The 118,350-nt window shown below is 43.2% G+C and overlaps 2 protein-coding genes across 6 annotated transcripts; one reads left to right on the top strand and one right to left on the bottom strand.

Annotated features, from left to right (window-relative positions):
• Positions 1-42,646: 42,646 nt before the first annotated feature.
• Positions 42,647-88,329, bottom strand: rprd1b (regulation of nuclear pre-mRNA domain containing 1B). Of its 2 annotated transcripts, XM_068048132.1 has the most exons (8): positions 88,102-88,329; positions 81,674-81,803; positions 79,432-79,565; positions 75,145-75,309; positions 62,274-62,380; positions 61,356-61,482; positions 60,426-60,601; positions 42,647-47,561 (listed from the first exon to the last, which is right to left on the bottom strand). In XM_068048132.1, exons 1-8 carry the CDS (start codon positions 88,253-88,255, stop codon positions 47,412-47,414), a joined length of 1,143 nt encoding a protein of 380 aa, XP_067904233.1. In that variant the 5' UTR covers positions 88,256-88,329; the 3' UTR covers positions 42,647-47,411. The 2 variants fall into 2 exon arrangements, with proteins under 2 accessions (XP_067904233.1, XP_067904234.1); XM_068048133.1 differs by lacking the exon at positions 75,145-75,309.
• tti1 (TELO2 interacting protein 1) lies at positions 88,080-113,972 on the top strand. 4 transcript variants are annotated; one of them, XM_068048131.1, is made up of 8 exons: positions 88,080-88,194; positions 94,118-96,475; positions 99,524-99,691; positions 102,795-102,946; positions 105,473-105,610; positions 105,821-106,025; positions 112,504-112,591; positions 113,289-113,972. In XM_068048131.1, the coding sequence occupies exons 2-8, from the start codon at positions 94,165-94,167 to the stop codon at positions 113,470-113,472; spliced, it is 3,246 nt and encodes a 1,081-aa protein (XP_067904232.1). In that variant the 5' UTR covers positions 88,080-88,194; positions 94,118-94,164; the 3' UTR covers positions 113,473-113,972. The 4 variants fall into 4 exon arrangements, with proteins under 4 accessions (XP_067904232.1, XP_067904231.1, XP_067904229.1 ...); XM_068048130.1 differs by lacking the exon at positions 88,080-88,194 and adding an exon at positions 88,375-88,520; XM_068048128.1 differs by lacking the exon at positions 88,080-88,194 and adding an exon at positions 88,531-88,610.
• The last annotated feature ends 4,378 nt before the right edge of the window (positions 113,973-118,350 follow it).

Below are 118,350 nucleotides of genomic sequence, written 5' to 3'. Positions count from 1 at the left end.
TTCAGGGGTCTCACTCTGCATACAGGAAGTAAGGACGGAGGGAAGGATTTTCAGGGGTCTCACTCTGCATTCTTAAAAGAAGGAGGGGTCTGGGATTACTGGAGGGAAATCTCTGCAGGCATGAAGGGAGGTACTGTGTACCCTCCCTCCATTAACAGTGTATCCTCTGCATTTGTTTGTGTGTGTGAAGGAGCAATGGCACTCTAGTCACCCTGTGTGTGGGGAAGGTGCCAGAAAGGGTAAGAGCGTTAAGGTTATATGGATGGTGGGGGCAATTGATTCAAGCTGGTAGGATCTTGATGTGGTCATGCTGTGCCACTTTGAGTGTTGACCAAGATGGGCAATGCCATGGCACGCTACATAGTTGATCCATGAAAGCACCTGAAGTACCTGTCAACACCGATCCCTGCCCTGTTAGGAACTTACGAATAAATGAAGAGTTCAACTTTATTTATCTCATGGAAATGGGTATGGTTCATCCTGCATTGTGTGATTCGCTTCTCCCAAGGATCCATATGCGCGGAGCCAAAGTCAACAGGCAGGTGCGGTCCACGTAGAGGCCCCCGGTCATGAGCAGCAGCCCCCAAGGAGAACTCTCCATCACGGTCGCTGTGCAGCTACAGGCTCCACATGACATGCCATCGGATGATGAACCTGAATCAGAGGCAATTGCGCATGTAGAGAGGGTGATGACACATCTCTGTGCCCTCCTCAAAGATGACCTGCAGCCCATGGGCTTTGGTGGACATCCTATGCCTGCGCTCCTCATAGTGGCAGCACTTCTCAAGCTTGACGCCTATGCAGCTTTTCAGGGACCATTGCGGGGTCACACAGACAGCAGTGCACTGCTACATCAGGGAGGTCAACAATGCACTGCATTGGAAGGCCAATGAATATGTCCGCTTCAGGACAGATTCTCACAGCCAGGGCCATTAGTTTCAGCAACATCGCCAGAAAACCATAGGTTTTAATGTTGATAGATTGCACCCATGTGGCCATCAGACCTCCAGCCAGGCTACCACCTTGCAGACGTCACCATTAAACTAATCCTCTCAGTCTAGGTGAAGCTGGTATGTGATCACTGGAGAGGCTTCATGCAAATTTGTGCCCGCTTCTCAGGCAACTGCCATGACACCTGGGCCCTGCGCCAGTCCTAGCTGCCACTGCTGTTCACTGAATTGGTCCAGATGGAGGGGTGGCTTCTTGGAGACAACGGCCATCCCTTGCAGAGATGGCTCCCGACACCAGTGAGAGACCTTACCACTGCTGCAGAGGAAATATACAATGCCAGCAACTGAGCTACAAGAGCCACCATTGAGCAGGCAATCAGCCTGCTGAAAAAATTCTTCCAATGCCTACATAGATAGGGTGATGCCCTGTACTATGGGCCGAAAAGGCCAGCTCCTTTTTTTGCTGCTCACTGTGCTCTGCACAACTACACACCCAATAGGAGCCAGGCCTGATGAGGAGAAATGTCAACAGGATTCCTCCTCGGACTATGAAGACGCTGAGGACCTACAACATGAAAAATGCATGGGAGGGCAGGTTCTGCATGCAGGGCTAGTAGTGAGCTAGGGATGAACGGCAGTGGCCTATTAGACAAAGGCTGACATAGGAACCGACATGAGCTCTGCAAGCCACACATCACTCTCGCTCACCTGCTGTGCACTACTCCACATCTGCTGCATCCCTGTGTAAACCATTAGAGGCAGCAGCTGACTGAGCCATTGTCCATGTCACCACATCCGTGGAGACGCTCATGAGTAATGGTGGCATGGCAATGATGTTATTGCATATGTTGGCTCTTTTGAAGGGCCAACGGTGCAAAGGGATGTGACATTGGCACTACATGCTGGCACACATCATTCACACAGAGAAAAGGACACACATATTATTGAAAAACATTCAATGAAAGAGGTATTTACATTGCTGTGACACCTGTGCATTCCTATTTGTGTCAGTGTGTTCTCTGTAAACGCTTGTGAATGCCCATTCTTGGTGCAACCTCTGCGCTAGCTGCCTGACTGAAGGAAGGCTGCGGATCTGATTGCCCTTTGGCTGTGGATGACTTTGGTGCTCGTGCCTGTGCCACCAGGCCTAGAGGTCCCTGGCTGGCCAGGGGAGTGCTTATTCATCCCCTTCCAGCATTTGACCTTTTGACACCAGATGGCCCCACGCCTACTCACCTCCTCTGCCATCTCCAGCCAAACTGCCTTGTTCAGGCGGGAGGGCCTCTTCTTACCATCGCTGGTGAAAAAGACCTCCTGCTTTGCCTGCACAGCCTGGAGGAGAGTGACCAGTGAGGCTTCGCTGCAGTATGGGACCACCCTAGAGCACTCCTCTGCCATCCTCGGCTTTTTGTGTGGTCCTTTAAATCCAAAGGTGCTTCCACCGTGCTCTAACATCTGGCTGCAAGGTTTGTATTGAACAAGTTTGAAAACCAATGCAGGACTAGTGAAGAAATCTGTGCTGTTGTCATTGTTTTTCAACTATTACACATCGACACATGTTCATGAACACTTCTGCAGCAGCTGATCATAGCTATTAGTGTAATATTTCTAGTTAGCAATGCAGCTAGAATATGAACATATTTTCCTGTTTTTAACAAAGATCGTTTAATTGCAGTTACATGTATTTTCATAGAACAGTTAGCAGAGAAATGAATAGAGATTCCAAATGCATATTAGTCTGCGGCTTTTTGCAGTCAGATGATTGGAAGCCCATAGTATGTAAATGTTTTGTTTCTGTTGTACAATTGTCTTTTATGGTACATTTTAGTCTCACGTCCTGAAATGTGCAAAATTAAGACTATTCACGCAGGTGTGGCACACCAACAAGAAGCAATGTAACACTTGAGTGGAAGAAGAGGATCGCAACTTCACAGGACACAAGGACACAGCAGGGTAAGTATGTGGCAGCAAGGCAGAAAGTGCTGGGGCAACTCAGCAGGTCAGGCAGCATCTTTGGAGAGAGAAGCAGAGTTGACCTTCAGGTCTGTGAACGTGGTCAAGTTAACTCTGCTTCTCTCTCCACAGATGCTGCCAGACGTTCTGAGTTTCCACAGCACTTTCTGCTTTGCTGCCAGATTGACAGCAGCCCCACTCTTCCACAGTGAGGTAAGTATTTTTTGACAGCTATCAGGAAGCAGGTGCTGAGGGGCTTTAAATAGGGCCCCTGCACCTGCTGCACAGCTGTCAAAAGGTTCTTCACTGCGCCGAACGTCCCACCTCTCCCCTTGTAATATGGGGGGGGGGGGGGGGGGGTGGCTCATCGCAGTGATGCTAATGAGCCCCTGCGCAAAATATTGTGGGGGCTCAGCGGCCGCCTCTGAATGCAGGCACCCCGCCAAGTTCAAAGGGCGCCACCGCACAGTGTGGCGCCCGAATAAAATTCAGCCCAAGGTGTTGTGATTGGTACCTGTTTACTGGGAGCTGGCTCTTGGCAAATACGAGTTGCTACAGCTGTTTTCGGTACCTTAAAGATTTACTAGTGGAATCACGGCATCAAGACTGTCATTGAGGTGACAAGATTAAAACATTAAAGGGAAGACTGCAACGCTCACCACTGCGAAGAGAAGCCATCACATCTGTGTCTGCATCTAGGCAGATAGGATCTGGAGATCTACCTCAGAATTTTAGAGATCTGAAGGACTGTGTTGCCATAACTGTTGATATCCTTGCTGAGACGACTGCCCCGAAGATCTGTGAGAACTATCTTTGTTGCATCTGATAATTAATGTGTGACCTCTAAACAATATATATTCACTACAATTTATCTGTTATTTTATGTTTAATTTATGTCGATTTTGATTTGATTGTTGGAGTAGAAGTTATAAAAATGAAATCTTGTCCACTTGGTTTTATTATTGGGTCTGTTTGGTAAATTCAGTTCTTTTTGTTTGTTGATCTCCAGGAGGATCATAACAACTGATTTAGGGCAGCCTTTCTATTTGATATATTCTTCTTTTGCTACTAGCTTCTAGACATTACTCTTACATTGCCTGGTTTTCCACCTCCGGCCATTTATAGTGCCATATGGACCAATTCAATGACCTGGCTGAAATGGCACTAGGATCGTTGAAACAATAGGGCTTTGTACAACAAGTGTGTCCAGCTACCTAACCTGGTTCAACAAGGTTGTCTCATGAATGTAATTAGAATAGGCTGTCTCTGCTTTTTTGATGAAGTGGTAGTGCTATGACAGACACATCTGGGATATCTGGAGAGGGGTAGCTCATAAAAGACTACTACTCAGCCTTGACCTTAATCAATTCGTTATTTTTTTCATGCAGCACATCTTAAATGACAGAAATGAAAGATGGCCAAGGGAACCTGGGCAGAACTGCCCCCTTTGATAAAGACCACCTTCATGCTTTCCTGGAAGAGGTCCAATTAAGGAGGACCATCATATTTAGTGCTGAGCAAAACTGTTCTTTGCGCTCCAGCCTGCAGCATTCATAGTAGGAGGTGGCAGCTTGAGTCAGCACTGTGTCCCATGCCCATAGCTTGCAAGAACAAATGGAAAAAAAGTTTTCTGGTCTGTGAAGAGAGGCAGGATAAGGCTTGTTGAACTTTCATTGCATGCCAGCTCCAATTGTGCATTGGATTCCTAATTTGCATCAGTATCAGTGGAAGCACATGAGAAACACTGAATCAAGCTTTCATATGTACACTTCCACACCCACCTCGCTGCAGGGTAAATGTTAGGGCTGACATTCAAAAACACAATCTAACCTTTTACAAGTTATGAAACTAGGTCAAATATTGCTCCATTATTTATGAAGTGTGAAAAAGAGAAATCACGTAACTACATATGACAGTTGTGGCGAATTTGTTAGAATCGGTATTGCAATAAGGTGAGGAGGGGTCAAAGGGTTCCGCTCTTGTCCCTCGCCTTGTTTGACCACAACAGGTTTATTTCTTATTTAAAGTGAATATACTTGTCGAATCAGTGAGTGTTTGAGTATTTATGTGCTATGATCATAAAAATAACCAATTGGACATGTTTTCTTGAGTTTAAAAAAGAAAAAGATTAGCTTTATTGTAATTAAACTAATCTAAGTGAAATAATAAACTACGCTCCAACTTTCACACACACAGCGTTGAATTTTACCGGCCTCTCAGCACCGCAGGTTGCGGCACGGGGGCTGGTAAAATTTTGCAGTGAGAGGCCCGCCTCGATCCCCGACGTTGAGAAGGGCCCACTGCATATTACCAGCGGCGGGTGAACCTCAGTGTGGCCCGCCCACCGTTTGGCAGCGGCACCCCAATTAACATATTCAAAACAGTACTTACATCTGCAAATGAAGCAGTCCGCCGACTCTCGAAGCACACTTCCGGATTTTACGTTGAATGGGCAGAGGTCACGTACCATCCCATTGGTGAACTGAAAAGTTGGCGGGTCATCAGAGGCAGAAAATTTTGCTACAAATATTCAGGGGTCTCACTCTGCATTCTTAAAGGGAAGAGGGAGGAGGGGTCTGGGATTACTGGAGGGAAAGCTTTGCAGGCATGAAGGGAGGTGCTGTGTACCCTCCCTCCGTAAACAGTGTACGCTCTGCGTTTGTTTGTGTGTGTAAAGGAGTAATGGCACTCTAGTAACCTTGTGTGTGGGGAGGGTGGCAAAAAGGGTAAGAGCGTTAAGTTTATATGGATGGTGGGGGCAATCGCTACTGCTGGTAAGATCTTGATGAGGTCATGCTGTGCCACTGAGTATTGGCCAAGATAGGCAATGCCATGCCATGCCATATAGTTGATCCATGAAAGCACCTGATGTACCCATCAACACCAATCCCTGCCCTATTAGGAACTTTCGAATAAATGAAGAGATCAACTTTATTTATCACATGGAAATAGGTAAGGCACATTATGTGAGCCACAGCTCCTGAGGATCCGTATGCGCCAAAGCCAATATTAACAGGCAGCTGTGATGCATGTAGAGGCCCCCAGTCATGGGCAGCAGCCCCCAAGGGGAGCTCGCCATCACGGTCGCTATGCATCTACAGGCCCCACATGACATGCCATCGGATGTCACAGCACCAGTGTCAGAGGCGATTGTGCATGTAGAGAGGGTGATGACACATCTCTGTGTCCTGTTCAAAGATGACCTGCAGCCCATGGGCTTCAGTGGACTTCCTATGCCTGCGCTCCTCATAGTGGCAGCAGTTCTCAAGCTTGATACCTATGCAGCTTTTCAGGGGCCCATCGGATACCGTTGTAGGGTCACACAGTCAGCAGTGTACCGTTGTATCAGGGAGGTCACCAATGCCCTGCACTGGAGGGTCAATGAGTACGTCAGCTTCAGGACGGATTCTCACAGCCAGGCCCAGAGGGCCATCGGTTTCGGCAACATCGCCAGAAAACCATAGATTTTAATGTTGATAGACTGCACCCATGTGGCTATCAGGCCTCCCGCCAGGCTACCACCTGCAGACGTCACCATGAAAGGAATCCTCTCAATCTAGGTGAAGCTAGTATGTGATCACTGGAGATGCTTCATGCAAATTTGTGCCCGCTTCTCAGGCAACTGCCATGACATCTGGGCCCTGCGCCAGTCCCAGCTGCCACTGCTGTTCACTGAACTGGTGCAGATGGAGGGGTGGCTTCTTGGAGACAACAGCCATCCCTTGCAGACATAGCTCCCGACACCAGTGAGAGACCCTACCACTGCTGCAGAGGAGATATACAATGCCAGCCACTGAGCTACAAGAGCCACAATTGAGCAGGCGATCGGCATGCTGAAAAAGTGCTTCCAATGCCTACATCGAGAGAGTGATGCCCTGTACTATGGACCAAAAATGTCAGCTCCTTTTTTTGCTGCTCACTGTGCTCTGCACAACTACACACCCAATAAGAGCCAGGACTGGCATGATGAGGAGAAATGTCAACAGGATTTCTCCTTGGATTATGAGGACGCTGAGGAGCTACAACATGAATGACGCATGGGAGGGCAGATGGCACCCAGGTTCTGCATTGAGGCCTGCGCTGAGCTAGGGATGTACTGCAGTGACTTATCAGCCAAAGGCTTTCTACTCCATAGGTTCTGACATGAGCTCTGCAAGCGACACATCACCCTCACTCACCTGCTGTGCACCAGTCCATATCTGTGTCATCTTTCTGTCAACCATTAGAGGCAGCAGCTGACTGAGCCAATGTCCATGTCACTGCATGTGTGGAGACACTCATGAATAATGGTGGTATGGCAATGATGTTATTGAATATGATGGCTCTTTTGAAGGGCCAACAGTGCAAAGGGATGTGACATTGACGCTACATGCTGGTACACATCATTCACACAAGAAAAGGACACACATGTTGGTGAAGAACATTCAATGAAAGACATATTTACATTGCTGTGACACCCATGCATTCCCATTTGTGTCAGTGTGTTCTCTGTAAATGCTTGAGAGTGCCCATTCTTGGTGCAACCTCTGCGCTAGCAGCCTGGCTGGAGGAAGGCTGCTGATCTGATTGCCCTTTGGCTGTGGATGACTTTGGTGCTCATGCCCTGTGCGCGCCAGGCCTAGAGGGTCCCGGCTGGTTGGGGGTGTGCTCGTTCATCCCCTTCCGGCATTGGACCCTTTGACACCAGATGGCCCCACGGCTACTCACCTCCTCTGCCATTGTGGAACCTAGGTGAGCCACCCTCGGACAAGGGGTTTGCCTGGTCAGTATATTTCTCACACTAACTGTTCCTTAGGAATGTGTCATGACTGGGTGATGAGATAAGAAGAGTGTTGTTGAAATATAATGTCTCTTTCTGTTATTGCGCTGTACCAGCTGCAAAGCCAATGGTGAGATAGATATGTAAACGAAGGATTGAAAATTACTGTATCTTATTCGTTTAAAGCAAAAACTGAATTGTAATATTATTGGTGCTTTAGAATGCAAATTAAGGATTGAACTATTGTTGTAAGATTATTGGTTGCAGAATAGTATAATTGCCATTGTTTTACTGAAATTCTTCAGAACATCGCACTGAGTCTCAATGTGAGCTCTACTGTGTTTGTTCTCCTTGTGCACAAGTTAATAAAGTAGGTTGCGAATACTCGCCGTGCCAAGTCTGTTTATTTTACTACAGTTTCTTTGACACCATCTCCAGCCAAATTGCCTTATTCAGGCGGGAGGGCCTTTTTCTTACAGTCGCTGGTGGCCCACACAGCCTGGAGGAGAGTGACCAGTGAGGCTTTGCTGCACTATAGGGCCACCCTGGAGCACCCCTCTGCCATCCTTGATTTTTGGTCTGGTCCTTTAAATGCAAAGGTGACTCCACCCTGTAATTGCTCTAACTTCTGGCTCTAAGGTTTGTCTTGAACATGTTTGAAAACCAATGCAGGACTAACAAAGAAATCTGTGCTGTTGTAATTGTTTTTCAACTATTGCACATCGACACATGTTCATGAACACTTTGCTTCTGCAGCAGCTGATCATAGTTATTAGTGTAATATTTCTAGTTAGCAATAAGCTAGAATATGAACATTTTTCTGTTTTTTAACAAAGATTGTTTAATTGCAGTTACATGCATTTTCACAGAACAGTTAGCAGAGAAATGAATACAGATTCCAAATGCATATTATTCTGTGACTTTTCACAGTCAGATGATTGGAAGCCCATAGTATGTAAATATTCTTCAATTATGGTTTTATTTCTGTTGTGTATTTGCCTTTTATGGTACATTGAAGTCTCACGTCCTAGAATGTGCAAAATAAAGACTCTTCACCCAGGTGCAGCATGCCTACAAGAAGCAATGTAACACTTGAGTGGAAGAAGCAGATTGCAACTTTACAGGAAACTGGGACACAACAGGGTAAGTATGTGGCAGCAAAGTTAACCTCCTTCTCTCTCCACAGATGCTGCCTGACCTGCTGAGTTTCTCCAGCACTTTCTGTTTTGCTGTCAGGTTGACAGCCACCCCACTTTTCAACAATGAGGTATTTCTTTGGCAGCTGTCAGGAAGCAGGTGCTGGAGCATTTTAAATAGGGCACCTCACTGCACCAGATGTCCCGCCTCTCCCCAGGTAATGTGGGGGGTGGGGTGCATCGCAGTGATGCAAATGAGCCCCTGTGTGTAATATCTTGGGGGCTCGACAGCAGCTGCTGCATGTGGGTATGCCATTGGTTTCAAAGGGCACTGCCATGAAACGCAGCGTCAGAATAAAATACGGGGCACACACTCAAAGTTCATACACATACTCAAATAGGTTACAGAATGGGGAAGATAAATTGCTCACATTACAATCTAGAGAAATAAAAAGGTATATACAGTCTGTGGAGGTTGGTGACTTGGCTGGCATTTGGCTGAATTCAGTGATCATGACACTAACAGTTTGAAGATGTGGATGGCTGATTCAATATTTCTCTTGGAAACAGCATTGCAGATGATTTTCTGTAAGGGGTCTCTGTCTGCAGGAGTGATAGACCTATGTGGTTATGGCCAACAGGCAGGGTTTGAATCTTGAAAGATAGATTGGAGAGAGAGAGAAGGAAGGACCACTTGGATCTTCTCTAGTCAGTGTCTAGCTGCTTGTCTCATTGTTGCAGAGAAAACTCCAGCTTATGCACACATATGGTGGGCCTATCATATGACTGTTACCCAGTGATTCAACATGGTGGTTAACAGTGTGTATTTCCTCTTGCAATGTTATCAGTCCAATGTCTAGGAATTCTCTTCTCACAATCAAGGTCCCATTTTTCAAGTGATTAGGTTTGAATGGTTCGTCTCCAGCAGTTTAATGTCCCAAGTGATGGCCTAATATCTTGCTAATGGGAACAGGATAGGCAGTTCACGCAGATTCCCCAGATCATTGTTCTTGCTGGAACTGTGCAGACATTTGTCTCCACCTCAAAACATTGGAATGTGAAGTATAGTGATACAAATTGGGGTGGCTATTTTAGCTGTTAGTAGAGTCACCTTTTATCTGTTTCTTTTAAATTTAATTCCAGTCTCCAGCTGTTGGATTAAAAAATTATCATTTGACATAGAACATATTCGTGACAGCTCTACACCGCATGAAATGAAATGTGATGACAGAAGCATTTCATTAAAAGGTTATAAATAAAACAAAGAAACTGTACACATACATTCATCCTCAAACAGTCACATCAATCACACACTGTCATTGTTGTGCTGTGGTTTAGTTTTCAACCGGGATGATTCTGTGCTGAGTTAAACTCTAGATAAAGCATTAGCTATCACATTGTTTTTTTCCTGCAATGTGAGTAATCTTTAGGCGGTAAGGTTGCAAAAACAGGCTCCATCGAAATAGCCTTGTGGGTTTTGAATTTCTCCTCAAAGTGTTGTGGTCCCTCTATGTCTATTTTGGATATATACTTCAAAGCGCTTGAGAGCCAGCAGTAGTCCCAGAGATTCATTCTCCACAGTAGAGTATCTCCTTTGATGTCTGCTGAGAAATACCCAATGTCTGACTCATCATCTTGGAGCAGGACGGCAGCTACCCCTAGGTCAGTAGCATTAGCTGTCACATTAAATGGTTTGTTAAAGTTTGAGCTGCCTGCACCGGTTCATTGGTTATGATGTTTTTCAGCCTCTCGAAAGCTGTTTGGCACCTCCCTGACCACATTACCTTTGCTCCTTTCTCTAATAACTCTGTCAGTGGAGCAGCTATAGGGTTGGATTCTATAGAGTCCGCGATGTTGGGATCCATGGTGGGGGTGGTGCCTGATGATGGCCCCAGATAAGGTTCGCCACAGACCTTGACGCTGGCAAGGCCCGGTCCGATATTGTCGGTGGCGACAAGGCCTTGTGGCAGTCACCTGCCGCTCTGCAATGGGACTGCAATTTAAATGTTTAAATAAATTAAATTACCTGCATTAATGACACTCCCGTCGCCTTCTGAAGTCCCACCACGATCTTTACCTTGTCCGGGGAAATGAGGCGCAACACTGGTGAGGAGGGGGGAGTAGGTACATTTCTCAGTGCAGTGGAGGGGTGGGAAATGGGGACAAATTAACGTCATGGGTGTAGAGGGTGGTGGGAAGTGTTATAGTTTAAAGTTGTGCAGTTGGAATGGGCAGGGGGCAAGTCAGATAGTAAAGGTAAGTGTTTTGAGGGGGAAAGAGTAAATAATTAATTTAATTGTTATTGGGGGGGGTGGGAGAGGGCAAAAGAGAGGTATTTGTTTTTTTTAATGCCATTTAACTTTAAATATTTAGATTTGCTGGTAGAGCTAACAGCCCTTTAAAAACAGCATTGGCTCCTGCGCACAGGCAATTGACGCCATTGCCAGGGCTGGACAGCCTGTCCCTCCACATAATCGGGGTGGGGGGCAGCCTGCCCTGACTATTTAAATGAGCCGCCATGCTTGGAATCACGGCAGCACTTTGGCGTGCTGCCCGCACAGGCAGGCTGCCATTTTTTCGCCTGCCGCTGGTTTCAGTGGTAGGCTTATAGTATTCAGCCCATACTCCTGAAGTTTGGGACAAATATGCATTAAAACCCACATCTCTCCAGAAATCACATTATTTCCTGTTTGGTCGTGGGGACAGGAAATCCATCAACGTCAGTACCTTCGCTGCTCTGGGCAACACTCGTCCCTGTCTCACAACATGATCTAGGGTAAATTACCTGAGCTTTAGAAAACTTGCTCTTTGCAAGATTTACACGAGGTCAGCTGATTGCAACCTTCGAAAGAGGACTTCTAGCTGGTCTAGGTGCCCCCCCCCCCCCCACCAGGTGTCTAACAGATCATCCAGGTACACTAAACAGTTGGGTAGGCCAGCCACTACCTGGTTCATCAGCCTTTGAAAGGTGGCTTGGGGCATTTTTTAATCCAAATGGCATCACCAGCACTGGAATAAGCCATCTGGGGTGACAAAAGCCAAGTTCTCTTTCGCTTGGGTGGTTAAGGGAACCTGCTAATACCATTTTAACAAGATTATTTTGGTTATGTAGGTGGTGCTTCCTACTCTATCGATGAAGTCTTCCAGGTGCGGAATTGGGTTGGAACCAGCACTGGTCACTGCAATAACCTTCCTGTAATCAAGGCAGAGCCTTGTTGAGCCATTTCCACATCCACATCATGCAGGGTTAGGGCTGTGCACCCTGATTTGTCCCTGCAGTTTTCTTTAAATGCTGTGAACATCCTTGTTAGGTCTCCTCTCTGTTCTACATTTAAATAGGAGAGTATGGTGTCTAAGTCCCTTAACATTTCAGTGTTACCTAACCGGATGGTAGGGGATTGAGAATCATCCAGGCCTCCCTCTAACTCATCCACACTGTTCCTTTTGCCCTCCTCTTTCCCGACTGCCTGACAGACCTCTGCTTGTTTGTCCCTTTCTCGGCTGCGATACTGCTTTAATATATTAATGTGACACAGCCTTTGCTTTATCCTACGGTCTGAAGCAACAATTAAATAATTCACCTCGCAGATCCTCTTAAACCGGGCTTTCAGTGGTTCACTCTGTATCGGTAGTAGCACGAACACGTGGACTCCAGGCTGAAATGTTCTGGCCTTGGCATGTTTATCTGCCTACCTTTACATAGCTGTCTGGGAGGTTTTTAGGTGTTCCTGAGCCACTGCACAGGTTCTCATCACCCATTCATGGAATATGGAGACGTAGTCCAACATGGAAGGATCATCCCTATGTCACAAAAACCTCTCCTTTATTAGTTTAAGAGCACCACTCATCTTGTTTCCATAAACTAATTTAAAGGGACTAAAGCCAGTGGACGCATAGCAAACAGAAGAAATCCCAGTCCTTTGTTCCAGTCATAGGGGTACTTATAGCAGTCTGCCCTGATCATTGTCTTTAGGTTCTGGTGGTACTGCTCCAAAGACCCTTGTGAGTGTATGTGGTAGGCTGAGGACTTTAGCTGGGTTATCCCAGATTACACATGACCTTTCGAAAAATACTGGGCATAAAATTTGCACCCAGATCTGAATGGATCTCGGCAGGCAGCCCATATCGGGTGATGAAGTGGGTTAGTCCCTCCACCACTGCCTTAGCAGAGATAGTTGTTAGGAGGATGGCCTCTGGAAATTGGGTAGTCATATCCATAATGGTGAGAAGATACTGGTAGCCCCCTTTTGTTTTCAGCAGGGGCCCCACACAATCCACCAGCATTCTGCTGAATGGTTCTCCAAAAGCCAATGTGGGAATTAGGGGTGCAGATCTAATTGCAGGTTGGGGCTTCCCCACAACTTGGCATGTGCAGCAATATTTACAGAACTCCACCACATCCTTGTGGAGTTGTGGTCAGTAAAAATGCTGACTTATGCCGACTATTGAGTTTTTCAGATACCAACATGTCCAGCCATTGGAATTTCGTGGGCTATCCTTAATATTTCCCTACAGTACCTCAGCAGCCTCACCACGGTCCACTCTTCGTCTGCAAGTCTATGGGGAGGTCTTCACTTCCTCATCAGCGCCTCATTCTTTAAATAGTATCACTCTGGAGCTCCCTTTGCTTCAGCCTCAGTTTGGACTGTCTGTGCTAACTTTTTTAACATTGTGCCAGCTTGCTGAGCCTCGACCAAGGAAGATCTGTTTAACACTTCCTTTGGTTCCTCTAAATTCCCAAAGCAGGGTCATCCGTCTGCTGTGCCAGTTCAGCCTCCTCTGATGGAGTTTGTTTGGCCATGGACAATCAGGGAAAATGCCAGGGGCCTACTCCTGTAACTGCTCTGTGTCCCTGATGTCATTTGGCCTCTCTACGACCACTGGAGAAGCAACCACTTTCATCCTCGCCAGGTCATTACCAAGGAGCAGGTCGACCCCATCTACATTTAAACTAAGGACAATCCCCATGGTTACTGGTCCTAAACGAAGGTTATATTCCACGTGCAGCTGGATATAAAGGTACGGGCATATACCTTCCCCTAATAACGTTTACTAATACTTCGGCATTCAATGCACTCTCTGGGCGAAAGGTCATGCCTTTTCCTAACAGAAAGGATTGGGTTCCCCTGTATCCCTAAGTATGACTATGGGCTTACTCGCCTCACTCGAGAGGTATGGGGTCACTTTTCCTTTGGACACAAAATCCTGGTAACTCTCAGGGATTTTGTAAATTTCTCCCACGTGCACAGCGGTATGTTTACTGGGTCTTACTGCTGCAGTTAATGCCAAACCCTATTCTACTGTGCTTTCCATCAGGGCCCCTTTTTCTGCACTGGTCTGGAGTACCCTGTCTAATCCTATGGGTAATGCCTGTAACTTCCAGCAGTCAGCTCGAAGGTGACCAGCCTTGTTACAATGGAAACATACAGGCTTCCGGGTATTACTCCTGTTCTCAGCAACTTCTTATTTGGCCTGAGGAACACCCACTGTCTTTCCAGCTTTCTTTTCTCACCCATGGCTGTCCATTCTTCTATCACCCTCCCATCTTCTATCATTGTCAGGTTTTTGGGGGTGACTAGGGACGGGTTTCCATTGGGGACTTGTGGACAAGCACATAATCATTAGCCAGGGATACGAACTGCCTGGGTCATGGAACATTATGTTTCTCCTCTTGGGTTTTTGTAGAAAGGGTAAGTGAGTTTTTGAACTCCTCTAGGAGGATCACCACTCTGAGGTTTTTATAGGTGGACCCTATCTTAAGTGCCCGTATCCATTCATCGAAAGCAAGTTGCTTAAACCTATCGAGCTCAATGTAAGTTTGTTCAGGCTGTTTTCGGAAAGTTCCGAATTTTTGTTGGTACACCTCTGGTATCAGGTCATGTGCGCTCAGCATAGCATTTCTGGTCATCTCAGTTTGATGAACTCTCATCAGACAATAGGGAATAAACCTCATGGGCTTTTCCTGTTTATCTGCTTTGCAGTAGCAGAATCCAGCCCTCTGCTGGCCATTTCAACTGTTTGGCAAGCTTTTGAAATGAGATGAAAATGCCTCCACATCCCCCTCATCAAACTTTGTAGGAGGTCGTAGGTGAGGTTTTAAATGATTAGTTTTCATCTGTGTTCACTATGAAGAAGGTTGATGTCGGTGTAGAGATCAGGGAGGGGAATTGTGATATACTTGAACAAATTAGCACTGAAAGGGAGGAAGTATTAACGGTTTTAGCAGGCTTGAAAGTGAATAAATCCCCACGCCCAGATGAGATGTATCCCAGGCTGCTATTTGAGGCAAGGGAGGAGATTGCAGGGGCTCTGACACAAATTTTCAAATCCTCTATAACCACAGGAGAGGTGCCAGAGGACTGGAGGACAGCGAATGTGGTACTATTATTCAAGAAGGGTAGCAGGGATAAACCCAGGTAATTACAGGCCGGTGAATCTAACATCAGTGGTAGGGAAACTATTGGAACAAATTCTGAGGGACATGATTAATCTCCACTTGGAGAGGCAGGGATTAATCAAGAATAGTCAGCATGGCTTTGTCAGGGGGAGATCGTGCCTAACTAACTTGATTGAATTTTTCGAGGCAGTGACTAGATGTGTCGCTGAGGGTAAAGTAGTTGATGTAGTCTACATGGACTTTAATAAGGCTTTGATAAGGTCCCGCATGGGAGATTAGTGAAGAAGGTAAGAGCCCATGGGATCCAGGGCATTTTGGCAAATTGGATCCAAAATTGGCTTAGTGGCAGGAGGCAGAGGGTGATGCTCGCGGGTTGTTTTTGCAATTGGAAGCCTGTGACCAGTGGTGTACCACAGGGACCGGAGCTTTGCTGTTTGTAGTGCACATTAATGATTTAGACGTGGTTATAGGAGGTGTGATCAGTAAGTTCACAGACGACACAAAATTGGTGGTGTCGTAAATAGTAAAGAGGAAAGCCTTAGATCACAGGATGATATAAATGGGCTGATAAGATGGGCAGAGCAGTGGCAAATGGAATTTAATCCTGAGAAGTGTGAGGTGATGCATTGTGGGAGGACTAACAAAGCAAGGGAATATACATTGGATGGTAGGACCCTAGGAAGTACAGAGTGTCAGAGGGACCTTGGTGTACTTGTCCATAGATCACTGAAGGCAGCAGCACAGATAGATAAGGTGGTTAGGAAGGCATATGGGATACTTGCCTTTATTAGCTGAGACATTAAATATAAGAGCAGGGAGGTTATGATGGAACTGTATAAAATGCTAGTTAGGACAACTAGTACAGTGTACAGTTCTGGTTGTCACACTATAGGAAGGATGTGATTGCACTGGAGAGGGTGCAGAGGAGATTCACCAGGATGTTGCCTGGGCTGGAGCATTTCAGCTATGAAAAGGGACTGGATAGGCTAGGTTAAGAGCAAAATACTGCGGATGCCGGAAATCTGAAATAAAAACAAGAAATGCTGGAACCACTCAGCAGGTCTGGCAGCATCTGTGAAAAGAGAAGCAGAGTTAACGTTTCAGGTCAGTGACCCTTCTTCAGAACTGACAGATATTAGAAAAGGCACAGGTTATAAGCAAGTGAGGTGGGGGTGCGGCAAGAGATAACAAAGGAGGTGTAGATTGGACCAGGCCACATAGCTGATCAAAAGGTCACGGAGCAAAGGCAAACAATATGTTAATGGTATGTTGAAAGACAAATCATTAGTACAGATTAGGTGTTAATGCACTGAATATTGAACAGCAGCAAGTGCAAACCTGAAAATAAAAAAACAGTGGGTAAGCAAACTGAACAAACTAAGATGAAATGAAATAAATGCAAAAAAAAGATTGTAAAAAATGTAAAAAAGAATGTAAAAAAAAAAGAAGAAAAAATAACTAAAAATGAAAGTAAAATGAGGGGCTGTCATGCTCTGAAATTATTGAACTCAATGTTCAGTCCGGCAGGCTGTAGTGTGCCTAATCGGTAGATGAGATGCTGTTCCTCGAGCTTGCGTTGATGTTCACTGGAACACTGCAGCAATCCCAGGACAGAGATGTGAGCATGAGAGCAGGGGGGAGTGTTGAAATGGCAAGCAACCGGAAGCTCAGGGTCCTGCTTGCGGACTGAGCGGAGATGTTCCGCAAAGCGGTCACCCAGTCTGCGCTTGGTCTCCCCAATGTAGAGGAGACCACACTGTGAGCAGCGAATACAGTATACTACATTGAAAGAAGTACGTAAATCGCTGCTTCCCCTGAAAGGAGTGTTTGGGGCCTGGGATAGTGAGGAGAGAGGAGGTAAATGGGCAGGTATTACACCTCCTGTGATTGCAGGGGAAGGTGCCATCGGACGGGGACGAGGTGGTGGGGGTAATGGAGGAGTGGACCAGGGTGTTGAGGAGGGAACGATCCCTTCAGAATGCTGACAGGGGAAGGGAGGGGAAGATGCGACTGGTAGTGGCATCACGCTGGAGGTGGCGGAAATGGCGGAGGATGATCCTTTGGATATGGAGGCTGATGGTGTGGAAAGTGAGGACAAGGGGAACCCTGTCACTGTTCTGGGAGGGAGGGGAAGGAGTGAGGGTAGAGGTGCTAGGGTTGTTTTCCTTAGAGCAGAGAAGGCTGAGGGGGGACCTGATTGAAGCATACAAAATTATGAGGGGCATAGATAGGGTAGAAAGGAAGAAACTTTTTCCCTTAGCAGAGGTGTCAATAACCAGGGGCCATAGATTTAAGGTAAGGGGTAGGGGGTTTAGTGGGGATTTAAGGAAAAATAAATTCACCCAGAGGGTGGTTGGAATCCGGAACGCACAGCCTGAAGAGGTGGTAGAGGCAGGAACCCTCACAACATTTACGAAGTATTTAGATGAGCACTTGAAATGCCATAGCATACAAGGCTACGGGCCAGGTGCTGGAAAATGGTATTAGAATAGATAGCTGCTTGATGACCAGTACAGACATGATGGGCTGAAAGGCCTGTTTCTGTGCTGTATAACTCTATGACTCTGTTACCTGTTATGACCAGGTGAGATAGGTGTCTTGGGGTTCCTCTCAGCCATCACCTGGTCTCACTGTAACAGGGTTTAATTTTAAACACACTGTTTTTAGCTCCCCCTTGCTGAATCCTTGTTCACCGCCTTCCAATTATGAGGCAGAGAAACCAGCAGAAACAGGTTTTCTTAGGTTTAAAGAAGAAAAGTTGAAATTTATTAAACTTGAACTTAAACTCTAATTCAGTTGATGGCTACGGATACACGACATGCCCAGCTAGCAAGCATACGCGATAACAAACATGCAAATAGAGACAGAGAAGAACAGAAGAAAAATAAAGTGGAAAGTTTGAGGCAAATTCTGAAGAGTTTTTGTTACGGTTCTTTAAGATCACTGTAGAGTCCTTGACTTTAGGTAGATCTTGCTTTTCATTGGGGCCCAGTATTCTTCTGAAACCTTGTTCGCTGTAGGAGACGTTTCTCTCTTGGGGTTCATCTATCTTCAATGGATTCAAAGGCTTGTGAGAAAGAGATGGGAGCCGACAGGAGAGATCTTGTCAGTCCAGGAACAAACAGAAACTCTCAGTTCAAACTGTTTGTACAGTTCAGAAAAACCCAGGTTACCAAGCAGGTTAGTCATGTGACTAACTGTCTGATACGTCTTGGATTGTATCACCTTTTCAGTCTCTGGAATACTTCTCTTACACACAATACCTGGTGATCAAGGTCCATCGTGGGTTGTATGTGTCAGGGAATGGTGCTTTGCCCTTCCAAGCACCGTCTGTTAATATGCAAATGTCTTTTCCAGCCATGGCTGATCTGTTTAACAGGTCCTTTCTTCTCTTCAGTAACAGTTTAAAATCAATGCTCATGACAAAATTAATGTGTCTCATTCTTGGCAGGTGGGGACCGAGCATAACACTTCCACACCCAGTGGAATGAAATGCGATTTGAGAAAAGGCGCATTTTATTAAAAGGGTCAAGAAAAAATATAAGATACAGAAAAAAGACATGTATTTTTCTCATTCATTCACAAATCCTAAAACCTATTAAAATTGCCCCTTTTTGTGGCTCTTTGGAGAAGTTTCTCTTCCATTTGCCCATTTCCATGGCTGTCTTAGGTTTTTGGTCCTGCTGAGGTTATTTTTTTTTTCAGGAGAGTCAGTGGTGGGCAAGTCTATCCTGAACTCTCCTTCCGTGCTTCGTTGAGTCATGCAAAGGTTTTTGACTTAAGGGGGATAAGTGGTTTTCTTTTCTCTGACTGCAGGGAGGATTCTTTGCTAGTCTCCCCTTCGTCCTCTGGGACATGCCTGCCTGCAGGTATTTATGCAAAATAGTATTTATGCAAACTCTACTGCACTCACTTGGACTAGGTGAGGCATCACCCTCATGGTTTCTCTGCTCCCCTAGAGGTCTTTCTTTGTCTCTGCAGGTTCCTATAAATTCTATTAGCAACTCTGGTGGGGAGCTTCTAGACTCTGCATTTATATAGGAGGATGTGGGGTCTAACTTTTAACATCTTTCACAGTTGGCCAACTGACAGTAGGGGTTTTCATCCAGGATTCCTACCGGACTTCCTTTAACTTGCCCTTTTGGTCATTTCTTCCCCTTCCCTGTCTAACCTTTTGCCAGCCATGTGCCTGCCTGTCCCTTTTTGTTCAGGCGGCGCTCCCTTACAGTTCACCAGCCTTCTGCTGGAGGGTCCTCCTAACACTGGTGCAGGACTTAGGAGTGCAGATTTCACTGCAGGTTGGGGTTTCCCCTAAACTTGGCACATGTGGAAACTTCTGTAGTACACCACCACATCTTTGTGGAGTATAGGCCAGTCAAATTGTTGTCGTATGTGGGCTTTTTGGTCTTTTTTAAAAATTCATTCATGGGATGTGGGTGTCGCTGGCCAGGCCAGCATTTATTGCCCATCCCTAATTGCCCTTGAGAAGGTGGTGATGAGCTGCCTTCTTGAACCGCTGCAGTCCATTTGGGGTAGATACACCCACAGTGCTGTTAGGAAGGGAGTTCCAGGATTTTGACCCAGTGACAGTAAAGGAACGGCGATATAGTTCCAAATCAGGATGTTATGTGACTTAGAAGGGAACTTGCAGGTGGTGGTGTTCCCATGTATTTTCTTCCCTTGTCCTTCTAGTTGGTAGAGGTCGCGGGTTTGGAAGGTTTTGTATACCGGCATGTACAACAACTGTAGTTTTGTGGGCCCTTCTTAATATTTCTCTCCAGTAACTCTGCGGCACAACTAACTGGTGAACTACTGTCCACTCCTTGCTCTCAGGTCTTTGAGGAGAACTCCATTTCCTCACTGGTACCTCATTCTTTAAATAGTAGCCTTACCGTAACAGGGTTTAATTTTAAACACGCTGTGTTTTTAGCTCCATCTTGCTGAATCCTTGTTTACCACTTTCTAATTATACAGCAGAGAAACCAGCACAAACAGGTTTTCTTAGGTTTAAAGAAGAAAAGGTGAAATTGATTAAACTTGAACTTAAACTCTAATTCAGTTGTTGCCTACGTATATACGACGCACCCACGCTAGCATGCATACATGATACATACATGCAAATAGAGGCAGAAAAGAGAAGAAAAATAAAGTGGAAAGGTTTGAGGCAACATCTGAAGAGTTTTTGTTACAGTTCTTCAAGCTCACTGTAGAGTCCTTGATTGTAGGTAGATCTTGCTTTTCGTTGGGGCCCAGTATTCTTCTGAAACCTTGTTCGCTGTAGGAGACGTTTCTCTCTTGGGGTTCATGTATCTTCAATGGATTCAAAGGCTTGTGAGAAAGAGATGGGAGCCGACAGGAGAGATCTTGTCAGTCCAAGAACAAACAGAAACTCTCAGTTCAAACTGTTTGTACAATTCAGAAAAACCCAGGTTGCCAAGCAGATTAGTCATGTGACTAACTGGTCTGACCATGTCTTGGATTGTATCACCTTCACAGTCTCTGAAATGCTCTTCTTACACACAATACCTGGTGATCAAGGTCCATTGTGGGTTGCATGTGTCAGGGAATGGTCATTTGTCTTTCGAAGCACCGTCTGTTAATATGCAAATATCTTTTCCAGCCACAGCTGATCTGTTAACAGGTCCTTTCGTCAATCCAGTAACAGTTTAAATTAATGTTCATGACAAAATTAATGTGTCTCATTCTTGGCAGGTGGGGGCCTAGCATGACAGGACAAATTTGGTTTCCTGCTTCCAATTTCTTGCTTGTCTTTGGGTTTGATCCCAGACGTAGAGCTCCCAGATTTCTGTTAAAATTAGGTGAGGAGAGTTCAAAGGGTTTCCTTCTTCTCCATCTCCTTGTTTGACCACAACAGATTTATTTCTTATTAAAAGTGGATTTACTTGCCAAATCAGTGAGTGTTTGGCTATTTACCTGATATGATCACTAAAAGGACCAATAGGACAGATTTTCTTGAGTTTAGCAAAGCAAGAGTTTAGCTTTATTGTACTTAAAACAATCTAGTGCTTTAATAAATGAAATAATAATCCATGCTCAACTTTCACACACACACAAACAGGTTACAGAATGGGGAGGATACATTGCTCAAATTAGAGTCCAGAGAAATAAAAAGGGGTATACAGTCTGTGGAGGTTGGTGACTTGGCTGGTTTCAGATTGTATTTGGTGGTCCTGCGGCATCTGGTGTGAAGATTTGGTGGTTTTCCTAGAGATAGCGATGTGGATGATTTCCTGCAAGCGGTCTCTGTCTGCAGCAGTGATAGGCCTAGGTGGTTACAGCCAGCAGGCAGGGTTTGAAGTTTGCAAGGTGGATTGGAAAAAGAGAGAGAGAGGAGGGACCCTGAAAAAGGAAAATTATAAGAATAAGCTGAAAAGATAAATGACACAAAGAATTAGCTAAAGAATACATGAAACAAAGAACAGACTTTAAAAATGACCTGTGATGTAAGAAATTGCTGAGGCAGGCAGGAACAGACAAGCAGGAAGAGGTGTGGTTTTCTGTTAATAAACTGGTGCTCAGGAGATGTGCCTAGCTCAATTGCTAATTGGAGCTTTGTTATCAGCATATACGTGCAGCCCCTCAGATAGGCCAACAGGATGGCCATCGAGGGGCCCCACTATCTACAAACTACTTAATTACTTTTTTCTGACCATGTTAAATGTGACGTGGGGATATATGATTCGTGATTGGCTCTTCTAAATCACTCTGTATAATCTGATCAGTGTATGTAAACGATATTTGATAAACAATCCGATAAGCATGTATGTCCTTTGCGAGCTTGCACATTTTGACTTGATTCGTGTGAGCTCCCCTGCATGCTTGAATAAACTGGCATTCAAACAAAGAAACTTGAGTCTTGAATCCCGCCTGGTAAATACTTGTATGTGAAGGGGGAGAGCGAACTCTCACAGGTAGCGAAAACTGTAATGGTGATTGAACTCCTAGAAAGGGCTACAGGAAGGGTGATTGAACTCCCGCAGATACTAGGGAACTAGGAACTTGGGAGGGTGTTTGAACTCCCTTGTGGGTAGAAATACAAGGGAGGGTGATTGAACTCCCTGTAACAATTGGCGTAGTCAGCAGGATCCATCGGTACTCTCCACGCGGAACGACTATGTTCTGGTGAGTATCTCCTTTGTAAAGTGCTCACGGCACTTGATGAACACAAGGGGAGGGGGGAGCCCAAGAGGTGGATCCGAACCATTAAAGGAGAGTAAGAGAAAGAGACTCAAGTTTGTAATTTTGTGGGGACCGAGAGGGTCCAGGCGCACCAATATAGGAATGGCTGAAGTCGGAAAGGGAGAACTCGAGTTCATTGAGCAATTGGGAGGAGAAGGTACTATGTCCCTTTTCTATGCTTGGAAACACTGAAAATTGATCAGTAAAATGAAAAAACAAGGATGAGTATCGAGTGACGCCCCCACTACCACCCCTCCCAGCCGATCTAAAGCAAGGTGGGAAATTCAGGCTAATGACAAAGTCGATAAGGCAGCAATTATAATATTGAGTATATATTTACGGCAGGTTAAAGTTCTACAGGAAACCGCAAAACAGCCGGTCGTCACAGTCGCTGCAGTGCAGCCTCTGTTAAGTTGATTTAAAATAAGTAACAACATCGATGCGTGGAACTTAGGTGGGGAAATGGAAAAGGAGGAAGAAAGGTGGGAGGATTGGTATAAGGAGACCAACTGCCACGCTACAACAGGCCAACAGCCCCTCTGCAATAAACAGGCGGCTACAGAAATGATAGTTATACCTTTCACGACTACTGAGCGACAAATGTTGATAAAAGAATTAACAACACCAAAAAAGAACACCCGGTAACGCCGACCTTTGGTCAAAACTCAAAGAATTGAAAGAGCCACACGCGCTCACCCCGGGGGACTATCGTGCCCTAGTAAAAACTAAAACTGATAGAGGAACCTGGGAAAAGTTGTCTGACACGGTTAGGACAAGGAGATACTTAGTCAACGTACGACAAGGTGACGAAGAAAAACTAAGGGCTTTGTATGAAGCAGTGAAGGAATCCTTGGGATAGGTAAGACCAAATTGGAGAATAGTTATGAGTGTAAGACAAAAGAAAGGGGAAACCCCCTCCAAATATGGAGAACGAAAGCAGACAGCATACAAGGATCACACGGGAATTGACAACCCAACTAAAGACGACCACGTTTTCCTTACCATGGTCAGAGAAGGGTTGAGTGAAGAACATCAAAAAATTTTAGCAACAGGGTTGGAAGGACATCGAGCTGATAGTGACCTCATGCTGTGGACGGAGGAATTGGAAAGCCAGAAGGCAGTCAATAAGGGAAAGATTGCAGAAGTAACGATAGCAGTAGCAGCGGAAGCAGTGTGTTATAGGTGCAAGCAGATGGGACATTTTGAGAAAGAATGCCCAAAAGGGGGTAATGTGAGCCGCCCCCATTGTGATAATTGCAAGAAACCCGGTCAGTTGAAAAGGGACTGTTGGTCTAAAGGAGGAAACAAAGCCGTGAAGGGACCCCAGCAAGGGGAAATAAATAGATCAGATAAGGAAGAACCGATCACCAAACAAGATTTGGCAGACCTATTAAAAGCCCTTCAGGGCAAATCGGTAGCCTCGACCCCCGGGGTGGGAGAAAAGGGAAACCCCAGAATGTTCATCAATGCGGTGTTAGAGGGCCGGCACTGCAGAATGTTGATAGACACAGGGGCTTCCATATTTCTTACAAATGAAACCCTTCCGACAACAGTCCAAAGACTAACGATAAGAGGAGCGAGTGAAGGACAAATAGAAGCTAGACAGAGTGAATGGGTGTATTTGGAGCTAGAGGGAGTGGAATTACCAGTGAGATTCAGTGAGACACCTAAGAACTGCTCGCTGCCCAGCTGCAGGAGCCCCAGGAGGAGAAAAGAGAGCAATAGCACAGCACTAAAGAAGGGGCCCTGTCACTTGATCTGATATTCACAGCCACCAACTCAGACACTGGCACTGCACTTGCATCGGAGGCTAACATAGAGTTGGGATCAGCACGTGGTGAGTCACCAGTTCCAAAGAAGGGTCACTGACCCGAAACGTTAACTCTGCTTCTCTTTCCACAGATGCTGCCAGACCTGCTGAGTGATTCCAGCATTTCTTGTTTTTATTTGGTGAGTCACCAGGCCAGGATAAAAGAATGGTCCCACTGCCACCTCATTGGAGGATGATGTGGCAGACAAGACTGCTACAGAGGACTGTGTTGAGGAACAAGATGGAGAGGCACAAAGGAAACACAGACAGAGATGTTTGGTGCATTGGCTAGCTTAGCAGACAGCCTCTGGCCAACATTAAGAAGCATGGAGGAGTCCGGCTGCAACTTGACAGAGAGCATGGTGTGGACTTTGCCCTTTCTGCAGCCTTTGCTCCATCTGCCTGTCATGCTGCAGACCCAGAGGTAATGAACACTGCTGCACCCATACATATTGCAGCCAGTGTGTGACAGGTCACCTCTCCACTGCCATCTCTCTGAGGATGAAGAAACACTCCGACAAATGCAGTAACTCATTAAAAAAAACCTTCAAAAACACACACAAGTACTTTCAGACACTTTCCAATAGCAAAGATTCCAAAAATTTAGCCTATCTGCAATCAGAGTGCCTCACCCTTTAAATAATGCTATTGCAGGGCCCATCTTGCTCTTTCATGCTTTATTTTTCAAATGAAGACAAAGAAGGCTTTGTCAGAACCTGTGCTGTCCAAATTTGGGAGCCTGGCATCACAGCAGCTGGTTGGGAATGTGCGACATCAGGATAGTGGCAATTCAACTTGTTCATCCCGGCATGCACCCATATCCTTGGAGAATGCAACAGATTGCCTAGGTATTGGGAGTGGTGTAGCCTGAGAAAGCCAGTTAAGCCTTTGTAGCGCAGCTAGAAAGAAGCACAACATGATTGAGTTTCATGCCCATTGTATAGATACAAGTTGTTTCCATGTTAAAAATATTTTCTTTTTTAGAAAAACAATTTTTCAAAGATCGTAAAAGCAATTGTACAAAAAAAACTGAGTGGACTTTAAAATAGATTCGAGTTGGTACCATTGGCACTGGGCATACTTTGTGTCTGTGATTGTCACTGTTTCTTATTTAGCTTGCTTCAAAATAGGAAAGTGTCCTTCAAGTGGCTGTTACTTTATGCTGCAATTACTATCTGTGAAAATCTGATGCCAATTTTCAGTCTTGATTTTGAGCAGGAACAGGGTGGTAAGTTTTTTGAAAATCAAAGTGCAGTGTTTACCACACAGTTCCCCCTACAGCCATTTTTGTGGGGTCCTTCAGATGGGTGGCTGCCTGGTGAAAGCCTCAATACAGCATGCAAATTGGAATTCTATGACAAAAATAGGACCCTGCTACTATTTTTGGGTGAATTAACAAGGGGAAATCAGTGTTGAACCTGTCCATTTGTACAGGCTTTCAATAACCATTTTTAAAAGGGCACACACCTGCAAGTTCTCAGAACATTAAAATCTGTTTAGAAAAATCTTTGCTTGATTTAGACAGGTAGTTTTGCCTTAGATAATACTCCATTAATGTTTGCATTGGCTTTAAAACTTTCAGGAAGCTCAGGAGTGTACTGGCAATTGCACAACATGAGAGTTGTCCCTTCAAGCCTTCAGGTGCCGGTCCGGACTTGCCAACAAGTCAGAAGGTTGTGTGTTCAAGTCCCACTCCAGAGACTTCAGCGTGAAATCAGGCTTACCCCTCAGTGCAGTAATGAGGGAATGCTACACTGTCAGAGATGCCATCTTCAGGATGAGATGTTAAATCAGGGATAGGCATTACTTAAGGGATGTGGGCTGTGGGCTGGCCCGCTCGCCAGGGTCGTGACCCCTGCCTGACGCCTCCCCTCTTCCCCCCCAGCACCTCCTTCCCCACCCCCTCCCCCTGCACTCCCCTCCCCCTCACACCCCCTTCCCCCACCCCTTTCCCCCTCGCACCCCCACACCCCCTTCCCCCCGCAACACCTTTCCCCCACCCCCTCCCCCCTCACATCCCCTTCCCAGCTCATCCCCCACACCCCCTTCCCCCGATCCCCTTCCCCCACCCCCTTCCCCCTCACACCCCCTTCCCCCATTCCCTCCCCCCCGCATCCCCCGCACCCCCCTCCCAGCTCACCCCCTTGCACCCCAATCCCCCCAACCCCTCACACCCCCTTCCCAGCTCCCCCCTCAGACCCCCATCCCCCTCGCACCATCTTCCCCACGCACCCTGCCACAGTCCACCTGCTTCAACGGGTGCTTGGAGCTCAGGGTCATTGCCCGACAAGTGGACTGTAACACCACACCAAACAGCACGACAAAAAAAGGAATGAAGGTACCAGCCCTCCGTTTTGCAAGCTGGAATGTCAGAACTATGTGTCCTGGCCTGTCGGAAGACCATACACAGAGCAATGATTCTCGGAAGACTGCTATCATTAACAACGAGCTCAGTAGACTCAATGTGGATATTGCAGCACTTCAGGAGACACGCCTCCCTGCAAGTGGATCTCTAAGAGAGCAAGACTACACCTTCTTCTGGCAGGGTAGGAATCCTGAAGAACCAAGACAGCATGGGCTTCGTCATCAGAAACTCTTTGCTCAGCATGATAGAGCCACCTTCAAATGACTCGGAACGCATACTGTCCATCCGACTGCTCACCGTCTCTGGTCCAGTACACCTACTTAGCATCTATGCTCCAACACTCTGCTCCCCACCTGAAGTTAAAGACCAGTTCTACGAGGAACTCCATAATATCATGAATAGCATTCCCAATATCGAACATTTGTTCCTGCTGGGGGACTTTAATGCTAGGGTTGGGGCCGACCATGACTCATGGCCCTCCTGCCTTGGGCGCTATGGCATTGGAAGGATGAATGAGAATGGACAGAGACTGCAGGAGTTCTATACCTATCACAACCTCTGCATCACCAACTCGTTCTTTTACACTAAACCCTGTCACCAGGTTTCAGGGAGGCACCCAAGATCACGTCATTGGCACCAGCTGGACCTCATCGTCACAAGGCGAACCTCTTTAAACAGCGTTCAAATCACACGCAGCTTCCACAGTGCAGGCTGCAACACAGACCACTCCCTGGTGTGCAGCAAGGTTAGACTCAAACCAAAAAAGCTGCATCACTCCAAGCAGAAGGGACCCCCGCCCATCAACACTAACAGAATTTCTTATCCACAGCTGCTACATAAGTTTCTAAATTCACTTGAAAAAACCCTTCAAAACACTCCTACAGGGGATGCAGAGCCCAAGTGGGCCCACATCAGAGACGCCATCTATGACTCAGCAATGACCACCGATGGTAAACGTGTGAAGCAGAATGCAGACTGGTTTCAATCTCACTTTGAAGAGCTGGAACCTGTCATAGCCGCTAAGTGCATTGCACTGTTGAACTACAAGAAAGCCCCCAGCGAGTTAACATCCGTAGCACTTAAAGTAGCCAGAAGCGCTGCACAAAGAACAGCCAGGCGCTGCGCAAATGACTACTGGCAACACCTAAGCAGTCGTATTCAGCTGGCCTCTGACACCGGAAACATCAGAGGAATGTATGATGGCATTAAGAGAGCTTTTGGGCCAACCATCAGGAAGATCGCCCCCCTCAAATCTAAATCAGGGGACACGATCACTGACCAACACAAGCAAATGGACTGCTGGGTGGAGCACTTCCTAGAACTGTACTCCAGGGAAAATGTTGTCACTGAGACCGCCCTCAATGCAGCCCAGTCTCTGCAGTCATGGATGAGCTGGACAAACAGCCAACAAAATCGGAACTCAGTGATGCCATTGATTCTCTAGCCAGCGGAAAAGCCCCTGGGAAGGACGGCATTACCCCTGAAATAATCAAGTGTGCCAAGCCTGCTATACTTTCAGCACTGTATGAACTGCTTTGCCTGTGCTGGGAACCTGTGCTGGGATGAGGGAGCAGTACCACAGGACATGCGCGATGCCAATATCATCACCCTCTATAAGAACAAGGGTGAATGCGCTGACTGCAACAACTACCGTGGAATCTCCCTGCTCAGCATAGTGGGGAAAATCTTCGCTCAAATCGTTTTAAACAGGCTCCAGAAGCTGGCTGAGTGCGTCTACCCTGAGGCACAGTGTGGCTTTCGAGCAGAGAGATCCACCATTGATATGCTGTTCTCCCTTCGTCAGCTACAGGAGAAATGCCGCGAACAACAGATGCCCCTCTACGTTGATCAAACCAAAGCCTTTGATCTTGTCAGCAGACGTGGTCTTTTCAGACTACTAGAAAAGATGGGATGTTCACCAAAGCTACTAAGCATCATCACCTCATTCCATGACAATATGAAAGGCACAATTCAGCATAGCGGCACCTCATCAGACCCCTTTCCTATCCTGAGTGGTGTGAAACAGGGCTGTGTTCTTGCACCTACACTGTTTGGGATCTTCTTCTCCCTGCTACTCTCACATGCATTCAAGTCTTCAGAAGAAGGAATTTTCCTCCACACAAGATCAAGTGGCAGGTTGTTCAACCTTGCCCGTCTAAGAGCAAAGACAAAAGTACGGAAAGTCCTCATCAGAGAACTCCTCTTTGCTGACGATGCTGCATTAACATCCCACACAGAAGAGTGTCTGCAGAGACTCATCGACAGGACTGCAGCTGCCTGCAATGAATTTGGCCTAACCATCAGCCTCAAGAAAACGAACATCATGAGACAGGATGTCAGAAATGCCCCATCCATCAATATCGGTGACCATGCTCTGGAAGTGGTTCAGGAGTTCTCCTACCTAGGCTCAACTATCATCAGTAACCTGTCTCTCGATGCAGAAATCAACAAGTGCACGGGAAAGGCGTCCGCTGCTATGTCTGGACTAGTCAAGAGAGTGTGGGAAAATGGCGCACTGACACGGAACACAAAAGTCCGAGTGTATCAAGCCTCTGTCCTCAGTACCTTGCTCTACGGCAGCGAGGCCTGGACAATGTATATCAGAAAGAGTGACATCTCAATTCATTCCATTTCCGCTGCCTCTGGAGAATCCTTGGCATCAGGTGGCAGGACCATATCTCCAACACAGAAGTCCTCGAGGCAGCCAACATCCCCAGCATATACACCCTACTGAGCCAACTGTGTAACAACCCTGACAACCAATTTTTTCTGCAGCGCCTGTGGAAGAGTCTGTCACTCTAGAATTGGCCTTTATAGCCACTCCTGGCGCTGCTTCACAAACCACTGACCACCTCCAGGTACTTACCCATTGTCTCTCGAGACAAGGAGGCCAAAGAAGAAGCAAGAAGAGGCACCAACATGTTGTGCCACAGACATTTCACAAAATTCTTGATTCAGCCACAGACGTAGGGGCATTAATCTGTATATAAAGTGTATAGCCAACCTCATCCCATCAAAACACAGTCCAATTTAAAACATATTTCTCCCTATTTAGTGAGATACCTGGCACTGTTTCTGCTTGCACAAGTAGTCAATGTCTGCCCACGTGCCTGATGTAGCAATGCTGAGAATTCAGATAGCTGTCCATCCATCAGCTGTTATCATGATCTCGCTCATCCTCCCCTCTGTGTCCAACCCTTCTCCTCTGTGTGCCCATCACCCTCCCCCTCTGTGCCCATCACTCCTCCCCCTTCCCCCTCTGTCCGTGTCCATCCCCTCTCTGTGTTCATGCCTCCAGTGTTCAACCTCCTCTATGTTCTTCTCCCTCTCCCCCACCCACTCCTGCTTCCTGGGCTGGAGCTGGTTTGAAGGGCTGCCTGACTCTCAGTGTGCTCCCTCTGCACCGCGCCTCTGGCTGTGTGCTGGCCCACTTCCTGCTCTCCCCTTGGCCTCTCTCTCCCTCACCCCCGCAGCAGCCATTGCCTCTCCTGCTATTATTGTGTGGTTCAGGGAGTGAGCATCCCAGGATGCCTGTGCTGTGAACTAACAATCAGCGCTCATCCCACCAAGGCAGGTCGCTATCAGTCACAGACACCCACAGACACTGAGCAATCACAGACAGCGGCTGCTGTCTGTCAAATGCAGGCCTCCGCCTGACATACTCTTTAACAGGAGAGACGTCAAACAAAGTCAAGCCACAGGCAGGCTGCTGTCAGTCACAGAGGATTGAAGAGCTGGATGGAGACCGCAGCCCTCAAAATTCTTTACCACGGGACTATGGTGTCCTTGTAAGGACACGTTGCTGATCTCTGTGTTGAACTGAGGCTTCAGTTTCTCCCCGAATCCTAAACCTTCATGAAATATGTAAATTCCAAAGCAACAAAAATAAACTTATGATCATTTGTGTTTTTCAGTGACTGGCACCAAAACTTCCTCAGCTGCACTCCACTGACAGCAGTGTGGTGGTGGAATGGGGATGGAGGGTGGGCAGGGCTGCTGGGAGGACAGTTAATTTCCCTGCAAAGATTATTTCTATTCACATGGGCTTCTGGAAAATTACTAGTCCAATGAATATATAAATGAGTTGACCCAGAAAATTCTGCTGTAAGTACCTCTCCAGACTAGCACCATGACCGAATCATTTTCCATTGGCATAAAAACAGTGCAACACATCGCACGGAATTTCTAGGCGTATCCTTCATGTGTTGGCTGAAATATGTTTCTGGCTGGTCATCAAGAGTTGCCAGTTTAGTTTCCTGCTACATTTTAGCTGTTTGATTGCAGTCATCATTGCCAAGCCCAGAAAGCCAACACCTTGGCGCCTTTCCATGTGAAGCAACTTGATTGTCCTCCTTCCTTATGGGGAATTTTGTCACTTAGTAACAAGGCTCAGGTGAAGAACTAACCCACAGGCAAACCACAGTGTAAGCTCATGCTTCACTAATCTAGGGCACATAGCTCAGTATATCAATGGACAACATAATTATTTATGTTTTCTCCGAGCTTTCCGGGGTTTCCACACAGCTCCGTCTGCAGTCATGCTTTCAAATGTTTCTCAATTGTAATCCATGACCAGTTGCTACTAATATTGTGTATGCTCTTTGCTCCACCTTTCATCCACATGTTGACGTTCATCCAATGTTTCACTATGATGGCACAACTGAGCTGCACAACACTGGCTCAACAGTGTGTAGTATCAGCAATGGTGACCACAAAGCTATCTGATTGTTATAAAAACTCAGCTGGTTCACGAATGTCCTTTAGGGAAGGAAACCTGCCATCCTTATTAGGTCTGGCCTAAGTAAGTTCAGACTCACAGCAATGTGGTTGTCTCTTATTTGCCCTCTGAAAATGCCTGGCAAGCCACTCAGTCATGTTAAACCGTGACGAAAAAATTAGAATAAAGCCAAATGCCCACTCAGCTTCAACCTAGGCAATGGATAAAGTTAGGACAAAGGCACACCCAGCCCAGTCATCCTGCAAAGTCTTCCTCGCTAACATCTGGAGACTTGTGTCAAAGTTGGAAGAGCTGTCCCACAGACGAGTCAAACAACCTGACATAGTAACAATTCCGTTAGTATGACCATCATCCAATGTCTTAACCACCTCCATCACCATCCCTGCAAGTGTCTAGTCCCACCAAAGGTGGTGGCACAGTGGTACACAGGCAGAAGGGAGTGACCCTGGGAGTCCTCAACATTGGCTCGAGACGTGATGAAATCTTATGGGATCGGGTCAAACATGGACAAGGAAACCTTCTGCTGATTAACACTTACAGCCCTTCCTCGGCTGATGCATCAGTACTCCCCCAGGTTTAACATTACTTGGAAGAAGCACTGGTGATAGCAAGAATGTACTCTGGGTGGGGACTTTAATATCCATCACTGACTGAATTGGCCGAGTCCTGAAGGGCATGACTGCCAGGCTGGGTTTATGACAGGTGGTGAGAGAACCAACAAGGCAAAACTCACAAATCTACCTGTTGTAGCTGTATCTGTCCACTGCACAGTCCTTGTGGAGGCAAAGTCCTGTTTTAACACTGAGGAAACCCTCCATCATGACGCATGGCACTAACACTTTTTAAAAAATTCATTCATGAGATGTGGGCGTCGCTGGCCAGGCCAGCATTTATTGCCCATCCCTAATTGCCCTTGAGAAGGTGGTGGTGGTGAGCTGCCTTCTTGAACCGCTGCAGTCCATTTGGGGTAGGTATACCCACAGTGCTGTTAGGAAGGGAGTTCCAGGATTTTGACCCAGCGATAGTGAAGGAATGGCAAAATAGTTCCAAGGCAGGATGGTGTGTGACTTGGAGGGGAACTTGCAGGTGGTGGTGTTCCCATGCATTGGCTGCCCTTGTCCTTCTACATGGTAGAGGTCACGGGTTTGGAAGGTGCTGTCTAAGGAGCCTTGGTGCACTGCTGCAGTGCATCTTGTAGATGGTATACACTGCTGTCAATGTGCATTGGTGGTGGAGGGAGTGAATTTTGTGGAGGTGTGCCAATCAAGCAGGCTGCTTTGTCCTGGTTGGTATCGAGCTTCTTGAGTATTGTTCGAGCCGCATCCATCCAGGCAAGTGGAGAGTATTCCATCACACTCCTGACTTGTGCCTTGTAGATTGTGGACAGGCTTTGGGGAGTCAGGAGGTGAGTTACTCGCCTCAGGATTCCTAGCCTCTGACCTGCTCTTGTAGCCACGGTATTTATATGGCTACTCCAGATCAGTTTCTGGTCAATGGTAGCCCCTAGGATGTTGATAGTGGGGGATTCAGTGATGGTATTGCCATTGAATGTCAAGGGGAGATGGTTAGATTCTCTCTTGTTGGAGATGGTCATTGCCTGGCACTTGTGTGGCGCGAATGTTACTTGCCACTTATCAGCCCAAGCCTGGATATTGTCCAGGTCTTGCTGCATTTCTACACGGACTGCTTCAGTATCTGAGGAGTCACGAATGGTACTGAACATTGTGCAATCATCAGCGAACATCCCCACTTCTGACCTTATGATTGAAGGAAGGTCATTGATGGAGCAGCTGAAGATGGTTGGGCCTCGGACACTACCCTGAGGAACTCCTGCAGTGATGTCCTGGAGCTCAGATGATTGACCTCCAACAACCACAGCCATCTTCCTTTGCGCTAGGTATGACTCCAGCCAGCAGAGGGTTTTCCCCCTGATTCCCATTGACCTCAGTTATGCTAGGGCTCCTTGATGCCATACTTGTCAAATTGGTCTGCCAACCAATTTTCTATCCATCGCAACACATTACCCCCAATCCCATGCGTTTTAATTTTACACGTAAATCTCTTATGTGGGACTTTGTTGAAAGCCTTCTGAAAGTCCAAGTAAACCACATCCACTGGCTCCCCCTCATCAACTCTACTAGTTACATCCTCGAAGAATTCTAGTAGATTTGTCAAGCACGATTTCCCTTTTGTAAATCCATGCTGACTCTGCCCGATTCTACCACTGTTCTCTAAGTGCTCTGCTATAAAATCTTTGATAATGGACTCTAGAATTTTCTTCACTACCGACATCAGGCTGACTGGTCTATAATTCCCTGCTTTCTCTCTACCTCCCTTTTTAAATAGTGGGGTTACATTAGCTACCCTCCAATCTGTAGGAACTGTTCCAGAGTCTCTAGAATCTTGGAAGATGACCACTATTTCTAGGGCCACTTCCTTAAGTACTCTGGGATGCAGACCATCAGGCCCTGGGGATTTATTTGCCTTCAGTCCCATCTATTTCAACAGCACCATTTCTCTACTAATACTGATTTCCTTCAGTTCTTCTCTCTTACTAAATCCTGTGTTCCCCAACATTTCTGGTATGATATTTGTGTCCTCTGTGTGAATGATGTGTGCCAGCATGTAGCCAGAACCAAAGTATGCATTTAGTTGGTCAGCCATTTCTTTGTTCCCCATAATAAATTCCCCTGTTTCTGACTGTAAGGGGCCTACATTTGTCTTCACTAATCTTTTTCTCTTTACATACCTATAGAAACTTTTACAGTCAGTTTTTATGTTCCCCGCAAGCTTGCTCTCGTACTCTATTTTCCCCTTCTTAATCAATCCCTTGGTCCTCCTTTGCTGACAGACAAATTGAGCAGGTTCTTTCTAGTGTTACAACCAGGTGAGAAAGGGGTCTAGGGGTTCCCTCTCAGCCTTTGCCTGGTTTGACCATAATTTTTAGAAACGCCGTGTTTTTAGCTCCCCCTCAGTGAATTCTTGTTCACTGCTCTCCCATTGTAATGCAAAGAAGTCAACTAGACAGGTTTTCTTAGATTTAAAGAAGAAAGGTGTAAGTTTATTAACCTTAAAACTCTAATTCAGTTAAAACAACTACGAATATGCTATATGGCCACGCCAGCATGCATATCTGATAAACGCACGCAGATAGAGACAGAAAAGGAGTAAGAATAAAGGGCAAAGGTTTGAAGAAATAGCTGGGGTTCATTTACTGTCCTTTGAGTTCGATGTAGAGTCTTTGATTGCAGTTAAATCTTGTCGTTTCATTGGGGTCCAGTGCACACTTTCAAACTTGTTTCGATGTAGGAAACTTTTCTCTTGATGTTTAAGTGGTTTCAGTCGGTTTATAAATTCATGAGAGAGAGCGAGCCAGGGAGAGAGACCTTCCTTCTCTGTTATCTTCAAAGCAGTCTCTGTCTTCAAACTGTCCTGTGAACTGGACAATTCAGAAACCCTGGGCCAGCAGGTTAGTCATGTGACTCGTTTGTTTTATAACAACTCTTCTCCCTTTTGTGGATTCCTTTCATCTTAGCAGAGTTCCGCAGTGGTGGGCTTGGGGGCGGGGGGTGGTGCGGAATGGGATGCTAGCTTCTTCCACATTCAGGGCTGAATTTTACCAGCCCCTCGACACCGCGAGTCACAGCACAGGGGCTGGTAAAATGCTACGGGGAGAGGCCCACCTCGACCTGTGACATCGAGAAGGTGGCCGCGGGACCTCAGTGCAGCCTCCCCCTGCTGCACAGCGGCGGCACCACAATCAACATATGGTAATGATTATTTACTTCTGCTGATTATGCAGCCTGCTGCCTCTCCACTGACACTGCCGGATTTTTCGTTGAACAGGCAGCCATCAAGTGCCTTCCCGTTCATGATCTGAAAAGCCGGCGTGTCCTCAGAGGCAGAAGTTGTCACCAGCGAAGGTAATTTGTGTTATTCAGGGGTCTCACTCTGCATTCTTAAAGTGGGGGGCAGGGGGCGGGGGGATGCATAGGGGTCTAACTCTGCATTCTGGAAGGGAGGAGGGAGGAGGGGATATGCAGGGGTCACACTCTGCATTCTGAAAGGGAGGGGATCTGGGATTACTGGAGGGAAAACTGTGTTAGCATGAAGGGAGGTACCGTGTACCATCCCTCCATTAACAGTGTACGCTCTGTGTTTGTGAGGGGGCAATGGCACACTAGACAACCTGTGTGTGGGAGGCTGCCAGAAAGGGCAGGGGCATTAAGGTTTTATGGATGGTGGGGGCAATCGATTCAGCTGGTAGGATCTTGATGTGGTCATGCTGTGCCACTTTGAGTGTTGGCCAAGATGGGAAATGCCATGGCATGCCGCATAGCTGATCCAGGAAAGCAGCTGATGTACCCGTCAACACTAATCCCTGCCCTGTTTGAATACATGTAGGGTTCAACTTTATTTATCACATGGAAATAGGTTTGGTTCATCCTACATTGTGTGATACTGTGCACGCGAGGATCCGTATGCAACAGAGGCAATACCAACGGGCAGGTGCGATCCACGTGGAGGCCCCCGGTCGTAAGCAGCAGCCCACTAGGAGAGCCCCCCATTACGGTTGCTGTGCATCTACAGGCCCCACATGACATGCCATCGGATGTCAGAGCACCAGTGTCAGTGAAGATTGCACATATACAGAGGGTGGTGACACGTATCTGTGCCCTGCTCAAGAATCACCTGCAGCCCATGGACTCTGGTGGACATCCCATGCCTTTGTTCCTCATAGTGCCAGCAGTTCTCAAGCCTGACACCTCTGCAGCCTCTTAGGGGCCCACCAGAGACCTTGGTGGGGTCACACAGTCAGCAATGTGCTGCTGTATCAGGGAGGTCACCAATGCCTTGCACCGGAGGGCCAGTGATTATGTCCGCTTCAGGATGGACTCTCACAGCCAGGCCCAGAAGGCCATTGGTTTTGGCACCATTGCCGGAGAACCATAGGTTGTAATGTTCATAGACTGCCCTCATGTGGCCATCAGGGCTACTGCCAGGCTACCACCTGCAGACATCATCATTAAAGGAGCCCTTTCAATCTAGGTGAAGCTGATATGCGAACACCGCAGATGCTTTCAGCGAATGTGTGACCGCTTCTCAGGCAACTGCCATGACACCTGGGTCTTGTGCCAGTCCCGGCTGCCACTGCTTTTCACTGAACTGGCTAAGATGAAGGGGTAGTTTCTTAGAGATAAGGGCTATCCTTTGCAGACATGGCTCCCGCCACCAGTGAGAGACTCCACCACTGCTGCAGAGGAGAGATACATCAGCCACTGAGCTACATGAGCCACCATTGAGCAGGAGATCGGCCTGCTGAAAGAGTGCCTCCAATGTCTGTATGGATAGGGTGATGCCCTGTACTCCAGGCCGAAAAGGCCAGCTCCCTTCTTTGCTGCTCTGCACAACTGTGCACCCAATAGGGGCCAGGCCTGGCATGATGATTTGAGACGTCAACAGGGTTCCTCCTTGGACTATGAGGATGCTGACGACCTACAGCATGAAAGGCACATGCGAGGGCAGATGGCACCCCAGGCTCTGCACGCAGGGCTAGCAGTGAGCTAGGGATGAACGGCAGTGGCTTATCAGACAAAGGCTGTCACCAACATGAGCTCTGCAAGCCACACATCACCCTTGCTCACCTGCTTTTTTTTTTCTTCTTTTTTTTTTCTATTCCTCAGGCCCCCTTTATATACACACTTATATTTTTAAAATAACTTTATTAAAACCAGATAAATAAACAAAAAACTCAAATTAAAATGCCATTCTCGGCGTCGACAATGCACTCCAGTCCCTGCGGTGCCCACCGGTCGCGGAAGCCTTGCTCACCTGCTGTGCACCAGCCCACATCTGCAGCATCCCTGTGTAAACCATTAGAGGCAGCAGTTGGCTGAACCATTGTCCATGTCACCGAGTCCATGGAGACACCCATGAGTAATGGTGGCACGGCAATGCTGTTATTGCATACGTTGGCTCTCCTGAAAGGCCAACGGTGCAAAGGGATGTGACATTGGCACTACATGCTGGCACACATCATTCACACAGAGAAAAGGACACATGTTGGTGAGAAACATTGAGTGAAAGTCATATTTAACATTGCTGTGACACCCGTGCATGCCCATTTGTGTCAGTGTGTTAACTTTCAGGTCTGTGAACTTGGACAAGGTAACTCTGCTTCTCTCTCCACAGATGTTGCCTGACCTAGTGCATTTCTGCAGCACTTTCTGCTTTGCTGCCAGATTGACAGCAGCCCCTCTCTTCAGTAGTCAGGTAATAATTCTTTGACAGCTGTCAGGAAGCAGGTGCTGGGGCACAGAAAATAGGGCCCCAGCACCTACTGCACAGCTGTCAAAAACTCTCTTGTGGGGGCTCAGCAGCAGCTGGCAAATGCAGGCGCGCTGCTGCGTTCAAAGGGCGCCACCGCAGATGGTGGCGGCCCAATAAAATTCAGCTCTCAGTGTCTGGTGATCAAAATCTGTTTGGGTTCACTGGATCAGGAAGCAGTTCCATTGTCTTTTCCTAGGCAACTGTCTCTTAGAATGCAAATTTTTCCAGCCACTGCACTTTCTCATCAGTACCTCATTCTTTAAATAGTAGCAATCAGGGACTCCCTCTGCTTCAATTTCAGACTGGGCAGCCTGTGCTAGTTCTCTCAGTACTGGATTAGCTCACTGAGCATCAGCTGGGGAAGATTCATTTAATTCATTCCCTGGGTCCTCTAACTTTCCAAAGAAAGTCTCAGACAGACAGATCTCATGGTCATCTGCCTGCAGTGCAAATTCCGTGTCCTCTGGGGGAGCTGGTTTGATCATGGTCTGATTCACTACACATTCAGGGAAACTGCAAGGGACCGTCTCCTGCCACTGCCCTGTTTCTCTGACCTCTCTTTCACTTCTGGGGAAGCTACCACCTTCGCCCCAGCCAGATCATTACCTAGGAGCAGGTCAATCCCATCCACAGGCAAACTAGGGACAATCCCTATGGTCACCGGTCCCGAAACTAGGTCGCACTCTAAGTGCACCCGACGTAAAGGGACAGGCATACGCTGCCCTCCAATACCATTCACCACCATTCAAGTTTTTAGCACACTCTCTGAGGGAAAGGTCAGGCCTTTTCCCAGGAAAAGGGATCTCGTAGCCCCTGCATCTCTGAAGATAACTATGGGCTTGCTTGCCCCATTCAAGGGGTATAGGGTAACCTTCAGGAATCCTATTAAATTTTCCTGCACTCGCAGCAGTATGCTTTATGGATCTTACTACTGCTGCAGTTAAAGCCACAGCTTGTTCTGCTGTGCTTTCCATCAGGGTCCTTTCTCCTTCACTGAGCAGGTGTACCCTGATTAATCCTACAGGTTTTCCCCTTAGTTTCCAACAGTCAGCTCTTACATGACCTGCTTTATTAGAATGGAAGCACATAGGTCTCTGGGTCTCACTCCTACTTACAGCACCTTCCTTTTTGGCTGGAGGATGGCCCCCTGCTTTTCTTTCCCTCCCAGGACTGCTTAGGCTCCTATCACCTTCTCACCATTTGTCCTTTTTGGATTTGTGGGGGTGACGAGGAAAGGTTTTCCCCTGGGGAACCAACTTATAAATGAGAGCGAACTGCTGATCTCTTTAAACAAGTCATCTCTTCAGTCCAGCAACAGTTTAAAATTATTTTAACTTTAAAATTGGCAGGTGTGGTCTTCATGACATTAGCTACAAGCCACATTTTTCCAGCTATTGTAGTTTAGCAACCATCTTAGCAGCTAACGATTTGTAAATTTAACATGGTCCTTTCTAACAAAAATCTGTCTGTAAAAAGGCTCACAATTTATTTGTGTAAGTACCATCAAAGAGGTGTCTTTACATTCAACAATTGTGCTTCTCACAGTTGCCTTTATAAGGTATAAAAACAAGAAATGCTGGAACCACTCAGCAGGTCTGGCAGCATCTGTGGAAAGAGAAGCAGAGTTAACGTTTCGGGTCAGTGACCCTTCTTCGGAATTCATCTGCAGTATTTTGCTTTTAATTTATTGCCTTTATAAGGTGTTCTTCTCCTACTGCCTGATCAATTACTATATCTACATGCTCCCTAAATGGAGAAAAAGTAATATGGTAACATGCCATTGTTGTTAAGGGATGGGGATGGCCTTATACCTCTGGGTGTAGGGTCACCAGATGATTCTGCAACAGCTAGAACTGCATCCAATAAAGTTATAACTGGCTCTTCAATATTTTGACAGATGGCTGGTTTGGATGGACATGCAGTTATCCTAATAAATTACCTCATCAACCCTCACTCCTTCTATAATCCAGGTTTTAGGTACCCCTACAGGATAACCAGGGCTGCCATGATTGAATGTCCTCCAAGTGAAAACAAAATGTCAATATATTTAGAGGCAGCCACTGTCGTACAGTATAGAATAAAGGTCTGCTACCCAACCCAAATCCAATGGGACCCGATGACAACGTGACGGGTTTAGGTCAGGCCTCTCTTCCGGGTCCGGCTTTCAGTCTGGAGTCGGGCCGGACACACATGGTAAGTGCTCTACTGCTAAGTAATTAAAAAACTTACCCGAGCTGGAAGTCCGGGACGAAACTGAGTCTGCGCAGTGAGCGAGTGATGTCACAAAGTCGTCATCACACATGCGCTGCAGCTTCGGAAGGTGTAAGTAAAGGGATGGTCGGGTCGGCCTCGGGGCAAAATTGGAGGAACTTGGGCCGGGCTGGGTCAGGTCCGCTGTGGATCGGTCGGGTTCTTTTTCCCGACCTAAGCAGACCTTTACTATAGGCCTCTACTATTGAATAGAGAAATGAGGGTGACAACAGAACTAATTAAAAGCAGGCCAGTCCTACCATGCACTGGGTAAGAACAGGCCCCTTATAAAATTGGGGTTTAAATTTCACTGAATTGAGCTGCATTGCAGATGGGAGCAATTGAAGGTCAAATATACAAAAGCATTTACAAAGTTGGAGGTCAAGATTGATTAGTTATTCCAGAAAGATGGGCTTTGTTACTAACATCAGTCACCCAAACTATTTGAAAAAAAACCTTGTATTTGCAAGGTTAGGAAATGAAGTGCAAGTTGGATTCAAAGGCCATAATTGGATCCTAGAGATAGTAACTTTAAATATTTACTCCCCATCACAACTTGTTGTTCAACAGTTTGCACCATGTCTGATTCATTACCATAACTGCTTTTGTCAATGTCAAAAATCACCTATGTCTAGTATTACAAGAGTTTTGTTTTTGTATTGAAAATTTCAATTGTACGTTTTTAAAAACTGAGGAAAGGATATTTCTCTGTGGACATTGATTGCTTGAAACTTGGTAGGTTTGAACTGAGTGAAATACACAGATTGCAAGGTACATGCTTCCAAACAACTTAGCTGGGGCCTGTCAGGTCAAGATTGATGATTGCCATGTGACTTGATTCCTGAAGTTAATTTCACTTTAGGATTGTGAAAAGACCAGTGAATTGGGCAAGGTGCAGGCAGCTGAAAGCTAGCTGTGACCTGCCTGGAGACCAAGGAAAATACCTCTCTCTGTAAAGGAAGCCTGCATCTCTTGAAAAGAAATCCTGCATTTGAAAGGAGGCAGATTCCTAGTGCCTTCAGTCTCTGTAGCCAGTGTGTTTCCTGTGTTTTGGGAAACCCTGGAACCTGCAGAAAGCTGCTACTGCTGTGTTGTTGCTCTGAGTCCCAAACAGACTGGTTGCTGCATCGGTGCTGGAAGACCACTGTGAAGCCTGCTGGAGACAAAGTGCCTTGAATACCTACCCGTCACAAACTGTTCATCAATTGCACCTGGAGAGACATTGAGTGGCATCCAACTACTTGACTCTGGGACAACTCACCATACCAAAAACATCCTACTAGAACTCATTTTACTTTTTCCTTTTTATTCCTAAGAAACAGCTATAAACCAAAAATCCTTTTTCCCCAGTTAACAGGTTTTTTTTTGGAATATGCGTGTGCGTGCATGAGGGCTAGAAGGAATAAGGAGCTTTTAAAAAATCTTTTCACATATAGATTTATCTAATTATTGAAGACATTTCTTTTCTAATAAATAGTTAATGTTGTTGTTTAAAGAAATCTGGTTTGGGGTGCTTTATTTTGGGGGACAAATAGTGTGTCTAATTTGGCTATTCTTTGGTAGGTGGAAAAGTTTCTTCATATGCTGTGACTTGTGAAGCAGTGGGACTGAATTAACAGTGCATTACTCCCACCTTGGTCGTAACACTAACCCGACTTCTCTCCCGCTGCTGCTCAAACTTCAATCCATACACCTTTGTCACCTCAAGGTTCAATTTCTTCAATGCTCTCCAAGCCGATTTCTACAAATTACATTTCATAATCACCACAGCCTCACTTGCATTTAGACACATCAACCTCATTCACTGGCTCATCATGCCACAGCTTGCAGACTTTTAAGATCCTCCCTCATCCCCTCTTTCAAATCCTTCCTTAGACTTGCTTCTCCTGTTTCAATGATCATCTTTAACGAGTCCTCACACATGTAACTACACACTGCTCAAAGGACATATGGTTCATCCAATTACTGTACGTTTAATTTACTAGAGATCACGTCTCCAGCTTTAAAAATTTGGGTTCTCAGCGAAATTGCTGAATCACTTCAACTTGAAGCTCTCTATGCTCTTTAATGGGGCATTGAAAATGTTTATCAACTCTTCAGACAGTTTTTCTTCATGTCTCCGAACCTAACCAACTTTTGGCATCTTTAATGGTGCCACATCAGAGGTCATATCAAAATTCTCAGGGGTAGAAATTAGTTTCGGGTGGTAGTAGATTGGCCGCCCATTATACGCAGTTCCCGATAGTCGGTTCTATTAAAATCACATGGAATGAAATATCAGGCATTGCGTATACTGGGCAGCTGATCCGAAACCACTGGTTTAGTGCCATCGCCCGGGGTATATTTCCCCCTTGGTCTTTTTTATTAATTATCTGCTGACTGTAAAATGGAACTTCATATCTCCTTCATTGCTAACGTCACCTCCAGTTTAATTTCCTCGAGTCCAAATTGGCCAAAACTTGAAAAGAATATCTGTGGAGCTTCTCCTTGCACAAACTCCTGGCCAAGATACAAGGAAAAAGCCCTTCAAATGACAATCTCGCTTATCTCCACCTTTCATTCTACCAACACAACTTGTATTGTCTAATACAATAATACAATTTTGGTCAGTAGTTCTCTGAACTTTCTGATCTTACTCTTTTAAAGCACCAAATAAATTGTGTGCTCCCTTCATACTCACTATTTTGAAATCAAGTCTCTTACTACAATAGTGGGATTTGGTGACTTTTTAACTGATCAAAGAAGTAAAAAAACAGCATTTAAGCAAAATACTTTATTTTTACAATTACAAACAACTGCTGTAAGGATGTTACTTTTGCTAGAACCCAACTGACCAGCAAGGTTTTATTTACCATGCCTGCTGGTGATAAGTATGAATTAATTGCAAACTTATTTTAGCACTTGACAATCATAGGCATTGTTTTAATATTTGTTAAATTGGGTAGCTATTACTCGTCATGTTCAATTTCTCAATGACCAGAAAACTACTTCAAAAAAAAGGGGAGAAGTAAACATCCCATATACGTTTCATAAAAGTGTGGTGTGTTAAAAAAAGGTATCAATTTTTAAATCACGGTACTTGATTTACAATTCAGCTGCTATCCGTAGTCAGTTGTACTAAACCAAGAAAAATACAGTGTGTGTGCACAAGAAGCTGATACAAAATATAAAAATATAAAATTACTGATTTGATTGTAGGATTTGGTACATCTATTTCTTTTCAATAACATCTCCATAACAATTATGGTTCCTTCATGTCATTTTCTTTTCTTCTAAATGGTGACTACAAAATATATTAGCTGACTTGATTTAATATAAACATTGCTACAAATGCAGCCAGAATCTGATGCTTGTAAGATTATCAGGAATAATTTTCTCAATTTAAAAACAAAATCCTATTGCCACATGGCTTTGTGTTTTAAAACAATTACGAAGATACTTTAAAATATTGGGAAACAGTCTAATAACCTAGTGAGACCTCGGAACTCAGCTGCAGGGTATACAACATTTAAAACTGAAACAGGTCATTCCATTTTTAACATTTCAGACAATGTTAATCATAGGTTGGTAGACTTAGCTTTCTATCTTTAGCAGATTAAAATTTCATGGTCCACAAAAATTTACTAATGACTATAAGTGAGTACTCTATATCCTTCTCTTTGAATATAATACCATAAAGATCTCAAGACGTAACTGAAAATGAAAACCTGGTTTTGAGCAAAAGCCAAAGTTATCACACTATTTATCAAGAAACAAGTATTGATCAATGGCTGCAGTGCATTTTATTTAGGTGCTGCAGAACAACTAGTTTGTCGAACTGTAATTATTTGTAACAGAAAATCTGAGCAATGAGTGATGTGCACTTCTCTCCCACAATTCAAATTCCCAGTTAAAGGTTTAAAAACTCTGATTTTACTCAGAGCAAGTCTCCACTCCCTTGCCAGTGATGCCCACGTCCCGTGAAGGAATAAAAAAAAATACACTCCAAATAATTCCAATCAGTTGGGAGAGTATGCATATCTTCAGGTCTGTTGATTCAAGTCTTGCAATAAAGCTAGCCCTTATTTTCTGGAGCTTGATCATCTGAATTGGTTCTGTACTCATTCTCTTCAAGCAGCCAAAGTGCACTGCTTTTGGTAAATTGAGTTATCCCCACCCCACTACCCTTGAATTGGACATTTCGGATGTATTTTTCTCAAGAATACATCATATGCATAACTTAATTACTGAAAATAAGGAAGCATTAAAATAAGGGTGTACCAGAATATGGTTGATATATCTAATTCATTTTTTATTTTACACTTCAACACTAACCCATTACAATTTCACCTAGCAATTTGATTTCTATTCAATATCACTATATTTATTAAGGCCTCTTACAAATACATTCAAAGGTTTTGGCACATTTGCAAGGTAGAGAAATTTCACACAAAAAATAGAATTAATCTTTCCTAACATCCTCCTGTTTGGAAGACATTTGAAAACTATGCATGGAACTGACTTAAGGCATATTCTGGAGGGTGCTACATTACAAGCCAAAGCTACATTGCACTTATTAAATGGCCTGGGTATTCTTATAATCCAATCATAAAAGGGCATTCCTCATTAAGTACCATGACATAGAATAGCCTCGATCAGAGACTGTTTTTGGGTGATTATGAAAGCTGTTGACGTCAGCAAACTGCACAAAGTGCATTTGCTTTGGGAGGCAAAGAGGTGCCTCACCTTGCAATTCCCGAGAATACCATGCAGATGGAAATCAAACAAATCCCTGTTGATTTGACAATAGATTCCCAGCCCCTCGCAAAATTGCTATTTTTGGCAATATTAAAAATACAGTAGAAACATAGCTTGGCCAGAAAACATTATGTACATACTACCCTCGTCAGACCTTCCCATTTGTACGCAGGTTATTTTTCCCCACTGTGAGCAAAACTATTTTATTTCTATCAACTTCCAAGTATTTATTTGGACTGAATGTCTGCCAAATTAAGAGTATGCATGTTTGCAATACTGACATTAGAAGAAACACAAGTTCCTGCAACAAATTCCAAATGTTTGCTTGCTTATAGGAATTAATGATCTTTGAAGAATAGCTTTAAAATAATAACCTTATTTAGACTGTGGTGGGAACTTCATTCCAGAAAGCTATTCTTAATTTTCAATCAAGTGGAAAAATAACTATAAATTTAGAGATACCTAAGCTTATGTTATACTGTCAAACCCAAGAGGTTCTAACATTTTTTCTAAAAAGCATGAAGCACGATGTCGTTATTGTGCTAAGATACACTGCATTTCCCAATTGTATGCCACAGACACAATTGACTCGGAATTTTAGAAAGCATTCTATGCGTTTCTCAAATCACTACAGATCAAATCGGGGCTAGCAGCTCTCACCATTGCATGTATTTAGAAATCCCCTGTATTAGACATTTCCAGTCAAATAATGTGTCGATCTGCCATTAGTAATGTTCAAGTAGTGCAGAAGGAAGTTCCTTTCAGTTAATTTAATCCTCCCACACGATGTAAACGTAAAAAGTGTCAGTCAAAACTGGAATTTGGGGCTCAGCTATCTCAAGTCAAGAGATCAGCACACTTGTGTTGTACCTATCAAGATTCAACTACTTTTCAAAATCTCCATCAGAAGATGGGTGGACATGCCTTGCTTCGCAGTTGTACCTGTATTGAAAATGTGGTTACTTTTCTTCTCAAAATGTATAAGTGCCATTAAATACCTTCTACAATTTAATTTGTTCATACAAATAAAAAAGTCAAACAAAAAAAAGAGGAAGAGAAATTTATGTTGATAAGACCAAGGTAATTTAATAGTGTTTGGTCATAGTGGCTGAATTTTTTTTTTTAATTTAAAAATTCCTGTCCCAGCCACTTTTTGGAACTAAATCCAATGAAAACAAATAAAACCACTAAATATGCAAATCTTTTAACTAGTTGAATGCACACGATAGTTTACACATTTGCAAGGAGCCAAAAGGGCTTTTCCATTCCAGTTGCTTTTTAAACTGAAAAACTCCATACTTGTAGAGAAATTGTTTTTAACCAAATTGTTCTTGAAAAAACAGGGGAAAACAAACTGCCAGTGATCTCATGATGTTTTTATGTTAAAGGGCTAGAGTTCAGAAATGGTCACACAGCTGTTAAACAACACAAATTCAAAACTTTAAACTAACATATTTATGTCTTTTTGAAGAAAAACATACCCTCTGCACAAGATAAAACCAAGTTTTGGTATGCAGTGTTTACGTGACTGAAAATTGAATTAGCATGGAAGTCTTTTAAAAGAATGCTTTTTTAAGTTAAAAAAAACAACTTAATGGTGTCACTGATTTTGCTCCGTGTTATCAAACACCTGAAACACAACTTAACACAAGTGATGTAACATAAATCTTTATAAATGTAGCAGGCTGTTCATTAGTTAATGTAGTCTTCAGTGAGAGGAAAGAGCTGGAATAATGAGCCCACAGTACAAAACCAAATTCAGCAGTCACAGACCTAAACAAGTTACTTGAAGCTCAAAATATTTAAAAATAGTGCACCACATTTTTCTACAGAAGGCAAAGCAGTATTGTTAGACCTGTTACAGGCACCAATGGGAAAGCCATGGCATATAGCTTCAGGATATACGATCAGCCAGACTTCAAGATGAACATAGCTTTATTGTTTGGCAATGTCCAATTTTTAAATCAATTGTGAAAAGGGTACTGTGCTCTCAATGCAAATTTGCAGCACCAGCTTTTTGTAAGAATACGAGTAGTTGCAGACCACTATAAACTTCTACACTAGGAAAGCCTCTCCTCATCACAGTCCCAGTAGGAACCATCACTGAGTACACAATTAAATGATAGTTCTGTAACCTGGAATAATCAGTCATGCTTAAAGTTAGAGTTCCCTTATTTTTGGAGGAACATTTAAAAATAAAAGTTAAAATAGTCGTACTTAAAAGAGCAAAACGAGATGTCAGCTTGGGGAACTAGATATTTAACTTGCCATATTCAGAACTCTTAACCCAGAAACAGTATACAAGCTACCAGCAATGCTACATTCCCTTTACACAGCCAACAATTTGTCCCAGTTCCCACTTCAGATGAAGTTTGTTTACCAGCACTGTGCTTCAATTCACTCAACTACATTCAATTCAGGGATTCTGTACTGCGGACTCATGCACCACTGTTCAGATTGCTCATGTGGTTCGCATTGTCACATCAGATGTCACTTGACATCCTGATTAGAGAAGTTTCCATTGCTCCTGGTCTAGGATTGATGCGTATTTGGAGCTTACAGGTAAACAACAGTGGCTTGGAATAGTGTTTATTTTCCTCCATGTTCCAAACTGCTGTAAGCCATCATGTTAGGATTACTATAGCTCTAATGCAATTTGCACATAGATGTCTGAAAGGTTTGGCCCTGCTAATTTAGGCCCCATCATATCCCAGATTCATGCCTTGAAGACATTGTCAGACACAGTGGAGGTATTGCGGTTTGACTCCTGAGAAAAGGGTATATGTTCAGTCACTGGAGAAAAGGTCACCAGCGGAGGGCAGTGGCGCTAAACCACCAGTAACGTTTGGAAGCAATGAAAGGTCTGGCAAATTCTGGATATGCGATTTCAGCTCTTTCCGAACTTGTGTTACTTGTGCCAGCTTCTGTTTGTATTCCTGCAGAAAAGAATTAAGAGTTACCATTCGACAATAATACCCTACCTGTAATAATTCTCCTGTAATTCAGCTGCTGCAACAACTTATTGTACTTGCATAGTACCTTTAACAGAGAAGTCCCACAGTATACCACAGAATGCCTAGGAAAACAAGTGCCAAGCCAAAGGAGGAAAGATCAGGAGAGGTGACAAAATGCTTGGTTAAAAAGGTAGGTTTTAAGGAGGGTCTTTAAGGAGTGTGGGAAATAAAGAAATGGGCAATATAGGGGGAATTTTAGAGCATGGGGTCTAGTTGCCTGAAGGCATAGCAGTCAGTGGTGGAGCAAAAGGGGCAGGGGATGCATGAGGCCAGAATCAGAGGAATGGAGAGTGCAGGTGGGCTGGAATAGGTAATGCCAGAGGTGAAAGGCAGTGGTCGTGGTGAAGAGTATACGCGGTTGGAAACTCAACTCGGGGTTGAAACAATGTCAAGGCTATAAATTATCCAGTTTAGCCAGAGAACGTGGCCAGGGAGAAGATGGAGTCAGTGGCTAGGGTACAGAGTTGTATGGGGGATGATCACTATGGCTTTGGCCTTCCCACTAGCTGATGGAACTTACTGCTCACTGAACATTGGATGGTGAGCATGTAATCCCCAAATAATAATGCTGCAATGGTAAGAGAAGCCATTGCTAGGGATGCTCTGGTGATGATAGACTAAGAGTCAAACCAAGCTGAGGCAACTCCACCAACTGGACATTGAGGGCAGGCGCTGGAGTGACCGTGGCCAAGGATTCAGAGTGGTCAAGAAGGGACAACGTACCAGGTCAGTCAGAGAATGTGGCTTGCGGCTAGTTAGGGGTTGTTTTTGTACTGTGTAAGGAGCAGAAACCTGACTGTTTCAAACAGGGAGAGACTGATAGGGCAAGCAACATATGAAGGACTTGGAAAGGAAGGCGAGGTTGGAGGCGGGGTGCTAATTAACAAGGACAGAGAAGACAAGGGGGGCAAGTACTGAAGTTGTATTAGCACGCTCAACAGTTTCTGCACATTTTTGGCAATAATCACACCTTGCTATGGAAACAAACCAAAATAGTTTTGCCACATCATCTACGTTCAATCAACAGCACCTCTAAACAAAACTTTCAATCTTTGTCACTAAGCTTCTGACAAAGCTATAGCATACCAAAACTTAGATTCTAGTTACAGCCCAACCAGATGACCATGAGCCTTTGTCAACCTTTTGGCAATGTCTACTACTCCACAGCAACTGTCAACACTTCACAAATGTCAACATCTGTTAATGGACTAATCACAGAATGATACAGCATAGAAACAGGCCATTTGGCCCATGGCGCTTGTGCTGGCTCATTGGTACAGATAGCCAATTAAGCCCAGTCCTCTGCTCTTTCCCCATAGCCCTGTAATTATTTTCCCATCAAGTATTTATCCAATTTTCTTTTCAATATTGCTATTGTTTCTACTTCCATCAGAGACAATCTGCTCCAGACCTCATTACAGCCTTGGCCCAAACATGAGCAAAAGAGCTGAATTCCAGAGATGAGGTGAGTTACTGCCCTTGACATCAAGGCAGCATGTAACCAAGCGTGGCATCAAGCAGCCCTAGCAATACTGAAGTCAATGGGAATTAGGGGAAAACTTTGGTTGGAGTGTGATGGAAATCACACCTGCCAAATGGAAACATATTAATTTTGTCATATGGAACATTATTTGAACATTTACTGGACACTGAAATGACTTGGTTAAAAAGACCACACAGCAGTGGCTGAAAACATGGCTAAACATTTGCATTTTGGGAGACAGGTGCCCAGAGAGACAAAGGAAGCATCCCGGATTCAATTAGCCAGATGGGTTTTGTCAATAGTGATGATCAAGAGACATTGAGAGTTATTGAATGAGTAAGAGCCAGCATTGCACCCCCAACTGAGTGTGTCTGGTAATTTTGGATGCTGTTTCAAATAAAGAGCTAGTCACATGACTAATCTGCTGGCCAACCTGGGAATTGATTAAACTGTACTCGCAGTAAAGCTTTCAGGCACTCTACTTTTTGAAGACCAAAGAGAAGCAAAGTTCCAGGGACCCATACAAGTAACTTACGGCTCAAGAAAGACCACCCCTGCAACCTTCTGGTACGAACGAAACAAGTCTGAAAGTGTGTACTGGGCCCCAACGAGAACTGCAAGACTTAACTTCAATCAAAGACTTTACATCCAACCCAAAACCAATAACTGAATTCCATCTACTACTTCAAACCTTCCCCTCCACTTTAATTCATTCTCCCCCTCTGTATCTATTTGTGTTTATCGCGTATGCATGTTAGCGTGGTCGCATCACGTATACTTAGTAGTTTTAACTGAATTAGAGTTTTAAGGTCAACAAACTTACAACTTTCTTGTTTAAATCTGATAAAACCTGATTGTAATGATAAAGAAATCAACCAATTAGAGAGCAGTGAGCAAGGACTCACTGAGGAGAAGTTAAAAACACGGTGTTTTAAAAGTTGAACTCTGTTACAGCTAAACAAGGAAAAGGCCGAGGGGAGTCCTAGACCCCTTCCTCACCTGGTCGTAACAGAAATTTGGGGGTTTGTCTGGGATTGGACCCACAGACAAATGAGAAATTGGAAGTGGGAAATCAAAGTGATCCCGATCAAAGAGAAAAGATTTCAATACAGGTTTTCTTGTGGTTATGTGTGTTAGAATACCAACATGTCCGCGACGCAAGGCAGTATCTACCCAAGGTAGGGTGAAGTAACTTGGGATAAGTTAACAGCACTGTCTGTGGAAGGGTTAAGGAATATGGCTGAGCAGTGTGGAATCACCTTGTGTGCCAAAGCTAGGAATTCTGAATTCCTAAGACTAGTGGCCAACTATTTCTCCCTTGAACCGGAGGAATCTCAGACAGAGTTAGACATAGGCTCCGACAGGGTACTGCTAGCGAGAGAGAGTTAACGAGGGGGCGACAGTGAAAGCACAGAAAATACAAGTGGTGCAGGGCTGTGTATCAAATTTTAAAAAATTTTTCAATTAATTCCAGAATTCAATGAGGGAGGCGTGGAAGCATTTTTTGTATCTTTTGAAAAACTTGCAAGGCACTTAAAATGGCCGGCTGAGAGCTGGACTCTTCTGCTGCAAAGTAAGCTAACCGGAAAAGTCAATGAAGTTTATTCCCTGTTGCCAGACGAAAGTTCATTAAATTATGAACTGACAAAAAATGCTATCCTCAGGGCATATGAGCTAGTACCAGAAGCCTATCGCCAGAAGTTCTGAACCCTCAAGAAACAGATTGATCAAACTTACTTGCAGTTTGAGAGATGCAAGAGCTGGTTTTTGCCTAGTAGTAGAGGGCTCTTAAAGTGCAGCCCAGCTATGAAAACCTCAGAGAGGTGATTTTACAAAAGGAATTTAAAAACAGTCTCCCCCTTTCCATGAAGACCCATGTGGAGGGAAAAAAAAAACAGAGCGAGGCAAGCTGCAGTTCTAGCTGATGCGTTTGCTCGAATATACAAGTCAGTTCCCCAGGGGAAAATTCTTCCTAGTCACCCCCACAAATCCGAAAAGGACAAAGGGTGGGAAGGCGATAGGAGCCTAAGCAGTCCTGGCAGAGAAAGAAAAGCAGGAAACACAGGGGTCCCTCCTCCAGCCAAAAAGGATGGTGCTGTAAGTAGGAGTGAAAGCTGGAGACCTGTGTGCTTCCACTGTTATAAGGCAGGTCATCTGAGAGCTGACTGCTGAAAACTACGGGGAAAGCCGGTAAGGTTATTAAGGGCAGACCCGCTCAGTGAAAGAGAACGGACCCTGATGGAAAGAACAGCAGAACAAGCTGTGGCTTTAACTGCAGCAGTAGTAAGGTCCAGAAACATACTGTTGTGGATGCAGGAAAATCTAATACAATCCCTGAAGGTCATCAGGATTTTATATCCAAAGGGAGAGTAATCCCATACCCCTCGAGTAGGGCAAGCAAACTCATAGTAACCCTCAGGGACACAGGGGCCACAAGATCCCTTTTCCTGGGAGAGTGCAATAAAAACCAGAATGGCAGTAAATGGTATTTCAGGGCAGTGTATGCCTGTACTTTTACAGAGAGTGCACCTGGAATGTGGGACCGGTGACCATATGGATTGTCCCTAGTTTGCCTGTGGATGGGGTTGACCTGCTCCTGGGTAATGATCTGGCGGGGACAAAGGTGTTTATCACTACTGGGAAGCTGAGACACCGAAGGTGGTCAGAGAGACAGGGCAGTGGCAGAAGACGGTCCCCTGCAGTTTCCCTGAATGTGCAGTGAATTGTGCAATGACCAAACCAGCTCCCCCAGACGAGACTTAATTGGCACTGCAGATAACCATGAGGTCTGTCTGTAACTTTCTTTGGAGAGTTATAGAACTCAGGGAATGGATTAAAGGGATCTTCCCTAGCTGAGGCTCAGCAAGCCAACCCAGTGCTGAGAGAGTTAGCACTGGCTACCCAGTCTAAAACTGAAGCAGAGGGAGTCCCTGATTAAATAATAGCAAAGAATGAAGTACTGATGAGGAAGTGGAGTTCTCCTCACTGACCTGAGGACAAAGAGTGGACAGTGGTTCACTAGGTAGTGGTGCCGCAGAGGTACCAGAGAAAAATATTAGCAATGGCCCATGAGATTATAATGGCTGTACCAACGGTATAGGTAAAACCAAAGCCTGCATGAGACAGCAGTTTGACTGGCTAAAACTCCACAAAAGATGTGGTGCAGTACTATCGGAGTTGCCACATGTGCCAGGTTGAGGGGAAACCCCAACCCACAGCGAAATCTGCACCCCTAATTCCTGTATCGGCTTTTGCGAAATCCTTTAGCAGAGCGCTGGTGAATTGAAAGAGACCACTGCCAAGAACAAAGGGGGACGGACAGGCAAAGGGCTGGAAAGAGGTTAGAGAGGGAAGGAGAAACAGGGACAAAGAGGACAGGTTACAGGAGGATTCCCAAATTAAAAACCTTAGTGTCCGGTCAGTCAACCCCAAAAATGTTTGGAAAATTAGACTCCACTTCCTATGTAAATGCAGACACCAGAAGCACTCCACCAGAGTTGCTAACAGCATTTACAGAAACCTGCAAGGATCAAGAGAGTCCTCAAGAGGACAGAGAAACTGTGAGGGTGATGCCTCACCTATTCGAAGTGCCACAGGGAGTGCAGTAGAATCTGGACAAATACCAGCAAGCAGAAGTGTCCCAGGGGACAAAGGGAAGATTAGCAAAGAATCCTCCCCCATTGTCAGAAGAAAAGGGAACCAACCATCCCCTAAAGTGAAAAGCATTTGCATGACTCATCAGAGCACTAGGAGAGACAGAGTGAATCCACCGACTGCTGACTCCAAACCACGACCATGACCTCCCCCTGCAGACCTCTAAGGAACAAAGACACCCTAGACAAAGTGCAAGCTGCAAACCACCCCAAAAATCACGTTTATTGCAATGCCCATTCCCAGCATATTGCAGGCTGATAATGAAGAAACTTTAAACCCCTTGGATAACGACCCACCTCAAGAAAAGGGGCAGTTTAAAGCAGCACTGCTACAAAAGGAAAGACAGACTAACAATTTTTAAGATTTCTGAATGAATGAGAATGAATGGGAGAAATGCATGAGTGTTTTCCTGTACTTTCTCTTCTTTCTATTTTATAATGAAATGCTCCACTAATGTCGCATTTAATTTGGCCAGATGTGGGGGTGTGACGGAAAGCACACCTGCCAAATGGAAACATATTAATTTTGTCATATGGAACATTATTTGAACATTTCCTGGACATTAAAATAACTTGTTTAAAAGACCACAGAGCAGAGGCTGAAAACATGGCTGCACACTTGCATTCTGAGAGACAGTTGCCCAGTGACACAATGGAAGCACTCCCAGATTCAATTAGCCAGATTGGTTTTGTCAATAGTGATGATCAAGAGACATTGAGAGTCATCGAATGTAAAAACAAGCATTCCACACCCTCAGAGTGTGTCTGCTAAGCTTGGAAGAATCACCAAACTTTACAGGCGATACTGTTTAAACAAAGAGCTAGTCACATGAATAACCTGCTGGCCAGCCATGGAATTGATTAAATTGTGCTCATAGTAAAGTTTTGAGGCAGACTGCTTTTTGAAAACCAAAGAGAAGCAAGGTCTCTCTCTCTCTCTCTCTCACAAAGTTCCAGGGACCCACAGAAGTAACTTAAGCCTCAAGACAGAAGACCCCTGAAACCTTCTGGTACCAGCGAAATAAGTTTGAAAGTGTGCACTGGGCCCCAACGAGAACTGGAAGACTTAACTTCAATCAAAGACTTTACATTCAACGCAAAACCAATAACTGAATTTCGTCTACTACTTCAAACCTTCCCCCCTTTAACTGATTCTCCTCCTCAGTATCTATTTGTGTGTGCTTATCGCATATGCATACTCGCGTGGTTGTGTAGTGTATTCTTAGTAGTTTTAAATTAGTTAGAGTTTTAAGATTAATAAACTTAAACGTTTCTTGTTTAAGTCAAAGAAAACCTGTCTAGTTGATTTCTTTATAATTACTGTTAGAGTGCAGTGAGCAAGGACTCACTGAGGGGAAGCTAAAAACAAAAGCGTTTTAAAAGTTAAACCCTGTTATGGCCAAAACAGAAAAAGGCTGTGATGGGAGCCCTAGACCCCTTCCTGACCTGGTCAGAACAGGAGTCATACCTAGCACAAAAGGAAGATGGTTGTGGCTGTCGGAGGCCAATCATCTCAGCCCCAGGACATCAGTGCAGGAGTTCTTCAGGATAGTGCTCTTCACTGAACCATCTTCAGCTGCTTCATCAATGATCTTCCCTCCAACATATAAAGACAGCAGCAGCGGCAGGTAAATCAGAGTGGGGAACAAGTAACCTGATTGGAGGCAGCAGCAGGGACCGGTGTTAAATCGGAGCAGGGGAAAAGCGGACCTTCCAAGGGGTTTTCCAAAAAAAATTAGCGATTTCAGAAGATACCTGGGAGGTGACTGGTTGGGGAGTTTTAAGTTTTTTTTCCTCTGGAAACTAGGGAAATGGATTAAACTAGGGCTGGTTAACTATAAAGTACTGTATTAAACTTACAGCTTAACTTCATAAAATTTGAAATCCGTTAAGTAAGGGAATCAATAAAACGCATTAGCACAGAGCAGCTCTAGAGGAATTAATTAAAATTAATAGTTTATACAAGATTCAAACTAGCATTAAAAAAAAAGAGGGAAGAGAGATTTTTTTTTCTTAGATCACAAATGGGCAGCTGAGACCTGTTGCTTGCAACTCCTATGCCATCTGGGAACTTCAGGACACTTCAGTGACTTGGGGGACCGTGCGTGTAGGAAGCATCGCCAGCTGCATGAGATCGAGCTCGGGATTTCCAAACTTGGGAAGCAGCTGGAGTCACTGCGTATCATCAGATGACAGTCCTGTATTGTACATTCCAGGAGGTGGTCACCCCAGAGGCATCGAGATAGCAACATAGTAGAAGGGTAGCCAACCTGAAGAGTAGGAAAAAGGGAGAAGGCGCAGGTATGTTCAAGGTGTGTGCCACTCTCAAACCAGTATTCAGCTGTGGAGATGGCTGGGAATGAAAACACCTTGAAGGAGTGCAGTCCAGACCAGACCATGGCACCAATGGGCATGGGACTGCACAGAAGGAACAACAAAGAATAGAAATGCAGTCGTTACGGGAGATTTCATAGCGATGGGACAGACGAGCACTTCTGTATCTGTCATAGTGAGTCCACATGGTGTGTTGCCTCCCTGGTGCCAGGGTAAAGGACATCATGAAGAGGGTGCAGAATATTCTGCAAGGGGAAGGGAAGTGAGCCTGAAACTGTGGCACATGTCGCTACCAACATAGAGAGAGCAGGTATTAAGGTCTTATGGTCAGATTTTCAGGAGCTAGGCAGGAAGTTAAAAAGTAGGACCTCAGAGGTAGTAATCTCTGGAATACTCCCAGTACCAAACAACAGCCTGAGTATAAATAGAAAGATAGGGAGGATCAATGTGAGGCTTGAGACATGAAGCAGGAGCACATTTCAGAAATTTCTCCCCCTTCTTACCCTTTACCCAAATATCGAATGGGATAATGTTAAAGTAATTGAAGACTCCAGTATCACCACTCTATAGATCTTGCACATCTGATTTCCCTGCATATTTGCTCCTCTTTGTGTCTCTCTCTTTATTTGGAGGCCTATAGAATATCCCTAGTAACATGATCATACCTTCTTTGCTTCTCGACTCTAATCAAACGGATTCTGGCTTTGCTTCTTCAAGGACATCCACTCTTTCCAATGCTACAATGCCTTCCCGAATCAGTACTACCACCCCACCTCCCTATCTTTTCTGAACACTTTATATCCTTGAATATTAAGCACCCAATCCTCACCATTTTTAAGCCACATTTGTTATTGCCATTACATTATATTTCCACACAGCTATGTGTGCTTGTAGCTCATTAACCTTATTCACCACATTTTGTGTGTTTCTATGCATTGTAAACCTATCTTTGTATTCCTTGTAGTTCTTCTTAGTCTGCTGCTATATATCGTGCTATTTTTTCTTGTACTATCCAACACGCACTCCTTTATGCACCTTCTTCCTCTTTTCTACTTCGATATGGTGGTGCCTAGTCCCCTGCCAATTTAGATTAAACCCTCCCCAACCACACTAGTGAACCTCATCACGAGCACATTGGTGCCAGTCTTGTTGAGATGCAACCTGTACCTTTTAAATAGTGCCTCCTGCCCCAGAACTAGTCCCAATATCCTAAGAATCTAAAGCCAGGTTAAAATGGAGTGGTAAGAAAAAGTGTAACGGAACAATAGCTGATCTTTAAGGATGAGATGTCTTGGGTACAGGCTAGGTACATTCCAAGGGCAACAAGTAGGGGACCCAAAGCCAGGGCCCCTAGGATGAGGAGGGAGATAAAAAATATGAAAGAAAAAAGTGTGCACGACGTCAGGTAAATTCTTCAAGCGAGAACCAGGTCAAATACAATAAGTTGAGAGGATAACTGAAAAGCAAAGTAAACCTGTCTAAGAGAGAATATGAGAATAGAATAGCGCTTAATAGAAAAGGGAACCCAAAGATCTTCTACCAGCGTGTAAATAGTAAATGGGTAGCAAGAGGTGGGGTAGGGCCTATTAGGGACAAAGAGGGCGATATATGCTGTTTACTAAGGAAGAGGATGCTGACAAAATATAATCAGTAGAGGCGGACATGCTGGAGGTAATTAATGGATGCGGTGAAAATTGATGGGAAGGATGTACTGGAAAGGCAAGCTATGCTTAGAGTGGATAAGTCACCTGGTCCAGATGGTTTGCATCCCAAGCTGCTAAAGGAAGTGGGAGTGGTGATAGCAGAAGGGCTTCCATAATCTTCCAATCTTTTCTAGATATGGGGGAGGTGCCAGAGGATTGGACAGTGGCAAATATGACACTCATATTCAAGAAAAGGTGTAAGGACATTCCTAGTAACTACAGGCCAGTCAGTTTAACATCAATGGTGGGTATGGTTTTAAAAACAATAATCCGGAGGGAGGGAGCAATCAAAAGACTTGGAGAGATTGGCGTTATTAAGGAGACAGCACGATTTGTAAAAGACAGATTGTGCTTGACTAATCTAATTGAATTTTTTGATGAAGTAACAGTGAAGGTTGATGAAGGGAAAGCAATGGATGTTGGCTATAAGGATTTTAAGAATGCATTTGACAAAGTGCCACATAAAAGGCTCGCTAATAAAACTGAAGCTCATGGAATAGGAAGGTCCGTGTCAGCTTGAATAAAAAATTAGCTTAAGGTCAGAAAACAGTGAGTCGTGGTAAATGGTTGTTGTTTTTCAGACTGGAGAATGCCAGACAAGGTTCAGTGCTAGAACCATATATAAATTGGAATACAGAATAAAATTTCAAAATTTGCCACTGACACCAAACATGGAGATGTGACAGCGAGGATGATATCAATCAACTGCAACAGGACATAGATCGGCTAGCAGGATGGGCAGACAAGTGGCAGATGGAATTTAATACAGAGAAGTGCGAGATGATGCATTTTAGTAGAAGGGGTAGGGAGAGGCAATATAGACTAAATTTCTGAAGAGTGTACAAGGACAGAGGAATCTGTGGGTGCACATGCATAGATCTTTGAAAGCTGATGTACATATTGAGAGTAATTTGCAAAGCATTTGGGATTTTAGGCTTCATAAATAGAGGTATTGATTACAAAAGCAGAGAGGTGTTCGGGTTTGGCCACAAGTAGAGTATTGCGTCCAGTTCTGGTCATCACACTTTAGGAAGGTTGTGAGGGTCCTTGACAGGGTGCAGATGATATGTACCAGAATAGTTCTAGGGATGAGGAATTTTAGCTACAAGGTTAGATTGGAGAGGCTGCATTTGTTCTCCTTGCAGCAAAGGAGATTGAGGGCGATTTGACAGTGGCATACAAGATGACAGATTTGAATAGGGTAGGCAAAGAAAAGCTATTCCCATTAGGTGATGGTACAAGGACTATGGGACACAGATTTAAGGTTTTGGGCAAGAGATGCAGAGGGATGTGAGGAAGAATATTTTTACATGAGTGGTAATGAGCTGGAACTCGCTGCCCACGAGGGTGGTTGAAGTGGAGATGATGAATGATTTCAGAAAGGAAACTGGATGGATACTTGAGGGAAAGGGACTGATTGGATTGCTCTACAGAGAGCTGGCATGGATTCGATAGGCCAAATGACCTCCTTCTGTGCCTTAAATGACACTAAGGTCAGAAGTGGGAATGTTCGCTCATGATTGCAGTGTGCTTCGTTCCATCCGCAACTCCTCAGATAATAAAGCAGTCCTTGCTTGCAAGCAACAAATCCTGGACAACACCCAGGCTTGGGAGGTTAAGTGGCAAGTAACATTCGTGCCACACAAGTTCCAGACAATAACCAACTCCAACAAGATAGAATCTAACCATCTCCCCATGACATTCAATGGCATTACCATTGCTGAAACCCCAGCATCAACATCCTTTAGGGGGTGGGGGTTATCACTGATGAGAAACCTAACTAGATCATCCATATAAATACTGTGGCTACAACAGCAGGTTACAGGCTGGGAACTCTGCATCAAGTAACTCACTTCCTGATTCCTGTTAAGGATGCTGGACTTCCAGTACAGTTTATGTTTTAAAAACGGTGATCTTTAATGCAGTGCAACATGGACATTCGGAGGACGCACATGTCCTCACACCAATTCTACCCAGAGACAAGCCAGGGTGTTAGTTACCATGAAAACAAGGAACCCAGATTAAAGACCCTTTTGAAAGCAGGGTGCAAGGTTATAACCCCTAAAGGACAACGGGTTCACTCGTCACAGATTGTAAACAGGGAGCCAGGGCTCGAACACGTAAATTCGAGTTGCAATTGTTAAGACCTGGAAACAAAGGAAGGCCCAGGTGGTTTTTTGATGGTTAGACTAATAAGCCTTGACAATTGTAAAAGGCAAACGAGTATTGACTTTTTATCTGGATAAATTCAACAGGCTTTCCTAGGCCTGGAGGCTGAAAGGAAGAACAGCAGAGTGGCAGCCCAAGGGGAGAGTGAGAGCGAGAGGAAAACAGCTGCTCTCAGATCACCAATACAGCAAAAGGCTAAGATTTGAACCTGGTTCGAAGGCTTAAGGTTTCTGCAAGAGAAAAGACCAATGGGATCGCCAGAGATTGCCTTGTTAACAGAAGTCCAGTTGAATGTGCTCAGAAGAACTGAGCAAAGGGTACATTGGCTTTAAGGACACTGGGAGATCCACCCATTGCAACTGGGAGGAGTTTGGCACTTTTAACTGCATGGATACCTTCTCAATAGGAATACTGTGTAACACATAAATGTAGTGTGGGATTTTTGAGTTGGGTTAATAAGTTAATTTAGTGCATTATCTACTTACTAAGTACAGCATAGTTAGTTAATGTTGATTTTTAGTTTAGTTGTTATAGTAAAAGTCTTAAAACTTGAGATCTTGCCATGTAATTCTTTAATTGGTCTGGACAGTACATCTCATGTTTTTAAGTTAACGACCTCTACTGAGGTCGTAACACTCACCAAAGCCGGTCCACCATCTACATGGCACAAGTGTTGGAATACTCTCCACTTACCTGAACGAGTGCGGCTCCAACAACACTCAAGAAGCTAGACATCATCCAAGACAAAGCAAACTGCTTGATCAGCACCCCAGGCACCACTAGCGCACAGTGGCAACAGCGTGTACCATCTACAAGATGCACAGCAGCAACTTGCCAACGCTCCTACAACAGCTCCTTCCAAACCCAGGACCTTTACCATCTAGAAGGACAATGACAGAAAACACATGGCGACACCACCACCTCACACACCATCCCAACTTGGAGCTTCATTGTCGCTACCTCAAAATCCTGGAACTCCCCTCCCTAACAGCATTGTGGGAGTACCTATACCATATGGGCTGCAGCTGTTCAAGAAGACAGCTCAACACCACCTTCTCAAGGGCAATTAGGGATGGGCAATAAATGCTGGCCTTGCCAGCAACGCCCACGTCAAGAAAAATTTTTTAAAAGTGTTTTAAAAGTCCGTATACACAACATCAACTGTATTGCCCTAACTTTGAATATTCAGATGCGTCAGGTCACTGACCGACAACTACACTCAGGATTAATAACAACCCTTAGAACTTTTATCAACTGACATGAAACTGCAATTCATTGTTGAGATGCTGTAGCAAGTGTAGATGAATTTGATACATGAAATTCTTAGGCAAGCAGCATTATCTTATCTGTTTACTAGACAGCACTCCTCAAAAGTCCACAGATAACTACGCCGATGCTTTGAAAGTTTAAAAATTAGGGACACAGGAGAGAACAATGTACGCACTGCTAGTTTTTTCTCTTTCTCCCCCAGAATCTCCTTCTGACTATTGATGTATTCAGTCAGCATTCGTGCCAGCTGCCTCCGGTCATCCAGCTCTGCTGCCAGCCGGCCATTGTATTCCGCTAACAACAAACAAGCCTCGTCAACGATTTTCGATAGCCTTTCAGCAGCTGCTTTATCTAAGATGACAGAAACAGAAGAAATTGGTTACATTGCAGCTAAGTTTAAAGTAAGTGGAGAGGAGAATTTCCCAACACAATTTCCTTCTGATACAAGTTTTCAGATATTTAAAGGTACAGCAAAAGAATGTGTGAAACCACATTACCAATCGAAACTATCTGTAGAAAAAACCTTAGCTAATGTGCAAAGAGATACTAAAGTGCTAATGATTAACTGGATGCTTATTATTTATTATAATTATGACGACAAATCTACACCCACCTAATTACAGTAGGTCAAAAACAGATGTTTCATGCTGTGTTGTGCACATCTACATCTGATGTAATTTAATTAATACTGGAATCAGGCACTACAAAAAGTAGCAAAGTACCACCAGACCCCTCTCTCAAAACGTACTGATGTTCATATCTCAGTGCTAAAAATTCATTAGACATCATTTAAAGAACAGAAAAAAAACAACCAAAAAGAGGAAAGACAGTTCAACATTTTGGGTGCAAACTGTTATCGGAGCCATTTTAGTGAAAATATCAGTTTTTTTCTTTTTAGAGACTATGATGTACCTGCTGTGCATCTCCAACAGTTTGATTTTGTTTCATATTTCCATTATCATGAATCTTTCCCCCAGCTTCATGACGTTATTCACTACTTGATGAGCGAGACATATTCTCCCTATACCATTCTTTTTAACAACAGTAGAGGGACATAGTGCACCATTCAGGCCAAGTGGTCAATAACTGTACACAAACTGTCTACCTGCAATGTTCTCCAACAGTGAAACATCTTGCACTTCTTGAGGCAATGATGCAATCTTCTGTCGAACAGTTGCGTCTCCTGATGCTGCATTTTCTAGGTCTTGCAGAGCTTTAATCAGATTTTCAGTCTTTAAAAAAGAAAATATATTACATCAGGAGGATGCATGCTTGTCAACGTAAATGAAAAGAGTTAGCAGCAGGTTGTACAAGCTACTTAATTGGGAGGATCTAATTGAAGACTAACCATTTAATTTGTCAGTGTGTATGAAGCAATTATGCAATAATAATTTGGCATTACGAAAACATTGAATAGGGTGCCTACAATGAGCTGCCCAAACCAGATGCAGAGTTCAAACTTTTACACAAGCAATAGGTTAATGCAAGGCAATCACAGATGAACACCTGCACATTTATAAGAGGATGGGTAATTCTGAGGATTGTGTCCACATAAAGGAAAATTTGAGTATAGTGATCAATAGAATGGCATTGAATTTTCACCAACAATCCTTACAGCTTCATAGAAATGAGACTTTCATCCCATCAGTTTGAGCTACATTTTAAACCTGATCTGAGTTAATAGGAGCCAGTACACTATTTATATCATCACACCACCAGTTTAGTACAAGAATTACATTAATTTAGTGCAAATCTGCATCATATCCATAGTAAAGTCTGATATCAAATCTGTGGCAAACATTTAGGGTGCATCAATTCTTCCAAATTATCCTGATTCACTTCCCATCAAAATCTCCAGAAATAGGGGCCTGAGTGCATCTTTTTATCATAATGGTTCAAGTAAAACTGATAAATAGGAACAAACTGCAATCATGATAAAATGACACTCGTATGACTTGAAGTGCAGCAGACACACTGAATCCCATATTCAGAATAGTCTGATGGTTTCCAGTAAAGTACATACCAACAATGGACCTGTGCCAGTGTCTATAGGGGAATAGTTGACTCTGTAATCGTCATCTTCTTCATCTTCAACAGGATAGCTACGTTTGGGTGCTCGCTTCTCTTCACCTATGAAAACAAAGGTTTATGGTTCACATGGTGCCATACATAACACTGCAGACATAATTAAACCAATGCATCTCTAGCAAATTGAGATGGATTAAAAAAATCTTAGTGTACCAAATGATACAAAGAACTGGAGAATCAAAACTATTTTTTTGGAAGAAAAGTTTTTAATCCCATTGATAGAAGGCATATAAAACACTCTTACAGTTCTAACTCCAGTTGCTGAGGTGTTTGCAGATTATTTTTTCATAACCATATATAAACACAAGGATCAAAAATTATTGGTGAAAATATGCAGACTATTTACAACTATGGGCAATAACAATAGCACCAGTGGCAGAAAGCAATGCTAGAGTGCACTCAAGGTTCAACAATTCTCCCCACAGCCCTAAGCATACAAGCTCAAATTGTGCAACTTGTAATAAGAAAATATAGAGAAATCAGTCAAAACGGAAAATATTGTAGATACTAAGAGATTGTTTCCACTGGTCAGGGAATCTAAAAGACAGGGGCACAGTCTCAGGATAAGGGGTCAAACATTTAGCACTGAGATGAGGAGAGATTATTTCACACAAAGGGTTGTGAATCTTTGGAATTCTCTACCCAGAGGGTTGTGGATGCTCCATCGTTGAATACATTTAAGGCTGGGGTTGACAGATTTTTGGTCTCTCAGAGAATCAAGGGATATGGCAAGCAGGTGGGAAAGTGGAGTTAAGCCCAAGATCAGCCATGATCATACTAAAAGGCGAAGCAGGCTCAACGGGTCATATGGTCTACTCCTGCTCCTATTTCTTGCATTTTGTTGGTTTCATTCATTACTCATTCTTAAGGCATTGGAAGGTGTGGAAATATGGCCTATTCTTTTCACTTCTTCAGCTTTTCAAGTCACAAAATTAAAACCCAATCAGTGGTAATGCAGGAAAATTATATACAGAGAATACACACCAACGTGCCATTTAACAACTAGGTCCCAAATTTGTTTTTTTAATGCCTTTAAAGCAAGTGTTGAATATATAAGAGAAAATCCACCACCACTTTCTAATTTATATTATGCATTCCAAACAGAATTAACATTTGGAAAACACATGACACTTTTATTTTTAAAGAAGAAAGATTTTCCGCCACAGTGATTTTCAACATAGGCATGATGGGCTGAATGGCCTCCTTCTGTGATTCTATGCAAATACACTTACAAAAAAAGGGAAATAAACAATGGTGGAGGCAAACAATACAACCATTTCTTCATTTTGAAGCACGTCTCATGTTTGGGGAAAACAATTTGATTCTTTCTGGTTTCTTAAAATCTATGCAAATGCATTCCAACCTCAAATACACCAAGCTCATAGGAACAGAAGTAAGCCATTCAGCCCTTCAAGCCTGTATCACCATTTAGTTATATCATGGCTGAGCTATACAACTCCATTTACCTGCCTTTGATCAATATCTCTTCACACACTAACAAAAATCTACAGATCTCACTCTTAAACATTTCAATTGACCCACCCTCCATAACCTTTCAGAGCGTGCTCCAAATTTCCAATGCCACTTGAGAAAAAGTGCTGCCTGATTTCACTTCTAAATAGCCAAACACTAAAATGTTTCTTTGTTTCTACCCTATTGAATTCCTTTAGCAATTTAAATTACTTGTAAAGATTTCTCCTCAACCTTCTAAACTCAAAGGAATACAAAGTTTAAACAAAAACTGTACTCATAATTGAACCCTTTAAGCCCTCTATTCTGGTGTATCCCCTCCACTGTCAATATATCTTTCCTGAGGTTTGGTGTCCAAAGTGAATGCATTACTTCAAATGGGGTCTGAAAAGGACCTTGCACAACTGAAACCTCTCACAGCCTCACTTTTATATTCCAAACCCTATAGAATACTAAGGAAATGTTTTATTTAAGGAATCACTGCTGTATTTCTGCAACAAAAGTCTCTTTTCACTGTCAGTTGGTATCGAGCCTTCAAAAGATACGTGGAAAAGTAATGATTTTTTTTTAAAAATCCAAGGAATAATTTCTCACTTTGGTAAACTGTTTTCCTCCAACACAAGAGGTTCGGTAAGTCAAGCATAAGCAATTGTTCCTGGTGATCATGCACCTTCCAGAGCTTGCCAATGATGCTATCACAACATATTTTCTGAAAATAACCACTTTATCAACAGAAATTCCTGTTACCTGCAGATGAGATTTTAAAGGGCAAATAAGTACAAACAAGGTTTGATGGTTTCCAGATAAAAATAAGTATTGTATTAGGATTATAGAAAACAATCATGCCTTTAACTCGAGTAATGGTCACCATTCTTTGAATGAAAACATACTCCGCTGGTCATAAGGTTTCAGCTTGGTTCATCTGGTAGCACATTCCACTGAGTCAGAAGGTTATGAATTCAAGCTCCACTGCAGGACTCGAGTACATAATCTTGGTCAACACACCCACGTCGTAAAGAGGGAAATGTACATCAGAAGTGCTGCTTTCAAGACGTAAAAAAAAAAGGCATAATTTAAGGAGCCAGAAGCTCTCAGTACACTGGCCTACATTCATTTCTCAATCACCAGTAGCAAAAATAGATTATCTGGCCAGTCAATTATTTTAATCTGCAAACTTGTACGCAAACCTGTACACCCCGGCTCCGACATTTACGGGGAGGTCGCAGGAGAGATTGAAAACAACCAAAGAACCTGGCAAGGCGAGGTAAACAAGATCAGACCTCCATCATTATTTTATTCCATTTGCTGTCTGTCAGCCAGATAAACTGACATATGCTTCCCTACATAAAAGTGACTGTAATTCAAAAGTAGTTAACTAGTTGTAGAGCCTTTTGGTATTCCCAGGGGATGTCAAAGACACCACAAAAATGCATAATATTTCTTCTGATTGCAAAGAAAATCAGAGACACACCAGTCCCTTTTCAAGATGTGTTACTTGAAATTCACATCACCTTTCTTTAATCTGGCCCATTAAGAGCATCTGAACACAAGATACAATGAAGAGAACACTTTTTCCATCAAAACGCAGGAAGAAACAACCCTTGGCTTAATGTTAAAAGCAAATCTACCTGATTCGGAATTCCCTGAAAACAAGGATGCTAAGTGATACACTTTCACTAACTTGAAAAATACTTGCAACATGACACAAAGGCCGTACCATACTGATGAACTTGGATTTTGGGGATTATAACTGCACCAAAAGAAAACAGCACAATACAGAACATGAAAGGAACTTTTTGTCTAGGATCCAGAGGGAGTCATGCATACATCCTTAAGTAGTTTGACCCAACAATAATTCTCACTGAATGCATGAATTTTTGACTTGTCTAATGTCTCAGGGAGCAAATGTTCCTGAGTCACAGACCAGGAAGATCCCAGGTTCTAGTACTCATCTGCACTGTCAGCTGATATTCAGTATGGTGGTGGTATAGGTAGCCATAAATGCCCTCTGTGTTCCCAAGGGGACGGGTACTGTGGAAAGGGAGAGAAAAAAAACCTTTTGGATAGGATTCACACCCTATTACTATAGGGTGACTTCTGCTAGCATGTGCGTGTATATGCACATCAGATGGGGGAGAAAAAGTGTGCTCAACTGTGATGCCGAATAAGCTTGCGGCTCACGCAAAAAGGGAACCCACTTGGGTAAAGTACTCAAGGACTGCCAGTATTCAGAGCTGCATCTCGAGAATGAACAGCCTTAAGAGGTGAAAATCCCAAGGGTCATATGACTGATGTTAGCCCAGACAGTAGCCACTGTTTCTGAAATAGCATTGATTTGAGTTTAGAGATCCAAGTATAGCAAATAAAGCAGATAAGCTGAGGGCACAGATCGAGACATGGCGGCACAGTGGCGCAGTGGTTAGCACCGCAGCCTCACAGCTCCAGCGACCCGGGTTCAATTCTGGGTACTGCCTGTGTGGAGTTTGCAAGTTCTCCCTGTGACCGCATGGGTTTTCGCCGGGTGCTCCGGTTTCCTCCCACAGCCAAAGACTTGCAGATTGATAGGTAAATTGGCCATTTTAAATTGCCCCCTTGTATAGGTAGGTGGTAGGGGAATATAGGGAAGGTGGGGATGTGGTAGGAATATGGGATTAGTGTAGGATTAGTATAAATGGGTGTTTGATGGTCGGCAAAGACTCGGTGGGCCGAAGGGCCTGTTTCAGTGCTGTATCTCTAAATAAATAAAATAAGTATCATATCTATCACAGAAACATGGCTTGATGGACAGGAATGGCAGCTCGACGTTCCTGGTTACAGGGTTTTCAGATGCGATAGGGAGGGGGATAAGAAAGGAGGGCAAGTGGCAACTTTGCTCAAGGAAACCACTACAACTGTGAGGAGGGATGATCTGTTGGAAGGTTCATCAAATGAGGCCATATGGATTGAGCTAAGGAACAAAAAAGGGCATGTACTATAGACCCCCAGTCAGAGGGAGGTAAAAGAGCAGATATGTAGGCAAATCTCCGAGAAGTGCAAGAACAATAGGACAGTAATAGTAGGGGATGTCAACTACCCCAATATTAACTGGGATAGTTTTAGTGTGAAAGGAATTGAGGGAGCAGAATTCTTAAGGTGCATCCAGGAGAACATGCTTTGGCCAATATATAGCAAGTCCAACAAGAAAGGGTGCAGTTTTCGACTTAGTTTTAGGAAATGAAGATGGGCAGGTGAAAGGAGTGCCTGTGGGAGAGTATTTTGGTGGTAGTGATCATAAATCAGTCAGTTTTAACATAATTACGGAAAAGGACAGAGACAGAACAGGAGTTAGAGTTCTCAATTGGGACAAGGCCAATTTTCCTAAACTGAGGAGTGATTTAGCGAAAGTGGACTGAAAACAGCGACTTGAAGATAAATCAGTGTCAGAGCAGTGGGAGGCATTCAAAGGGGAACTCAAGGTTTCAGAATAAACATGTTCCCGCAAAGAAAAAGGGTGAGACGGCCAATTCTAGAGCCCCATGGATATCAAGGAGCTTACGTGGTAAGATAAGGCAGAAAAGGAAAGCTCATAAAATAAAAGCAAAATACTGCGGATGCTGGAAATCTGAAACAAAAACAAGAAATGTTGGAATCACTCAGCAGTTCTGGCAGCATCTGTGGAAAGAGAAGCAGAGTTAACGTTTCGGGTCAGTATTGAAGGGTGAAATCATTTTGCTGCTCATTGGAAAAATAAGAATTGCAAGTAAGCCACAACTTGGGCTACCTCACTACAAGTTAGTGTTTAAGCCTCACGTTGGAAATAAGTGCAACTCCTCTGCTTGCACAGCTTTTGCGTAGATTTGTGTAAATTAAGAAGGGTTTTGACTGAATAAATAGGGAGAGACTGTTTCTATTGGCAGCAGGGTCAATAACCACAGGACGCAGATTCAATTAGCAAAAGAACCAGAGGGAATATGAGATTTTGTTTTACACAAGTTATGATGATCAGTAATGAGCTGCCTGAAAGGCTGGTGGAAGCAGATTCAGGAGTAACTTTCAAAAGTTAACTGGATAAATACTTGATGGGGGAAAATGGCAGGGCTACAAGGAAAGAGCAGGGGTGCAGCACTAACTGGACTGAACTTTTTAATAGCTCACACAGGCACAATGGGCTGAATGGTGCATGATTCTATAATTAGGAAACAAAAAGTATTCAAGCTGCAGCTGTACAAAACTCTGGTGAGACCGCACCTGGAGTATTGCGTGCAGTTCTTGTCACCGCATTATAGGAAGGATGTGGAAGCTATGGAAAGGGTGCAGAGGAGATTTACTAGGATGTTGCCTGGTATGGAGGGAAGGTCTTACGAGGAAAGGCTGAGGGACTTGAGGTTGTTTTCGTTGGAGAGAAGGAGGAGGAGAGGTGACTTAATAGAGACATATAAGATAATCAGAGGGTTAGATAGGGTGGATAGTGAGCGTCTTTTTCCTCGGATGGTGATGGCAAACACGAGGGGACATAGCTTCAAGTTGAGGGGTGATAGATATAGGACAGATGTGAGAGGTAGTTTCTTTACTCAGAGAGTAGTAAGGGCGTGGAACGCCCTGCCTGCAGCAGTAGTAGACTCGCCAACTTTAAGGGCATTTAAGTGGACATTGGATAGACACATGGATGAAAATGGAATAGTGTAGGTCAGATGGTTTCACAGGTCGGCGCAACATCGAGGGCCGAAGGGCCTGTACTGCGCTGTAATGTTCTAATCTAATAAATAAGTGGTAGCCCTCTCACCATCCATAAACTTGGAGTCAAATGCTCCTGGAGTGGAGAGAATGACCCTCATTTATACAGCAGCAAAGCTGCTAGTAGTTTCTCTGCCACCTTCATTACTATTTCAATCACATCCAAGGGAGCGAATGAGACTACATGCTCTTGGAAGGCTACAGACCAAATTTAAGTTTACATGTATAAAACCTTACATAGCAACCAAGAAGCAAGCTTGGATGAGGCAGTCATCAAGTTATGATGCAAACAATTGCATTTACTAGTCACTCAAATGAAGCAGCTTCATGCAGTATAGTAAAAGCAACATATTGTGGATGCTGGACGTCTGAAATAAAAACAGGAAGTGCTGGAAATACTCAGCAGGTCTGACAGCATCTATGGAGAGAGAAACAGACAATGTTTCAGGCCTGTGACCTTTCATCAGAACTGACAAAGATTAGAAATGTAATGGGCTTTGAGCAAATGAAAAGGTGGGGTGGGGGAAGAAGAACCAAAGGGAAGGTGTGTAATAGAGCGGAGGGCGGGAGAGATGTCATGAAACAAAAGGCAAAAGGAGTGCTAATGGTCTATTAAAAGACAAAGCATCAGTCCCGAGAGAATGTTAATTGCAGAATGAATAGGTCTGTCCAAAAGCAAAAACATGAAAAACAATTTTAAGACAGGCATATAGTTAAAAGATTTTTTTAAAATTTAAAAATGACAGTTATGCTCTGAAATTGTTGAACTCAATGTTCAGTTCAGAATGCTGTAGAGTGCCCAATCGGAAGATGAGGTGCTGTTCCTAGAGCTTGCGCTGAGCTTCACTGGAACACTGTAGCAGGGCAAGGACAGAAATGTGGGCATGAGAGTAGGATGATGAATTAAAATGGCAAATAACCAGAAGCTTGGGTCATCCTTGTGGACTGAACTGAGGTGTTCCACAAAGCAGTCACCTAATCTGCATTTGGTCTCCCCAGTATAGAGACAACAACATTGTGAACAGCAAATACAATATACTAAACTGAAAGTAGTACAGGTAAAATCGCTGCTTCACCTGAAAGGAGTGTTTGGGGCCTTGGATGGTGAAGAGACAGGAAGTAAAAGGGCAGGTATTAGATCTGAGATTACATGGGTAGGTGCTCTGAGAAGGGGACGAAGTGTTGAGGGCGATGGGGAGTGGACGAGGGTGTTGCTGAGGCAACGGTCCCTTTGGAATTCTGACAGGGGAGGGGAAGGAATATGCGGTTGGTAGTGGCATCATGCTGGAGGTGGCGGAAATGGCGGAGGATGATCCTTTGGATGTGGAGGCTGGTGGGGTGGAAAGCGAGGACAAGGGGAACCCTATCGAGGTTCTGGAAGTGAAGGCTAGGGGTGAGGGCAGAAGTGCGGGAAATAGCTTCTTGTAGTATTTTAATACGTGCCTGTTGCAGAATTTCTTGGGCACAGTATGGGTGTACACTGAGAGTTGTTCCTCATCACTGATGGCATATTAGCATATAACCAACACTGATCAGATTTATATCTGACAACTCCAATCACTTCTGATTTAAACAAGGGAATAAGAACCAAGTCATTCATTCGCTTCAAAGTCTGATTTTGCTGTTTCATTCCCAATTTCATACCAAAGGTAAGTTAGTTGTACTTCCCAATAGTCAAAATTACACAGTGAAATAATTAAGCAACCTCATGGGATCATTAGATGATCAGTTTACGCGCATTACAAAGTCTTAAGGTTCTAGGACCATTTTGTCAGTAAGAGGCATTGCAACATTAGCACCTGTGTCAGAAGTCAGCTCACTGTCCTGCAAACATGATTTATCTCTCCATCAGACTGTAGGCACAAGGGGCATTGCTGCACTCAAGATGACTTCAGATAGATTTTCAACTTGCCGTCCAAAGGTAAAATTGATGTTGCGAATCAGCTACCCGTTCTAGAAACTAACCGAGTTTAATTTTGCAATGTCAGTTTTATACCCAGGCAGCAAGTTGAAAATCTACTCCCATGTGCTGCGACCTCTAGTTTGTATGACTTCCCCTTCCCGGAAACAGTGCCATAGGAGTATAGAATGAATGGTTACAGCACTGAAGGAGGCCGTTCGACCTGTCGTGTCTGTGACAGCTCTCTGCAAGTTCAACTCACCTAGTCCCACTCCCTGCTTTTCTCTGTAGCCATGCAAATTTTTGCTCTTCAGATAATTATCCAATTTTCTTTTCAAAGACCCAACTGAATCTTCCTCCCCACTCTCTCAGGCAGTGCATTCCAGATTCTAACCCACTGTGTAAAAAAAATGCTCCTCATGCCGTCATTGCTTCTGTCAATCACCTGAAATCCGTGTCCTTTGGTTCTTGAATCTTCCACCAATGGAAAGCGTTTTCCCTATCCAGCCACCTCATGATTTTGAGCACCTCTATCAAATCTCCTCTCAAACTCCTCTTCTACACAGAGAATATCCCCAGCTTCTTCAATATATCCAAGTAACTGAAGTAGATTAAACCCCACTCCCCCTTACCCACACTGAAGTCTAGTAAGGTACAATGTACTTGAGCTTGGCAAAACATTATTTAGTATGTCTATTTCAACTGTGCCTCTGCTCAGGTCGTAACTATCAAGTAGGGCATTGAAAAGCGACTACTTTTTGGTAACACTACCTCGAGGAACTAGGGAGTTATCATTATTATAAAATACTGCAGGCGCTGGAAACCTGAAATAAAAACCAAGTGCTGGAAATACTCAGCAGGTTAGGCAGCATCTGTGGAGAGAGAAGCAGAATTAAAGTTTCAGGTCTGTGACCTTTCATCAGTTCTGATGAAAAGTCACAGACCTGAAACGTTAACCCTGCTTCTCTCTCCACAGATGCTGCCAGACCTACTGAGCATTTCTAGCTCTTTATTTTTATTTATATTATGGAGTTATTATAACATTCTTATATCCAGCTCTTCAGTCCCAAGTGGTGCTTGATTTCTGAAATAAACTCTCTTAAATCACTGCTGAGAAATCAAATCCTACAGTCAGACATATCCTCCTTTTAATTTCCTAAAAACTACTCGCTCAATTTGTGGACTGTGAACCTTTTTGTGCAAGGTTTCTTTTATCATGTGTGTGATTGAGTAGCACACAATTAATGATATAGTCACAGGAAGTAAAGAACATATTTTAACAGTTCAGGAAAATTGCCCAGTTATGTCCCGTGCACAAAAAGCAGGACATATCCGACTCAGCCAATTATTGCCCCATCAGTCTACTCGCGGTCAGTAAAGTGATGGAAGAGGTCGTCAACAGTGCTATCAAACAGCACTTTCTCAGCAACAACCTGTTCACTGACGCTCAATTTGGGTTCCACCAGGGCCACTCAGCTCCTGATCTCATTACACCTTTGGCCCAAACATGGACAAAAGAGCCGAACTCAAGAGGTGGGGGTAACTGCCCTTGACACGAAGGCAGCATTTGACCGAGTATGGCATCAAGGAGCCGGAGTAAAACTCTCCACTGGTTGGAGTCATACTTAGCACGAAGAAAGATGGCTGTGGTTGTTGGAGGTCAATCAGCTCAGTGCCAGGACATCACTGCAGGAGGTCCTCAGGGTAGTGTCCTAGGCCCAACCATCTTCAGCTGCTTCATCAATGACCTTCCCTCCATCATAAGGTCAGAAGTGGGGATGTTCGCTGATGATTGAACAATGTTCAGCACCATTCTAGACTCCTCAGATACTGAAGCAGACCAGGTCCATGGGCAGCAAGACCTGGACAACATCCAGGCTTGGGTTGATAAGTGGCAAGTAACATTTGCGCCACACAAGTGCCGGGCAACAACCATCTCAAACAAAAGAGAATCTAACCATCTCCCCTTGACGTTCAATGGCATTACCATCGCTAAATCCCCCACTAACATCCTGGAGGTCGCCATTGACCAGAAACTGAATTGGACCAGCCACATAAATGCTGTGGCGACAAAAGCAGGTCAGAGGCTGGGAATTCTGCAGTGAGTAACTTACCTCCTGTCTCGCCAATGCCTGTCCACCATCTACAAGGCGCAAGTCAGGAGTGTGATGGAATACTCTCCACTTGCCTGGATGGGTGCAACTCCAACAACACTCAGGAAGCTCAACACCATCCAAGACAAAGCAGCCCACTTGATTGGCACCCCATCGACCACCTTCAACATTCACTCCCTCAACACACAGTGGCACCAGTGTGTACCATCTACAAGATGCACTGCAGCGACTCACCAAGGCTCCTTCGACTACACCTTCCACACCTGCGACCTCTACCACCTAGAAAGACAAGGGCAGCAGATGCACTGGAACACCAGTACCTGCAAATTCTCCTCCAAGCCATACATCATCCTGACTTGGAACTATATTGCCGTTCCTTCACTGTTGCTGGGTCAAAATCCTGGAACTCCCTTCCTAACAGCACTGTTGGTGTACCTACATGCCAAGGACTGCAGCAGTTCAAAAAAGCAACTCAGCACTACTTTTGCAAGGGCAATTAGGGATGAGCAATAAGTTCTGGTATAACCAGTGATGCCCACATCCCTGAATCAAACAGCTATGTTTGTGGAAGGGCTCAACTGCCTTTAGCCATAACTTTCCTACTTGTACAGCTAGAGTACCAATGGTTCTAGTCCATTTATTTTAATGGCAATCTTTCTCCCCCCTCTCTTTTAGGGCTTCCACTCACCAAGAGCACCAATCTTTGACTGGTAACCTCTTCAGGATTCTGTCAACACTGCTTTACTCATCATCTAGCCATTAGGAGATGTACAAAGTCTGATCAGAGGGGTCTTAGATTCCCTTCCCATGGAAAAATGCTCAATTGCTGCTCGCCAGCTTCCCACCACACCCAACCCCCCAACCTCACCCACCATGACAGAGCTGAAAGTGAAAACACATGGAAGAAGTTGCAAAAATAACACTGTAAAAAAGCACAGGGGAAAGAGGTGTTCTTTTAGTCTAAAGCACATCCTCTTCATCAGTTACCATAGTTTTTTTTACACAACATTGCCAACTTCCTTCTCAATATTCACTAAATGCTGTCGTTTCCTGCTCTCTCTTTCTCCTGCATTTGAATCAGAAAGCCATAAATTCAAGACAATCTACAGCATCTGTGCATAAAAATCTAGACTGGCACTTCAGTGCATAAACCGAGGGAGTGTTGCATGTGCTGTTTTTCTGATGAAACTTTAGACTAACGGACTGTCTCCTGACAACGCAGAGCCATATGCTGAGTGATTGCCGATATCATCAGTGCTACATCCGAACATTCACAGCTTGCCAGTATAAATCCGCGTATGTGCATTGCGACGTCACCATGTAATGACGTCCGAGCATTGCCTGACCCCTCAATGGTCACAATCGCTACCTCCATTCCCCCCAACAGTACCCAGCTTCAGCCACTTGCTCACTGCCTTGGCGCTTTGGCCACTCACTCCCTGCCCGCTCACTCCCCGCCTTGGCCGCTTGTTCTCAGCATAGTCATTCCCCCCCTTGGCCGCTCATTCTCAGCCCCACCGTTTCTCCCCACCCCCCCCCCCCCGGAGAAGCGGAAGGGTATGGGGGACAGGGAACGAGTAGCTGAGGGTGGAGTAAGCGGCCAAGGGGCGAGGCGGGAAGCGAGCGGCCGAGATGGAGTAAACAGCGAGGACGAGAGCGAGTGGGCGGTGAGGAAGTGGGGAGAGAGCAGCCGAAGCAACAAGGCGGAAAGCGTGTGGCGGGGCGGGCAGAAAGCGGCGAGGCCAGGAGCAAGTGGCCAAAGGAGCGAGGCGGGGAGCAGACAAGCATGTGAGGTAGCAGCAAAGGCAGAGAGAGCGGGGTACTGCTGGGGGTGGGATGGAGTTGGCGATTGCAGCCATTGAGGGGTTTTGTGTTTAATTTGTTTTTTGTGACAAATAGAGCAGCGCCATCTTTGTTACTGACAGCTGCCCAAGATGTCGCAGATAGCGACGTTTCAGTCGTTGAGGCTGCATTTGCGCATGTGTCAATACTGCGCCACCTAGTGGTTGCGTTGCTAGCAAATGCAGCCTTACACCAAGGCCTTGTCTGCCTCTTCAGGTAGACAAATTTAAAAGATGCCATAAAACTATTTAACAAAAAGAAAATTGGCTGCTTCACCTACATACATAAGAGCAGTGGCTACACTTCAAAAGTAACTCATTGACTATAAAAGGCTTCGGGATGTGAAAGGCACTATCTAAATACAATCTTCCTTTTTGGTTCAAGTCTCGTTTTCTACACACAAAGTGTTTCTGTTCTCAAAACAGAGGGGGAAAGGTCACTTGCATGATCTCTCTACAGCCTGAACACGTCACCACCCAAGCTTTTGCACTTCTGCCAGATTTTCAGCAAAGAAAGCAAAATACAATGAAATCCAATCCATGCACAGTATATACAGACAAATCGATTCCAACTTTTTAAATCAAGAGCTTAAAAAAAACCTAACCATTAACCATCTCTAATGTCCTCATCCATGCTAATCTAAGATTGGCACAACCAACTTCACAAAAAAGGTAAAGATTGGACGCATCTTAAAACACTTCTTTTAGTGTAATCATTCCATTTTCTTCAAAGGTTGTATAGTATAGGCCCTCTGGAAACCTACTGACCTATATATCTGGTCTCAGATGAGATGCTGGATGAAGAGTCAGATGTTGCTGATTCATGACCTTTCACAACCTCAGCAATACGAATTCTGTTAGACCGAGACTGCCTTTCACTGGATGACGGGCAAGATGGTGGTTGATCATATACGACTTTAGAACCAGCAATCTCTGCAAAGATTAAATTTGCTGTCAGAAGGTAATTACTGCTGTAGACAATTTTACAATATATGCATTGTACAAAAGAAATGCTAATGCAATTCTACATCACTAAGTTAGTGCATTATAAAAAAAGGTATTCAAAGCAGGGGAATTCTCAGCTTGTACAATAATCCCAAAATGGCAGTAGGGGAAAAAAAAACAACATACAAAGCATGGGTACTTGTTTTGAGACAGAGATACTGAGTAATGTTGTAGAGTCTTACAATTGCCATTGTCAGTTATACCTAGCAGACCCATGCTTTTCATTGCCTATCTCGCTGAAGTTTAACAACTTAATTGGTTTAAAAAATTTGAAAAAAGATGGTAGCAGAGGTAAATGCTCATCCTAACTGCCAATGTCATCTAATCAGAATTGGCTTTTCCACATGGCAATGTTTGTCGAGCTGATTTTATTTGCAATTTATTGCCAAATTCCCAGCCCAAATCAGTGACAAGGAGAATATAAAGAAAGGTTTAAAATACCACTGGCTGTGAAGCATTTTGGGGAATCCAAAAGGAATGAAAGATCCTTTATAAATGCAAGCTTTCTTGGTGAGTATAATTCATATGGCTAGCTGTCTAAAGAAGAATTAAAGTCACAATACAAGTTTATTGAGAAATTTGATCAAATTACATAATATAAGTCTCTACAGGTTAGGCAGGACTAACTTTCAAAGTCTTATGAGTCCTCAATAAGTTGCTACGTAGATCAAATGGTAGATATGCTTCCATCTTAGAGGAAAGAAAAAAAATCATCTAATTTTTCTTGATTATGGAGCAGTCTTAACAGTGGTTGTAAACCGGCAGACTTTCCTTCGGTTCCCTCCCTCCACAATTAACTACATGCAACTGTTAACAGAAAATGCAAGCTTCACTGATATTACACAGGCCCTGTGATTCTCATTTAAACCATAATACATGTACTAGGAATTTATAAATTAAAAGTCATGAGGATTTCCCATATCAGCTAAAGAAAATATGATCAACATTACAGTCTATCTGCAAAGAACAAAATGTCAGTCTGTGTTGAAATGTGGAATGAATGCTATATCCTAGCTACACAGTTTTTTCTCATGTTCAGTTTCCTATTTTATTGATTTCATTGTACCTTCATGGATCTGTGGTTCAATTTCCCATATAAATTTGAACTCCAGCTCATTTTAGGATTTCATTGTATAATTGTATTTTTTTTTAAATCTCTTGCTGTGCTCTTCTTAATGTGATATTTTCACAGTTTGTCTTTAAAAAAATGTATTTAGTGTCTCGATCGTCTATTCACAAGTCCAAGAGTTGGCCCATTTTTTCAGCCACTTGTTGAAACTAACATCTGACCCTCTTTAATCTCGTGAATTCATTAGAAATTTGCGTAGAGAGAAAGATCTTTACAACTACCAAAGATTTTAATCTGGTACTTTCAACCACTCAAGTTATCAGATGCTATAGGTGCATAGGTCAACTTTCCTTTACTCTTCCTACAAAGCAAGATTGTGATATTCAAAAGACATTTTGTGGATTGAAGCAAACTGATAACTTGCATATTTATTCTATTTACGACGAGGCATCATAAGCAACCAATAAGGCAGCACATCATAGGCCCTGTATTCACTGAAATGACCACCCAACTTAGATCCAGAGACTGCATGCAGAGATGCAAATACTCTAAAGTAAGATTTACTTCCTGGGACTCTCAGAATACTCAGCTGTCAGTCAGCTCAATGTGCTGCATACAATATTTTAATCTAAATTGGATTTGTTCCTTTAGGAATTATTACCGGAGGGCAACATTCGGAAACTAAAGACTTTTGCAAGAAAATGTAAATACAGGTGTTACCCAACATCCTCATGTCATTTACAGCACTGAAGCATATATATCCTAATTAAGGATATAAAGAGATAAGTAGGAGCAGCTGTAGGCCATACTGCCCCTCGAGCCTGCTCTGCTATTAAATATGATGGATGGTGCAACATCTTCAGTTTCATTAGATACAAGAAAGAAAAATATCCGATCTGAAGTGGGGGAATAGAATCAGAGGAAAATAATGCCTATTCCCCCTGCTTCAGATCACTTTTTTGGTCAACCCTATTTCAAAATTCTTTCATTAAGACAAATAATTACAGTTAATAGTTTTGAAAAGCGATTGAGTACAATAATTTTAATTGTAAACAGACATTTCTAGAATGGTTAAAGCCAACGTTCACTAAAGCCAATCTGATTCTCCCTTGTCGTAATAACTTAATACAAGTAACTCTTTGAAAACTGTTCAATTTATTGAAGCTCTTGAAACTATGATAATACAAGATTTAATGACCAAATCCCCACAATTTAACATTTATCGACTTTCTCTCCTTCCTTACTGTAGTATTCTATTAGAGAACAAAACTACTGTACACCAATCTAATAAATGCCATTTATGTGTTTTTAAATGCTGCGCGAGTTTAAGCACAGTATGTCACTGATTAGCTCAGCATATTTCACTTGCCTGCAATGACTATACTTGGATTGAAAAAATACACTGAATAACTTTTAACCAGGACATACACAGACCTGTGTTGGCATTGGACAATCCTGAATTTAACACTTAACGTAACTTCATTATTTTATTTATTTATTTTTATTTATTTAGAGATACAGCACTGAAACAGGCCCTTCTGCCCACCTAGTCTGTGCCAACCAACAACCACCCATTTATACTAACCCTACAGTAATCCCATATTCCCTATCACCTCACTTCACTAGGGGCAATTTACAATGGCCAATTTACCTATCACCTGCAAGTCTTTGGATGTGGGAGGAAACCGGAGCACCCGGTGAAAACCCACGCAAACACAGGGAGAACTTGCAAACTCTGCACAGGCAGTACCCAGAATCGAACCCGGGTCCCTGGAGCTGTGAGGCTGCGGTGCTAACCACTGATTTGTGAAAACAGCTCAAGAGCACACAGCAAGTTTATAGAGAGTTTAAAATACATGCTTTAGTATAGTATAATGATACAGCCAAGAAGAAAAAGTTTTCAAGACTCAGTCATGCATTTCAGGCCTGAATCAAATTTTCACATTTCTGTACTGTAAACAGATTTGCAATGATATTCAACATTTCTTACGGCTTGACCACTGCTTCCACAACACAGCATTTTGCAATCTGTATTTCTGCAATCACTTTTAATCTGACCAACATGCAACAAGATGCACCAACACATCATAGACAGTGCTGTCCAAAAACAAACACAAGTACCACCAAACAAGCCCGCTATAATATTTCCCATTCCATTCAGTTTTAGATACAAACCAATGACATACTGATTATCAAGTCTCAATCTGTTCTGAATTCAACATGCAACATTCCTGCGCATCTTCAACTTATCACACAGTATTGTGCCAGTACTGCATTTGATGGCAGATGAAAGTTATTCTTCCAGTTTTCCCTATTTGGGAAAATATTTCACCTCTGCTTAATTTCCCTCAATGGCATTGGCAGAGAGAAACATTTTAGCATGCAGAATATCACTTGTACAAAGCTATGCTTTGCCATTCCTTGTCACAACACAAACATAGGGGATCTTATTGATAACTTTGACAATCCTACTGTCTGTTCCATTGACTTCTTTCAAAATATATCTCCACTGAACAAATGTTCTTTAATGTATTATTTATTTTGCTCACCTTTTCCCTTTATGGTTTTCTGTGCTGAGCACCTTTCCTGACTCAAAGGATATAGAGTGAAAACCTACTTCCAGACAATCAGCCACACTGCTCTGAAGCCAAACACATGAAGGGATTTGAAACCAAGAATGACTGGTTCTCCAATACTCTGGAATAGTGTTTGCATTCCACTTGACAACTTTGCAAAGCAATACCATGAGTGGGAGATTGAACATATAAGCAAACATATAATTTACTCTGAACAGCCTCACTGATTGGTGCATGCCCACATGCAACCACCACAGAAGACACTGCCCCACTTTACAAATGAGGCTTAACAGACAGTTTATTTCAAACAAGTACTTTTAAGCATTAAGATAATCTGATTGATTGAGATTATAATACGCAGGTTGCATGCTGACAAGGTCACATTTTAATTTATGATATGCATACCTACAGGAAGCGGACTGTTAGACTCATCCACAGTTAACTTAAGTTGTTGAATAAAATCAACATCATAGACAATTCTTTCCTGCCATATATTCAGGACTCGTTCCATTTGCTTCTTACAACTCTGCTCAGATTCTCTAGGGAGGAAAAGAAAAAAAAAAAATCACCAAAAATTCCAGTAGCTTTATCATTATTGGATTGTTACTAACATCACAACTTCTATGATAGCTAACCTGATGCAAAATCAAGTAAAAGGAAAAAGACTAGGATCATCAGAAAAGGTACAAGTAGAGAAATTATTAGGACAGGGAATGACTTACCAGAAGCAGCAGTTGAAGCAGAATCCACAACAGCTTATAAAAAGGGAAGATTTGAAAAAGATTAAAAAGGTAACAGGAAACAGCAGGAGAAAAGGACCAAGCGGGTGGCTCTTTCAGAGTCAGCACAGAGGGCATTGGTCAAATAGTCTCTTTCTGTACTGTAAAATTCTCTGATTCATTCACCAGATGGCCTGAATTCCCAGACCCCCTTTCCCTTTTGCAACCAATTTTCTCCCCAGATGACACTGAATCTGTTGTGGTAAGGCTTCAAGGGGCATTGATCATGATATCTCACCAAGCTGCCACTTTTCATGTATATGTTCACACAGCAAGTGCCAACAGCCTCAACTGACATTCACATGTGCCTACTTGCAGCAGTGATTGGTGGATAGCAATTGGAAAATGTATCCTAGCTGATTTCCCTATTCCTAATTGTAGCATGTCACTCCAATGGTAGCATTCCTACCATTGTCATGACTCAGATCAGCTTACTTAGCTCAAACCAGAGGAAACTTTCCCATTTTATATGTGGCTCAGTTATTTATTTTCCTAACCAGTTAAGCCAATGGAGAACCAACAGAGAAGCCTTGATATAATGTGAAACTTACTCTTCTGAAGTTGATTTGTGCAATTTATATTTTATAAAGTGGATCTACAATAATCTGGCTTCTAAGCAGGTGCATACTGACCCTGTTTAGTTACTGATGGGATAGAAGGCAGCTTTTCCAGCAACCGAGTACTCGAAAATAGAGATGAAGAGTGGCCATTGGAAGTCATCTCTTGACATTCACACACTGCCACTGACATTTTATACCAATATGAAATCAGTTTAGTCACTCACTGCCATTATCAGTCTGAGATTCAGTGTTGTTACGTCATGGATACACCGCATAAGTGGAAAATGGTGGAAAAGCTGGGAATGTTCCAGTCTTGCTTTTACACCAGTTTTACTGTCAGGTTGCATATGCTAGCATTAGGCCGTCTCGCTCACCCACTAAGTGCAGAATCTGATCAGGGCCACTTTTCTATTCTGGTGTGGAATTTGGATGCTGTCAACCATGTGGCACTTAAGCACATGTAGTTAGCACATCCGAATCAGTAAGGCGGGACAAACTCTACAATGGCACTGTATTATAAGTGACCTTTAGTAACATGGCTTTTGATTGTTTGAGATTTTTCTTTTCATATAGTAATACCAATTTCTTCAGATATAAAAGTACTTCTAAATCCATTTAGTAATCATCCTACACATGCTCTCACCTTGTGAGAAATTTATATTTGTGTTTCACATTGGCATATATACACAGCAAACCATAATTCACATCACTCTTGATCACACTAATTTATAACTTCACAATAAATTTTGGAATATGTACTTCACTTTCAAGAAAGCATAGAAAGCTTTTGATGAAATGACAATTCACCAATATTGCCTACCTTACATTTGGTCAGACTTAGCTGTATAATGCAAATATCAAAATAGGTACAGACCAAGGAATTATGATGCATTATACCTCTTTACTGCACGAGTCTATTGAATCATAATTGTGCCATCTTGCAATAAATTAATCTCCCTAAAATTCCACAAATCCTTTCAATTATGCAGTTTTTACTTCCCTGTTCATTTATAACTTACTGCAAAGTTGCCTTAATCACTTGCCTCATTGCTGATAGAACTCTATATTTGCAGGTATTCTCTATGCTGTGGACACTCGATCTGATCGATGCTCCTTTAAGAACTGGTTACATTAGAAGTTCAATACTCACAACAGATGAAATAATACTCTGAATGCACATCATCTTTCCAACTTGTTCACCAATGAATTGAGCTTCTTCTCTACTACATAACTCACCCATCCCAAGTTATTATTTCAGAATAAGGCCTTCAAAGGCATTACATAGCTCTTCAACAACTTATACTGTACCTGGCAACATGTGAAAATGCATCCACGAGAACTGCCTCAAAAGCCTTGGTGAATTCGGGACCTTTCCTCTTACTGTTCTGAATGACATCATTAGCCAGATAGATGAAAGTCAATTTCCTGCTTGGTTTAGCTAGATATGTTACATAAAAAAATGCTGCTATTAATGAATACAAAGACATTCAGATGGATCACCTACCTGTGCACTTAGCAATATCTTTCAGTTTGAAACTACAAAAGGACTTTTATATTTGTTCCAAATTGCAGTTAACTTACCTTTGAGCTGTAACTATTATGGGTCAAAATGGGCAACTCTGTAAATCTGCAAAGATCTGTGGTATTAGAACTGATTGGGTGGGTGGTGGTAAGGCAAAGTGAAGATCTCTCAATTTTAGCAACTTTTAGAGTGAGCACATTTCACTTTAAGAAAAGAACAGAAAAATATAGGATAATCCTCATCGTTCACAGAATTGGAAATGTTATGGCATTTTCTAGGAAGACTAGAATTGACTCAAATAGAGGCTTTATTTGAACAACATCCCTGAAATTTAATACATTATAATGCAGACATTTCTTTTAAATACTTAAAAACTTGACCAACACAGAAAATTAAGTGGTCAAAATATTTTTAAAAAGGTACAGTGATATTTTAAGTAGTTCGTGTCTGATTTGGTTCATGGTTGGTCTGTAAGTAAAGCAGGGAGAAATAACTCAGGAACAAGAGAGATTGTCCTCCCCCTCTTTTCTATATTGCAGTAAGATGTTTCTGTGGTCTCTCATCTCAGTTTATTTTACACACTATTTTAACTACTGTGTTTTTGATCTCCAAGAAGCAAACTAGAATTTTAAAAAATCAAGCATTTAAAGAAACCAAGCCCAATCGGCAACTTTCTTCTGATCATTAAGAGCGTTCACTTGCTTTTGGCCACTTGCTAACTTTAGTCTAGTACAGCATCTGCCATCAAATTTTCTTTCACAAAAATGTAATGACTGCTTTTTGGACTACTTGCAGGAGTTAACTGATGGGCTGTTGTGTGCCAATTTAAAACATTGGGTACAAACTATTGTCTATGATAGAACAGTCCCTTAATGGACAGAGTTGCTGGGGCATAAAATGTATGTATTCCGATCCAAGTATTAGAATCCCTAAACAGAACTAGGGTTAGTTTTAGTGCAGTGCATTTAGCACATTGCACAGATCCATGAATAGAGAGTAAAACCTGAAATGTTATCAGTAGAGCACTCAAAGGTAGCCTATTTGCTTCCTATACAGTGAATGAATTTGCCCCTTTAATTGAAAACACATTCCTTATATCAGAAAATTTTTCTCTTCCTCCCAAATACTGTTCTCTCTGCGTCCCACTTAAAAAAAAAAATATTTTTTACTCCTCTTCACCACCAGACAACGGAAAAGAAAATGTGAAAACAAAACAGACATGCTGCATATGAATAAGGCCAACTATCTGAATTGGCAGTAATTCACTAAGTTTACATTTTTTTTTCATATCCTTCTCTTCCATCTTGTCAAATATAGTTTACTTCAATACATGGGGCAAAGAAATAAATACGCATCTTTCTTCTGTCAATGAAGACAAACAAGTAAACCAATCTGTTAGCATATCTCTAGAAATATATTTCATTTAGCTTCAATGTGCCCAGAGCATTTTCCCCCCCCAAAAAAGGCCCAAAGAAACTGACTATTTTCTCCAGTTAAAGTTAGATATAGTAATCTGGAAAAGGATGTCTGTGGGTTTTTTTTCCCATGCAAATCTGTGATTAAGTTACAAGATCCAACAGAGAAACCAAGACGATTATTGGTGAGAAGCAGAAACAGCACACTGCAGGAAAGTCAAATAAGAGAATACTGGCACGACCATCAGAAAAATCTAAAAGTTAAATTCCAGAAAACTGGAAAACGATGCTTTGGCACATTACATTGACTGCATCAGAATTTTAAAATATTAACTTAATAGCTCCTACTGCATGAAATTTAATACTCATTAGAAATGTGTACAGGAAAATTGTACACACTAATCTACTTAACCCAAAGGAATAATGCAATTCACCTCACAATGCAACAGAAATAAGCCCAAATAGAAAATGCTTCACTCGGTGCCCCCAACTGCTTGGCTAGAATTAATCATTGCAATATTACTTACTTCCATCAGTTTCATAAATATTGGGGATGCAAAGAAGGTTCGCTAAATTGATTCCTGGGATGAAAGGGCTGTCTTATGAGGAGAGATTGAGCAAATTGGGCCTATAGCTCAGAAGTTTTTGAAGAATGCAAGGTGAGCTAATTGAAACATTTCAGATTCTGAGGGCTTGACAGGGTAGATGCTGAGAGACTATTTCCCCCAGCTGGGGAGTCCAGAACTAGGGGGCATAGTCTCAAGATAAGGGAACAGCCATTTCAAACAGAAATGAGAGTTTATTTCACTCAAGAGGTCTGTGAACATTTGGAATTCTTTACTCCAGACGACTATGGATGCTCACCGCCACCTTTTCAAAGGCAATTAGGGATGGGCAATAAATGCTGGCCTAGCCAGAAACGTCCACATCCCCCGAATTAATAAAAAAAAAGTCAATGAAAGTAATCAAGGCCGAGATTGATAGATTTTTGGACGCTAAGAGATGTGGAGATCAGGCGGAAAGTGCAGCAGAGGTCGAAGATCAGCCATGATCTTACTTAATGGAGGAGCAGACCCGAGGGGATGTATGGCCTACTCCTGCTCCCATTTCTTCCATCCTATTTCATATGCGCAAGTTCAGCATTAACGCAGCAAGAGCACGATGGGGAATAATAGAAGGCAGACAACGTTAACACAGAAACAGCACCTCCCAAATCTAATACTAAGCTCTAAAAATTAAATGCAGTCATGCCAGCTTGACTATAAGAAACATTGCTGGAGTCTCAAACTTCTGAAAAACTGCAGTTTCGAATCAGAACTTCCAAATCAAGAGATTGCTGGCATTTGCCACTCAGTTTAAACAGCTGCTCTTTTCATTTCTAAATGTCAAAGACTTGATTTTTGAAACAAGGAAAGATCTTCAAATCAAACATGATTTTGCAACAGTACATTTTGGTCCAAAGCCCTTCAGAAAGGTGTTACTTATGGCTCAGTAATACTTTCAGCTGAGTCTGGAGGTTGTGGGCTCAAGTCCCTCTTCATCATTGAGCCCATCATCTAGGATGACACTCCAGTGCAGTATTGCGCTGCCAGGGTGACCAAGACTGGGAACTCAATATTCAAGGGCATTCGATGTTCCAGAAAAATAGGCAAAAAGGAAAAGGAGGTGGGGTAGCTTTGTTAATAAAGGAAGGCATCAGTGCGGTGGTGAGTAGTGATATAGGTGCAATAGACCGAGATGTTTGGGTGGAAATAAGGAATAGCAAGGGGAAGAAGTCACGGGTGGGAGTCGTCTATAGGCCCCCGAAGAGTTGCCTCACTGTAGGACAAAGTATAAATCGGGAAATGGAGGCGTGTAAGAAGGGCGCTACAATTGTCATGGGTGATTTTAAGCTGCATATTGACTGGACTAATCAGATTGGCAGAGGTAAAATGGAAGACGAATTTGTAGAGTGTATCAGGGATTATTAATTAGAGCAATACATTGCAGAACCTACCCAGGAAAAGGCTATTTTAGATCTAGTAATTTGTAAAGAGGTACGATTAATAAGAGATATCGTAGTTAAGGATCCTCTAGGGGCTAATCACAACATGGTAGAATTTCAAATTCAGTTTGAGGGCAAGCAACCCAGGTCTCAAACCAGCTCCCTCAACTTAAACAAGGGTAATTACAGAAGTATGAAGAAAGAGTTGTCTAAAGCGGCTGGGAAAATAGACTAAGGGGAAGGTAGGGGATGAGCAGTGGCAGACATTGTAGCAGATATTTCATAACGCTCAGCAAAAATTTATCCTGGTCAATAAGAAGGACTCGATGAGAAGGATGAACCACCCGCGATTAACAAAGGTGGTCAAGGAGAGTATCCAATCGAAAACTAAGGCATACAAAGCAGCCAAAACTAGTGGTAGGCCAGAGGATTGGGAATTTTTTTTGGGAACCAGCAGCAGATGACTTAAAAGCTAATAAAGAGGGAAAAAATTGACTATGAAAGTAAATTGGCAAGAAATATAAAAACAAACAGCAAGAGCTTCTACAAGTATATAAAAGGAGTGTATCTAAAGTGAGCATGGGACCCTTGGAGGATGCGACTGGAAAATTGATAATGGGCAACAGGGAAATTGAACATAATTTAAATCAATATTTTGCATCGGTCTTCATGGTGGAGGACACTATAAATATCCCACAGATATCAGATAAGCTAATAGAGGAAAGATCCTGTAACAGTCTCTATCACAAGGGACAAAGTATTTGACAAACTAATGGGACTAAAGGCAGACAAGTCGCCAGGAGCTGATGGCCTGCATCCAAGGGTTTTAAAGGAAGTGGCTGCAGAGATTGTGGAGGCATTGCTCGAAATATTCCACAACTCACCAGATTCCGGGAGGGTCCCAGCAGATTGGAAAACCACTAAATTGACGCCCCCGTTCAAGAAGGGAGGGAGACAAAAAGCAGGAAACTATTAGCCAGTCAGCCTAACATTGGTTATTGGGAAAATGCTAGAGTCCATTATTGAGGAAGAAATAGGGCATTTAGAAAAGCTTAACACAATCAAACAGAGTCAACGTGGTTTTATGAAAGGGAAATCACGTTTGACAAATTTGCTAAGAGTTCTTTGAGGATACAACGAGTTGATAAAGGGGAACCGGTCGATGTAGTGTATTTGGATTTCCAGAAGGCATTTGATAAGGTGCCACATAAAAGATTATTGCACAAGATAGCAGCTCACGGTATTGAAGGTAATGTATTGGCAGGAATTGAGGATTGGTTAACTCACAGAAGACAGAGTCGGGATTAATGGGTCTAGTGGAGTGCCACAAGGATCAGTCCTAGGGCCTCAATTATTTATCATCTGTATTAATGAATTAGAGGTGGGGGAAGAGTGTAATATATCCAAATTTTCTGACGATACAAAAATAGGTGAGAGGGCATGTTGTGATGAGGACATAAGGAACCTGCAAGGGGATATAGACAGGTTGTGAGTGGGCAAAAACTTGGTGATGGAGTTTAATTTAGGAAAGCGTGAGGTCATGCACTTTGGTCAGAAGAATCAAAAGGCAGACTATTATTTAAATGGAAAGAGACTCCAAAAAAGTGCAGCACAGAGAGATACAGGTGTTCTTGTGCATGAAACACAAAAAGTTAACATGCAGGTGCAGCAAATAATTAAGGCAGCAAATGGAATTTTGGCCTTTGTTGCTAGGTGGTTGGAGTTTAAAAACCGGCATGTCTTGTTACAACTGTACAGGGTGTTGGTGAGGCCGCACCTGGAGTACTGTGTACAGTTTTGGTCCTCGTATTTAAGAAAGGATATACTGGCATTGGAGGCAGTTCAAAAGTGATTCACTAGGCTGATTCCTGGGATAAAGGGGTTGACTTATCAAGAATGGCTAAACAGGTTGGGTCTTTAGTCATTTGAGTTTAGAGGGGTGGTCTTATTAAAATGTACAAGATTCTGAGGGGACATGACAGGGGAGATGTTGAGAAACTGTTTCCACTGGTGGGGGAATCTCAAACTAGGGGACATAGTTACAGAATAAGGGGGCACACATTTAAAACTGAGACACGAAGGAATCTCTTCTCTCATAGGGTGGTGAATTGTCCGGAATTCTCTACCCCAGAGAGTTGTGGAGGCTAGATCACTGAAAGTACTTAAAGAGGTAGACAGATTTTTGAAATATTGGGGAGTTGAGGGCTATAAAGGAGCTGGCACCAAAGAAGAGTTGAGACCTGGGTAGATCAGCCATGAACTTACTGAATGGCAGGCAAGCTTGAGGAGCTGAATGGCCTACTCCTGCTCCTATTTCTTATGTTATGTCATTGGTGCCATGTTTCGAATGAACCAAGACCCCATCTGCTCGCTCAGGTGGATGACAAAGATCCCATAGCACTTTTTGGAGAAGGGTAGAGGAGTTAACCCAGGATCCTGGGTAGTACTTATCCCTCAATTATCATCCAAAAGCAGATGATCTGGTCATTTATTTCATTGCTGTTTATGGGAGCTTGGTGTGAGCAATTTGGTTCCCACATCATAACAGTAACTACATTTCAAAAAAATACTTCATTGGCTATAGTGCTTTGGAATGTTTGGAGGTCGTGAAAGACACCACATAAATGCAAGTCTTTCTCACTTTTTCTGTGAGCAGAAACACTGTTGCAACTGGACGAAACGCTTCACACAGGAGGCACTGGACCCGAGAGGCGGGCTCTGCGCGGCGCTGCGCTCCCCTCCCCTCCCCCCCGCCAGGGACGGGTCCAAAGAGCTGCCGCTTCGCCGAGCTAGGGGAGCGCGGGGAAACGCTCACCTCTCTTCAGCTCCCGGTGCCAGACGTGCACTATGATGCCTGCGTGTTTTCGATGATGGATGAGCCACAAGGAGAGGGTCTGCACACTTTGCTGTGAGTTACTCAACTCAGCCAGCTTCTTTTCGAGCGCGGATTCCGAGAAGGAGGACATCATTGGCTGTAGGCTCCGATCCCACAGAATAAACTCAGCAGCACCTCCTCTCCCCAGTAAAATGGCGCCGTGCCCTCTCACCCCGCAGGGTCAGAGGGCGTGGGGCCAGCCCGGCCACGTGATCGCAGCTATCGTGGTGATAGCCACACTGGCTCGGAATAAATAATAACCGACTTTAGTAAACGTGTGCTATAAAAGTATGATTTTTAAAGGATCATTAATGTGCAAAATTCTGACAGAGGAGCCGCCGTTAAAGCGCAGGCGCAACGTAAGTCCCCCCGGGGATTTATTTTTGTTGGTTTGGTGCGTGCGCAGTGATGTCAGTTGTTACTGGAGCTGCTGAATCGAGTAGAATTAGGTGAGTGAGGAGGCCTGGAGAGGTAAAAGTCTAATATATAATAGCAGGTGAGTGAGGATGGCCGGACAGGACAGTTCTGGTTAAATAGGATAGAATATAGGTGAGTGAGGAGTCTGGTCAGGCCTGGGAATAGTGGCATAAAAACAAGAAATGCTGGAAATACTCAGCAGGTCTGGCAGTATCTGTGGAGAGAGAAGCAGAGTTAACGTTTCAGGTCAGTGACCCGATATCAGAAATGTAAAAGATTTTAAACAAGTAAAGCGGGGTTGGGGCAAGAGACATCGAAAGAGAAGGTGTTGATAGGACAAGGTCACAGAATAGCTGACCAGAAGGTCATGGAACAAAGGCAAACAATATGTTAATGGTGTGCTGAAAGACAAAGCATTAGTACAGATAGGGTGTTAATAGACTAAAAACTGAACAGCCACAAGCACAAACATGATAAAAACACAATAGGTAGGCACAGTAGAAACAAACTAAAGTAAAATAAACACAAAAAAGAATAAATAACTAAAAATAAAAGTAAAATGGGGGGCCTGTCATGCTCTGAAATTATTGAACTCAATGTTCAGTCCGGCAGGCTGTAGCGTGCCTAATCGGTAAATGAGATGCTGTTCCTCGAGCTTGTGTTGACGTTCACTGGAACACTGCAGCACTCCTAGGATAGAGATGTGAGCGTGAGAGCAGGGGGGTGTGTTGAAATGGCCAGCAACCGGTAGCTCGGTGTCATGCTTTTGCACTGAGCGGAGGTGTTCCAGAACGCAGTCACCCAGTCTGCATTTGGACTCCCCAATGTAGAGGAGACCACATTGTGAGCAGCGAATACAGTATACTACATTGAAAGAAGTACAAGTAAATCACTGCTTGACCTGAAAGGAGTGTTTGGGGCCTTGGATAGTGAGGAGAGAGGAGGTAAATGGGCAGGTATTACACCTCCTGTGATTGCAGGAGAAGGTGCTGTGGGAAGGGATCGAGGTGGTGGTGGTGATAATGGAGGAGTGGACAAGGGTGTCGCGGAGGGAACGATTCCTTCGGAATGCTGACAGGGAAAGGGAGGGGAAGATGTGTTTAGTAGTGGCATCACGCTCGAGGTGGTGGAAATGGCGGAGGATGACCCTTTGGATATAGAGGCTGATTGGGTGGAGAGTGAAGACAAGAGGAACTCTGTCGAGGTTCTGGGAGGGAGTGGAAGGAGTGCGGGAAATGGGCCGGACATGGTTGAAGGCTCTGTCGACCACAGTGGGCAGAATCCGCGGTTGAGGAAAAAGGAAGATATATCAGAAGCGCTGTCATGGAAGGTAGCAGCATCAGAGCAGATGTGTTAGACGGAGAAACTGGGAGAATGGAATGGAGTCCTTATAGGAGGCAGGATGTGAAGAAGTTCAGTCGCGGTAGCTGTGGGAGTTGGTGGTCATATAATGAATATTAGTAGACAGCCTATCCCCAGAGATGGAGACAGAGAAGTCGAGGAAGGCAAGTGTCGGAGACGGACAATGTAAAGGTGAGAGAAGGGTGGAAATTAGAAGCAAAGTTGATAAAGTTTTCCAGTTCGGGGCGGGAGCAGGAGATGGCACTGATACAGTCATCAATGTACTGGATAAAGAGTTGGGGGAGGGGGCCTGAGTAGAACTGGAACAAGGAATGTTCGACATATTCCACAAAAGGACAGACATAACTAGGGCCCATGCGGGTACCCATAGGAACACCTTTGATTTGAAGGAAGTGAGTGTAGTTGAAGGAAAAGTTGTTCGATGTGAGAACAAGTTCAGTCAGGTGGAGGAGGGTGGTGGTGGATGGGGAATGGTTGGGCCTCTGTTCAAGGAAGAAGCGGAGAGCCTTCAAACCGTCCTGGTGGGGGATGGAAATGCAGAGATATTGGACGTCCATAGTGAAGAGGAGGCCAGGAAACTGGAAATTGTCAAAATGACATAGGGCATCAGAAGAGTCACGGATGTAGGTGGGAAGAGACTGGACCAGGGGAGAAAAGATAGTCAAGATAGGAAGAAATAAGTTCAGTGGGGCAGGAGCAGACTGAAACAATGGGTCTGCCGGAACAGTCCTGTTTGTTGATTTTGGGAAGGAGGTAGAAGCGGCCTGTCCGGGGTTGCGGGACTATGAGGTTGGAAGCTGTAGATGGAAGATCTCCAGAGGAGATGAGGTCAGTGACAGTCCTGGGGACAGTCACTTGATGTTCGGTGGGAATAATGGTGGTCACCTGGCCTGAATGTCCAGTCCAGATCTGACCTCTAGATGTGAAGTAAAAACAAAAAATGCTGGAAATACTCAGGCCTGGCAGCTTCTGTGGAGAGAGAAACAGACTTGATGTTTCAGGTCTGGGTCAGCCTGTTTCTCTCTCCACAGATGCTGCCAGACCTGCTGAGTATTTCCAACATTTGCCCCTTAAGCCTGCTCTGCCATTCAATATGATCATGGCTGATCTGCCTCAATTCCATTTTAGCGCCTGCTCCCCATATCCCTTGATTCCCTGAGAGACCAAAAATCTTTTTATTTTACCTTAAATATACTCAACAATGGAACATCACAACCTTCTGGGTGGCCAGTTCTAAGGATTTACAACCCAGTGGGTGAAGAAATTCCTGTTCATATCAGTCCTAAATGATTGACATCTTATCCTGAAGCTGTTCTAGATTCCCTAGCTAGGGGAAGCAACCTCTGTCAAGCTCCTTCAAAATTTTGTATGTTTCAATGAGATCACCTCTGATTTTTTTTTAAACTCCAAAGAGTATTGGCCTAATTTACTCAGCCTCTCATCTGTTGAAGCCCCTGAACATAAAGTGGGGTAAAGAAATCTGCCTGCTGTTAGACCACAGATTTATAGCTTTGAATGACTCAGATTATTTAAAACTATCATCAGGCCTGTCAACTCTCATTTGTTTCAGTTTAAAAAGTGATGCTTTGGTACATTTATTGTACTACCTACATCAGAGTTAAGATACAGATTGGCCATCATCTAATTGAATGGTGGAATAGGCTTGAAGGACTGAATGGCCTCCTCTTCTTGTGTTGCTATCTACATATATACACAATCTTATATGTGCACTTGTCAACTTTTTCCATTATAAATTTCTATGTCCACATTTATTAGGGTATGGCATTTGCTTCCTGTCTGCAAACCCTCTTTCTGTTGTCACAGTTTTTGGTTGTCCTTTTGTGATATCTCTGATTGGGAAATGTTGGTGTAAGAATTTACATTCAATTTTGGCAGTTGTGTCATAATGTAGTTGCAGACTTTGGCCACTAGGTGGCTGTGTGGAGTACGTTTTTGAACTCACTGCACTGCCATCCTGTATGTTGTTAAAAAACCTTGCTTTCATCAATTAAAAATGGGCAATGTCATAGAATTGTAGAACAATACTGCAGAGAAGGAGGCCATTTAGTGCATTGAGTGTGTCAGCTCCTTCGCAGAGCAATCCAGTTAGTCCTATTTTCCATCTCCCGTTCCAAGTATTTATCCAGTTTCCTTTTAAAAGCTACTATTGACTCTCTATCCGCCACCCTATCAGGCAGTGCATTCCAAATCCTAACTATTTAATGAGTTTAAAAAAAAAGTTTTTCCTCATGTCGCCTCTCGTTCTTTCATCAGTCAGCTTAAATTTGTGCCCACTGGTTAGTGACTCGTCAGCCATTGAGAACTGTTTCACTCTATTTACTCTTTCTAAACCTTAATGATTTTAGAGATTTCTGCTGAATTCCTTATTGGATTAATGATATTTAATGGCCTCTAGTTTTGGATTCCTTATGGGCAAGGTACTAGTGGTTCAATTATTTTACAGTTTTTGTATATCAATTTAATTTAGTTTCTGAGGCCCAACCATCATCAGCTGCTTTGTCAATGACCTTCCTTCCTTCCTAAGGTCAGAAGTTGGGATGTTTGCTGATGATTGTACAATGTTCACCATTTGCAATTCCTCAGATGCTGAAGCAGACCATGTCCATGTGCAGCAAGACATGGACAACATCCAGGTTTAGGCTGATAAGTGGCAAGTAACGTTCCCGCCATACAAGTGCCAGGCAATGGCCATCTCAAACAAGAGAGAATCTAACCATCACCCCTTGACCGTCAATGGCATTACCATCACTGAATCCCCCACTATCAACACCCTGGGGGTCACCATCAACCAGAAACAGAACTGTACCAGCCACATAACTGCGGTGAACTACAAAAGCAGGTCAGAGGCTGGGAATTGCGTGGCGAGTAACTCGCATCCTGTCTCTCCAATCCTGTCCACCATCTACAAGGTACAAATCAGGAGTGTGATGGAATACTTTCCACTTGCCTGGATGGCTGCAGCTCCAACAACACTCAGGAAGCTCAACACCATCCAGGACAAAGCAGCCCACTTGATTGGTACCCCATCCACCACCTTCAGCATTTACTCGCTTCACCACCAACGCACAGTGGCAGTAGTGTGTACCATCTACAAGATGCACTGCAAAAACTCACCAAGACTCCTTCAACAGCACCTTCAAAACCCACGACGTCTCCCACGTAGATGGACAAGGGCAACAGATGCATGGGAACACCACCACCTGCAAGTTCCTCTCCAAGCCACACACCATCCAGACTTGGAACTATATTGCTGTTCCTTAACTGTCACTGGGTTAAGATCCTGGAATTTCCTTCCTAACAGCACTGTTGATGCACCTACACCCCAAGGACTGCAGCGGTTCATGACGGCAGCTCACCACCACCTTCTCGAGGGCAATTATGGATGGGCAATAAATGCTGGCCGAGTTTGCGACATCCACATCCACTGAACGAATAAAAAAACATGCATTTTTAGCCTTTTTCTGTCAGTATGAGGATTTTGCACATTTTTTTCTTCTGCTCAAGACCTTAACTTCTTCCTCAGGTACAACTCCATCAGTACCAGGTGCCCTGCTGTACCTTGCTCAAGTGTTGACTACCTGTGTGAGCCTTGACAGAGGAGTTCCAGGCTGTCCCACTACTGGTGGCATCACAACTGAACTTGAACCTGCATGTTCAGATGCATTTGCAAGCAAATTCCAGTAGGGGATGCTTCATACTATGAGGTGTCAGGGTTCTGACTAATTTCCCTCCAGAAAGATAGGTACTGAAATCAAATGTAGTACCTGTGCTGCTACCTGAGATCTGTGGCCAATTCACACTAAAAACGTGGCAGTAGTGCAAGATTAGGAATTATTTAAATTCTGAGAATTTGGATTTTGTTCAGGAAATGATTGTGATTCGTTAGATTGTAATATCAACAGCATGCATACTCAGACTTAATATTTGCTAACCCTATAATATTATAGCTGTTTTAGTGTGAATTGAATTGATTTCAGGTAGGCTCTAGAGCATCCATTGGTACAGTTGTGTACGTTAAGAATATGATATGTCACTCAAAATAACTTGTCACTTCACCAAAATAACATTGCTACCTGTTGTTTAATAATGATTTTTTATGACTTTCTCTTTTATTGTGAAGTGTTCAGCAAATTGAACATAAATTTTTTTTTTACAGGATGGTAAAGCAGCGGATGAAGTATTAGGGGCGTGAAGGACAGCATTATGGCCATTTTTGACACCCCAAAGGAGGCTTTTGGTGCCTTGCGTCCAATCTGTGTTAAGATAACCAAGGAGCAGACGGTCAATAATGTACAGTGCCTTCAATCTCAGCTGGAGAAGGTTGGAGATGCTGCCTTGCAGGAATTGCAAGAGTATGTGTTGTTTCCACTCAGATTTTCATTGAGGACACCTGGTCTAAAGCAAGACAGATTTGTCCAGAGTGTAGTGGAATGCATTAATTTTATTATTTGTAGAACATGTGTGCGGAATCAGCAACAGCTTCGAGACCTCTTCTCCGAACTTTCCCTTTGTCTGTCCTCCCCAGGCAACCATGGAAAGCTGGCCATTATCTCAGAGGAGCTTAAAATGGCTGTTGTCCAAGGACTCACTGCCCTGCTACATTCCTCGTATGGTGACATTGTGCTAAGTCTGTACCAGCCAGACATGCTTCCTACCCAAGGATTTGTTATCTCACTGCTTTTAGACATAGCTGAACATGAAAAATCAAGACAGCTCCAAATTCTTGCCCTGAAATGTTTGCTGGGCTTGATTTTGCAGTGCGATTGCCCAGATACGCACTGTTCTTTTGACAACAATGACCTGATTCACGTTGGAGACTCATTTGCCTCGTTTTTGCCTGGGATCACTTTAGGAATGACGCGCATTATCTCTGGAGATGTTAAACAAGGCCACTTAGTAACAACCTATGCCATCAAGGTGTGGTATAAGGTGGTGGGCTTAGTCATGGCCAATGACCAACTGTCTAGGAACCATCAGGACAAGAAAATGCTCTATGCAGAGCAGAGTAAACTTGCTGAGCTTGTAATCTGCAGAAAGCCAGAATGGGTGAAAAGCACTGCAAGCAAGCTGGATATACTCTTGCAGAAACTTTGCAACTGTGCTGCTGGCAACTCACATTGGAAAGTAAGGTTAGAATTGGTTGAACTCGTTTACCATTTGCTATCTTACTGTAACAAATCACTCAAACAATCCATTGGCCATCTGCTGGAAGTTTTGGTGGGGCTTGTGAATGATGAGAGACCAGAGGTGCAGACCAGATGTAGTCAAGTTTTGAAAAATGTCTCTAAGCTGTGTGTGATGTGTGAGAACAAAGCTTTCACAGATGTGCTGTCGGAGAACTTGCACGCACTTACAACAGCTCTTCCCAGACTCATGAGAAGACTGGACGACCAGAGCAAATTGACATCCTTGGGTTTGTTACTTGGCTACTTAAAATTATTAGGACACAAAGTCAACGTTGTTCTAAATTCAACTGTTCATCTTGGGCGTCTTTCAAAAGCACTGATGCAAATCCTGGAGCTGGATGTTACAGATGTGAGAATTGTGGAAGAAAGACGATTGACCACTGAAGCCGAGGATCTGCAGCACCAAACATACTCCTCATCTGGTTTGAATAACTTAACGTGGAGTAAGCCAGCTACGCAAAAGAAATACTTCAGGTATTTTACAGAAGAACGTGTGTTTGCATTACTCCAGCAGACTTGCAGGATTTTAGGTTACTATGGAAATCTCTATCTGCTCATGGATCATTTCATGGAACTTTACCAAGAGTCGGTAGTGTACAGGAAACAAGCTGCTTTAGTGATTAATGAGCTATTGCTAGGGGCTGCGGGGTTAGATGTGGATGTTCTGCATGAAAGAGAAACTCCAGTTAGCACAGATGACTTCAAGGCAACCGTGAGATCCATTATCGAAGAATATACAAGCACGGCTAACTGGCATTTGGTAACAAGTATAGAGTCAGAATATGAAACTGGCCTCCACACAAACCAACCAAAATTTCAGGGTTTTACTAGAGGATCCTGCAGTGGTTACTTACACTCAAGTCAAAGTCTAACTGTCCACACTATGAACAGTAATATCTGGCAAATCTGCATCCAGCTTGAAGGAATTGGCTATTTTGCTCGTGTACTCAATAAGGAATTCCGTCTGCTTTTAATGACATCTCTTTATCCAGTGATAGAAAAAGTTGGAGCTGAGACTTTGCTTGTTAGTCAAATGGCCACAAGGACATTAGTAGATCTTTGTGAAGCTTGTGGCTATGATTCACATCAGGAATTGATAAATCAGAACTCTGACTATCTAGTGAACACAATTTCCCTCAACCTGAGAAGATTAACTCAATACCCTCACACACCCCGTGTTATCAGTGTCATGTTTAGCTATTCTGATGCTAGCCTCCTGCCTTTGGTTGATGATGTGGTTCAGGATGTGTTGCTGTCTCTTGATCATTACTACGATGAAAAGGCTCAGCTAATTTTCACTGTCCTTCATTCACTAATGACAGCTTTAGGTATGTGTCGTGTGCCAAGATAATATGTACCTGTATTAAAATGTAGCATACAGTTTGTGATTACTTTTCAATGATAATTGAAATGGAATAGTGTTGAACATTCTGCTCTAAGCAAAGAAAGGTTTTCCACCAATTTAGTGGATTTTCCCTTTTCCAATTAGCATGGCATTTTTGTGTGAAAACTAGGACAATCTGAAGTAAGGAAGCAATTTCACAGGCCTGACACCTAAAGGTTTTTTAGGGATTGAAAAGACAATGGTCAGAGCTTACAGAAAGTACCACCTTTTAAAACCAGTATGACCTATAAAATTCACTTTAAACAGCAATATCTGTTTTTGCCAGTAGAGAGAGTAACTACTCCATATTAATCTCGTGGCAGATAAATGGCATGAGGGCAGGTTATGAATTTGATGGCCCTTTGATTAAAATTATATAATAAATGCAGTGTGTTTTAGGTCTTAAAGGTAATCCCTCCGTTTACCGACTTAGCCTCAAGCTATGATAAGTTGAGTTTTAGGCATTGTATATGCTCATCTAAACCCTTCATTGGTAAATGACTCTCATTAAAGACTATAGTATTTTTACAGTTTTGCATAAAGCAGCAAGAAGCCAAGTTTTATAATGACAGCTCTATGCATCAAACAGTTGTTTATCTTGTAGTCTTCAATTCTGATGAGGGGTATGGACCTGTAACCGTCAGAACATGCCTTTTCTCTTTATAGAACCTGACTGATCTGTGTATTTTCCATTTTGGTTACTGGTGTCACCATGGTAACAGTAAAAACTATGCTACTAGTGGGAGTCAGTACTACTTTGTAGTTGCCTGGCTTTCCTTTGTTCAGCTTTGCAAGCTGAGGTGCAAAGTTGATGGATTCTCTTTTGTAGGGGAATGTGGTCAGCTGATATGCACATAACACATTTCATGGTTGCTTGTATGCTTCAAGTACATAATTTCATGAAATTGCAAGTAAATATTGCTTGAAAGTGTGAGTACTGTATATAAAAAAAACCAAACAGCATTTTAGGGACATGGAACATGAGTAAAGAAATTAGTTTGTACAACACCAACTTGCACCTTTATGGAGTCATAGAGAGATACAGCACTGAAACAGGCCCTTTGGCTACCGAGTCTGTGCTGACCATCAACCACCCATTTATACTAATCCTACATTAATCCCATATTCCCTACCACATCCCCACCTTCCCTCAATTCTCCTACCACCTACCTACACTAGGGGCAATTTACATTGGTCAATTTACCTATCAACCTGCAAGTCTTTGGCTGTGGGAGGAAACTGGAGCACCTGGCGGAAACCCACCCGGTCACAGGGAGAACTTGCAAACTCCGCACAGGCAGTACACAGCACCGAACCCGGGTCGCTGGAGCTGTGAGGCTGCAGTGTAACCCACTGTGCCGCCCTGAACATGGTAAAAATCCCAAAGTGCGTTACAGGAGCGATTCTCAAACAAAATTTTGACACTGAGCAACATGAGATCTAGAATAAGTGGCTAAAAGCTTGGTCAGAGATAAATTTTAAGGAACATCTTAAAGAAGGAGAGGTTTAGGAAGGGAATTCCAAAGCTTTGTGCTTAGACACAGAAACACGGCCACCACTAGTGGAGTGAAGGAAATCAGGAATGCACAAGAGGCCAGAAGTAGACGAGCAAAGGGATAGAGAGGGGCAAGGCCATGGAGGGATTTAAAAACAAGGATGAGAATTTTTAAATCAGTGTGGTCAGGCTGGGAGCCAATGTAGGTCAGTTAGCACAGGGATGCTGGGTTGACGGGACTTGGTGCAATTTAGGACGCGGGCTGCAAGGTTTTGGATGAGGTTAAATTTATGAAGGTTAGACATTGGTTACTGCTCAGTTAGAATATTGTGCACAGTTTTGGGCACCCCATGATCAAAACATTAAAGCCATAGGCAGCATAGAGCCAGCATAGACACTTGGTTCAGAGTAGCACTCTCTCCTCTGAGTCAGGCGGTTGTGGATTTAAGACTCACTGCAGAGACTTGAGCATGTAATCTAGGCTGGCACTTCAGAGCAATGCTGTCTGAGAAACCATCTGTCAGATGAGACATTAAAGCGAAGGCCCGTCTGACCCTTGAGTGGGCATAAAAGATTCCACTGCACTCTTCAAAGAAGAGCAGGGAAGTTTTACCTGTGTCCTGGCAACATTTATCCCTCAACCATCACCTAAAAAAATTATTTAATTGCTATTTATGGGAGCTTACTGTATGCAAATTATCTGTTACATTTCCTATATTACAAGTGTGACTACATTACAAAAGTACTTCATTGGCTGCAAAGTGCTTTGGAATGTTTAGAGGTCTTGAAAGGCGCGATATAAATACTTGTTATTTCTTTCTTTTTGACTGACTTCTGTTTGTGCTGTAAATGTATAAGATTCTAAGTCTCTGCTACTGCTGCTTAGATCAATACCCCTTATATACCTGTGTTGCTAGCTCCATAGAACCAGGGTGGAGTTAAGGTTTCCAATTCTGGTTGGACATATTCCTGGAGGTTTTATGACATGACCTCCCACCTCCCTGCCTGACACATCCATCCTTGTGGCACACCACTGACCAATGTCAATTGGAAAACAAACAGACTCTTCATTACCTGATTGGATGATTCTTGACTGTCAGTCAAGCAGCCTTTTTCTCTGCATTTCCTGTAATTTTATTACTAATAACCAAAAGTTTTCATATAAAATGAAAAAAAGCACATTTTTACTATACTGCAAGGTGGAGTTGTGTGGTACTTATGCTACAGATCATGAAAGTTTTGTGCCATTACAAGTGGCCACTGCTGTTTTCCTATGGTGGAAATTTAATGGAGAAGTGGATCCTCCAGGTACGTGTTTTATTTCTCCATTGAATCTATGTAGTTTAGAATCTGTGGTCCAATTTAACTGTGGCTCCTGAAAACATTATTTAATATTTGACTTTTGTAAATTTTGGCTGTCAAAAGCCTTTCAACTAGTTAAATGTTAATGAGAGATTCTGTAACAAAATAACCTATAAATTTTTGATCACAAAATAGCTCATTGGTTTCCACCTAAGGATCCTGCTCAAAAAAAGGAGAAACCTCAAGATAAGGCCTGTAGGACTGGTGCCATAGCAGAAGAGATCCAGTGCTTTTTCCAGGAATATCAGAAGCAGAAACATCTGGCTGAGGGGGATGTTGAGGATATTGATCTGGACAAAACAGGTACTTCCTTGACAAAAATGCCTCTTCCCGATAGTGAAGGCATGCCATTTTATCTTACTACAATAGAAGCCATCATCCTTAATGTACACATAGTGAACACTAGCCTACTGTCACATAGGAGCCTGTAATCCAGTCACATCTATGTAGCTGATTCACATACTGCAAACTTTAGATTAACGTTATTGTGTGTCTCAGCGAACAGGATTTTTAAAAATATTTTTTTCATTTTGATTCTTATTTGGAAAGTACTATAATATTAATTGAAGTTGCATGCCCTCACAGCTCTCTTCAAACACATGAGCTTTTCCTGTAATTATCCCAACTGTTAGCTGTTGGATGCAATGATTGAATTGCAACAACTTGAGTGAATCCTTTAATCCCTTTCATGTTCAGCGGCATTTCTACAATTTTCTCTTACTCCATTGTGCCTCATTGCGGTCTGTTCTTATTCTGTTTCAACTTTCATATTTGTTTAGCCCCTCTTTATGGCTTAATTCTTGAACTGTGATTTGTTGAGTATGATACTGAGAGGATTCTCCATATCGGACCCGCACAGTCCCCTAATCAACTTACTTTGCATTTTATGTTTCCTTCCCAAAATGCCATCCTTCACATACAATCTAATTTCAGCCAATTATTTTTCCAGAAATTCTGGCTCTGTACTGCAGAGAAGGAATGCAAAATCTTGCTAGTGCAATGCAGCAGATTAATCGTGTTGTATAAACTCTCTGGTATAGTCTCTGTTAATGCATGTCAGTTGTCCTGAATATTAAATTTTGTATAATTTAATGCTTCCACGATGATGATATAGTGTTCAGACAGCTGCCCTGGATGAAGGGTTATATAAGCAGCAAGGAACAGTTGGAAAGCCAAATAGCGAAATAGAAAATTATCTCACTTGTTGCAGAAATTTCCTTCAATTAAATGTTGGGAAGACCACAGTCTTCATCTTCATACCCTGCCATGGACTCTGTTCCCTAGTCACTGATTCTTTCCCTCTCCCTGGCCACTATCTGAGGCTGAATCAGACTGTTTGCATCCTGGCATGCCATTTAATCCTGAACTAAGCTTCTAACCCCTATATTCTGTCCATCATCAAGATCAGCTGTAAAATCCTCCATCTCTGCCCCTGCTTCAGCTCATGCTGCTGAAATCCTCATCCGTGCCTTTGTTACTTCTCGACTTGACTATTCCAGTGCTCTCCTGGCTGGCCATTCACCTTGCACCCTCGTTAAACTTGAGCTCATGCAAAATTCTGCTGTCCATATTCTCACTCGCATGAAATCCCATTCATCCATCAACCCTACATTGCTGACCTACATTGGCTCCAAGTCGGGCAACACCTGAATTTTAAAAATTCTCGTCCTTATTTTCAAATCCCTTACGACCCCTCTCTCTTTGTAACTTACAACCTCTGAGATCTTTGTGCTCCCCTAATTCTGACCTCTTGCGTATTCTTAATTTTCTTTGCTTCACTTTTGGTGCCCGTGCCTTCAGCTACCTAAGCATTAACTCTAAAATTCCCTCCTTAAAAGTCTTCATGGCTCCTTCTTTAAACTACAGCTTTGACCAATTTTTTGGTCACCTGTTCTAATATCTCCTTATGTGGCTCAGTGTTGAATTTTGTTTAATAATTGTTCCTGTGTATGCCTTGGAATTTTCCTATGGACTAACAGTACTCAGAACGAAAGCTGCAGAATGAATATTCAAGACTGTTACTGTTTACAGTAACTATTGCTGCTCTGCTGACACAACAAAGTAAAGATGCACTTACTGTATCTGATGCACATAAGTGTGTTACAGAAAGCCTGCCTAAGAAGCCTATGAGTGAATTGGCATTGAAGTTCATGCAGTAATCTATTGGATCAGTCACACTCCCATAGTCAAAATTTTAGTGCAACAATAAACTAAGTTTGAATCTTTCTTGCCGTAAAAGAGAATTTCCTCATCCTCTTATTAAAAAAGAATTGTTTATTGTGTCTGTGGTATTTTAAAAATATTCTACAATGGAATCCTATGTCTCTTAAATGTCTCTACAGCATTTAAGACTGTTATACAGACAATTCAGATGGCTGCACTTTTTAACACAGGTAGTTAATAGTTGATAAGTGAGGTCAAATTACTTTTGTTCCGAAGAAATATTTCCCAATTAAGGGAAGTGAGATGAGATCTTATTAAGTAGTAAATAATGTCAAAACAGAAATCAGTTTTGCCTTTTTTTTGTATTCTTTCAAGAGAAGAATTGATTAATGAAGTCCAATTAAAAGTGTCGCCAAGATACTGTCGCTCTATTGCTTCTGGAGCCATGAGAAATCTTACAGCCCAATTGTCACAATGGATTTCAGAGTCTGCTTGTGTTGTTCTATCACATTTACAGATTTGACCTTATTGCTGTTCTCGATTTGTTTCTGTCTTAGATGGCTACAGTACCAGTTATTGTCTGAGGGGCTTAAGTTTTATATAAAAGTAAACAATGCTTTATGTGGCCAATTTTATGTACTCCCAGCCGGTGGTCACCTTCCAGAACTTCGCAGTGCATAACTGTTAGATTTTTCCATTCTTACTTTTGGGAGCTGTGCAAATTGAACAGAAAGTTATGTAAGACAGCTGTGCATACTGAACCCTCAAAAATAAGATATTTCCAGGGCAGCTCTTGAAGCCCTTCAGATATGAATCTCAGTTTGCACACTTAAGCTTTTGCTTAACTCTGGTAGGTTCCTCTTCAGACCAGTGCTTAAATATAAACTTAAACTTATGCCAATAGTGTACTAGTATAAGAGTTTGTCCTTTGATTGGGAGTTTTGTGTGGTGCTGATTATCATTTTATAAACTAGATCATTCACTGCTCATCTGCACTGTAGTATATCTCCAAGTAACTAGGCATGCTGGTTCACCTAATGTCAAAGAAGTAGCCTTGTCTTTTCAGTCTGATTTATCCGTGAATGTGAAAGAATCAAGGTTATTGGTGCTGTGTCTATCACTATTTCAAATGGTAGATCTGGCATTCAGCCATTCACCTTGTGTGCATGGCATACATGTTTTAAAATGGTGATATTTGAGTTTCTTAACAACACTAAACATTTGTGCATTTGTTCTGTTTTAGAATGTGAAATCCCTGATCAACTGGAACCAGGCATCAGCTCTGACCACCCTGATGTGAAGCAGGAGCTGCCTGCTCATATCCAAATTGCCAAAGATGTGATGGAGCGATGCATTCACCTCCTGTCAGACAAAAGCATTAAATTGCGGCTAAAGGTCTTATGCTTTTCCATATCTGGAAGTTAGATTATAAAATCTTCAAGGGGGTTTGCAGGGTATTTGTTTGATTGTCGGTTGATTTCACCCGTGAGAGTAAGACTAGAAATTCTCAGGGATTTTATATGTAAAAATAACCCAGAGAATATTGGGATTGATAGAAACTCAGTTAAAGCATTCCTTTGAAATCCCATTGTACAAGTGAACATATGACTGTTTCCTGTCATTCCCTCAGAATGGTGCCATTATCTTTGCTTTATCTTTCCCTAAATTACAAAATTTCTGAATTTCTGTTAGTCATTCAGAGTTGCTTCCAATCTTTGTAGAGTGACATTTTTGAGATCAAACAAATTGATATTAGTTTTTGGAGCTTAATTCTGATTTGTTCTGTATATGTTGTAAACAGTAAGACTTAATTAAAAGAACTTGAGTGCAGGCTGGCATTACAAATTGGGTCTGTCAGCCCGGCGAGGCAAGGGTGGTCGTTTGGGGGGAGGGAAGGGGGTGTCTCTCACCTCTAACAAGAAGTGCAAAGATTTCATGGATTTTGTGTCACTAAAATCGCGGCCATCCATTCAGCTACCTTTGTTGCTTCCCTCTCTTCCCCTCGCCCACTGGGCCAAACTTCCCCTAATGTTCCGCCCTGCCCTAGCCCTGAACTCGCATCTTTCTCCAGTGTCTCCTCTCTCTTATGCCCTCTCTGAGCTCAAGTTGTCCGTTAGATGCCTTCTGCTCCCTTGACCCTATTCCAGCCAAACTGATGGCCACCCAACTTACATTCCTGAGCCCCATGTTTGCTGATATTGTTAACGATTCCCTTTCATTTAAGTACTAACCCCTCCCTTCAAATCTACTGTCATTGCCTCCCTCCTCAAAAAGCCCACCCTTGACCCCTATGTCCTTGCAAATTACTGCCCCATCTCCAAAGTGCCTTTTTTATCCAAAGTCCTTGAATGTGTTTTCACCTCCCAAATCCTTGCCCATCCTTCCTATAATTCCATGTTTGAATCCCTCCAATCAAGTTTCCAGCCCCACCACTGTACCATGATGGCACTTATCAAAGTCACACATGACATTCTACGTGACTGTGGTCATGGTAGCTGTCCCTTCTCATACTTCTCGACCTGTCCGTAGCCGTCGACATAATTGACCACACCATCCTCCTCATGGTCCAGCTGGGTGGAACTGCCCTTGCCTGGTTCTGTTCTTATCAATAGAATCATAGCCAGAGAATCACCTGCAATGGCTTCTCTTCCCACTCCTGCACCATTACCTCTGGAGTTACCATAAGATCTATCCTTGGCCCCCTCCTATTTCTCATGCTGCCCCTCAGTGATACCTTCCAAAAAAAAAATCGGATTTTACAAGTACACTGACTACATTCGGCTGTACCTCACCACCAGCTCTCTGGACTCCTCCACTGTCTCTGGTTCGTCACACTGCTTGTCCAGCATCCAACATTGAATGAACAGAAATTTCCTGCAACTAAATATTAGGAAGATTGAAGCCACTGTCTTGTGCCCTGCCACAAATTCTGTTCTCTGACTACTGTTTCTATTCCCGGCAACTGTCTGAAGCTGAATCAGATCATATGCAACTTTGATATTATATTTGAGCTTCAAACTATATATCTGCTCCATCGCCAAGGCTGCCTACATCCATCTCTGTAACATCAATTGACTCCAACCCTGCCTCAGCTAAGTTTCTGCTGAAACTCTCATCCATGTTTTTCTTACCTCTAAACTTAACTATTCTAATGCACTCCTGACTGGCCTCTTGTCGTCCACCCTACGTAAACTTATGCTCATCCGACACTCTGTTGCTCATATCTTAATTTGCACTAAGCCTTGTTCACCCAATGCCCCTGTCCTTGATGACCTACATTGGCTCCCAGTATGACAACACCTCAATTTTACAATTCTCATCCTTACTTTCAAGTCACTCCATAGCCTTGCTCCTCGCTAGCTCTGTAATCTCCTCCAGCTCTACAAGCCTTTGAGCTCTCTGTGCTCTTCCAATTCTGGTTTCGTGCACATCCCCTATTTTAATTGCTCCACCATTGGTCGCCGTGCTTCCAGCTGCCTTGGCCCTAAACTCTGGACTTCCCTCCCTAAACCTCTCTACCTCTATCTCTTCCTTTAAGGTGCATCTTAAAACCTATCTCTTCGATCATCTGTCCTGATATCTCCTTCTGTGGCTTGGTGTTAAAAATGTTTTTTTGAGAATGCTCTTGGTAAGCACCTTGGAATGTTTTGCTACAATAAAGACGCTATGTAGATGCAAGTGGTTGTTGTAAACAGTCGAGCTAGCAAAGCTTGTGGGTTCACATATATATAATGGAAATAATAAAGCAAAAAAAATGAAGTATCTTTGTAAAGTGAAATATTTTTAAAGTAAGCATTTGCTTCCTGTAGCATGAATACAATAACTATGGAGAGTGTCTCTCCTGATACTGAGATCCTTCTGTCTGCCTCATCACTTACTATGTATCTACAGTTATACAATATTCCTGTTTTTTTTTGGCAGGTATTGGATGTCTTGGAACTGTGTGTGGTTCTTCAGAGTAATGTAAATGAACTACTCCCAATGGTACACCGTGTGTGGTGTCCTCTGGTGCAGAGATTGACCAATGATGATCCCCTCGTGATCCTCAGGGCCTGTCAGGTGAAGTGATGTTTCCCATCCAGCATTTTTGTTGATTTTACGTGTCTCACAATTTTTATGTTAAATCAGGGCAATACTACTTTATTTTATGCAAGCATTTCATAATGAAGTCAACATGTATTTCTGGACATAAGAAATTTGCAGGGATTGTTTTCTGATCTGTTATGAACAAACTGCAGACCATTGAATGGTTTCTCTTTTGCTTTGCAGGTGCTGTGTAAGTTGGCAGACACATGTGGTGATTTCCTGAGGAGCAGAGTTTCTAAAGACATTTTGCCAAAGGTGACCAGATCTTTAGTAAACCAAGCCCCAGTCAGTGCAAAGGCTGGGCCCATTTATAGCCAAACACTCTCCTACAAACTACAGTTAGCTGAGCTTCAGGGCCTTGGAAAACTCTGTGAGAAACTGGATCTTGGTAAGCACATATTACCCATGTGAACAGTTGAACTATTTATTTTGCTGTCAATATAATAGGAAAGGAAATTAAGCTATTTATTAGGGATAACCTTAGCCTTCATTGTGGGGCTAGGGTTCTATCTCAATTTTTTATTCTAATTCAGTTCTTTTCCAAATACAGCTGCAGTGTTCCAGCTTCAAACCATTTATGCATTTCAGACACTGAGTTCATATTATCATGCAGACCCCCACCTGCCAAAAATGATGGATATTAATTTCATCATATCAACTTTGGTTTGAAAATTGCTGCAGAAGTGAAGAAAGGACTTGTTTTAAAAAAAAAAGTCACCAGGCCTTGGCTTGAAAGATATTTGCATATTAACAGACAGTGCTTGCCCACAATGGACTTTGCGCACCAGACATTGAAGGTGAGGGAGCTCATATTTCAGCATGACTGCTGGGATAGCCGACTCCACAAACACGTGGTCAGACCAGCTGGTCACATGACTAGCCTGCTTGGCAACCAGGTTTTTCTGAATTATACAAACAGTTTGAACTGAGAGTGTTTGTTTGCTCCTGGACTGAAAAGACCTCTCCAGGCTGGCTCGCCAAAGCCTCTCCTGTCTGCTCCCATCTCTTTCTCACAGAACTCCAAATCCACTGAAGGCACATGAACCCCAAGAGAGAAAAGTCTCCTACAGCGAACAAGGTTTCAGAAGAATACTGGGCTCCAACGAAAAGCAAGATCTACCTACAATCAAGGATTCTACAGTGAGCTCGAAGATCCGTAACAAAAACCCTCTTCAGAGATTGCCTCAAACTTTTCCACTTTATTTCTTCTGCTCTGTTCTGTCTCTGTCTGCATGTGTGTATCGCGTATGTGTGCTAGCGTGGGCGCGTCGTGTATCCGTGGGTGTTAACCGAATTCGAGTTTAAGTTTAATAAGTTTCAACCTTGCTTCTTTAAACCTAAGAAAACCTGTTTGTGCTGGTTTCTTTGCCTGATAATTGGAAAGCAGTGAACAAGGATTCACCAAGGGGGAGCTAAAAACACAGTTTGTTTAAAAATAAAACCTTGTTCCAGTAAGACCAGGTGAAGGCTGAGAGGGCATCCTAGACCCCTGTCTCACCTGGTCGTAACACAAATTTGGGGGCTACCGTCCTGGATTTTACTGACAAACAAACGAGAGAAATTGGAAGTGGGAAGCTAAATTGTTCCCAATCAAAAAAGAGCAAGATTCCAATACAGGTTTTCTTGTGGTTGTGTGTGCTTGAATACTAATATGTCTGCAACTGAAGCTAGTAGCTCGCCAAGCCAGGGTGAAGTAACTTGGGATAAGTTAAAAGCACTGTCTATGGAGGAGTTGAGGGAAATGGCTGAGCAGCATGGGATCACTGTTCGTGGCAAGGCTAGGAAGTATCAACTCCTAAGGATAGTGGCCATTCACTTTTCCCTTGAACCTAAAGAAGTAGAGGCAGGATTAGAAGTATATCCCGACAGGGTATTGCTAGCAAAGATACAATTGGAACAGAGGAAACTTGAGTTAGAGGAGAGGGAAAGAGAGAGACAGGAGAGAGAAAGAAAGAGCCTTCCAGAAGGAAGGAGAAAGAGAGCTAAGGCAGCTTGAGTTAACTAGGGGGCAACAGAGTAACCCCAGTGAAAGCATGGCCAATATGGAGGAATGTAATTTAGGGCTGGGTACAAAATTGTTAGAACTAGCTCATCTAATCCCAAAATTGAATGAGGAAGATGTAAGAGTCTTTATTGCATCCTTTGAGAAACTGGCAAGGCAGATAAAATGCCCAGCTGCGACCTGGCCTCTTTTATTACAAAACAAGCTAACTGGAAAAGCCCATGAGGTTTATTCCCTGTTGCCAGATGAAAGTTCATCAAATTATGAACTGACAAAAAACACTGTCCTCGGGGCATATGAATTAGTACCCGAAGCCCATCGCCAAAAGTTTAGAACCCACAAGAAGCAAGCTAGCCAAACTTATCTGGAGTTTGAAAGAAGTAAGCAGCTAGCTTTTGACCAGTAGCTGAGGGCTCATAAAGTACAGCTCAGCTATGAGAATCTCAGGGAAGTAACTCTGTAGATGAATTTAAACAGTCTCTCCCACTCTCCATCAAGACACATGTAGAGGAGCAGCAGGTCCAGAGAGCCTGGCAAGTGGCTGTTCTGACTGATGAGTTTGCTTTAATTTATAAGTCGGTTTCCCAGGAGATAACCTTTCCTAGTCACCCCCACAAATCTGAAAAGTATAAAGGGTGGGAAAGTGATAGGAGCCCAAGCAGTCCTGGAAGAGAAGGAAAAGCAGGAGACACAGGGGGTTCTCCTCTAGCCAGAAAGGAATCTGCTATGAGCAGGAGCGAGACCCAGAGACTTCTGTGCTTCCATTGTAATAAAGCAGGGCATTTAAACGCTGACTGCTGGAAACTAAAGGGAAAACCTGTAGTGTTAATCAGGGCACACACTCTCAGTGAAGGAAACCTGATGGAAATCACAGCAGAACAAGCTGTGGCTTTAACTGCAGTAAGAGTGAGACCCAGGAAGCTTACTATTGCAAGTGCTAGAATATTTAATAGGATTCCTGAAGGCTATCAGGGTTTTGTGTCTGAAGGGAAAGTAACCCCATACCCCTCGAGTGGGGCCAGCAAGCCCATCGTAATTCTCAGGGACACTGGCCACTGGTTCTGTTTTACTTGAAAAAGGCCTGACCTTTCCCCCGGAGAGTGCAGTGAACACCAGAATGGTGGTGGATGGTATTGGAGGGCAGTGTATGCCTATACCTGTGCACTGGGTGCACCTGGAGTACGACCTAGTTTCGGGACTGGTGACCATAGAGGTTGTTCCTAGTTTGCCTGTGTACAGGGTTAAATTGCTCCTAGGTGATGATCTGGGGTGAAGGTGGTAGCCCCCCCAGTAGTGAATGAAAGACCGCAGGAGGTCAGAGAGACAGGGCAGTCGCAGGAGACGGATCCCTGCAGTTTCCCTGAATGTGTAGTGGATCAGGCCATGATCAAAGCAGCTTCCCCAGAGGAGACTGCATTGGCACTCCTGGCAGATGACCATGAGGTCTGCCTGTCTGAGACTTTCTTTGGAAAGTTAGGAGACCCAGGGGATGAACTAAATGGATTTTCCCTACATGAGGCTCAGCGAGCTGACCCTGTATTGTGAGAGTTAGCACAGGCAGCCCAGTTTGAAAGTGAAGCAGAGGGAGTTCCTGATTGCTACTATTTAAGGAATGAGATACTGATGAGGAAATGGAGTTCTCACAGACCTGAGTGTAAGGAGTGGGCAGTAGTTCACCAGTTAGTGGTGCCACAGAGGTACTGGAGAGAAAAATAAAGAAGGGCCCATGAGACTACCGTGACTGTACATGGCAGTATATGAAAGACTAAATCCCACAGAAGACAGCAGTTTGACTGGCCAAAACTCCACAAAGATGTGGTGGAGTACTGCAGGAGTTGCCACATATGCCACGTTGAGGGGAAACCCCAGCCTACTGTGAAACTTGCACCCTTAAGTCCTGTATCAGTGTTAGGAGGATCCTCCAGCAGAGGGCTGGCGAACTGTAAGGGACCTCTGCCGAGAATAAAAGGTACAAGGCTGGCAAAAGTTTAGAAAGGGAAGGGGAAAAAGCGAACAAGAGCGCTGGTTAAAGGAAGTCCGGGAGGAATCCCGGATGAAAATCCCTACTGTCCAGTCAGCCAACCCCGAAAAATGTGAAAAGTTAATCCCCATATCCTCCTATGTAAATGCAGACTCTAGAAGCACCCCACCAGAGTTGCTAACAGCATTTACAGGAACTGCAGAGACAAAGAAAGACCTCTATGGGACAGAGAAACAGTGAGGGTGATGCCTCACCTCATCAAAGTGCCACAGGTGAGTGCAGTAGAGTCTGCCCAAATACCTGCAGGCAGGAGTGTCCCAGAGGATAAAGGGGAAATTAACAAAGAATTCTCCCGCAGTCAGAAAAAAAGAGAACCACACATCCCCGGAAGTCAAAAGCCTTTGCATGACTCTGCAAAGCACTGAAGGAGAGTTCAGGATAGACCTGCCCACTACTGACTCCTGAAAAAAAAAAATTCCAACTCTGGACTAATTAAACCTAATCATCTCAAAGACACCCTCGACAGTCATGGAATTGGGCAAACTGAAGAAAAAATCTCCCCAAGGAACCACATGTTTATTGAGATGCCAAAAAAGGGCAGTTTAAAGCAACACTGCTACCAAGACAGGCTGCAATAAGTTTTAGGATTTGTGAATGGATGAGAGAAATGCATCGTTTTTTTTCTGTATCTTGTATTTTCTCTCGATCCTTTTAATGAAATGCGCTTTTCTCAAATCGCATTTCATTCTGCTAGGTGTGGAGGTGTCATGCAGACCCCCACTTGCCAAGAATGAGGCATATTAATTTTGTCATGAACATTGATTTGAAAACTTGCTGAAGTGAAGAAAGGACTTGTTTAAAAAAATCACCTGGCCCTTGGCTGGAAAGACATTTGCATATTAACAGACAGTGCTTGTGGAGACAAAAGGGTTGCTTCCCTTATCCAGTTTAACCCGCAATGGACTTTGAGCACCAGACATTGAAGGTGAGGGAGTTGAAATTTCAGCATGACTGCTGGGATAGCCAAATCTACAAACAGACGTAGTCAGACCAGCTAGTCATGTGACTAGCCTGCTTGGCATCTGGTTTTTCTGAATTTTGCTGCCATCTCTTTCTCACGGAACTTCAAATCGACTGAAGACACATGATCTCCAAGAGAAAAGTCTCCTACAGCGAACAAGGTTTCAGAAGAATACTGGGCCCCAGCTAAAAGCAAGATCTACTTACAATCAAGGACTCTACAGTGAGCTCGAAGATCCGTAACAAAAAACCCTCTTCAGAGATTGCCTCAAACTTTTCCACTTTATTTCTTCTGCTCTGTTCTGTCTCTATCTGCATGTGTGTATCGCGTATGCATGCTAGTGTGGGCGTGTCGTGTACCTGTAGGCGTTAACCAAATTAGAGTTTAAGTTTAATAAATGTCAACCTTTCTTAAAACCTAAGGAAACCTGTTTGTGCTGGTTTCTTTGCCTGATAATTGGAAAGCAGTGAACAAGGATTCAACAAAGGGGAGCTCAAAACACAGTTTGTTTAAAAATAAAACCTTGTTACGGTAAGCCCAGGTGAAGGCTGCGAGGGCACCCTAGACCCCTTTCTCACCTGGTCATAACAATGTCAGCCTTTAAAGAGATTTTTGCTTACAAAATTCTGTATGAGCAAAAAATCAAGAGCGATTAACTATTCAGCTATGTGGCAGTTGTCTTATTTTCCCATATATTGCCACACAAATATATCTGAGACTCAAGGGAAGTGATGCTGCCACAGTAAGAGACCTTCATGTGTTCCCAATAATTTCCAGAAGACACATCAGTTTGCTGTAGCCAGGTTGCCCTTTAAGGCCAGCATATTCTAATGGGCACTTGTTTTTGCTTTCATGATGGGGTGATTGCTAATAATGAATTACACATTTCAAAGCTATTGGCAATGCAGCGTATGGGGAAGTTTAGTCTACTTTAAAACTAGAACAACTTAACCAAAGTCACAAAATTCCCTTGAGATAACAAGAAGCTTAATTGTCATCTGGGCTGTGTTATAATAGATTTGTGCAGGTCTATATGACACAACGTTTGGCTGCCTTTTCTCACTTTTGCTACAACTGAACTATCCTCTTCCTTGGGAATAAAGCAAAACTTTAACACATCATTGCTCAGGATTGAGAGGTCAATGTATCCAACAAGGATGTCTGGTGATCTGAGTATTGGTACTGAACTTGTACCGTCTAGTTGTAATATTCAGTCCAGAAGTATATTCATCAGAACACTAAACCAAGAAATAGCCTAGCAGCACACTAATTGAGGTAAAGCAATTTGACTGACAGCAGACTAAACTTGCTTGGTCCAAATGGGCCAGATTAGTCACTGGTTTCATTCATTTCTGGAGAAACACCTTTAGATTATTGTTGAAAATGCTACAGGTATTCAGTGTTATGTGTATTGAAGATCAGCATTGTTTCAAATATTAGTTCTATGTAATTTTGCAACAACAAACATAACCTTTTTTCTTTGAGAACTTAGCTGGAGGTAAATAGAAATTCATTAATTAACATAGTTTAACTGTGGAATGAATTTGCGTGGTCTCAGTCTAGTTCCTGCTGAGTATGAGATCGTACTATATTAGCAGTCTCGCTCGGAGTAGTCACAGGATCGCTGATGTAGGAAAGGGAAACTTTGAGATTGGAGCAAAGTAGGGACGGCTTCAATCTACATCTAACTCTGCTATATCCGACCTGGCGAGTGCTTAACGCTGACCACCGAGAGCCTGACCTAGAAAGAGTTCAATTCCTCAATTCCTAATAGACCCTCGCCTTGGTGAGCATAAAAAAGTGACACAAAAATGGTTTAAATCACATTGGCAGAGATAATATCAGTGTTTTTCTTGATTCAGGTGAGACTGACCTGGATATGGTGGCGAGCACCTGCCTACCATACCTGAGCAGCAGACAGCCACTGAAACTCCAGGAAGCAGCTTGCAGGTAACTCATTAATCACTGATTTGAATGAAATATTAAGAATTATGCTTCTTTTAAAAAGAGCGAGCTTCCCCAACACTACCTTTTTATTTTCATTTTTTTTTGTTTTAGTATACATCTGTTTCGGGAGAAAATGTAACCAGGCAGTTCTGCCAATCCCTTTGGTCTTATTGCACGCCAGTATTCATGTGGCATGGGGGAGGGGGGTACTATTGCTCCCCCTATTTCAGTCTGTATGCTCAAGGGTGAGGTTGCATTGTTGAGTATTAGGAAAAATTAGCCTGTAGTCAAGTTGTGACCATAAGAGAATTTTTTAGTTACATTAACATCCTCTCTCATCATATATTAAAATTAGATATAGAAACAGGGCCCTGAAGGCCCAACTAATTAAATTGAGTAGTTGAGCCATTCAGACCTGGGAACTTCTCAGCCTGTGCTGAATTAGCTGATCACAGCAAGGTGATGGGAGATACTAAATTGTTCTCAACACCCCGGTTACAGAGGAGGCACTGATGGATCAACCTCCAAAAAGGAGTCTTCAGAGATCCAAAAGGATGGATGAGAATTGATGGTTTAAAATATGGAGGAAGGAAAATATATAAACCATTTTATTATAAAACTGTTTCAATTGTAATTAAAGGCACTTGAAAGGACAAACTCTTCTATGTGTATTTAATATCTCTGTTTTTCCTTTCACCAGTGTTTTTTACCATCTAACTGAAGTTGATCCTGATGCCACCTGGCTCATTTTGAATGAACTTTATTGTCCGGATGCCTACAACCCACCACACTCCAACTTCCCACCAATCCAACTGAACGGAATGGGAAAGCAAAGGAATGAATTCACCGATAATGTTCTTCGACTTCTGCAAGGGTTTGAATGACTCAGGAATTTGTGGTACTTGCTGGTATCTAATATAATAACTAAAACTACTCATGCAGACTGCCAATGTTAGCCTTGGTGCAGGAAATGTGCTAATCTGAGGGAAGGCACTCTGCTGTAGGAATGTAAAGTCTTTCCTAATGCACTTTACACCAGTTTCTGTGGCTTGTTTCACAGCAGCACTGCCAGAGTTCTGGACACACATTTACCTTTTAACCACAGGTAGTGGATGATAGGGAAGCCAAAAAGATGTAGGTGAGAAAAGTATCTTAACGGAGTGCCTCACACATTGGAACAATTGCCACAAACATCTCATATGGATTGGTTTCAGTAACTAGTAGTTGGGTCTGCAACGTAGTAAGACTCCTTTCCTTGATGGCTTCCACCTCTCCTCTGTATTAAGCCGTGTACCTGTGACTGGCTGAGAGGATGGTGGGACAGTCACACAGTAACTGTGTGATTAACAAGTAAGTGTGATAAAAGATCCCAAACTGGACTAACTATGTTTGTCTCCTTGAGTTATTTTATATTCAAAACCTACATGGGGCCTTTTGCTCATTAAGCTTGAATAGATTGAGTTCCATTACATCTGCACCAAAAGGGTACTTTACTTCTTAACAACATTGTCTAAGGAGCTATGAAATAGAATCGGATGATCTGTACTTCTCATGTTGCTGCCGATCAATATTTGCTACACCTGAGAAACCTCAGTGACAAATTCACACGTTATCAACTTCCTAATGAAAATCTAACTGACTGAGGTGATGGTTTGATATTTATGGGCAGATGACTAGTTCCTAGAATGTCCATCTTAGAAACTCTGAGGGGGTAGTAGTTTGCTACCTAATAGATGTAGCATATCAATTTTTGAATTATGAGTGATCACAAGTTAACTTTACAGACTGTATCACTAGTTTGTGTTACAAGTTTCAGGCCCTCTTTGTCACAGATACAGCAGTGCTGGTCACTCCAGTAGAGGTCACAGCATCTCATGTTTAGGACTTGTGCATATACTGACTGATATCGAATTGTTCAACAGTATAACCAGGAATGTGACAACAGCTCCCCCTTGAGATTGGAACTGGATATCTTTTCTTTAACACATGCACTTATTCAGCATTTTTGAAAGTTTGTTGAGACAAGGCCAGATACAAATCATTAAGCTGCTTTATCGTAGAGGCAGCAAGATAGAGTAACAGTCAAAGCAAATTCTACTTATTTTTCTCAATTTCACTTTCCAAGAGAAATGGGGGAGGGGGTGTATAGTTAACCACACATTAGCCCTGTCTTTTTGTAGAATAACTTTTTTTTCCTCATTACTTTTTTTAATATACAGCATTTAACTGCAAAAGCTGACATCCTATAACTTGACTTCCAGTTCGAGGCTCCCAGACCTATACCTAACAGTCTCTTATTTAAAATCTGACTGCCCCCCCCACACCCGCCAAAGAAAGTTTGTTTATTTTTCCTTCCTATTAATTCTGATCCCAAGAATTGGGTGGTAGGGTGTAGGCAAATGGCAGTGATGACATGAACAGAATTGTCCTCATCACAATGGTTGTTATGCTCCAGAAAGCCTGTTATGGAAGGATAATGCTGGAGCCTATCTTTACTCAGTTTCACATTTATTGTACAGAGTAAAAGGATTACAAACATGTAGTTCCTCACTCAAACCCTCCACCAGTCTCAGTAAGTGTCTACTTAGAAGTGCTCAAGCAAGACCGCAACTACCACCCTTCACCTGCATATAATCAAAGAATTGATGCACAATTAACAATGGTTGTGAGTATTTGTCGGCCATCGGAGACGAGATAACAAATTACTTAAAGTCCTACTCATCCTGGTTAATGGGCATAAGGTTGAGACAGGTGAAGCTCATTGTATTTGTTTAAAATAAACTGAGAGCTGTGACATTCCACCAACTGGCTTATCTGACTTTAATGCACATTTCACACTTGAAGGATGTGGTCCTTTTTAAACTGGTATAAATTTGCACATAAAATTACAGCACAGAAACAGGGCATTCAGCCCAACTACTCAGTGCTGGAGCTCATGCTCTACACAAGTCTTGTCTCGCTGTACTTCATCTGACCCTATCAGCCATTCCTTTTTCTCTCATGTACTTACGCCACTTCACCATAAATGCATCCATACTATTCACCTCAACTACTCCTTATGATGGTGAGTTCCGCATTCTAGCCACCCTCTGGATAAAGAAGTTTCTCCTGAATTCTTCATTGGATCTATTAGCAACTTTCTTATGCCCACTAGTTTTGGATTCCCCACAAATGGCAACATTGTCTCTACATCTACCCTATAAAACCCCTTCATAATTTTAGACCTCAATTAGGTCTCCCATCAATCTCCTCTTTTCTGCAGAGAAGAGCTGCAGCCTATTCAGCCTTTCCTGATTGTTATGACCTCTCTGTTCTTATCCTTGTAAATTGTAGTTTAACAAAAATACTTTCCCAATTAACATTACAAGGTAGGCAGCCAAAATCTTACTTTCTGACAAACCTGAAAATCTCTCTCAAAAGCTTTGTGCTGAACAGTGAAACTGAGCGATGCTTGTAACATTGCATTTTCTAGTTTAGTGCTGAACTCCTCTTGCAATACCCAGATTTATGTTTTTAAAACATAATACTTAAATTCAATCCCAAAGGCCTTCCTGAAGTAAAAAAAAATCCCAAATATGACTGTTCGATCAGGTCACAAAGAGGCTGACCCTCTGAGTCTGAGTAAGTCTCTCGAGGTTGAAATGGTGACTGTTACTTCATTTTCAAAGCACAAAATCTCAGCGGATGCTCTAGTGCACTACATAGGGAATACTGCACTGTCGGAAGTGTCATCTTTCAAATGAGACATTAAACCCGGAGGGTCTGTTTGCTTTCTAAGGTGTACTGAAAAGATCCCATGGCACTATTTCAAAGAAGAGCAGGAGAGTTATCCCTGTGTCATGTCCAATACTTATCCTTCAATCCACCATGAAAACAGATTATCAGGTCATTATCACATTGCTATTTGTGGGAGCTTGCTGTGCACAAATTGGTTGCCACATTTCCTACATTACAACAGGGACTAAAGTGCTTTGGGATGTCCTGAAGTCATGAAAGGTGCTATGTAAATGCAAGTTTTTTTTCTTCCCTCCATCTCCTACCAAAGCAGTATAAGACGATAGTTTGTGTGTCCACTTATGCATGCTGCATACCTTTCATTAAGTGAAGCTTTATACTGAATTTGGACAAAAGCTGATGTCTTTCATATGTGATCTGCTAGAAATTATTCTAACGCCTGCTCACAAGCATGTAATTGACTACCATTTAGATTATTTTAAAATGCTTCAATTAAATTCTTACTAAACTGTGTATTCAACATTAGCAGTTGGTTTTCAAATGTGAAGTATGTGGTTGGTGGCATAACACAAACAATACTACATCATTGAGAGACATGCATAGTATCACTGTTAAATTATACAGATATTTAATTTTCATGTCTGGATGTTTAATTTATTGATCAAATATTTAAATGGTACTTGCTTTTTTTTTGTTTGGGGCATGTGGGTGTCACTGGCTATGCCACATTTATTGCCCATCCCTAATTACCCTTGAGAACAACATAACATAAAAAATAGGAGCGGGAATAGGCCATTCAGCCCCTCAAGCCTGCCCCGCCATTCAATAAGATCATGGCTGATCTGTCCCAGGCCTCAACTCCTCTTTCATGTCTGCTCTGCATACCCCTTGACTCCCCGAGATTTCAAAAATCTATCTACCTCCTCCTTAAATACATTTAGTAACCTAGCCTCCACAACTCTGAGGTAGAAAATTCCAGAGATTCACCACCCTCAGAGAAGAAATTCCTTCGCATCTCAGTTTTAAATGTGTGACCCTTTATTCTGTAACTATGTCCGCTAGTTCGAGATTCCCCCACCAGTGGAAACATATTCTCAACATCTACACTGTCAAGTCCCCTTAAAATCTTATATGTTTCAATCAGATCAACCCCTTCATCCCAGGAATCAGCCTAGTGAACTTTTTCTGAACTGCCTCCAATGCTAGTATATCCTTCCTTAAATACAGGGACCAAAATTGTACGCAGTACTCCAGGTGTGGCCTCGCCAACACCCTGTACAGTTGTAACAAGACTTCTCTATTTTTAAACTCTAACCCCCTAGTAATAAAGGCCAAAATTCCATTTGCCTTCCTAATTACTTGTTGCAACTGCATGCTAATGTTTTGTGTTTCATGTACAAGAACACCCAGATCCCTCTGTACTGCAGTATTTTGTTGTCTTTCTCCATCTAAATAATAATCTGCCTTTTTATTCTTCCTACCAAAGTGGATGACCTCACACTTTCCCACATTGAACTCCATATGCCAAGTTTTCGCCCACTCATTTAACCTATCTATATCCCTTTGCAGATTCTTTGTGTCCTCATCACAACATGCCTTCCCACCTATTCTTGTATCATCAGCAAATTTGGATACACTACACTCTGTCCCTTCCTCCAAGTCATTGATATAGATAGTAAATAGTTGAGGTCCTAGGACTGATCCTTGTGGCAATCCACTGGTTACGGCTTTCCAACCTGAAAAAGACCCATTGATCCCGACTCTCTGCCTTCTGTGTGTTAGCCAATCTTCAATCCATGCCAATACATTACCCCCAATACCCTGAGCTCTTATTTTGTGCAATAACATTTTCTGTGGCACCTTATCGAATGCCTTCTGAAAATCCAAATACACTACATCTACCGGTACCCCTTTATCCACTCTGCTCGTTATAGCCTCAAAGAACAAATTTGTCAAACTTGATTTCCCTTTCATAAAACCATGTTGACTCTGTTTGATTGCATTATGTTTTTCTAACTGTCCTGCAT

Source organism: Heterodontus francisci, chromosome 16 (assembly GCF_036365525.1).
Source record: "Heterodontus francisci isolate sHetFra1 chromosome 16, sHetFra1.hap1, whole genome shotgun sequence".
Taxonomy (NCBI): domain Eukaryota; kingdom Metazoa; phylum Chordata; class Chondrichthyes; order Heterodontiformes; family Heterodontidae; genus Heterodontus; species Heterodontus francisci.
This window is presented reverse-complemented; position numbering and strand designations above follow the sequence as displayed.

Bases quoted from the DNA above. Each gene is read 5' to 3' on its own strand.
- rprd1b (XM_068048132.1), bottom strand. From the start codon at position 88,255: ATGATGTCCTCCTTCTCGGAATCCGCGCTCGAAAAGAAGCTGGCTGAG. The intron at 81,804-88,101 runs GTGAGCGTTTCC...TAACATATCTAG, and splicing joins GCACCGGGAGCTGAAGAGAG to CTAAACCAAGCAGGAAATTG. The intron at 61,483-62,273 runs GTATGTACTTTA...TCTTTTTTAAAG, and splicing joins CTGGCACAGGTCCATTGTTG to ACTGAAAATCTGATTAAAGC.
- tti1 (XM_068048131.1), top strand. From the start codon at position 94,165: ATGGCCATTTTTGACACCCCAAAGGAGGCTTTTGGTGCCTTGCGTCCA. The intron at 106,026-112,503 runs GTAAGCACATAT...TTCTTGATTCAG, and splicing joins CTGTGAGAAACTGGATCTTG to GTGAGACTGACCTGGATATG. The intron at 112,592-113,288 runs GTAACTCATTAA...TCCTTTCACCAG, and splicing joins CTCCAGGAAGCAGCTTGCAG to TGTTTTTTACCATCTAACTG.